Source organism: Hyperolius riggenbachi, chromosome 7 (genome assembly GCF_040937935.1).
Source record: "Hyperolius riggenbachi isolate aHypRig1 chromosome 7, aHypRig1.pri, whole genome shotgun sequence".
NCBI lineage: Eukaryota > Metazoa > Chordata > Amphibia > Anura > Hyperoliidae > Hyperolius > Hyperolius riggenbachi.
The window spans coordinates 255922366-256066544 of NC_090652.1; the positions used below are offsets into that span (position 1 = coordinate 255922366).

At 45.3% G+C, this 144179-nt stretch overlaps 2 protein-coding genes across 2 annotated transcripts; both read left to right on the plus strand.

Annotated features, from left to right (window-relative positions):
• Positions 1-21045: 21045 nt before the first annotated feature.
• BBS5 (Bardet-Biedl syndrome 5) lies at positions 21046-59069 on the plus strand. Its single transcript, XM_068245564.1, has 12 exons — positions 21046-21217; positions 28256-28338; positions 29866-29931; positions 32669-32718; positions 38743-38870; positions 40857-40992; positions 41621-41716; positions 44298-44360; positions 47340-47474; positions 51004-51087; positions 53451-53474; positions 55534-59069. Exons 1-12 carry the CDS (start codon positions 21156-21158, stop codon positions 55633-55635), a joined length of 1029 nt encoding a protein of 342 aa, XP_068101665.1. The 5' UTR covers positions 21046-21155; the 3' UTR covers positions 55636-59069.
• Positions 59070-66527: 7458 nt separating this feature from the next.
• On the plus strand, positions 66528-93835 carry KLHL41 (kelch like family member 41). Its single transcript, XM_068247050.1, has 6 exons — positions 66528-67712; positions 76072-76229; positions 76310-76417; positions 81341-81526; positions 85707-85853; positions 93593-93835. The coding sequence occupies exons 1-6, from the start codon at positions 66624-66626 to the stop codon at positions 93702-93704; spliced, it is 1800 nt and encodes a 599-aa protein (XP_068103151.1). The 5' UTR covers positions 66528-66623; the 3' UTR covers positions 93705-93835.
• The last annotated feature ends 50344 nt before the right edge of the window (positions 93836-144179 follow it).

Genomic DNA, 144179 nt, shown 5'->3' on the forward strand with positions numbered 1-144179 from the left:
CCATCCTCTAGTAAATTCTAATCTCATTTGGAGCCACAACCGGAGAAGGAATAGCTGTGATGGCGGCTGGGGGTGGGTCCCGCCTCTCAGGCTCATTGCGGCCAATCAATGTGAGAGATCGCGGAAAAGCCGCCGCGAGTGCTACTGAGCAGACGGGTGATTCCGCGTCCAGTGCGGCGGTTTGCACACGGAAGCGGGTGTCTGGCGGCAGAGCGGGACGCGGAAAAGCCGCCGCATGCAGCAACAGTCAGGCGGCTGATTCCGTGTCCAGCGCAGCGGTTTGCACGCAGCAGCATGCAGCTGGTGTGGCTGAGCCTGTTAGTTCACACAGGTTTAGAGCTACGCGCGCGCGTGCCAGAAGTCAGGACCTTTATGCCAGCAGGAGATGTGTCAGCTGATCAGGATGATCAGCTGATTCCTGCTGGACTCCTGATTGGCTGAGTGGTTCGGGTGGGGCGGCAGAGTCCTGCAACTATATATACAACTTGCTTGTCAGTTGCTGGTTGTCTGCCGTTGCGATCACTACGTGGAAGCACTCAGACCTTTAGTCAGATCCTACAGTGTGGGAATTCACACTTAGCCAGATTATTTGAATTGTATTCTGTGTTATACTTCAGACTAGTTCCAGGGTGCTGAGACTACGGACCTCACACCCAGTCTAGGGAATACTGTATTATCTGTGTATTCTTCAGACTAGTTCCAGGGTGCTGAGACCAAGGACCTCGCACTTAGATTAGGCATTGTTTGATATCTGTTATGACTTATTGCTTTTCTGACTACTCCTCTGTCTTCTGATTCGGTACCTCGCAATTCTGATATACCGTTGCCAGACCCTGCTTGCCTTGGATACAGCTTTCTGTCTTTGTACTTTATCTGTCAGTGTGTTACCGACCAGGCGTGCCCGACCTCGAGAGCTATCTCTCCCCTTAAGAGATAGTCTCCAGACCAGATAGTGACATCCACCTTCAGGTGTCACTCACTCCCTGGTCTTTCCTACCTCCAGCCTGACTCCTCCCCTTGGAGAGCCTCAGGCTGCTGAAAGGTTCCTGTGCCTTCCTGAGCAGTATTCCAGCACGCTGGTGCATTGCTCAAAGTATTACTGTTACACCAAACACTCACATACCTATAGGTGTCCAGAGGTTAGCAATATATCTGTATTATCGGTGATGCTGCAGATCATCAATAATCAGGTATATATCTGCATTTTTGGTGATACTGCAGATCACCAATGATCAGATTCTCTCTGCGTGCTGACACCAATCGTTACAATCAAGCTTTCTAAAAAGTTTGCACGGAGTACAAGTCGGGATGGAGACTACGCCCTCCACATGCCCGATAGACATGGAATGTATAACGAGGGGATGTTCCCCGCTCCTCCTGATCCTGGTGCTATTGCTCTGCCTGGCCGTCCTGAGCGCTGCTGGTGAGTGAAAGTGGCTGCCTGTACCTATGCTGTATATATAATAATTTATTTTTTTGTTTAGCGCTTTTCTCGTGTCGGACTCAAAGCGCGTGCGAGGCAGCCACTAGAGCGCACTCAGTAGGCAGTAGCAGTGTTAGGGAGTCTTGCTCAAAGAACTCCTTACTGAATAGGTGCTGGCTTACTGAATAGGAAGAGCCGAGATTTTAACCCAGGTCTCCTCCTTCAGAGGCAGAGCCCTTAACACTATCCAGCCACTACTCCTATATAACGACATACTACATGTACAGAGTAGAGATGGCCCGACCGGTTCGCAGGCCAACGGTTCCAGGCGAAGTTCGATTCGCCCCATAATGCTCCATTAGGGTCAGCTTTGACCCTCTACATCACAGTTAGCAGGCACATTGTAGCCAATCAGGCTACACTCAGCCCTGGAGCCACTCCCCCCCTTTATATAAGGCAGGCTCCACCGGCCATTACACTTACTCGTGTGCCTGCAATAGTCAGAGTAAGGTGAGCTGCTGCAGATTGTTTCTCCTAGGGAAAGATTAGTTAGGCTCTTGGCTTGTTAGCTTGCTCCTGGCTGAATCTTATTGCTGTAATAGCACCCACAACAGCTCTTTTCAGAGCTAATCTTGTTCTTGTGATCTATTTTCTTTTCTTCTGTGTGGCCCACTGACACTTGTGTTGCATAGACAGCCTTGATAATTTATACTGTGTGTGTTCCACTGCCAGCGGCCCAGCACATTCAGTGACTACCTGTGTGACACAGGTGCACATTTAATACCCAGTACTGCATATTTATTTATTTATTTATTGTATTTATAAAGCGCCAACATATTACGCAGCGCTGATATACCTAATACCTGTTTCAGAGGCCACTGAAGAAGCAGGTTATCCTGCGAAACAGCTGTTAGGCTGATCTTTACTGCATGTATATTTCTGAAGGTGTTGGGAGTATAGATTAAAGGTGACTACTTATGCAAATTGGTGCCCGGAAACCCTCTGTTCCTCTTTACACATACAATTGTCTGCCGGAGGCACAATTGCTCTCTGCACCTGCATCTCCCGACCTTCCAGGAGCTCATCTTGTGCCGATTTGTTTTCTTGTTCTTCTCTCCCTTTTGTGTTGAGTGAACCCACCTCACTGCATCTACCCACCTTTTGTGTTGAGTGAACCCACCTCACTGCATCTACCTAGCTGTTGTGTTGAGTGAACCCACCTCACTGCATATAACTACCTTTTGTGTTCAGTGAACCCACCTCACTGCATATAACTACATTTGTGTTGAGTGAACCCACCTCACTGCATATAACTACCTTTTGTGTTCAGTGAACCCACCTCACTGCATCTACCTACCTTTTGTGTTCAGTGAACCCACCTCACTGCATCTACCTACCTTTTGTGTTGCAGAAGGAAATGGCAGCGCTTCCAAACAGACGCTGCACCTGAATTGACTACCTGCACAAGTATGCAGAGCTCGACTAACGGGCAGGTTACACACCTTGCATTCAAAACAGGTACAGTAAAGGGGGCGTTAGCTTCAGCATAAGTTGTGCACAAATTATCCCTAATAGACTCTCCTACGGCGGTGAGAGTCTATTAGAGATAATTTGTGCACAACTTATGCTGAAGCTAACGCCCCCTTTACTGTACCTGTTTTGAATGCAAGGTGTGTAACCTGCCCGTTAGTCGAGCTCTGCATACTTGTGCAGGTAGTCAATTCAGGTGCAGCGTCTGTTTGGAAGCGCTGCCATTTCCTTCTGCTGTACAAAACTTAAGTATACTTCAGGCTAGCTGCCTCCAGGGGTGTCAGCTTGCATTCAAATTTTAGAATTTAGATTAGTGTTAGCACATAATTTGCATCTGATTTGTATTCAAGGTGTGTATTTAGCCCCAAGGGGCTGGGCATATCTCTGGAGCTTTCACTTCACTTGCAGCCTGTGAGCGCTGCCCATTGCTTGCTACCTTTTGTGTTGAGTGAACCCACCTCACTGCATCTACCCACCTTTCGTGTTGAGTGAACCCACCTCACTGCATCTACCTAGCTGTTGTGTTGAGTGAACCCACCTCACTGCATATAACTACCTTTTGTGTTCAGTGAACCCACCTCATTGTATCTACCTAGCTGTTGTGTTGAGTGAACCCACCTCACTGCATATAACTACCTTTTGTGTTCAGTGAACCCACCTCACTGCATCTACCTACCTTTTGTGTTCAGTGAACCCACCTCACTGCATCTACCTGCCTTTTGTGTTCAGTGAACCCACCTCACTGCATCTACCTACCTTTTGTGTTGAGTGAACCCACCTCACTGCATCTACCTACCTTTTGTGTTGAGTGAACCCACCTCACTGCATCTACCTACCTTTTGTGTTCAGTGAACCCATCTCACTGCATCTACCTAACTTTTGTGTTGAGTGAACCCACCTCACTGCATATAACTACCTTTGTGTTGAGTGAACCCACCTCACTGCATCTACCTACCTTTTGTGTTCAGTGAACCCACCTCACTGCATCTACCTACCTTTTGTGTTGAGTGAACCCACCTCACTGCATCTACCCACCTTTCGTGTTGAGTGAACCCACCTCACTGCATCTACCTAGCTGTTGTGTTGAGTGAACCCACCTGACTGCATCTACCTACCTTTTGTGTTGAGTGAACCCACCTCACTGCATCTACCTACCTTTTGTGTTCAGTGAACCCACCTCACTGCATCTACCTAGCTGTTGTGTTGAGTGAACCCACCTCACTGCATATAACTACCTTTTGTGTTCAGTGAACCCACCTCACTGCATCTACCTACCTTTTGTGTTCAGTGAACCCACCTCAATGCATATACCTACCTTTTGTGTTCAGTGAATCCACCTCACTGCATCTACCTACCTTTTGTGTTGAGTGAACCCACCTCACTGCATCTACCTACCTTTTGTAAGTGAACCCACCTCACTGCATCTACCTACTTTTTGTGTTCAGTGAACCCACCTCACTGCATCTACCTACCTTTTGTGTTAAGTGAACCCACCTCACTGCATATAACTACCTTTTGTGTTCAGTGAACCCACCTCACTGCATCTACCTACCTTTTGTGTTGAGTGAACCCACTTCACTGCATATAACTACCTTTTGTGTTGAGTGAACCCACCTCACTGCATCTACCCACCTTTTGTGTTGAGTGAACCCACATTACTGCATCTACCTAGCTGTTGTGTTCAGTGAACCAACCTCACTGCATCTACCTACCTTTTGTGTTTAGTGATCCCACCTCACTGCATCTACCTAGCTGCTGTGTTGAGTGAACCCACCTCACTGCATATAACTACCTGTTGTATTCAGTGAACCCACCTCACTGCATATAACTACCTTTTGTGTTCAGTGAACCCACCTCACTGCGTCTACCTACCTTATGTGTTGAGTGAACCCACCTCACTGCATATAACTACCTTTTGTGTTCAGTGTACCCACCTCCCTGCATCTACCTACCTTTTGTGTTCAGTGAACCCACCTCACTGCATCTACCTACCTTGTGTGTTCAGTAAACCCACCTCACTGCATATAACTACCTTTTGTGTTCAGTGAACCCACCTCACTTCATATACCTAGCATCCCCCCAAGATGGACAAAATGGACAAACCAGGTAAAGGAAGAGGTAGAGGCAGACCCAGAGGAAGGCCACCTGGCATCGGCAGGTCTGTGCGAGGTCATGTTGATGTGATTTCGTGTGGCCCTGGCCCAAAGTGCAGTGCTCAGAAGAAGGCACGTGCCATCACTTCCCAAGATTGTCAGGACAGTCAGTGAACCCACCTCACTGCATATAACTACCTTTTGTGTTCAGTGAACCCACCTCACTGCATCTACCTACCTTTTGTGTTCAGTGAACCCACCTCAATGCATATACCTACCTTTTGTGTTCAGTGAATCCACCTCACTGCATCTACCTACCTTTTGTGTTGAGTGAACCCACCTCACTGCATCTACCTACCTTTTGTGTTAAGTGAACCCACCTCACTGCATCTACCTACCTTTTGTGTTCAGTGAACCCACCTCACTGCATCTACCTACCTTTTGTGTTAAGTGAACCCACCTCACTGCATATAACTACCTTTTGTGTTCAGTGAACCCACCTCACTGCATCTACCTACCTTTTGTGTTGAGTAAACCCACTTCATTGCATATAACTACCTTTTGTGTTGAGTGAACCCACCTCACTGCATCTACCTACCTTTTGTATTCAGTGAACCCACCTCATTGCATATAACTACCTTTGTGTTCAGTGAACCCACCTCACTGCATCTACCTAGCTGTTGTGTTGAGTGAACCCACCTCACTGCATCTACCTACCTTTTGTGTTGAGTGAACCTACCTTACTGCATCTACCTAGCTGTTGTGTTGAGTGAACCAACCTCACTGCATCTACCTACCTTTTGTGTTTAGTGATCCCACCTCACTGCATCTACCTAGCTGTTGTGTTGAGTGAACCCACCTCACTGCATATAACTACCTTTTGTGTTGAGTGAACCCACCTCACTGCATCTACCTACCTTTTGTATTCAGTGAACCCACCTCACTGCATATAACTACCTTTGTGTTCAGTGAACCCACCTCACTGCATCTACCTAGCTGTTGTGTTGAGTGAACCCACCTCACTGCATCTACCTACCTTTTGTGTTGAGTGAACCTACCTTACTGCATCTACCTAGCTGTTGTGTTGAGTGAACCAACCTCACTGCATCTACCTACCTTTTGTGTTTAGTGATCCCACCTCACTGCATCTACCTAGCTGTTGTGTTGAGTGAACCCACCTCACTGCATATAACTACCTTTTGTGTTGAGTGAACCCACCTCACTGCATCTACCTACCTTTTGTATTCAGTGAACCCACCTCACTGCATATAACTACCTTTGTGTTCAGTGAACCCACCTCACTGCATCTACCTAGCTGTTGTGTTGAGTGAACCCACCTCACTGCATCTACCTACCTTTTGTGTTCAGTGAATGCACCTCACTGCATCTACCTACCTTTTGTGTTGAGTGAACCCACCTCACTGCATCTACCTACCTTTTGTGTTGAGTGAACCCACCTCACTGCATCTACCTACCTTTTGTGTTCAGTGAACCCACCTCACTGCATCTACCTACCTTTTGTGTTGAGTGAACCCACTTCACTGCATATAACTACCTTTTGTGTTGAGTGAACCCACCTCACTGCATCTACCTACCTTTTGTGTTTAGTGATCCCACCTCACTGCATCTACCTAGCTGTTGTGTTGAGTGAACCCACCTCACTGCATATAACTACCTTTTGTATTCAGTGAACCCACCTCACTGCATATAACTACCTTTTGTGTTCAGTGAACCCACCTCACTGCGTCTACCTACCTTATGTGTTGAGTGAACCCACCTCACTGCATATAACTACCTTTTGTGTTCAGTGAACCCACCTCCCTGCATCTACCTACCTTTTGTGTTCAGTGAACCCACCTCACTGCATCTACCTACCTTGTGTGTTCAGTGAACCCACCTCACTGCATATAACTACTTTTTGTGTTCAGTGAACCCACCTCACTTCATATACCTAGCATCCCCCCGAGATGGACAAAATGGACAAACCAGGTAAAGGAAGAGGTAGAGGCAGACCCAGAGGAAGGCCACCTGGCATCGGCAGGTCTGTGCGAGGTCATGTTGATGTGATTTCGTGTGGCCCTGGCCCAAAGTGCAGTGCTCAGAAGAAGGCACGTGCCATCACTTCCCAAGATTGTCAGGACAGTCAGTGAACCCACCTCACTGCATATAACTACCTTTTGTGTTCAGTGAACCCACCTCACTGCATCTACCTACCTTTTGTGTTCAGTGAACCCACCTCAATGCATATACCTACCTTTTGTGTTCAGTGAATCCACCTCACTGCATCTACCTACCTTTTGTGTTGAGTGAACCCACTTCATTGCATATAACTACCTTTTGTGTTGAGTGAACCCACCTCACTGCATCTACCCACCTTTTGTGTTGAGTGAACCTACCTTACTGCATCTACCTAGCTGTTGTGTTGAGTGAACCCACCTCACTGCATATAACTACTTTTTGTGTTGAGTGAACCCACCTCACTGCATCTACCTACCTTTTGTATTCAGTGAACCCACCTCACTGCATATAACTACCTTTGTGTTCAGTGAACCCACCTCACTGCATCTACCTAGCTGTTGTGTTGAGTGAACCCACCTCACTGCATCTACCTACCTTTTGTGTTCAGTGAATCCACCTCACTGCATCTACCTACCTTTTGTGTTGAGTGAACCCACCTCACTGCATCTACCTACCTTTTGTGTTGAGTGAACCCACCTCACTGCATCTACCTACCTTTTGTGTTCAGTGAACCCACCTCACTGCATCTACATACCTTTTGTGTTAAGTGAACCCACCTCACTGCATATAACTACCTTTTGTGTTCAGTGAACCCACCTCACTGCATCTACCTACCTTTTGGTTGAGTGAACCCACTTCACTGCATATAACTACCTTTTGTGTTGAGTGAACCCACCTCACTGCATCTACCCACCTTTTGTGTTGAGTGAACCCACCTTACTGCATCTACCTAGCTGTTGTGTTGAGTGAACCAACCTCACTGCATCTACCTACCTTTTGTGTTTAGTGATCCCACCTCACTGCATCTACCTAGCTGTTGTGTTGAGTGAACCCACCCCACTGCATATAACTACCTGTTGTATTCAGTGAACCCACCTCACTGCATATAACTACCTTTTGTGTTCAGTGAACCCACCTCACTGCGTCTACCTACCTTATGTGTTGAGTGAACCCACATCACTGCATATAACTACCTTTTGTGTTCAGTGAACCCACCTCCCTGCATCTACCTACCTTTTGTGTTCAGTGAACCCACCTCACTGCATCTACCTACCTTTTGTGTTCAGTGAACCCACCTCAATGCATATACCTACCTTTTGTGTTCAGTGAATCCACCTCACTGCATCTACCTACCTTTTGTGTTGAGTGAACCCACTTCATTGCATATAACTACCTTTTGTGTTGAGTGAACCCACCTCACTGCATCTACCCACCTTTTGTGTTGAGTGAACCTACCTTACTGCATCTACCTAGCTGTTGTGTTGAGTGAACCCACCTCACTGCATATAACTACTTTTTGTGTTGAGTGAACCCACCTCACTGCATCTACCTACCTTTTGTATTCAGTGAACCCACCTCACTGCATATAACTACCTTTGTGTTCAGTGAACCCACCTCACTGCATCTACCTAGCTGTTGTGTTGAGTGAACCCACCTCACTGCATCTACCTACCTTTTGTGTTCAGTGAATCCACCTCACTGCATCTACCTACCTTTTGTGTTGAGTGAACCCACCTCACTGCATCTACCTACCTTTTGTGTTGAGTGAACCCACCTCACTGCATCTACCTACCTTTTGTGTTCAGTGAACCCACCTCACTGCATCTACATACCTTTTGTGTTAAGTGAACCCACCTCACTGCATATAACTACCTTTTGTGTTCAGTGAACCCACCTCACTGCATCTACCTACCTTTTGGTTGAGTGAACCCACTTCACTGCATATAACTACCTTTTGTGTTGAGTGAACCCACCTCACTGCATCTACCCACCTTTTGTGTTGAGTGAACCCACCTTACTGCATCTACCTAGCTGTTGTGTTGAGTGAACCAACCTCACTGCATCTACCTACCTTTTGTGTTTAGTGATCCCACCTCACTGCATCTACCTAGCTGTTGTGTTGAGTGAACCCACCCCACTGCATATAACTACCTGGTGTATTCAGTGAACCCACCTCACTGCATATAACTACCTTTTGTGTTCAGTGAACCCACCTCACTGCGTCTACCTACCTTATGTGTTGAGTGAACCCACCTCACTGCATATAACTACCTTTTGTGTTCAGTGAACCCACCTCCCTGCATCTACCTACCTTTTGTGTTCAGTGAACCCACCTCACTGCATCTACCTACCTTGTATGTTCAGTGAACCCACCTCACTGCATATAACTACCTTTTGTGTTCAGTGAACCCACCTCACTTCATATACCTAGCATCCCCCGAGATGGACAAAATGGACAAACCAGGTAAAGGAAGAGGTAGAGGCAGACCCAGAGGAAGGCCACCTGGCATCGGCAGGTCTGTGCGAGGTCATGTTGATGTGATTTCGTGTGGCCCTGGCCCAAAGTGCAGTGCTCAGAAGAAGGCATTTGCCATCACTTCCCAAGATTGTCAGGACATGCTTGACTATTTAACACAGAACACCTCATCTCCCGCAGCCACCAGCGCTACTACAAGCACCATATCCGCTGCATTTGACACTTTGCAGGAGTTATTTGGTGTGGAAATCACTGATTCACAGCCAATACTGCTACAACAAGATAAGGGCGCTAAGCAAGTTACACCACCTCATACGTCTGAGTTAGGTGGCGATAGTATGGACGTAACGTGTGAGGAGGGGATGATGAAGTACCTGGTGTTGGTGCAGTTTTGGAGGTGTCTGAGGAAAGCGAAGCTAGGCAGGATGATTATGATGATGATGATTATACGGATGCCACGTATGTTCCCAATAGAGGAGATGACCAGGGGGACAGGTCAGAGGGGGAGTCAGAGAGGAGTAGGAGGAGACGAGTCCATGAAACAAGCAGAGGGAGTTCGTCCTCAGAAACAACTGGGGGCAGTGTCCGGCGCCATGTATCGCCAGCTATGGACAGCCAGCCAACATGCCCTTCAACGTCAGATGCTGGTGCCACCATAGTGCCATCACCCCAGGGGGGCTCAGCGGTTTGGAAATTTTTTTTAACGTGTGTGCCTCAGATCGGAGAAAAGCCATCTGTTGTCTCTGCCTCCAAAAATTGAGCCGTGGAAAGGCAATCTCTCACGTAGGGACAAGTGCCTTACGAAGGCACCTGGAGAAAAGGCACAAACAGCAATGGCAAAAACACCTGAGGAAAAGCAGCACCCAAAAGACAAGCCACCCTCCGCCTCCTCTTCCTCCTTCAGGTGCAGCATCTTCAGCCGCTTTCTCCCTTGCACCTTCACAGCAACCCTCCTTCACACCGCCTCTGCCCTTGAGCGGTTCCTGCTCCTCTGCCCACAGCAGCCAGGTGTCCGTGAAGGAAGTCTTTGAGCGGAAGAAGCCAATTTCTGCCAGTCACCTCTTGCCCGGCGTCTGACAGCTGGCGTGGCAGAACTATTAGCTCGCCAGCTATTACCATGCAAGCTGGTGGAGTCTGAGGCTTTCCGTAAATTTGTGGCCATTGGGACACCGCAGTGGAAGATACCAGGCAGCAATTATTTTTCTGAAAAGGCCATACCCAAACTGTACAGTGCAGTTGAGAGGCAAGTGGTGTCATCTCTGACGAAAAGCGTTGGGTCAAGGGTCCACCTGACCACGGATGCCTGGTCTGCCAAGCACGGGCAGGGCCGCTACATTACATCGGATCATATGGTGGGAGATCTGCGCTGGTGTATACTGGAGAAGGTAACAGCAGGAGAGGGAACAGATAATGAAACCATCCTTCTCCAAAGAGAGAGCAGATGGATTAGTAAATTGAATACAATGGTTCCAAACGGACTGAATGAAGAATGTAGCTTAAGGTGTTTTTTATGAATCTGTTGGTGTATCTCAAAGTCTAAGTGTACTACCCCTTTAAGTCTCTCTAATTAAGTTAGTACCCACCCCCAAAGGGTGTGTTTTTAGTGGGAAAGTTGGTGATTTATGTGTGAGCTAAGCTCAGTTCATTGTAACACTTGATAAAGGCCGCAGGCCGAAACGTCGTGTGTATATTTTTGTACTATGGTATAAATAAATTATAGCATTTTATGCACAAAATCCAGGTGGAGACCCGGTCACTTTTTCCTTACTTTAGTTGTATCCATTACACCCATGGGATCCAGGTGTGGACTGGTAGACTCCCTGGTGAAAAATAATGGTGCAGTGTGAGCAGCAAGGCAGCTTTTCCTTGCCGCTACATTACATGCACAGCCCATTGGGTCAACCTGGTGAACGATGGCAAGCAGGGAGTACGTGGCTGCGCAGCGGACCAACTTGTGACACCTCCACGGCTTGCAGGCAGGCCTCTTGTCAAATCCTAGTAAGATCTAATAATTTACTGCCGACAGATATTTTATACTGATAAAAAAATACCCCTGCGCCACGCGCCGAAAAATTGGTGTGGTCACGCAACAGAATGTGGGCGTGGTCATGGGTGGGGCAAAATATACATGACCTTGGCAGTGGTGTAAAAGGTTTGTCGGGGAAGTTTCAGCTCTGCCTTAGTGTTCCCCCCCAAAATACATGTAATCTGACCGAATTGGGCCAAAAATCTACGCCATTTGGCAGAGGTTCCTCCAAAATACAAATAATATGGCAGTCGTTCCCCCAAAATAGATGTAATCTGGCAGCTGCAGTTTCCCTAACATACACATAATTTGGCAGCGGTTGCCCAAAATATGCATAATCTGGCAGCGGATCACCCAAAATACATGTAAAATTGCAGCAGTGGTTCCCCCAAAATACACATAATCTGGAAGCAGCGGTTCCCCCAACATACACAATCTGGCATCGGTTCCCCAAAAATACACATAATCTGGCAGCTTTTCCCCACAATACACTTAATCTAGCAGCAGCGGTCCCCAAAAAATAGTTAATCTGGCAGCAGTTACCCCAAAATAGGTGCCCCCAGTATAGGTAATGGTCTAAAGGTATCCCCAGTGGAAGTAACCAGGTGTATTGGTGTTCTCAGTACAGGTATCCAGGTCTATAGGTGTCCCCAGTATAAGTAGCCAGGTCTATAGGTGTCCCCAGAATAGATAACCAGGTCTATAGGTGTCCCCAGTTTAGATAGTCAGGTTTATAGGTGTCCCCAGAATAGGTAGCCAGGACTATAGGTGTCCCCAGAATAGGTTGCCAGGTCTATGGGTGTCCCTAGTATAGATAGCCAGGTCTACAGGTGTTTCCAAAATAGGTAGCCAGGTCTATAGGTGTCCCCAGTACAGATAGCCAGGTCTATAGGTGTCTCCAGTATAGATAGCCAGGTCTATAGGTGTTCCCAGCATATGTAGCCAGGTGTATAGGTATCCCCAGTATATGTAGCCAGGTCTATATGTGTCCTCAGTATAGCCAGGTGTATAGGTGTCCCCAGTATAAGTAGCCAGGTGTATAGGTATTCCCAGTATATGTAGGCAGGTCTATAGATGTCTCCAGTAAAGCCAGGTCTATAGGTGTCCCCAGTATATGTAGCCAGGTGTATAGGTATTCTCAGTATATGTAGCAATGTGTACAGGTGTACCCAGTATAGCCAGGTGTATAGGTGTCCCCAGTATAAGTAGCCAAGTGTATAGGTATTCCCAGTATATGTAGCCAGGTCTATAGGTGTCCCCAGTATAAGTAGCCAGTTGTATAGGTATTCCCAGTATATGTAGCCAGGTGTATAGGAGTCCCCAGTATATGTAGCCAGGTGTATAGGTATTCCCAATATATGTAGCAATGTGTATAGGTGTCCCCAGTATAGCCAGGTGTATAGGTGTCCCCAGTATAAGTAGGCAGGTGTATAGGTATTCCCAGTATATGTAGCCAGGTCTATAGGTGTCCCCAGTATAAGTAGCCAGGTGTATAGATATTCCCAGTATATTTAGCCAGGTGTATAGACGTACCCAGTAAATCCAGGTCTATAGGTGTCCCCAGTATATGTAGCCAGGTGTATAGGTATTCCCAGTATAGGTCTTAGGTGTCCCCAGTATGTAGCTAGGTCTATAGGTGTCCTCCAGGAGGGGAGAAGCGCAGTGAAAGGGAGCAGTGTGCACAGCGTGGGGAAGGGGGGGAAGTCTCCCCCCCTTTCCTCACCTTGGGGCCCCCCTTCCTGGCTCTCCCCTCCGGTAACTCAGCGGCTAACAGCGGTCAGCGGGCGGAGATTCACCGCTGTTCCTACCTCCAGCCGCAAGGGACGCTCTGCTCTGTGCGCGGCTAGTCTGTTCTACTGAAGACCAGACTAGCCGCGCACAGAGCAGAGCGTCCCTTGCGGCTGGAGGCAGGAACGGTGGTAAGTCTGTTAGCCGCCAAATTACCGGAGGGGAGAGCCAGGAAGGGAGGCCCCAAGGTGAGGAAAGGGGGGGAACGTCCCTCCTTCTCCGCCGCTGTACATACCGCTCCCTTCCACTGTGCTCCTCCCCTCCTGCTCAGGGTGCTCTGGCGGCCCCCCTGACCACTGGCCCTCGGTCCATGCCCGAGTGCCCAAATGGTCAGTCCGCCCCTGCTCCTGCACCTGTGCAGTACAGCGGACCCGACGGAGATCGGCTATTTTCGCCAATCTCAGTGCGGAGAGGTGCAACAGCTGAAGCCAGGAAAGGTAAATAAATCAGCGCTTATTAGCGCTTGTCAGGCTTGTCGAGGGAGGATTCCGGAACACTTCGGGGGAGGCAGCGCTGGACTGCCTGCAGCTACAGGGGTGAGGGAAGCCTCATTGGGGCCCTGAGGCTTCCCCTTCCCAAGGTGAGTACCCCCCAGGGGAACTTTTTATTTGTTACAGGTTTTCTTTAAGTCTTTTCATTGGTCCTTTAATGCTGCTCAGTGAAGCCGTCCCATCACATTAATGTTCAGAAGATTGCAGACTTTACTCTTAGTTCAACTTACATTTACTCCAAACTCTGGAACTAATGAAAATATATTCAGGACCACCATTGGAATCAATAAAAATGTTGTGGGTCCCATATAAGGTGCATGTCTGATCCCCTCTTGGGCTCCCAATACCTGGTGAATTGAAGCCATTTTCTGACACTGATCAGAAGATGGTGCTGTGACAGATTTTATCGGCAACAGTGCCATAAAGCAGCACCCACATTTTCCTACGTCGGACTATGTCTGACATTGGGTCTATAGAGGAAAAGGCCAATGTCAGACTATAGGAAAGGGTAGTCCTTAAAGGATACATGAGGTGACAAATGAAATGTAGTTTTACTTACCTGGGGTTTCTTTCAGCCACTAGAAGTCATTGGTGTCCCCCGCCACAGTTCCGGTCTTCTCCGGGGTTCCTCTGGCAGCCTTTTAGGATCGCTGATCCCTGATGAGTAGGCGTCTTTTGAACATGTACCCGCCCGAGAATGCGCCCACATCACCGGGAACGTATTGCGCTTGCGCAGTATTACTGTACAGATGCAGTAGGGTGTTGACGCGCAGGTCCTCACACGCACCTTTGCATATGCGTCAATAGGGGTAGAGACTGTCAGCAGGACCCCAGTGAAGACCAGAGCTGTGGAGAAGGACACCAATGGCTGCTAGGGGCTGGAAGTAGCCCCAGGTAAGTAAAACTACATTTCATTTGTCACCTGGCTTATCCTTTAAAGAGAACCCGAGGTGGGTTCTAAGAATCCAATTGGCATACAGGGGCTGGGTCTGCATATAATACCCAACCTCTGTTGCTATACTGTCTCCCCCAGTCTCCCCCCTGCTCTCTGATATGCCCCATAAATCAAATTAATCAAATTACGGCATACCTATACATTCAATCTTTCTGTGTATTGAGAATCTGAAATGTCTGTTGATATACAGTATCTAAAGGTGGCCACTAACGGTTTGCCAAATGATCGTTCACCAAAGATTACTTGTATTCAGAGGCGGAGGGTGGATCGGGGAGGTTGGCCCTAGAGCTGCGCAGCCGCGGCCAGAGGAAGCGGCCATTTTGGGAGAGGCAGGGGAGCCCGACCCGGGCCGTGGGGTCGGGAGCCGGCCCGGGGGGCTAATGAGCGGGGGGACCCGGCGGATCGGCACGGAGGGCGCGGACGGCGTCCTCCGTGCCGTAAAAGATTATACAGGTAATTAACTTTTTTGACTAATTTGGCCTCGTAAGTCCTTAAATGTAGCACACACTTTAAAACTACTTAAAGACCGCATCACGCCAATGGGTGTGACCGCGGCGGCAGCCACAGAACCGCCTAACGCCAAGTCCTGGGGCTGGCTACTGCAGCAGATCGTGCGCGCGGATGCTATCGCCGCTCGGAGACTGTTAGACGGCGAATCACCGTCTAAAAGTATCTACAGCCGCGCTGTACTGAAGACAGCCGTGTGGCACGGCTGTCCCCCTGGGACACAAGAGAGCGATCGGCTCTCATAGGCAGAAGCCTATGACAGCCGATCACCATAATTGGCTGGCTGGGGGGAGGGAGGGTTTAAAAAAAAAATAATAATAATAAACAGCACAAAAATAATAGAAAAATTATAAAATTATTTATACAAAAATAAATAAACATTGGGGGAGCGATCAGACCCCACCAACAGAAAGCTTTGTTGGTGGGGTGAAAAGGGGGGGGGGGATCACTTGTGTGCCGAGTTGTGCGGCCCTGCAGTGAGGCCTTAAAGCTGCAGTGGCCAATTTAAAGAAAAATTGCATGGTCTTTAGAGGGGGTTTAACACTGCGGACCTCAAGTGGTTACTTGTATCTGACTGGGGCACAAGTTATTATCACTGTTTCTCTTGAGTTTCAGAGAGAAATACATGGACAAAAGCCTGGAGGATAATCAATCCCTAACTGGTGCAATTGCATGGGCCCTAGAGGACATGGGGCCCCTGTGCAGCTGCACGGCCCTATGTCCGCCTCTGGTTGAATTAACGATCGGAAATGATCAATTGGGACCACTAACAAGTTCTGTGGGCTGTTGCTGTACCCCGCTAAAGCTGTCAATGTTTCAACCAGAAACACTGTCACCAATGTGCTCCTTTGGATTGGAAAGCAATGTGCTGTAGTTCTTTTACTGCTTACAATGATGCTCATTTAAAGCTCTCAAAGGCAACATAAAATGGCGAGGAGGGACAGATTTGGCCTGCGGGCCTTGAGTTTGACACCTGCTTTTTAGATTGTAAGCTCCCAAGGGCAGGACTTCCTTACTCTTTTGTTTCTTCGTATTTATTATTCATTTTGTGTCTTGCAATTTGTTATGCATTTTATTCATTATGTTACTTTTGGCACTGTAATTACCAAATCTGTATTTTGTATATTGGTGTATATCATTATCTTTATTATGTACCCTATTTTTGTTTCTTACTTTACAGTGCTATGGAATATGTTGGTGATTTATGAATCAATAATAATAGTAATAACAACCTATAAACTGCAAAGCTCAGAATCGCAAATGCAAAAAAAAAAAAAGCTGCCAGTAATTGCAGGAATAAGTGTGAAGGCTGCCTTATTATTTGTTCCATACCGTGTTTACCCCGAAAATAAGACAGTGTCTTATATCAATTTTTGCTCTAAAAGATGTGCTAGGCCTTATTTTCAGGGGATGTCTTATATTTCTATCTGGAAGTGTCTCTCAGCAGGACATTTCCTGTTCCTTTGTACAGTGCAGTAACTGGATTTGAAGATATGCTACTGTACTGATCAGGCATCTGCCCTGTCCCTGCACAGTTGATAACCTTGCTGTGTGCTGGGATGATAGGACTGTTGCCCAGTTGGCACTGCACCACTGTGTCCCTGCTTGCTGGCCTCCTCTTCCTCCTCTCTGCTAGGGCTTATTTTCGGGGTAGGGCTTTTATATCAAGCATGTTCAAAATTCCAGCTAGGGCTTATTTTAAGGATAGGTCTTATTTTCAGGGAAAGAGGGTAACATTAGTTTCTACAAGTTGTTAAATTTGTTCATAATTTTTTTTTTTTTTAAATAAACCTCTAAAAAGGCATACATGGCAGCTTGTCGCAGGGCTTTTTGTCGCGGCTCACCAAATTTGGTGCGTGTTAAATACTATTCCCCCTCCAAGTCTTCAAAACTCCACGGGAGAAGTAATTCAGGGACCGGCAAATGCCATATACCCGAATTTCCTGTGCGCGGGGCATGGACTATATCATTACTGCTATAGCCGTGCCGAGATTCAGTGCTACAAGGGCCAAAAGCCCTGCTTCGTCTAAAAAGACCTTAGAAGATCTCATACCACTGCACAAATTATAACACTAATAAATATGAAATTTCTTTGTGGGGCCCAAAATTAACTTGTTTAGATTTTAGATTAGAATTTATCGCCCTAATTCTAAACCTAGAACCATTAACGTTCCTGGCAGTATGGACGAGCTCAGCTCGTCCATTGCCGCCTAGGCTGATATCTCTGGCCCTGCTGGGCCGATTTGCATGAAATAAACTGCGCCACACGCAGATAGCACTTTGCTAGCTGCGTGTGGTGTTTGATCGCCGCCGCTCAGCGGCGATCTGCTGTGTGCAGCGGCGGAAGAGGCCCCCCCCCGTCCGAGCCCTGCGCTGCCTGGACCACTCACTTTCGGCAAGCGCAAAGGGCTGGATCGGAGGCGTCTGACGTCGGCTGACGTCCATGACGTCATCCCGATCGTCACCATGGCGACGGGGTAAGCCCAACAAGACATCCCGCTCTCCGCGGGATTTCTTGTTACTTGTGATCGCCGAAAGCGATCAGTTGGCAGCATGAAAAAAAAAAAGTTACGTGAAAAAAAACTCTGCCGCCACCACCCTGGCAATTTAAATAGAACGCCAGGGTGGTTAAAGAGAGCTCCTATGGGCCGTACTGGCCCACTTTCACTTTCATGATCTATAGGTTCCGACGCTGAAATTAGAGATTAATTTTCTCATCCAGCGTGCAGGGAGGCGGGGGAGCGACAGGGGGCGCGGCCAGGGAGAGAGAGCTGCCCAATGGCAGCTCTGGAAACCCTGCAGGAATGCCCCTGGCGGGCGTTTTGAACAGGGAATCCCTCTCCCTGTGTTTACCTCCGAGATAGCGACAAATATTGTCCCTAATCTCAGGGGCCTATAGCACAGCGGTGGGGGCAGAAGGCGGCGGTGTGGGGACACAGAGGCATGATATGAGGCCTCTGTGTCCCACTCCCATCTGCTCCCCATCTGCGCCAGGTTCTCGGGTTATCTTTAAGGTCCAAAGGATTCAACATAAACATCAGAATACAAAAGCCAACAAATGTTGGTTACCACAAAAGCTAATTCCTACCAGAACAACTAAATGCACTTAAAACACAACTTTAATTGAATCATTAAAACTGAAAGGGAAAAACATATACAAATAAACGAGTCTCATTTAGCATGTCAGGCAGTAGCAATGTGGACACGTATCCGTAGGGTGAGAGTGTAGAATGCACTGCTGCACCGTAAAAAGCTACATAAACTGCCTGTCAATTGCCAATAAATGGTATAATCCTGATTCAAGCCTTCTTGCTCATCAAGTTAGTATATATGCAATGGAGGTGCAACTGCACGAGTCCCCACGTTGGTGAGATATTCACCAAAAAGGAACTGTGAGCAAGCCAGCACTAAAGCGCAGGACAAATGGCCCTCACTAGCAGACAGTATGGTAGGTGAACTCAAACAAAAACACACCCTAGTGTAACGGAAAAACCCAGCATGTTTCACCCGAATTGGACTTCGTCAGGAGTACATTATAAACAGTGAAATTAGTGTCAAAAGATACTTCAATCAATAAACGAAAAGCTCCCCATCACAAAATCTCTGACCTTTCTTCCGCTTCAGGTGGGCCGCTCTTTACTGCACATGCGCAAACACCATCTCTTGAGCACTTGCGCATGCACAGTACAGAACTGTGGGAGGCTCCTGAAGACTTCCGAAGCCTCCTGCAGCGTGATATTTGAACGGAAAAGCTTGTGGGGGAGCGAGCGGACCAGGAGAGGAATGGGAAGGCTCTAGAGGACCCAGAGCCTTCCCTCTCCTTAGGTGAGTATCTGATTTTTTTTTTCCCATTTTAGCTTGAGACTCCCTTTAAACCCCTTGGCAGTATGATTCTTTCCAGATTTTAGGGTCTAAAAGCGGTACAATTTTTTTTCACCGTTTCAGACCCTAAAACCTGGAAGAAATCATGCTGTCAGGGAGATCTGCACAGCCCCAGCGATCACTTACCTCCCTAGGCTCCAGCGCTGCAGTTATGCCTCCATCCTCCGGGTGGCACTACAACTCTAAAGTGAGATTGCCGATCGGCGATCTCACCAGGAGGAAGCAGAGCCCTGGAGGAGAGGAAGAAGAATGGCGGCCGATGTTGAAATCCCCGGGAGGTATGTAGAAATGCTCCCGCTGCGTGCATTGCTCTGCTTAGAGCCAAGCAGGAGTCGGGATTACCGCTCTTAGCTGTGGTTTTCCGCCCCGACCCTAGCTCAGGATAACCGCTAAGGAGGTTAAAGGAATCACCAAGACCTCCGCTCTCAGCCGCAGGCCCGGGGTCCCCGACGGGGTCTCGCCAGGCCATCCTCTACTGCGCCTGCGGCGCTGTCAATCAAGTCTACGTTGTCCGGACTGAACTCACAGGTGCAGAACTACTGCGTCTGCACAGTACAGTCAACTCCGCACCGGCGATTGAGAGCGGAGCTGCGGTGTGGGACATGTCATCTGCAAGGGGCTGGAGGAAGTCCCAGGTAAGTAGATTGAGGGGTAGCAGACATATACAAATAAACATGATAAACAGGGATAAAAAGCTGAAGACTGAGTTGGGCTATTGCTGACAGAATTTTTTCCACAAATGATTTTGCGCATTTTAATGCTCATTTCTCTCACCATAGGCCTCTGGCACTTGCTGGCAGTTTATGGCAACCGCACGGAATTTGCAATTTTATGTAGTGGGGACTCATTGTACACGAATCGTGTGTTCCCATCCTTATGATGACTGTGCCCCCCTCTTTTTTTTACCCAATGCAGCAACGGCTGACTGCTTCATTTGGCAGCAGGGAAGCATTGCGTCCAGTCTGGAATGCAACATACTGTGACTGGCACTGCACTAGTTCTCTGTCCACCTCTCTTCTCTGAGATAAGTGAACCTACTTATATAAGTACTGGAAAGGCTCTGGATGGACCGGAGCCATCCCAGACCCTCTTGCAGCATACCATTCTAGTGTAGGGGCCATCTCAACCTATCAGTCTCTCAGGGGCCAAACTTTTTTTTTTTTAGGGGGGGGGGGGGAGAGTTACACTTCAGATGTGTTTTAATAAAGTCCAAAACTGGATAAAAGCAGTGTTTCTTTGTAAATAAAGACCAACTTCCTCAGAGGACCAGTGAAAAGCTTCTCAGTAGGTCAATATAATCCAAAGGTTTGGCAACAAGTTGCTAACCTAGAGGCTAGTGGCGTCTGTAGTGGGTTTGACAACAAGTTGCTAGCCTAGAGGCTAGTGGCGTCTGTAGTGTTGGGCCCACACTGTTGCCTGTTGGATCAAGTAACGATGCCTAGCTGGAGGCATTCCTCATACAGGTTTATGAAGCTTAACTGTCCATTTCAGTAATATTAGTGGCCTCTCTATGTCAATGGTTACAATCACAATGCGTGTAACTAACATAGCTGTTGTCAATGTGCTTAGCAATTCACAGCATAATTTTAATGCATTGCCAAGTGCTTTTCTATCACAATTGCCACATTAGTTGTGGTATAAATCTGTTTATATTTATGGCTATAAATGCACCCCACACAACCTACTCCTTTCCCATTCCATCCTATCACTATTATTCATTTCATGCTTATAGATACGATGCATCGTATTAATCGACAATAACTTGCACCTATTCATATAACAAGTTAATGCTTCTTCTGTCACTGCGCATGCGCGAGATGATCTAACTAGGTATCGCGCATGCGCATTCTAAAGGTTCTTCCTTCACGGCTACGGTACTAGTGGTTGCCGGGGTAACCGAAGCCAGCTTCCTCAGTCGCTACAGGAATAGACCGGAAGTTCTGCTGTCCTCCCAGCCGCTGAAAGATGCTCTCCGTTCTGGACGCACTATGGGAGGATCGCGATGTCCGCTTTGATATCTCCCCCCAGTGAGTACACAGGCCGTCACGGTTCGCCCTATGCAGAGCCATTCCAGCAGGCGGACACTACGCATCCCAGCGTGCATTGCAGCCAGCCAGATATGTTCTGTCCTGTGTCAGCTACTTCTGCACTATAGCAGATATTGATAGCTGTGGCAGCAATAAAATACTAACCCAGCGAATACAGTTATATGCTCTCCTTGTACTTCTTTATCAGTGATGGTGCCATCTTAATAATTTGCATGCCGTGATTTTTTCTTCTTCTTATGTATCAGCCTGTTTATTCTTTCTTTCTTTCTTTCTTTCTAAGAGCATCTGTACTTAAAAAAAAAAAAAGCCCAATGGGGGAATGGGAAGCCTCAGGGTCTAAATGAGACTTCCCCCTCCCCTGTAGCTCTAGGAAATCCAGCAGTGCCTCCCCCAAAACCTCCCCCGACAAGCTTGACAAGCGGTGATTTATTTAGCTCTCCACGATCCTGCGCAGACGCACTAGCAGCTCTTAGTTCGGATGAGGCAGAACCCGATCATATCCGCTCTACTGTGCAAGCGCAAAGGACTGGCACCTGCGCAGTAGAGCAGATCCGATCGGGTTCAGCTATTTCCGCCTTAACCCGAACGGAGAGCCGTTAGTGCGCCTGCGCAGGATCGTGGTAGGTAAATATTTACCTCGCCGTGGTTCGGGGGCTGCAGTGCTGGACTGCCGTGACACCGGAGGACAGGGGAAGCCTCGTTAGGATCCAGAGGCTTCTCCCTCCCGAGGCAAGTATCCCCCAGAGGTTTTTTTTTTTTAATTACAGATTCTCTTAAATATCGGAGGATATGCAAGGGATGATTTTAGATTTGTCTCGTGAAATAACATTTTGCACATTATATGCATTTGCACAATTTGTTTTAGGGTTGGTGCACACTACAAGATCTTTTCGAAGCGCTTTGTGATTTTAACAGCTGTTGCTAATGTTATCCTATGTGTGTGCTCCTCGCACAGCACTAGGATCAATCATGGTGGATGCTAAGCCACTCCCTGTGCGTGTTTTTTTTTCCCACAAATTATGAGCTGTTTGGGGACACAAAAACCTTAGCTGCACCCCTGCATGACACCTAACACACTTATTGTCATGTTCAAGAAACCAATTTGAAATGATTCGAGCTTTGTGACATGGTGCATTATCCTGCTGGAAGTAGCCATCAGAGGATGGGTACATGGTGGTCATGAAGGGATGGACATGGCCAGAAACAATGCTCAGGTAGCCCATGGCATTTAAATGATGCCCAATTGGCACTAAAGGGCCTAAAGTGTGCCAAGAAAATATCCCCACACCATTACACCACCACCACCAGCCTGCACAGTGGTAACAAGGCATGATGGATCCATGTTCTCATTCTGTTTACGCCAAATTCTGACTCTATCGAGACTCATCAGACCAGGCAACATTTTACCAGTCTTCAACTGTCCAATTTTAGTGAGCTCGTGCAAATTGTAGCCTCTTTTTCTTATTTGTAGTGGAGATGAGTGGTACCCGGTGGGGTCATTTGGTGTTGCAGCCAGGGCTGTGGAGTCGGAGTCGTGGAGTCGGGCAATTTTTGGTGCCTGGAGTCGGAGTCGGGAAAAAATGCACCGACTCCGACTCCTAATGAATTTGTAACTGTAATTAAAATAGAAAATATGATAAAATGTTCTATTTCTCAGATAATAGTCATTCAAAATAATGTATATATACAGTATATATACAGTAATAGCTGTGCTTAGTCCACAAAAATGAAATAAAATAATCAAAATTAGTTACTTGTGCTGCTTCAATAAAGCAGTCCCCGTATTTTTAAGGTCAGATATACATATCTGATTGTGACTGTATATGATGTGTACACAGGAATCTCTTATATATACTAAATAACATCTATGCTGTAAGAATAAAGCCTGATGTGTAGCTGTGTCACTAATAGAGATGGTCAACGAGATGGAAATAATTGTGCATTGATGCTGGTTTATGCAAATGTATGCACTCCCTTTGCTGATGAAATAAAATAATTTGATATGTTATTAAAATTTGGTTTGGTGACTACAAATTAAAGGGTAACTGGGACGGATGAAAAGTAAAGTTTTATACATACCTGGGGCTTCCTCCAGCCCCCTTCAGGCTAATCAGTCCCTCACTGTCCTCCACCACCCGGATCTTCTGCTATGAGTCCTGGTAATTCAGCCAGTCAGCGATGTCCGGCCGCACCCCGCTCCCACAGCCAGGAACATTCTGCACCTGCGCAATAGTGCTGCACAGGTGTAGTATGCTCCTGGCGGCGGAGTGTGTGCATGCGCACTACGCTTGACTGACTCAAGTACCTGGACTCATAGCAGAAGATCCAGGTGGTGGAGGAGGACAACGAGGGACTGATTATCCTGAAGGCGGCTGGAGGAAGCCCCAGGTATGTATAAAACTTTAATTTAATCTGTCTCAGGTTTACTTTGTTACACAGTAGTAAGACTATACTCTACATATGCACTCCCCACAGAGCTGCAGGGAATCCACTAAGAATGCTGTGCACATTGAACACAGAGGTGTTGTCTGTTTACAATCTCCTCATTCCCCTGCAGAGTACCTGCACATCATTCTTACATGCACCCACACTTGATAGATGTTCTTTGTTCCGGTTGTACCTTTTACAAGTACTCTTACCAAGGACTAGTTTTAGTCTAAAGGGAATAAATATAGTAGTCTACATATCCTTCTCACTTCAGTTGTGTTGTAAAATTCCTAAACGTTGGCAGTTAAGAGACGAATTTCATGTTACATACTTTTAATCAACAAAATTGTAATATGCAAATTAGAGGAGTCGGAGTCGGTGGAATCCTAAACTGAGGAGTCAGAGTCGGTGGATTTTTGGACCGACTCCACAGCCCTGGTTGCAGCCCATCCGCCTCAAGTTTGTGTGTGTTATGGCTTCACAAATGCTTTGCTGCATACCTCGGTTGTAACGAGTGGTTATTTCAGTTAACGTTGCTCTTCTATCAGCTTGAATCAGTCGGCCCATTCTCCTCTATCCTCGAGCATCAACAAGGCATTTTTGCCGCATACTGGATGTTTTTCCCTTTTCACACAATTCACTGTAAACCCTAGAAATGGTTGTGCGTGCAAATCCCAGTAACTGAGCAGATTGTCAAAATACTCAGACTGGCCCATCTGGCACCAACAACCATGTCACGCTCAAAATTGCTTAAATCACCTTTCTTTCCCATTCTGACATTCAGTTTGGAGTTCAGGAGATTGGCTTGACCAGGATTACACCTCTAAATGCTTTGAAGCAACTGCCATATGATTGGTTGATTAGATAATTGCATTAATGAGAAATGTAACCGGTTTTCCTAATAATCCTTAAGGTGAGTGTATATATTTATTGTCCAGCGCTGCGTAATATGTTGGCTCTTTATAAATACAATACATAATAATAATTGCTTGAAAACCTATTAAAATCAATGTGCTTTGTGTGTCAGTAATAGATCGCTCTCTGATCAGATGTTGATCAGAGAGGGATCCATGTTTGGGGAGAAAGTCTGCCAATGAATGTTAAGGCTCGTACACACGCTGAACTGCATGGAACGACGGGTCCGTCAGACCCTCACGCTGGGCGGGCGTTCCAGCGACAGTAGAGCGTGTGTACAGTCTGTCTGCAGACTGATAAGGCTGTTTTTGAACGATCCGCCCGGTGGATTGTTCAGAAACAGCCTTATCAGTCTGCCTGACGACTGTACACACGCTCTACTGTCGCTGGAACGCCCACCCAGCGGGAGGGTCTGACGGACCCGTCGCTCTATGCAGTTCAGCGTGTGTATGAGCTTGTAGGCTTTTCCTGTTCCAGTGACAAATACAGCAATTTTCCGATTAAAATTTCGCAAGATAATAAAAACTACATTTTTAGCTATGACGTTTTTGAATTTTGGCCCTGCTGATTTAAAAGCAATTCTGACCCATTTTAGAAAAGACAGAATACTTTCACATATTACTACTACATTAGTCACATTGTTTTGGAAAACTGCTTACATATTTCTAAATGAGCTCTACGTGACCTTACAGGTTAAAAGAGGTAATCTGATTAAGAGTCCAGCATCTAATCTGTTGTGATGCGTGCATTAGAACCAAAGGAAGTACCTGTTTATCTGAAGGCCATAGCCATAAACTTGTGTTATAACAATTTCTTCTTTATTTGTATGCTGTATTTATGTAGAAGGTTTAAACAGATTGGATGTTAGTGCTGTAAATCAATTTTGGGGAAATGTTAATTCATTGTTTCCCTTTTAATATAGTGCCTGATTATGGTATTTTGCAGCTCTATACGAAGAATACTGGACTGACTGCAATAGTTTCTGTTACAGTGGAACTTACATTTCAAAGTTAATCGAAGTTGAATTCCTAACTCTCTCCCAAACTTTTATATGAGGTTTGCATAGTGCAGGGAATGTTAGCAATCTTCTGCCGGGTTTAAAAATAAAAATGTGCACCATTCCTGAATATCACAAATACCTTCTGTTTTAAGAATGCAAATTACACTGAGCGTTGCTTTTTAATAGGAGAGCTTTTCAGTCTCTTTTAGGCCTAGTTCACACTACAAAACTGAATCACAATCGTTAAAGAGAACCTGCAAAAAAAAAAGTTACCTTGGGGGGTACTCTCCTCAGGAGGGGGAAGCCTCAGGGTCCCAATGAGGCTTCCCCCTCCCCTGTAGCTGCAGGCAATCCAGCGCTGGCTCCCCCAAAGTGTCCCGGAATCCTCCCTCGACAAGCGCTGATAAGTGCTGATTTATTTACCTTTCCTTACCAAACACACAATTGGAGAACCTCACTCCCAAACAGTTCTCTGCTGCTTTATAAAGCCTGCAGGCTGCTTATAAGCCAATGAGAAGTGCACACATAATACACCTAGCTTGCAGTGATAATCAAGCAAAAGCTGAGCAAGTCAGCCAATTAGTAGGAGAGGGCTTCAGTTGCATATAGACAATGGCTATATGACCAGCAGGGGGCACCAGCGTGCAGGATATTCCCTCTCATCTGCCCCCCTCCTAACTAAACTGCATGGGATACTACAATAATTAAAAACAATGGTGCATGAGCCAGCCTGGGGCCCCGGGAACTCTCACTGCCCGGGGCCCCAGAACCAGCATCTGACACCATATGTGAGCGCAGCCAAGACCTTGGAGCTGCCACATCCAAGGCCTGTCTCCTACTGCTCTAAAACTTACCAAACACACAATTGGAGAACCTCACTCCCAAACAGGGAGCCTGGGGCCCCGGGCAGTGAGAGTTCCCGGGGCCCCAGGCTGGCTCATGCACCATTGTTTTTAATTATTGTAGTATCCCATGCAGTTTAGTTAGGAGGGGGGCAGATGAGAGGGAATATCCTGCACGCTGGTGCCCCCTGCTGGTCATATAGCCATTGTCTATATGCAACTGAAGCCCTCTCCTACTAATTGGCTGACTTGCTCAGCTTTTGCTTGATTATCACTGCAAGCTAGGTGTATTATGTGTGCACTTCTCATTGGCTTATAAGCAGCCTGCAGGCTTTATAAAGCAGCAGAGAACTGTTTGGGAGTGAGGTTCTCCAATTGTGTGTTTGGTAAGTTTTAGAGCAGTAGGAGACAGGCCTTGGATGTGGCAGCTCCAAGGTCTTGGCTGCGCTCACATATGGTGTCAGATGCTGGTTCTGGGGCCCCGGGCAGTGAGAGTTCCCGGGGCCCCAGGCTGGCTCATGCACCATTGTTTTTAATTATTTACCTTTCCTGGCTGCAGCGGGGGCGCTGTTGAGGCTCTCCGCACGGAGATAGGCGAAAATAGTCGATCTCTGTCGGGTCCGCTCTACTGCGCAGCGCAGGAGTCTTGTGCCTGCACAGCAGAGCGGGCCAAAAGCGATCGGCTATTTCCGCCTATCTCCGAGCAGAGAGCCGAGGCAGCGCTGGAGCCGGGAAGGTAAATATTTACATCTCCGCTGTTCCGGTAGCTTTATCTCCGCCGCAGTGGGACCGAGGAGGACGGGGAACCCTCAATAGGATCCGGAGGCTTCCCCCACCCGAGATGAGTATCCCCAAGGGAGGTTTTTTTTGTTACAGGGTTTTAATGATTGCGATTGTGATTTTGCAAAGTGATTTTCAGAGCGATTTTTAAATGAATGTGTATTTTTTGCACATTCCTTTCAGATAAATAACTCTAAAAATAGTGCAGGTTGATATGCAGGGAAGGGTGGGATGGGGGACAACAGAGCTGCGTGGGAGGGACATTTAGCAGTGGACATGGTGAATGGAGAGAACAATGCCCTCGGCTGAAGATTGCTGGCTGAGAGTCCAAGAGGGGTTTGCTGAAGCTGTACATACGCTACAAAGATGGCTACTGCTGTCTGTGTTCCTTGTTGTGTCAGTAGTAACCGGAAGAGAGGAAATCAATCCAGCCACTTCCTGTTGCAGGTGACCTGACGAGTAAAGGAGAATACTTCTGTATTTTTAAGATGAACACAACCAGCAGTTAATTTGTTTTCAGTAATGTAGGGAATTCTTACAACTACTGTCCACTTTTTTTGTTCTCTTTGTCACCTTTCAAGATGATCACATTTCTTTACATGCAATGAAAATGGCCAAGAGGGACACAATTAGCAAAGCCAACTGAGCAGAAAATCTGAGCCTTTGTGGCAGGGGCGTAACTACAAATCACAGGGGCTCCGCAATGTTCTCACTCTTTCCTTTGCCTACCCCTGATGACCCTTACAGCCTGAACATAATAATCCTCACACCATAACAAGTGTAGCCGCAAAACAACTGATCTGAAGGATGGACCCCTTATTCAGGGAGTGAAGTAGCAGTTGGAGCCCCCTTACTGCTCTGGGTCCCCCCTACAGTCACAGGAGCTGCTCTCCTGTAGTTCCGCCTTTGCTTTGTAGCTGCTGAAATGAAAAAAAAAAAACAGCTATAATGTTTGTTGTACTGCTTTACTGTGCTTTCTGGCTTTTACACCATTTTTATATATATATTAATTTGAAATGTTTTCCCGTTTTCTGTGTACCCCTATTCTTTCAGGCAAATGAAAATGAGACCCGGAGAGGTGTTAATAGACTGCTTAGATTCTATTGAGGATACGAAAGGAAACAATGGTGATCGAGGTAGATATTTTCCCTTTTCTGTGCAAAATCCGCATTAAATGTGACCGCCTTTTTTGATAATCATTGACGGATTCCACCCACAAATATCTATGGCGTAATCCTGCACTGTGGGGAATGGTTTATTAGATTTACAGGCCCTAAAGGGAAGAGAACCAAGGACTGGAAGATCTTAACCACTTGAGGACCACAGTGCTAAACCCCCCTAAAGACCAGGCTATTTTTTTCAAAATAGGTCACTGCAGCTTTAAGGCCAAGCTGCAGGGCCGCACAACACAGCTTTCTGTTGGTGGGGTCTGATCGCCCCCCAGTTGTTTATTTATATTTTTACAAATATTTATTGTAATTTTTTAAAAATAAATAAACGTTTTTTTTCCTTCTCCCTCTTGCCTCCCTCCCACCCCCCGCCAGCCAATCACGGCAATCGGCTGTCATAGTCTTCAGCCTATGAGAGCCGATCGCTCTCTTGGGCCCCACACGGCTGTCCCCAGTACAGTGCTGCTGTGGATCGCAGCGCTGTACTCAGTAAAGCGGTTTCGCCGTCTAACAGTCTCCAAGCGGCGATCGCCAGTGGGAGACTGAAGGCGGGGCGGAGCTCCGCCTACCAAGCAGGAGATGCGCGCGCAGCCTGCGCGCGATCTGGTGATTGAGTTGCATTTGTTCTTTACCGGGTCAAGGAGTTCACTTCCTGACTGACGTCAGGAAGTGAAAAAACGGAATTGCTCTGCAAAAGCGCTTACAAAAGTGCTTTACACAAAATCGTACCGCACAGTGGAGCGCCGGGAGGGGGAAAAACCGCTACAAAAATTGAAAATCCCTGCCGACAGCGATTTTGATTTTAGATGTCAACAAAGCCTGACAGAGGGTGTACCAGTGAATCATGAGGGAAGGGGGACTCCCCCTCCCTACATTGGTTAACCCCATGTGTACTTTATATCTTTTGCAGATGATAGGTCTCACCATCTTAAACTGCAGCTGCTTGTCTCTCTGAATTGGCTGTCTGAGGAGAATACAGTAACGCACTGACAGCAGAGCTAGCAGGAGCAAAAGTATCTGTGTGCAGCATCAGTAAACATTCTGTAATTGTGTGTGAAACTTAACATAGCAGGATTTTCATACTAAAGTTTTTTTTTGTTTTTTTTTTACTGTCGATGGAAAATACTCTGTAGTCTCCTGAGCTATGCAGAGACCAGCACTGGATGTATTGTCACATTTCTCACGAAGCACAGACTCCCCTTTACTAATGGATCCTTCCAATGTAGCTACAACCTACACACTATGAATTACAGCTTGTGCCTGGATATTTGACATGAAAAGTAGGAAAATGCTTACACAACTTCTTAGACATTATTTGTACATTGTACTTTTAGACCACTTGGTTATTGATAGTTGTCTTTCAATATTTAGCCAGAAATTTAGCCATGTCAGAAAGAACAAAACATTCTGACATCATGGCTGACATGCTTGGTAATCATTCAGACTGTCAAAAGGTGTTTTTTTTTTGTTTACTCACATGTGTCTCTTTTATAGGTAGGCTTTTAGTGACAAATTTGCGGATAATTTGGCACTCCATATCGCTGCCTCGGGTCAACCTTGGTAAGTATTAATTGTCCATAGTCAGTGAAGTAAGGTCCAATTTTAGTCAATACAGTATGTACAGTTAGTCATGAAAGGTCTTACCTGAATCAGGGTTTGTTGGTTAGATGTTGGCATATGTTGTCTGTAGTCCTGTCCTGATCTGCCACTATCCAGCTGATCTCCACTTACTGGATGTGTCCTCTCACACCTTGTTCACATGTCCATTCAAAAGGGACTGTCAAGGAGTATCTCTGAGCAACATCAAATACCCTTGATGCATAGAGGTGGAGAAATGAACTCACCTGAAAGGCTTGGTTCCTATTTCTAGATCAAGCAGGTGGTATGGTGTGGCTCTTTTATCAAGTGTTTCTATATTTATTGTACAAACAGAATCAGAATCAATTTATTTTCGCCAAGTAAGTTTGTACCTACAAGGAATTTGTCTTGGCAGTTGCTTAACAAACACAAACAAAAACAATACAAGGACAGACAGTGTGTATATTACAAGTCAAGGACATTCTGCAAGTATAGTGGCAGTAAGCAATGTGAGAATTTTTCAGTTCTGTGCTGATTACTTTCAAGTCCTAGCAGCTCTAACGTGGTTCAGCATTAAGTATGGCTACCGCTTGAGGAAAAAAGCTGTACCTGTGTCTGGAGGTTTTGGTAGCGATTGACCGGAATCTTACTCCTGAAGGCATGCGCCGGAAGATGGAGTGAGCTGGGTTAGAGGGGTCAGAGCAACCTTGGTCGCTCCCTTTCTGCACCTGCTAGCGTAAAGATTCTGCAGGGAAGGTAAGCTACAGCCAATTATCCTTTCTGCTGTTCGGATGATGCGCTGCAGCCTCCCCTTTTCTAATGCTGAGCAGGAGCCGAACCATACAGTCATAGGTGATGTTATGGTGGATTTGATGATTGCAGTGTAGAACTGCACCATTAGATTTTGCCACAGGCGACTCTTGCGACTCTTGCCACCACCTTTATATAAACTCTACTGAGCCTCCCCTACCTGCAGCCACCAGGGAAGTGCTACTGGCACTGGATGACAGCTGAACAGTGGGAATGAGACCTAGAATACATAGGCATCGAAGCATGGTAAAGGGACAAATGGAGAAGTGGGCATGGACTCACGTCCCTAGGAGGGGTTCTTGAGCTTCTAGATGACTGGATCTTCTTCTCTTTGGGACAGAACACAGGGTTTGTCTGCAATGATATTCACGTTCATTTGCAAATTTCCATTTTGGTTTTTACCGCACCAAATGAAAGTCAATAGGAATTTTCATGTAATGTGGCAATGTGCTTTAGCACAGTCACAATTCACATACGTACATATTTGAATAAATGTGAATCCTGCCGAACACCCATCGATTTTCACATTCGATTCCTTGCAGATTCAATTCATCTGCTAGGAATTGATTCCCCAAAATGTCAGATCAATCAATTTGTATGTGATTTTCGAGTAAGAATCGATCAAAAATATCGATTGGACAGGATGGAAATATAAAACATTTGGGGGCGAGGCAAGAGTATTGGCAGATCGATGACCAATAGCTTTTAAAAAAAAAAATTAAAAATCTTTTTTTTTTTTAATTTTCAAATACTGAAAAAAAAAAAAAACAACCAAAACTGCCAACCTCACACACAGGTGGACGGCAGGAAAAATTTAAACGGAAAAAAAAAGTCCTAACTTCTTAAGAACTACAATTTTGGTCCTACCCTTTCCCCGTGGCCTATAGCTTTTCACTGCATCGGACAGTGCAACTCTGCAGATCGGCCGATTTTTCAATAGATTTCCTGCTGGAATCCATTGGAAATTGATGTACAGTGTATATACATCAGACGATGATGGGCAGATTCCACCAAGAGACAAATCTCGGCTGCCCATACACCAAAGGACGATTTCTGATCGATTCTAGCATTAAATCTCTTGACCGTTATCGCTATACGCACCGCCAGCGTATAGCACCTGGCACTTGTGTGACATCACACACGCACCATGTGCTACGTGCCGGCTAATGGAGGGGGGTTCCAAAGATGGACGGGCACCGGTCGGTGGGCGACACAGGACAGGTAATGTATAAATGCACACACGGGGGGCACATTTATACACTGGGGGAACAGCGCCCCTGGCTTCGTCGTGTTCGTCACTCGTCCTAATATCACAAGCCGTTACCGCCGCACACCCGATCGACCTTGACAGCCCGACATCTTGCAGCATGTCCAATCGATACATGCAACCAATTTTGGCCCGAAACTGGTTGCATCATCAATCGGACATGCTCTTGGCGGCACTGATTTTCATACGATTCTATAATTATCTAATTGGATGGTCGATCGGCTGCCAAGTCGAGAGATGTTAAGTGTATGGCCAGTTTAAGACTTTCCAAAATTACAGTATGGTGGTTGGGAGAATATTAGAAAAGCTATCTCAAGGCATATTTCCGTGAATGATTAGGATTCTTTAAGTCTGCGTTAATTACAGCCCTTGCAAAAATCAGGGTCACTGTAAAATGTACTGTAAATAAAAAAAAAAAAACCTCAATGGTTATTAAAAGACAATGATGGAATGTTGAAATTAGGATATGTTCATGTATAGGCCCATTTTGAGTTAGATGCAAGGAACACTTTTCAGAAAAGCCAGGACAGTATTGGTTTATATGTCAAGTATAGTTTTTCACTTGTTAATTCTCTTGAGTGCTGAGTAACAGGGTGGGACAAAGCCGATTACAATATCTTTTACTTTGTTTTTGTTTTATAGCGGTCGGATACAACTGTATCTTAAATATTACTACGAGGACTGCTAATTCAGTAAGTACATCTATAAAATATTTTAGAACCCACATATTTCCTGTTATTGTAAGCTCTGTGTTGGGAAGTTTTCCTGCTGTTTACACATTCATGACAGCGTGAATGTGATTTAACCGACGGGTTATGGGAGAGTGAACTGCGGGCTGCTATCTGTCCAACGTCTCATCATTTTAGCCAGGCAGATACACGAAGCCCGAAGTACAGCCTCTGTCGGTATGGTCCTCTCACATTCACGCTTTTAGTTTTAATTTTTTTATACATTTTGTGACAATGGTCCTTCTAAAAGGCAACATTTAGGACTTCTGCAATAGGACCAAAAACCTTAGAACAGAATCTTGAAACAAGGGAACAAGTCCACCACATATAAAATGAGCCCCGGTGCCCACAAAGACAAAACCTAAGTCTGCGTCGAGGGGTAAAGCTTGTTTAGCCTACTGGGGGTTAAATAGGGCCCTATGTAATAGTTTAATATTAGTTTCCTGAAATAAGTGGTAAAAACTGCCATAATCGACTTGAAGCATTGACTCCATCTTTTAGCAGAAATTGTCCCTGGTCAGCCTGGTCTCCCTGGTCATCGTGTGGGTCATATTCTGGTAGGGCGGCTAGCTAATAATTCATTTAAAAATTATATTCTAAGGGATAACAATGTCTTTAAAGGGTGACAGTAACTGATAAACCACACACCCCTCCGTCACATGGAATCCCACATTATCTTCCACCAGGACAGGACTACGGTGGACCTGATGGGGTACTACTGTGAGTGAGGACAGTGGGAGCAGCTAATAGCCACTGCTACCTCCCCTGAGCCATGTGGCCTATCACTAAGAGGCAAAGGCACCTATGATGATGGTGGTGTGGCCATGAGGGAGATGCTGCGATCAGCAAATGCTGCATCAGAAAGGGCGTAAGTGTACCTGGATCATGTACACAGCGTGTCTACATAATAGACCCAAAGACATAGCTAAATTGTGAATCAAATGGAAAATAATCACAGAAAAAAGGAGGACGGAGTTAGGAGAGGGGAGAAGAGAAAAGCATGAATTACGGTATTCAGACAAAAGTAATGAAACACATGCTCCATCAAAGAAAGATAACAACTCACAGAAACTGGATAAGGTCAAACTCCTTATTTAGACCCCTAGTTTCTGGAGCAGATGTGCCCACACTTTGCTGCTTGCGAGCTACTGCAAAGGGATCTATCAACATTACAAATACAAATTCTGCATTTTAAAGTGGGTATGTTGATATAATAGCTAAGACAAGTATACTGTCCCAGTATATGTCTGCTTGGTTGGACTGCCTGACCTTACATCTGTCAGCAAGGCCAGATTTATACTTTTTCTGTCCACCTATCTTGTGGCTACCCTTCCATGTGTGCAAGTTTCACTCGCATTTTATGTGCAGCCTCCTTTTTCTATTGGAAAATCCATAAACTGTACAGCAGCCCCCCTCTCTTTCATGTAAAACTCCTTTTGGGCAGCAGCTCCCCCTTTCCATGTGCTTTTTCCCAATTGCAGCCTCAGCTTCCATATGCCACCCCCTTGGGCACCAGCCGCTCAATGCCTGGACCTTTGTGGCCTTTCCAGAAATCTGGCCCTGACTGTTAGCACCAGATTGCTCCAGCTGACTCTCATGCTAGGTACACACCATACAATTTTGTGTTAGATAGATGGTTCGATGATAATTTCCGACATGTCCGATCTTATTTTCAATCGTTTTTCTGATCTATTTCTCATAGAAGTGAATGGAAATAGATAAGAAAAGATAACAGAATCAAATCGGAAAATTGAATCGGAAATCGATCAGACGGAAAATCGAAAAAATGCATTGTGTGTACCCAGCATTAGCAACAAACTGCCTGACCTCCCAACTGAGTATCAGCACCAGACTGCTTGACTTAAGGCAGCCATACACTGGTCGATTGCCACCAGATCAACCAGCAGATAGATCCCTCTGTGATCGAATCTGATCAAAGAGGGATCTATTGTCTGCCTACACTGCAAAAAGATTTTGAATCGATTTCACTATGAAATGGATTCAAAATCTGTGGAGCTGCCGCTGCCGCCTCCGCCAGCATACATTACCTGATCCGGGCTGGCGCAAGTCCCCGCGGTCTCTTCTCCACTCTGGGCTCCAGCTTAACTTTACTTCCTGTCGGCGGAAGTTGAAACAGTAGAGGGTGCTCTACTGTTTAAACTTCCCCCGACAGGAAGTAAGTGAAGCCAGCTGTAGCCCAGCGCGGAGAAGGGACAGTGGGGACTCGCGCCGGCCGGATCAGGTAATGTATTGTCACTAGCGGCGGTCGTCGGACATTCAAACACCGCTATCGACACACTCCCGACCTGCTGGCGATCAAGCAAAATGTAACGCTCGGACAGATCGATGGGGTCGAACGATTTCGGACGGAAATTGGTCGACCGTTCAACGTTTGCTTGGCAGATTCGATCGCAGTGATCGGCGGGAAATCGAGTAAGTGTATCAGCACCTTTAGTTCTAGTATGCCGGACATCCTAACTGACTGACAGCTCTAGACTACCTGACCTCCCAACTGACTTTTAGCTTCAGACTGCTTCAACTGACTTAGCTCCAGACTGCCTGACCTCTCAACTGTCTGTTGGCACCAGACTGCTTTAACTGCTTACACTTGGGCAGCATCCCGGCAAGGAGCATCTGCGCAAAGACGATTTCCAATATAGTTCATGCTGCAATCTATTGGAAACCTCTGTGCAGTGTGTGGCCATACAATAGATCCCTCTCTGATCGGTGAGGGATCTATCTATTGGTCGTTCTGGCTAAACATCGAGTGATGTATGGTCAGCTTATGTAGATCGGTCATTTTTCCAAGCAAAGCACAATTGGGTGTATTCACTACAATGCAGTGGGTGTATTCACTAAACTACAGTAAGCAGAAATAACAGTGGAAAGTCTTACACAGGATGAGTAGAGCATAATGCATAATGCATACACAGGATGAGTAGAGCATAATGCATACACCAGATGAGTAGAGCATAATGCATACACAGGATGAGTAGAGCATAATGCATACACCAGATGAGTAGAGCATAATGCATACACAGGATGAGTAGAGCATAATGCATACACAGGATGAGTAGAGTATAATGCATACACAGGATGAGTAAAGCATAATGCATACACAGGATGAGTAGAGCATAATGCATACACCAGATGAGTAGAGCATAATGCATACACCAGATGAGTAGAGCATAATGCATACACAGGATGAGTAGAGCATAATGCATACACCGGATGAGTAGAGCATACACAGGATGAGTAGAGCATAATGCATACACAGGATGAGTAGAGCATACACAGGATGAGTAAAGCATAATGCATACACAGGATGAGTAGAGCATACACAGGATGAGTAAAGCATAATGCATACACAGGATGAGTAGAGCATACACAGGATGAGTAAAGCATAATGCATACACAGGATGAGTAGAGCATACACAGGATGAGTAAAGCATAATGCATACACAGGATGAGTAGAGCATAATGCATACACAGGATGAGTAGAGCATAATGCATACACAGGATGAGTAGAGCATAATGCATACACAGGATGAGTAGAGCATACACAGGATGTGTAGAGCATAATGCATACACAGGATGAGTAGAGCATACACAGGATGAGTAGAGCATAATGCATACACAGGATGAGTAGAGCATACACAGGATGAGTAAAGCATAATGCATACACAGGATGAGTAGAGCATACACAGGATGAGTAAAGCATAATGCATACACAGGATGAGTAGAGCATAATGCATACACAGGATGAGTAGAGCATAATGCATACACAGGATGAGTAGAGCATAATGCATACATAGGATGAGTAGAGCATAATGCATACACAGGATGAGTAGAGCATAATGCATACACAGGATGAGTAGGGCATAATGCATACACAGGATGAGTAGAGCATAATGCATACACAGGATGAGTAGGGCATGATGCATACACAGGATGAGTAGGGCATAATACATACACAGGATGAGTAGAGCATACACAGGATGAGTAGAGCATACACAGGATGAGTAGAGCATACACAGGATGAGTAGAGCATACACAGGATGAGTAGGGCATGATGCATACACAGGATGAGTAGGGCATAATACATACACAGGATGAGTAGGGCATAATGCATACACAGGATGAGTAGAGCATAATGCATACACAGGATGAGTAGGACATGATGCATACCAGGATGAGTAGGGCATAATACATACACAGGATGAGTAGAGCATACACAGGATGAGTAGAGCATACACAGGATGAGTAGAGCATACACAGGATGAGTAGAGCATACACAGGATGAGTAGAGCATACACAGGATGAGTAGGGCATGATGCATACACAGGATGAGTAGGGCATAATGCATACACAGGATGAGTAGAGCATAATGCATACACAGGATGAGTAGGACATGATGCATACACAGGATGAGTAGGGCATAATACATACACAGGATGAGTAGAGCATACACAGGATGAGTAGAGCATACACAGGATGAGTAGAGCATACACAGGATGAGTAGAGCATACACAGGATGAGTAGAGCATACACAGGATGAGTAGGGCATGATGCATACCAGGATGAGTAGGACATGATGCATACACAGGATGAGTAGAGCATAATGCATACACAGGATGAGTAGGGCATGATGCATACACAGGATGAGTAGGGCATAATACATACACAGGATGAGTAGAGCATACACAGGATGAGTAGAGCATACACAGGATGAGTAGAGCATACACAGGATGAGTAGAGCATACACAGGATGAGTAGAGCATACACAGGATGAGTAGGGCATGATGCATACCAGGATGAGTAGGACATGATGCATACACAGGATGAGTAGAGCATAATGCATACACAGGATGAGTAGGGCATGATGCATACACAGGATGAGTAGAGCATACACAGGATGAGTAGAGCATGCACAGGATGAGTAGAGCATAATGCATACACAGGATGAGTAGGGCATAATACATACACAGGATGAGTAGAGCATACACAGGATGAGTAGAGCATGCACAGGATGAGTAGAGCATACACAGGATGAGTAGGGCATAATACATACACAGGATGAGTAGGGCATAATGCATACACAGGATGAGTAGAGCATAATGCATTGCATGCTAATATTGCATTCTGCTCTACTCATCACGCGTTAGGACTTTACACACATTATTCGAGTTACCGCAGTTTGGTGAATACACCTCCGTGTCAGCCAACTAAAATATCAAATACTGCAACAAGTTCAGAGCCCTAAAAAGGGTGGTGATCGGCACAACAAAACCGTTCTAGCATAAAGCTTTTTGAATTAAAACATTAGATACACTAGACACTAGTGGTGTAAATAGGGAGTTTGACCTTACCCCATTTCTATGAGATGCAGTATTTGCGTTTATTTATTTTTTGTCTGAATAATTCATGCATTTCTGCCTCCCCCTTCCCTCTCCTAGATCCCTCCTCCTTTTTTCTGTGATTATTTTCCATTTGTTTCACTATATTGCCCTATCTTTAACTGTGTTTATCATTTAGACACGCCGTGTACCCGATCCAGGTACAACTACACCCCTTCCAATGTGGTGTTGGCCGTCGCAGCATCTCCCTCCCGGCCACAACACTTTCATCCCGGATACGCAAAGGCTCCGCCTTCTCCTCCTAGTGATAGGCCACATGGCTCAGGGGAGGTAGCAGTAGCTGTTAGCCGCTCTCACTGTCCTCACTCGCACTACTTCCCCATCAAGTCTGCTGTGGGCCTGTCCTAATGTAGAATGACGTTTGATGCAATGTGATGGGGGGGGTTATCGGCAAAATGTTGCACGGGCCGGGATTGGTCAGTTTTGTATCACACATTACCATAGCAACGCACACATGTGCTGCCATTTGTAGCAGTACAATTGTCATCTGCTACCGCTACTTCGTGCATCAGGCCTCATATCACACATCGGTTTAGGTACGCTTTAAAGCAATTTGATTTTTTTCTAACAGAAATTGCGGGGACAGACAGAAGCGCTCTACATCTTAACAAAATGCAACAACACTCGCTTTGAGTTTATCTTTACAAATGTGGTTCCAGGAAGTCCTCGTCTCTTCACTTCAGTTATTGCTGTTCACAGGTAAGATCTATGCAGTAATATGTTCCACAAATATCTATCTATCTATCTATCTATCTATCTATCTATCTATATATATATATATATATATATATATATATATATACACTGTCCTGGTAGCAGAGCAGCAGTCATTCATTTGAAAGTGGATTAAACTCCATATTAACTGAAAAAAATAATAATAATGAATTAATAATTCCTTATTTAGCTTACCCATTGTGTTGTTTGTAGTGTTCACTTTCAGATTTAGGAGAAATATGATATATAAAAAAGGCAAGAATACTTCTGCTGGTTTCCATCTTTACTGTTTCTCTGTGATGCCAAAAGTGACATCACTTTTGTTCTTTTCTTTTTTTTCCAACCCAAATATCACCTAGACCAGTGTTCCCCAACCCTGTCCTCAAGGCCCATCAACAGTGCATGTTTTGTGGAAATCCACAGAGGTAATTAATGAGCTCTGCTGAGACACTAATTACCCCACCTGTGCAGGTTTGTGGTTTCCTGCAAAACATGTACTGTTGGTGGGCCTTGAGGACAGGGATGGGGAACTGTGACCTAGACAACAGGCTTAAAGGGAACCTAAACTGAGAAGTATATGGATTTTTCCTTTTAAAATAATACCAGTTGCCTGACTCTCCTGCTGATCCTGTGTCTCTAATGCTTTCAGCGACAGCCCCTGAACAAGCATGGCGATCAGGTGCTCTGACTGACATCAGACTGGATTAGCTGCATGCTTGTTTCAGGTGTGTGATTCAGCCACCACTGCAACCATAGAGATCAGCAGGACTGACAAGCAACTGGTATTGTTTAAAAGGAAACATCCATATCCCTCTCAGTTTAGGTTCCCTTTAAGGCTCGTACACACGCCTGAGTGCAGCCAACGACGGGTCCGTCGGCACCTCCCGCTGGGCGGATTTTCAGCAGACAGTACAGCGTGTGTACAGTCTGTCGGCGGACTTATAAGGCTGTCTCCTCTACTTCACTGTTCCCCTAGTGCCAGTGCATGTAATGATGCGATCAGCTGAAGCCAGCACTAGGGGACCAGTGAGGGAGATGAGAGGTCTCTGATTGCTGTGGGCGCCGATGGACCAGGTGAGACGCGCTGCTGCTACTTTTAACTATGCAAGGGGTAGCGGAGTAGGAAACAGAGCCAAAGAAGGACCCAGGGGGGCATGGAGGGCGACACAGGGACAAATGGGGTACAAAGGGGGGGCGGAAAGAGGATAAATGGGACACAAAAGTTGAAGCAGTAGGACACTGGACAAATGGGACAGAAAGAACGAGTGAGGAGGACTGGGGGGCACGGGGGTGGATACAGGACACAAAGGGGGATGGAGGACGCAAGGGGGATAGAGGTGCACACAGGAGGGGACAGAGGGACACATACGCATAGCAATGTATTTCTATCAGCCTCTTTGCATTATATCCAGATTTATCATGCAGAAAAAATCTGGACAGCAGTGCTACAATGTTTTGGACATGGCATGCCGTTTTCAAGTGCGTTTTCATGTTTGCTTTTTTTTTGTGTCAGTTTTCACGTGCGTTTTCAGGTATGTCAATAGAAATAACAAATTTTTTTTGATTGCGCATGCAAGTTTGTATGTACAAAATGAACGCATACATATGTAAAGTTACATGCTATTTTCCGGACGCGTAATCACATGCAAATGCGAATTTGCATGCTTCTAGTGGAAAATTACCCTTACAGTCACCAACTGACTCAGTTTCTTTTAACACCTAAATCCCATCCTGCACAAATTTAGTGTAAACAGAATTAGCTATTCACTTTATAAAGGATCTTGACTATTAGCTATTCATTGCTTTACAGGACCCTGACTTGTGTTAACCTGGTTTTCTGTGTATTCAGTTATTAGTTTCTTTTTTTCTGAGCAAGGTGTGCTTTAATGATAAACTGGGGTTCCATTTGTGGGTTTGTGGCAAGCGACAAATGCATTGCTTTAACCTAGCATTTTAATTTGTTTGTTGTAGAGCCTATGAGACATCTAAAATGTATCGAGATCTGAAGCTAAGAGGAGCATTGATCCAAAACAAGCAACTCCGACTCCTTCCCAAAGAACAAGTTTATGATAAAATCAATGGAGTTTGGAATCTGTCCAGTGATCAGGTGAGGTGAAATTCTAACACACGAGTAGACTATCGGCAGCATTACTATTATCATCTTCTGTAACCTACTCTGACATTAACCCTCCCCTACTGTTGCCTAACACTAACCTTCCTCCACCTACGCCTAACACTAACCCCCTCTTACGCTAAGCGTAAGGTACTTTACAGACTCTTGCTGCTTCTCTCAGTTCTCCTTGGCTGCTCCCTTGTAGCCACTGCTCTCTGGTAGCTGCTGCTACTCCACCACATTATTACCCAGAAACCTTTGGTGCCCAACTCCAGTAACCACTAGCACTGCTGCAAAGTCCGGCACATTTTTCCTCCGTATCCAGCAGCAGCAGTTGGCCTTATAACCATTGCAGACTCCGACCTCAGTACAGCGAACTCCAGCATGGAACTGCTGCAAATGCACCGGATTCTCCACCTTATCCACTAGTCTGAGTTCCGCTGTGCTTTAACCTATCTCCGGCGCCCAAATGACCTTGTTGGCACCATGGTGCACTTATTTTAACTCTTATGAGAAACACTGCACTACAGCTTACCCAAAAAGAAAAAGTAAAATGCTTTTATCCATTTAGAGCCATGCTATAAGATTATGGGTATTTTCTGTCTGTTTTGTTTCCTCAAAGGGCAACCTTGGCACTTTCTTCATAACTAATGTCCGGATTGTTTGGCACGCCAACATGAATGACAGTTTTAATGTCAGCATTCCTTACCTCCAAATCGTAAGTGTTTCAGCCCTTGTCTTTGCATGTGTGTCAAAACACAACATGACGTAATCCAATCACTAGAATTACCCACCTGTTAGAAGTGGTTGCTGGTGCAAGGAATCGGCATACCAATTTTGCAAGTTTACAGCACACTCTTTATTGTGCCAATTCCGCATGCCTTGAGAAAAAGAGAACCTGTGAGGCTCCCAAAATAACTGTCAGATACATTTGTGGAATTGGCATAATAAAGAGTGTGCTGACAAACTCTGCTTCTCTGTTGACCATATTGTTTAATGCCTTTTTGGCTCACAAAGTTCTAAACACCTAGCCCTGACTGCTGATACCCATACATAATGACTACATAATTGATTACAGTGGTGTCAGGATTTCTGGTACTACTTGCAAATCAGTATGGGAGCTGTGATCTGTGGATCAGTGGGCTGATCCTCATGAGATATAGCAATTTCACCCTTAGAGCATCAGCAGTGTTGTGATTAGCAGTATATAGCAACCATGAAACCCATCCCTGTTCACAGCTTGAAGCAGATGCATAGCCTGCCTGTTGACACTTTCTGGCTGATGTCATTTGAGAAGCAGGATGGTTGTGATCATGTGATCGGGTCAGTCCTTAATCATTGTAGGTATCTGCCTGGTTTATTACAAAATAAATAAATGTTTTGCATAGATTAGGGAATCTGTCAAGGTACATAAGGGAGTTTTTCTTGCTTTGGCATTAAGGTGATTATTATTATTTGTAGTATTATTATTATTTATATATCGCTGACATTTTATCTTCTTGTGCGTTTTCGGGTTTGAGGTTTTTTTTTTTCGTTTTCAGGTGCGTTTTCATTTATGTCAATAGATAAAAAATAAATACATTTTTATTGTGCATGCAAATTTGCATGTAAAAAATGCAAAAAGAGCTCATAGTCTAAATACTACCACAGTCTTATCAAAATACCATACCATAGTTCAAGGCAAGGTCTGATCACAATACCATAATCCAAGGCCAGGTCTGATCACCATACCATAGTCCAAGGCCAGTTTTGGAAGGGAATTAAGTAGCCTATCTGTAAGGCTTGGTGGTGTATTCTCCACAGTCAGCATGCAACGCATGAGCTGGCGTGGAGGAGGTACACACACTAGCACCAGGAAACAGGCTATCCCTAGTATAGTGGAGGGGAGGACTGACTCCAATAGGAGATTGTGGCGCACAGAGCCGGTGCAGATCTGACAGCCACAAACAATGCTTTCGTTATAACGTCTCAGCGCAAAGTAGCGCTGAGCGCACAAACCAGAACTGAGGAGATCAGGACAGGTAGACAGAATGAACGCTTGCTAGCTAGCGGCTACTTAGCGACAGCAAGCGTCCAAAACCAGACAGACTGGAATGAGGCAGCCAATGCGATGCGGCAATGGCGTGCCTCACAAAGACAGGACAGGATAGTGAGGAAATAGCAGGATTAAGATAGATGAACGTAACACAGATAAATATACAATAAGTATGTTTTCCTAGCGTATTACAATTACAGCTATCAATGAAACTATTTGTAACGTCTGACTAACATATGTATATATCGGCAATGAACCGACATATGACATAAGCAGGAACGCTGACTAGGACTGGAGTAATACAGGGAACAGGACTCAGAAGGATTCGCTATCTCTTCGCAGAGATGAACGCAATCCACAAACAGTAACAGAACAGGATTCAGAAGGATTCGTTATCTCTTCGCAGAGATGAACGCAATCCACAAACAGGACCAGGAACAGGATTCAGAAGGATTCGTTATCTCTTCGCAGAGATGAACGCAATCCACAAACAGAACCAGGAGCAGGGTAACTACCTCAGCACGGGTGGTCACGGTACGCGCAACCTACCAAAACGTGCTGGAAAGCTGACTAACTGCACACAGGATATAAACAGTTCGTGTACGTATACATCAGCAACACTGATGTATCAACGTAACACAAATACAAGGAAAATAATAAACGTGCTGGTATGCATATATATTGGCAATGAACCAATATATGATGCAAAGACCAGCAAAGTATCTTTATAACAAGAAACACGATCGGGGGCTAAAGCGACAGCAAGACTGGCTTACACTGAAGCTATGAAAACCCAGGGAAACCCCGCAGGAAGCAGATCTTTATACTGAGGTCATCCAATGGGAGCAGACATGCAGATTCCCACACAGGTGAATGATAATCAGTCACAAGCTGACAGCAGGGAAAGACAGACAAAGCTATGCAACTTGCATGGAAATAGATCAGAACTGCCTGAGCTGCAGCACTACTACTTCCAGTAATAGCTGCTGCAGCAGCGATCATTACACTATCAGTATTTCTTTAAAATGTGGGAAAAAACCTAAGTTAACTATTGGTGAAGCTATGTACTGCTTGTCAGAAATTGTACCTGAGGCTCTACCACTGTGAAGTGCAAGTGTTGGCCACCGTGCTGTTTTGGAGCCTCAACTTGAAACTGAATAGTAGAACATGCAGCTTTATTCATCTGCTAATATTACTCGAAGACTTGTTTTGCATTTCTATAATGGAAACATTAATTGCTGTATCGTTTCTCGTTTCTATCCAGCGTTCCATTAAGATCCGAGATTCCAAATTTGGTTTAGCGCTGGTCATTGAAAGTTCCCAGCAGGTAATTATCTCTTATTAACAAGTTACTGATCCATAGGGCCTGATTCACAAAGCGGTGATAACCAAGTTATCACGCCTAAAAGACTTTAGGCGTGATAACCTTTGCACCGCTGAGTTAGCACCACTTTGTGCTGGTGATCGCACGCAAAGTCCCACGCGCAAAGTTTTGCGAGCGCAATTCCGCGCGCAGCGCCCATAGGGTTTAATGGGTGCATCGCGCTGTGCGCTGCAAGTTTCTTCTTATCACGCCTAAACTGAGTTTAGGCGTGATAAAGGGCTTTTCACTGGCGTGCAAACAGTTTGCACCGCTTTATGAATCAGGCCCAAAGTGTTAAATAGTTAGTGTGCAGAATCTGTGTTTTTGCCTTTGTGTGTATGGGAAATATTTTCAATGAATTTATATTACACAAAAGGTGTGTATACACACACACACAATCATCAGAATCAATTTATGTCGCCAAGTACAACGGGGGTTGTGCCTGGAATTATTTTTGGCATATACAGGGCCGGTGATGGTACAGTACAGAAAATACGAGAAGAAGCATACAGTTCAGGTACAGTGGAATATACATCAATATATATAACAGAAGTCCTATACACCCAGATAGAAACAAAGATGGGAAGGACTGGAGGGGTCTGAGTGCTATGTGAGGGTAGCTGCCACTCTGTTGTCGGCACTCAACTGCTCTACAGCGATTCAGGTCCCCCACAGAATGTCCTTGAGGGAAAGACAGGAGAGAGGCAGAGTCCCCATAAGGTGGCACTTGGCTGCAGTGGAAGAGCAGCATGGACGCGGAGATCGGTAGGTCGGTGGGTCCTGATGCCGCCCAGATCGTAGCGGGTCTGCTGGGCTTAATGCTTTCAAGATCCCGGCGAGTCTCCTGGTCTTGATTCCTCCCAGTTCGCGGTGGTGGAATCAGTGGGAAGTGCACAGTGGCCATAGGACAGGGAAGCATCCAGCAAGTCCATGAGGGGGATATAGAGGTGAAAAGGGCTGCAGCCCTGTGTGCCATGGCTACCCATCCGGCGCCATCTTGCTGATCTCCAGTCCCAGTTGAGCTTGATTCTTAGGGCAACAGAAGAAGAATCAGAATTTATTTTTTTCGCCAAGCATGGTTGGACCGTGCCCAGAATTGGATTTGGCACGTTGATTGGCACAGAAAGAGTAATACAACAGAGAAGAGTAATACAACAGAACAACTGCAATAGTAGTACAACAGAACAAGAGCAATACGACCAGACAGGAGTAGTACACCATTTGAAGTAGAGCATTGTGGGTCTAGCAGGGACAGCAGCGTGTAACAGAAGATACTTCTAGTATGGCCTAAGCAAGGCAAACAGAGCGGCTGCAGCCGAAGTCACATGTTAGTTCGGTAGATGGCTGCGGGGGAGGGCAGTGTAATGGGCGGAGTTCAAGAGTAACGGTCGTGGGGAAAAAGGTGTTCATACGCCTAGTAGTCTTAGCAGGGATGGACCGGAACCTCCGGCCCAGTTTGAGTCACCTGAAAAAACTGTGACCAGAGTGAGATGGGTCGCCCACAATTTTCATAGCCCTATTGCGCAGTCTGGTGTTGTAGATTAGGTTTAGACGGGGAAGAGGTTTTACAATAATCCTCTCCGCTGAGCTGATGACCCTTTGGAGTTTATATCTGTCGCTGGCGAAGCAGCTAGCGAACCAGACCAGGATGGATGAGCAGAGGACTGACTCGATTGTAGCAGAGTAGAAGGACCTCAGAAGTTCTTGGGCCATACCAAACTTCTTTATTTGGCGAAGGAAGAAGAGTCTTTGCTGTGCCTTCCTCTGAATACTCTGTATTCAGAGGAATACAGAGGAATATGGATTTAATAATTGATGTCAGACTATTTTACAGACTGTTGGAAAAGTTAGGAGGCGCACTGCTACACTGCATATTCTGTCATATGTTCCTTTTTTTGTTGAATAAACACTGATTTAAAAAAATAAAAGCTCTTACTATCTTACTAATGTAAGGCTATGGGTGTGATCCCTCTTCAGCCATGTCATTTTATAAAAAATCCCCAATAGCATTGCATTAGTAAGAGCTTTTCAAATCACTGGCACTAAAAAGAGCTCTTAAAGCGGAATATAACCCAGCATTTCAACTTTGCTCTAAAACATTATTTACAGTATATTATATGCAACCAGCATTTTTTTTTTTACTAGACCAGCATTGGAAGGGTTACACAGGGCTTTAAAGTTCCTGGAGATTTCTGCAGACACATCCGAAGCTGAAATAGATACATTTTGTTTACATAAATGTATCTAAGTGTTGAATGTGACTCATCTCTCTGACTGAGAAGGAGCTTGGAGGACAGCCAAAGAGTGTGTAACATTTATCAATAGATACATTCAACTAAATAGAATGTAGCAATCTGAACTTCTGCATATCTCTCCACGGAACTTTAAACCTCTGTGTTTAACCCTTCCAATGCTGGTCTAGTAAAAAAAAAATGCTTTTTGCATATAATATGCTGTAAATAATATTTTAGAGCAAAGTTGAAATGCAGGGTTATATTCCGCTTTAAAGAGTGAACCAGCTCTAAAGCCCCATCTACACGATACGATTCTTTTTACGATTCGATTACTATTCTATTTACGATCCGATTAAATCCAACATGTCCGATCGGGATGCGATTCGATTCGCCATTGTAAAACAATGGCAAATTGAACTGAATCGCATCGAATCCCGATCGGACATGTCGGATTTAATCGGATCGTAAATAGAATCGTAATCGAATCGTAAAAAGAATCGTATCGTGTAGATGGGGCTTAAAGCCTGATACATTGTCTGCAGATGATGTATTTGTTTTTAAGGTGGACTGAAGTAGATGCTATCCTGAGTTTTTAACACAGTAACAAAGAGTTTACCACAATTTTTCATGTTAAATTGTAGGATCTGATGGAAACTGCTTAAAAAATCGATTTTGTAAAATATTCCTATTTATCTCTGACTATTTTCAGAGTGGTGGTTACGTCCTTGGCTTTAAGATTGATCCGGTGGAGAAACTGCAGGATTCCGTAAAAGAAATCAACTCTCTGCATAGAGTCTACTCTGCAAGTCCAATATTTGGAGTGGACTATGAGATGGAAGAAAAGGTAAATTTAAGTCCATGTCTGCTGAATAGTCGTAAATGCGCCTAAAGTGTAACTGCAGTGACAAACCACTTTTACTTAAAGGGACTCCGAGCAGTGCATAGTTACTTTGTATTACACAGGGCGACTTTTTCTCAAAGTCAGCAGCTCCATTCAGCAGAAAAAGTCGCCCTGTGTAATACAAAGTAACTATGGAAAGATGGATATCATTTTAAAGCTCTCTTTCTCCTCTTTCTGGCAACACCTAAATCGTCACCCTGCACCTTTTAGTTTTCTCTATTTTCGCGATCAAAGTCGCGGTCGCGGCAATTTCGCGAAAATAGCGAAAACTAAAAGGCGTAGGGTGGTGGTTTATGTATCATTGGAAAGAGGAGAAAGGGAGCTTTAAAATGATATGCATCTTTCCATAGTTTCTGCACTGCTCGGAGTCCCTTTAAATGACCTAAAATAAGTCCAGATCAATAAACAATATTTTGCATTGTGAGTTTTGGCCTCAGCGTTGCATGCCAGTACAGTACAGTGCATTTGACAAGCCATTAGTTATTCAACAGCCTCTACTCTGTACATCATCATGTGTGGTACTAATTATTCTTTATTTCCTGTATTTATATATCACCAATCCCCACACTGTCATTTAACACTGTGGGTGGAGGAAGGTGCAGGTAACGAATACATGTTAAATGGCCACGGTATCCACTTACTTGAAGAGACAGCCTCCTGGCACATGACTTTGTTACCTCACTGAGCAGTGAGGTACGATAGCCGGCAGCCAGTCAGATACGGTAGCCAGAACCACAGGGTGTAGAGGTCTTAAGGCCCATACACAGGCTAGATGGATGTCGCCCGACAGGGTTCGGAACCCAATCTTTTGGGTAATTTCACCGGGCCGAGCATGCACAGACATGTAGTTAGCCTGCAGGCTTACAACGCATTCTGTTGCAATGCGGGAGGGCTGAAGGAGCGGAGTAAATATGACGTCATGCAGTATGGGGGAGAACAAAGCTATCGGGTGTCGCTCAGCTGAATTGATCCTCCTGGCAGATTGCTGGCCAGGCGTGGGTTGGGGGCTGTTGTACACACAGCGGAATATCGGCAGAGGTGGTCATTATCGCCAGTCACGGCTGATGTTAATCTAGCGTATATACGGTCCTTCAGGCACTAACACATTGGATGTTGCCTGATACTGTGGGTCACCTGGGATTGAACAGTGATCACATTTGCAGCACTGTTGGCTGGCCAATGGGATCGATCCCGCTTGGAGGAGTCCATCTAATTGGATTTTCCTTGTTGATTGCTTTTCTATTGTCCTCTATAGTTGGCGGTCCTCTTACTGACATTCTCCCTCTCCACTCCTTTGCAATCAATCTACCTGCTGAGCAGGCATAGCCATATGCCTATTGCTAATGAAAGCTGCAGGAATGTGCTTTACACAGCCAACTGCTACCTAGTGTATGCACCAAGCTTTATCTTTTAATAACAGTGTTGTCAGGGATTACATGCAATTATTTGGGATGAGCAGGTGCTACAAATCTTGTATTTCATGTTGGTAGTAAATGTTGTGATCCTGATGTCCTAGTTCTTGACATCTGAGTTCCAAGGTGGCTTATGTGTATGCTGGTGCACATTGCTGCACTATGAATCACATTCAAATCTTTCCAGGCATATATATAGTTGTCTGGAAAAAATTAGCTGTGGTATGACTGAAATAACCTTTGTGCCGCGATGTGAACTACTCGTAGCTTAGTGTAGCTTATGTTTCTTCGAGGACAACTATGATAAAGAGAGACATCCGCCCAATGATATTTCAGTGATGGGGAGTTGGAAAAACAATGGGAACAAGATCTCCATTCTACCCTCACAAACAAAGAATAGGGAGCAAGTTTGAAAACTCTGGCCAATGGAAGTCTCCATATTACGGCTATTGAGGTCCTACTTCATTTTCTACAAATTTTACTCCTTATAGACTTTATATTATAGAGCATTTCACTTCTCCTTGCTGTCCAGGCTGTCAAACTAACGGCACCCTATCACACATATGTTAAAGAAGGATTGTCACCATAAAAATCAAATTTCAACAACAACTGGTCTGCGTGTATTAAATGGAATGTCCAAGCAAAATAAAAAAAATGAGTTTCACTTACCTGGGGCTTCTACCAGCCCCATGCAGCCATCCTGTGCCCTCGTAGTCACTCACTGCTGCTCCAGTCCCCCGCTGGCAGCTTGCCGACCTCGGAGGTCGGCGGGACGCATTGCGTACATTTTTACGCATTCCCGCTAGTGCAGGAACATTAACACATAGATTTTTACGCGTTACTGGTTCAATGCGTACATTTTTATGCTGCCAGCGGGGGACTGGAGCAGCAGTGAGTGACTACGAGGGCACAGGATGGCTGCATGGGGCTGGTAGAAGCCCCAGGTAAGTGAAACTCATTTTTTTTATTTTGCTTGGACATTCCCTTTAATACACGCAGACCAGTTGTTGTTGAAATTTGATTTTTATGGTGACAATCCTTATTTAACATATGTGTGATAGGGTGCCGTTAGTTTGACAGCCTGGTCAGCAAGGAGAAGTGAAATGCTCTATAATATAAAGTCTATAAGGAGTAAAATTTGTAGAAAATGAAGTAGGACCTCAATAGCCGTAATATGGAGACTTCCATTGGCCAGAGTTTTCAAACTTGCTCCCTATTCCTTGTTTGTGAGGGTAGAATGGAGATCTTGTTCCCATTGTTTTTCCAACTCCCCATCACTGAAATATCATTGGGCGGATGTCTCTCTTTATCATAGTTGTCCTCGAAGAAACATAAGCTACACTAAGTGAAACTCATTTTTTTATTTTGCTTGAACCTTGCTTGAACCTTCCCTTTAAGTGATAAAGACGTTCACAGACGTCAGCGGCTGCTATAGCTGGAGGGGCGTAACTACCATGTCCGTGCACTCAGCCGTGTGCCGCGTGCATGCCTTGGCCCTGAAACAGAAAGGATTGGTGGAAGGGGGTGTGTCCCCTGAGCCAATACTTGCTTGTTTAGTGAGAGTGATTAATGTTACAGCTTGTAACAGCGATCATTCTCAAAAAATGCATACAGCAAGTACATGACTTCCTGTGTAACAATTATGCATACATGCGTGCATTTGATGTGACACACACACACTGCAGCAGTGATTGGTCAAAGGTATCATGTGATCCTTTGACCCTTGTGACTGCAGTTATTAGCTCAAGGGATCTTAGTGTCCCTCAGTGATCACGGTTATAAATAATATTTTTTTTAAAAAATTGTTCACGGCATGCAAGGTATTCTTTATGTGCATTTTTCAAGTTAACTTCTTCTTTCCCTGCACCACCTGTCACATGACTGCAGAATGCTGGTAACTGTTTGTTCAAAAATATTAATATAATGCAAATTCAGCAGCAGTGCATAATTCGAGATAATTCTTCTTCGCATAAAGCTGAAAATAACAGATACCTTTTGTTTCAAGAAGCATTATATTTGGTACATCAATCACAATATGAAACTTCTGTTCTTTGTTGCAGCCACAAGCTCTTGAGGAGCTGACCATAGAACAAGTTCAGGATGATGTGGAAATTGAACCGGATGAACACACTGATGCTTTTGTGGTAAGAATAAACCTAAACTAAACTATAGAGACACTCTAATTAAGGTGATATAACTGCTTGCACTGCTTTCCCGGTTATACTTCACTTAAGGGGCTGCCCCCTGCCTTTCTGCTGGCATCCATCTTCTCCAGGGAGACCCACAGGTGCAGCAGATTGAAGCTCCCAGCAGTGTTGCGCATCTTCAAATGCCGCATTGCATGCTGGGACATGTAGTCCTTTGATGGGAGTACATGCATTGCAGCGGCCGTAAGTGTGCAACATCGCCACAGGCAGTTTAAATTTGCAGCTGAGGGTATCCCTGGAGGAGATGGATGGAAGCATCAAGACAGGTGGCTAGAGAGCAGTCTCCCGAAGGTAAGTAATGTCTGCCAACCCCTCTACGGTACACTCCCATTTATGAACCTCCCTCTGGGAGTTTTTTTTTATTTATTTTGATAAATAGGTTTCCTAAAAAGAAAAAAAAAGCCAATACTGAGGACAAGCGTAAAAATAATTAGGAATGTATGATGTTTTGTATTTTTTTTCTTTTTGTTGTTAAAGTTTTGATGGTCTTTAGATTCTGGGGCCCTCTAATGTGCGGCTATCACTCCAATTAAATTCTGCAACTGGCTGAGCAACGCACTTCCGTACATTTCGAAATTGATAGTGTTATTCCTGTTAGCTCTCCTATCCAATGACACTTCTTGGAGTACTGTACCTGTTTGGGCTTCTGCAGTCCTTCTTACATGAATAATTCCAATGAAAAGTACCGCAGTTTAAAGAGACACTGAAGCGAAAAAAAAAAATTATGATATAATGATTTGTATGTGTAGTACAGCTAACAAATAAAACATTAGGAGAGGAGACTCCTCCTCTTAAGTCGAATATTGTTTCCAGTACAGGAAGAGTTAAGAAACTCCAGTTGTTATCTATGCAAAAGAGACACTGAGCTCCACGACTTTGAAAGTCGCAGAGAGCTCTGTCTTCTGAAACTTGCTATCTCAACTGTCAGTTACTGTATTGTTTTTTCTTCAGCAGAGGACAGGTCAATAGTTCACTGGCCTGCTCTGTAAAATCCTTTAGAATGCTGAGTAGGATGTAAACTGCAAATATTAGAGAATCATGCAATGTTATAAAAAAACAACAACAAAAAAACAAAACACTACAGGTATATAACTGAAATTAAAAATATGAGAATATTTTCTTTGCTACTAATGTTCTAGTAATTATCCATACATCACAACCAATTCATTATATCATATTTTTTTTTTCCGCTCCAGTGTCTCTTTAACAATTTATTGACATCCTTAAGTATTAAAACGTCATGCTTACCGCAATTAACAGCAACATGACGTTTTAATACGTCACGCGTTCCCGCCGCTGCTACCGCCGTGTGCACGCCGCTACCGCCGCTGTTTCCATCGGGCTTCCGTGCTGGGTATTGGGGAAGAAGACCGAACGGTCGTCTACCCAATCGCAGTGCCTGGAGTGAATGGACGTGACGGCGAACAGCGGCTACATCCATTCACAAAAACAGGAAATGTAACAATTAAATAAAGTGAAGAAAAAAAAAAGTGAACACTTCCTATAACGAGTCTTCACTAGCGCCATCTTGTGGCCAAAAAGTATATTACACCTACAAAACACATACATTTTCAAGTACATACACATCATTAATAAAATTACACTTCCAACCCCCCCCCCCCCCAAAAAAAAAACAACACTTGTAAAAAAAAATCAGTTTAAAAAAAAAAAAAATAATTGCTTTAGGGACTCAGCTTTTTTAATCTATATTTTATGGGGGAAAATGTATTTTAATTTATTACATAGGGGCTTGTAATTATGGCCAGAACAAAAAAAACAGAACAGAAAAATAAGTTATATTTCAAAATAATATACTGTCGCCATACATTGTGATAGGGACATAATTTAAACGGTTTAATAATCGGGACAACTGGGCAAATAAAACATGTTTGTTTTATCCACAGGAGAATGTTTAATTTTAAAACTATAATGGTTGAAAACTGAGAAATAATGATTTTTTTTTTGTTTTGTTTTTCTCATTAAAACGCATTTAGAATAAAAAAAATTCTTAGCAAAATGTACTATCCACAGAAAGCCTAATTGGTGGCGAAAAAAACGAGGTATAGATCATTTTCTTGTGATAAGTAGTAATAAAGTTATTAGGGAATAAAAGGGAGGAGCACTGACAACTGAAAATTGCTCTGGTCCGTTAGGATAAAAACCCTTGGGGGTGAACTGGTTAAAGGAAATGCATCCTTGTTTACTCTGTCTTACTCTGCATGCATTTGTTTAGCATCATTTCTTGTCTTAATATTTACCATTATGTTGTTGACTTCAATTTTCACTTTTTGTCCTTGCAGGCATATTTTGCGGATGGAAACAAGGTAGGTTTGTGTAGGTCTCACCTGTAGTCTAACAAACTGATCCACCACGTATTCCTTATATACTTGTATAGGTGACCATACACAATATATACACATTTTATTATTTTCCGGTTTATTCATCTGTTGATTAGAAAATCAAATGTTTTTTGTTGTTGTTGATCATGTAACATCAATACATTTTCATGAATATTTCAATAACTATCCAATCAGGCCTGATTAAAATATCAAATCCATTTTTAGGAAATTTTAGTAGTGCATGGTGTGTCAATTCAAGTTCTCAAATATTATAAGTGACTGAATTTTTTTTTGTTTTAAAGAGATATTAACCCCCTTGGCATTATGATTATTTCCGGATTTTAGGGTCTAAAAGCGGTGCAATTTTTTTACATGCTTTTAGATCCTAAAATCTGGAAAACAATTATGCTGCTAGGGAGATGTGCAGCAGCTCAGCACTTACTCACCTCCATGAGATCCAATGCTGCAGTTTTCCCTCCGTCCTCCGGGTGGCACTGTAACCCTATAGTGAGATTGCCGGCTGTCGTCATGGCGACAAGACGGCGATCTCACCAGGGGGAAGTAGAGCCTTGGAGGAGAGGAAGAAGAATGCCGACTGATGTCGGGATTCCTCGGGAGGTGAGTAAAAATGCCTGAGGCACGCATTGCACTGCATAGACCTCCCTGCGGCTACCACGGGTTCAGCTTGGGATAACCGCTCCTAGCTTGGGAGAAAGTGTAAAATATTAATATAAAAGGTACATTTTTCTGAGAGTAAAATGCACCATGAATTACCTTTCTCCTACGTTGCTGTCACTTGGAGTAGGTAGTAAAATCAGACCAATCTGAAAATATTTGGATTAGTCCATCTCCTTATGGGGGATTCTGTGTTAACTTTATTCTTTTCAAAAGCAATGGAAATGAGCCTTACAAAGAAGTTGGCGGCTTCCCTACTCCTTTGCACACTGTTCTGGCGGTTGGACTGAGCAACTGCCATTCAGTAAGGCCTGGTTCACATTCGGATCACAAATCGCAATCGTCAATTTTCCAGCAATTTTAATACCCGTTCAAGAGAACCAGAATCGCATCTCAATCGCTGCCAAAATGCTGCAGGCAGTGCGTTTGCGATTTATGCAAATCGCAAGCGCTGCAGTAAGAATGATCCAATAGAGATACATTTGTCGCACCGCTTTGTTGATGGCCGGCGATCACCAAAGCGCTGAAAAACTTCATGACATTACCTCAGTGTGAACCAGCCCATGCTTTTGAAAATAATGAAATCCCTAAATAAGAACCACCCATGCGGAGATGGACTAGTCCGAAACCTGTCAGATTTTATGTACCTATTGACAATAGTATATTGTACTCTGAGAAAAATCTACACTTCATATATTGTAAATTATACAACTTTTCATGATAATTGTCTTTTAAAAAAAAAAAAAGTGCATAATTTACGACCACCTTAAAGGGAACCAGAGGTGGGTTTGTGAAATCCTATCAGGACACAGAGGCATATTATGTGTATTGTGACCAGCCTCTGTGACCTTCTATAGTGCCTCCTTCCTCCCCCGTTATGCTGTCCCCTCTTATAAAAGGCACCAGGCTAGAGACACGCAAATTGTCGCTAGCTTGGTATTTACCTCTGCACTGCCACTCACCGTCACTCCCCCGCCTCCTGTATAGTGTGGCTCCCTGCCTGTGTCCCTCCCCTCCCCCTCTTCCTCCAATCGGCTTACAGAGGCTGGGAGCCGCGCTATACAGGAGGCGGGAGAGCGGTGGTGAGTGGCAGCCTGAAGGTAAATACCAGGCTAGCGACAATTTGCATGTCTCTAGCCTGGCGCTTTTTGTAATGGGGGAAAGCAGAGGGCGGGGGGCTGGAGGCATTATAGAAGGTCACAGAGGCTCATCACAGTACACATAATATGCCTCTGTGTCCTAATAGGATTTCACAAACCCACCTCTGGTTCCCTGTAAGGTAGCAGCAGAGCTCCTACACGTCGGCTTTGCCTTTTGGTTTCAGTAAACTCACCGTTGTTTTTTTGGTTTTTTTTTACTATCCTTTTAGCAACAAGACCGTGAGCCGGTATTCTCAGAGGAGCTCGGCCTTGCTGTAGAGAAGCTAAAGGATGGTTTCACTCTTCAAGGGCTATGGGATGTTATGGGCTAAAACCTTCATAAATAGCTGATCATTTACAAGAGATCATTCAGGACATGAGGTTTGGTACCTCAGATAAATAATAGTGGTTAAAACAAATCTGAAGTCAAATTAAAGCGCAATCTAGTAACAGCAAAACCATAGCAATAACCATGTTTAACCCTTTCCAATCTTATTTCGCGATCACCCTGGTCCCCTCAGCACTTTGTTTTTCTGGTGTGCTCAAGGGGCATGGGAGAGTGTAAAATCACAGCTGCAGCAGGGATCTAGAGGGCCTATGCCTCCTTGCTGTACAGTGAGGAGGCGACCTGGCATCAGGGGGAGGGGGTGGGGCCTGAACCAGCTCGTGTGCTGTAGCTCCACCCCCTTGCAAATACGCCTGCATAATTCAATTATTATGCCGTGCTGCAAGGTGGGGATGAAAGTGGCAGACATTATTATTATTAGATGGGGCCGGCTATCAGAGTGTCAGACTTAGTCAATAGATTTTCCATAGATTTTATGCTGGCTATCTACGAGTGCATGGCTACCCTAGCTCCAAATGCTCATCATTTCTTTTGGGACTGCTTCACCTAATTGACTTCTGGGTGTATAGGGAACTGCCACTTAGCATAGTTGAGTGCTGCACAAGTCTTTGTGTAATTTAAAAATCATCTTTCCATTTCAAAATGCGTTCAGCTAGAAATGTCAAAAACTGATTTTAAACTCAAGTTGCACTGTTATGTAACCATGACAACAGACCTCTATTTGTAGTACAAACCACCTGTAGACTCCTACTTTGCTGCAGAAGTACTGTAGAACAGCTGTAGAGAGCTGAAGCCATTGTAACGCGTTTCCAATACTTGCACAAATCCACTGGGTGGCAGACGATTTCTGACACTGCTATCCTATTTTCCACTTTCTGCTTCAAACACTGTGAAATGTCTGTGCTTTATATTTTCACTAGTTACCGTAGCCCGTTTTAAAACGGGCTAGGTCTGTCAGCAGTGCTCCGCCCACCACCACGCGCACACGCCCGCCCCTTCTGGCCCCGTCCTCCCTCCGCTCTACACAGTCTCTGCGTCCCCTCCCTGCACGGGACACACACACACAGGAAGTCAGGCACAGGGACGCAGAGACAGTTGCATATTATTATAGAGGATAAAAAGAAAGCAAGCAACTGAATGTTTTCTACTAATACTTGCAATTTATAGAACAGAATTCAATGGTCCGCGCTTTTTTCAACAAAAGTGTGATTTTTTTCCCCTCCAAATTACACATTTCATTAGAGAACTATGGAAGCTTCCATCTTGACATTCAATTCACTTTTTCTCCTAGGAGATCATTTTTTCATATCCTGTTTAAAATAACTTTTCAGCAGTCTACAATTGAAAAAGTATCAAAAAGTAGATGAAAAGTGATATCAACATTATTTTGAGTATTTGTTTTCATGCTAGTGGTTTCATTATTGATAAGGTGTAAAAATATCACCTAGGAGAAAATGTGAATTGAATAAGACCCATATGTAATTCACTTTTTTTCTCCTAGGTGATAATTTCACATGTCAATAAAATGCCTTTTAACCACCAGCAATCAAACAAATACTCAAAAAAAAATTAATATTACTTTTCATCTAATTTTTGATACCTTTCCAGTTATATATAAAGTGCTGAAAAGTTATTCTAAAGATCTTATGAAAAAATATCTCCTAGCAGAAAACTCAGGAGAAAAAGTTACCTTAATTACATATGGGCACTAGGCCCATATGGCCCTATGCTCATATGCAATTCACTTTTCTGCTGAGTTTTCTCCAAGGTGATATTTTCATTTCTTGTATATAAAATGTCTTTTAAGTAACCAGCAAGTAAGAAAATGCTCAAAATAATTGTGATAGTACTTTTTTTTTACCCAATTTTAGGTACCTCTTTTAGTTGCTAAGTGCTTAAAAGTTATTTCACAGGGAAAATGAAAAAGTATCTCCTAGGAGAGAACTCAGGAGAAAAAGTAAATTGCATGTGAACCCTAGTGTCTTAATGCAGAACCTCTGGCTATAATTCTTTGAAGTCAATCCCCTGAAACAAGTATGCAGATCAGGAAAGTCAGAACATCCGATCCGTTATCTAGCTGCATGTAAGCAATTAAGAAATTATTATATTCCGTAAATCTGCGTAAGTAAACTAACATTTTTTGAAAGTAATCAAGATGTCAGTCTCCGTAGCTTTCTAATGATAGCTATACTTTAAGTATGTTTTTTAAACAATTCTTAGTTCAAATATGGCCATTTTTAGTCATGCCTTAGGTGGGTATGTTGATGCTAAAATGGCTCCTATGTTCTTAAATGGGCCTGAACTTGTGCTCAGGACACATGGAAAACGCAGATTAATCCACCCTGTTTGAGTTTAGAGTGAAGAGCCTGTCATATTATTCCTCAGATGCAAGTAATCAAGTAATCACAATTGTAATTTGAGCTCTCAGTTTAGGCAGCTAAGTAATTGTTTTATTGCACACATTAGCAGAGAGTAAACAATACCTCTCATCAGCAGAGGGGGTGGGTAATTAGGTCACAGATGCTATCTTCACACCTTCCCTCTGGATAACTTATGGTCAGCTAGAAGGGGAGGCAGCTCCTATAGCTATTAGAAACCTGGAAAAATTCCAGGGGAAAAAAGGGTGCTTAGTTCCCTTTAAGGTTAGGATGTGAGTTTAAAGGAGAACTGTAGTGAGAGGTATATGGAGGCTGCCATATTGATTTCCTTTTAAGCAATACCAGTTGCCTGGCAGCCCTGCTGAGCTATTTGCCTGCAGTAATGTGAATCACACCAGAAACAAGCATGCAGCTAAACTTGTCAGATCTGACAAAAATGTCAGAAACGCCTGATTTGCTGCATGCTTGTTCAGGGTGTATGGCTAAAAGTATTAGAGGTTGAGAATCTGCAGGTTAGCCAGGCAACTGGTATTGCTTAAAAGGAAATAAATATGGCAGCCTCCATATACCTCTCACTACAGTTCTCCTTTAAGGTGGGATGGGGTTCAAAACCAAAGAGATCCTGTGATTAACAGGAAACCAGGATGCTGGGTTTGTGCTACTGAACCTGATATCCTGAGCCTATTTCTAGAAGACATTGATACTGAATTTAAATATATGCTGGTTAAATGACCTATTTAACCCAAAGGGATCCTTCACTTTAACTGGATCATCCATTTATGTTTTGTGGGCATTTGTTTCAGATTCTCCAGTTCTCCCATATAAGAAATATTATTGATACAGGCATTTGCAGGTGGTTGGAGCTTGCAGATGGGTACATATAAATTGCTACCACAATTTTGAGAAATGTATGAAAGAAAATATTCAGAGGGGGAACTAACCCTTTAAAATGTCTGTTTAAAGAGAATACCGTTCTCTATTTATGTATACAAACAACATATAATTTATATATTGTGTATATAGAGTATATTTATGTTAACTATGTGGCTAATAAATTCCTAAAAGAAAAAAATGTGTTATTTCATTATTATTATTTATTTATAAAGCGCCAACATATTCCGTGGCACTGTACTATTTAAGAAAACAAACAAGGGATACATAATGATACAGACAATGATATACATCAAATATGAACACTGGTACAAAATACAGAACTGGTGATTACAATAGCAAATTTAACATAATGACTAAAATGTATAAATGTATAACAGAGTCAAGCAATTAAATTAATAACATTCCATGACACAAAAGGGTGAGAGCCCTGCCCTTGCGAGCTTACAATCTAAAGGAATGGGGTGGAAACAAGAGGTGGGGGAAGTATACAGTATATGTACAGGCAGTACGTAATTAGGTTGTTTCGTAAGGAGTAAATGTAGAGGCAAGGTTGAAGGGTGCATGGCCTAAGCTAGAGAATATGCTTGCCGGAAAAGGTGGGTTTTGAGGGAGAGTTTAAAGATTTCAAAGGTGGGAAAGTGGCAGATGTGCTGTGGAAGGGCATTCCAGAGGAGGGGTGAGGCACGTGAGAAGTCTTGTACCCGTGAATGTGAGGAGGTAATTGTTGTAGAAGAGGATAAAAGAAGCTTGTGTGCAGATCTGAGATTGCGGTTGGGTTGGTATCTGGAAACTAGTGCGGAGATGTACAGGGGAGAGAGATTGTGGAGAGCTTGTAGGTGAGGGTTAAGAGTTTGAACTGGATCCTCTGGTTGATTGGTAGCCAGTGAAGAGCTTGACAGAGAGGAGCAGTACTGCCAGGCAATTGGTATTGTTTGAAAAGAAATAAATATGGCAGCTTTAATAGGTCTCAAACCTTCAGTTCCTTTGGTGTAATTCATGTTCTGGTACAGTCTGGAAAATTACCAGAATTCATGTTCTGGTACATTCTGGAAAATTACAGGCACATCTGTTTTTCAACTACTGTATATACTGTGTGAAGTGAACTACTGAATATACTGGGCTTGATTCACAAAGCGGCGCTAACTGTTAGCACCGCTGTATAAAGCCTTTAGTGCCTCTTAAAGGGACACTTAAGTCTCTTAAAAAAAATGAGTTTTACTCACCTGGGGCTTCCAGCAACCCCCTGCAGCTGTATCGTGCCCACGCCGACTCCATCAGATGCTCCTGGCCCCGCCGGCATCCACTTCAGGTTTCGGCGACAGGAGCCGACAGGCTGGGAACGCGAGTGATTCTTCGCGTTCCCAGCCACAATAGTGCCCTCTATGCTGCTATAGCATATACCATATAATGCAGTGTGCACGCAGTGAGCGGGACTGAGAGTGATGTGTGGGCGCAAACTACTTAGTGCCGTGGTTTGCGCCCACTAAGTGATAGGGCTCACTAACCGGCTTAGGTTAAATTCAAGAAGTGGCTGCACCAAATCTTGAATTTAACCTATTAGAGAGTTACACCACTCCCATTGTTCACCCGCCCACAGACCAACACCGGCTTACTGCACAGTTGCGGACGTAGTCACACAGTATTGCCGCACCCCCGATCCTGAAGAGCTGTGGGGCCCTGATCTTCTATCCAACATGCCCTTGTCTGATTTATTTTGAGGGAAAGGTCTTTTTACCAATACTACTACATGTGCAATTATCTCATAAGTTTATTCGCAGTTCAGGTTTACACTAAAAGGAACCGAAGATTTGAGACCTATTAAAGCTGCCATATTTATTTCCACTTAAACAATACCAATTGCCTGGCAGTACTGCTGACCTTTCTGGTAAGTAGGGTCTGATTCACATACTTGTAACAAGCATGCAGCATGTGCTTTAGTTAAAAGAAAATAAACATGTCAGCCCCCATATCCCTCTCATGTTGGGTTCCCCTTTAAGCTTTGCTGTAGGACACAGTGGTAGCCAGGTTCTGCAACAACTAACTAGGCATGTGGTGATTGGTGTACCCCAAGTGAGGTGAAATGTAGTCTTTATGTTCAGTGTATACTTGCTGCTGAATGCTCTTGTGTGTGGCCAAAAGAAGCCTGCTCAACTCGCACCGAGACAGATAGGTAAAACGTTTCCTTACGAATGCTGTACACTCTCCTGTTTCACTTACTGACCCAATAAAACATCGGTATCTGCCTAAATATCTGTAGATTAATAATCTATCATACCATTTCTGAAAATTACTAACCAATCAGCTTATGGAAATGAACATAAAACTCTCTCCCCCCCCCCCCATGACTTTTCAACTCCCTTCTGCTACAGCGTCCATCAAGCGTTTGCTTTAATCTGACTTTTGTGCAACATAAGATATAATCTCTGACAAGCCAGATATGCACCGTATTACGTGTTGTGAGTGGAGAGACTGAAGTCATGTGTATTGTTACAGACAGTAGTGCAGCTGCTCGTTGTTTAGATCACTGCTACTTTGACATATGGTGAGCTAAACCTGGACTCCCAGTCAACTGAGATGTGCAGTCAGCTGTTGTGTTAGCAGCTGGTTGAGTCAGTGCAGCATGGGGTGTGACAGTCCCAGCACAGTGCTGACTAAATTTACTTGCAGCTGATATACAGAAACACATTTGCTTATACAGATGAATTGCAGAAAAATGTAGGGTGCCCATACATTACTCGAATTTGCTGGCCAACTGACCTTTCCATAGGATCATTTTATCAATCGGAGGAGAACTGATACCGCAACATAGTCACTTAATCTATTTTTTTTAATCGATTTCTTGCTGAAATCGGTCGAAAGGATTGATAACGCATGCTGGAAAATCTCAGTTGCAAGGGCTGGATTGTGTGCGTGGTGATAATGATTTTCCAATGACTGCGGACCTCTTGCTGGTCCCCTGAACCCTGTGTGTATCTCGCAGTGTGCAGGGAGGTGGGGGAGCAGCAGGGGGCGCAGCCAGGGAGATAGAGCTGCCCAATGGCAGCTCTAGAAACCCTGCAGGAACGCCCCTGGCGGGCGTTTGAAATGTTTACGCTCTTCCTTAATATTTACCATTGCTAGGATGATTAGGTTGGTGTGCAGTGTGTGGGCGGGCAATAGATCCTTCTGTGATTGAATCTGATCAGAGAGTGATCTATCTAGAGCTGAATACTCACCTGAAGATGGATCGAGGAGCCTCATAGCGATGCCTCTCGACGAATGAGGTTTACCTACCCGCTGGAACACGCAACGTCACACCACCGGGGGGGGACTTGGTATGGACAGGAGGTCAAACAATCACGGTACTTAAAGATCTCATCTGTTATCACGGTTGTTATCGTGTTATCGACACGCATCGCAAATTGTCATGTGTGTAATTGCATGCATGCACGAAAGAAGAAAAAGCAGTGAGGCTGGCACTCAATGGACTGGACTCAGCAGCTGGACCTTGGTTGCAATGCACCGTGCTCCAAATCACATACACATACGTATTTACCATTAGAAGAAACAGCAGATCTGGCACTGGTTTGCAATAATCCAACGTTCCTTCTTCAGAGGCCTCTGAAGAAGCAGCGTAACCTGCGAAATGGCTGTTAGGCCGACCTCTTTATGCTCCTAATATATTGCTTGTACCTGCTGGATTAAAAGGAACGTTGGATTATTGCAAACCAGTGCCAGAGCGGACAGACATCGGCACCTGGGGGGGAGAGGGGGTCGGGCAGACATGGGCATGCTCTGCATGCTTTGCAGTATCTGTTATGCGGCTTTGCGTCCTCCTTAGGAGCTTGGGGAAAAGGCTACACAGTAAAAAAATTAGATTGCTTTTTAACTTCTGCATTGCCTTTTTGGCTCCCTTACATAAGTAATTAAAACATTGCAATAGAGATTTAAATTTGATTTTTGGGGCTAACAGTTACTCTTTAAAGGGAACCTGAAGCGAGTACAATTATTTAAAATAAACACATGATGTAGCTGCAAATGAATATTACATACTAACCTCACCGTCAATTCCTCTCAGAAGCTCACCGTTTTCTTCTTACAGTGATCCCTTCCAGGTCTGACAGTATTTTGTCAGAACTGAAATATACCAGTTGCTGTCAGTTATATATCAGCCGCTGTCAGTTAAAACTGAATGTGCAAGGTAATGTCCATGTTTCCCTGTATCTCAAGTGGGTGATATTACAGTTTAACAGTATGATGACCAGGAAGCGGTTATTGGGTAATCAGCATTTTCAAAATGGAGGACGGAGAATTCCATTGATCACAGTGGACAAATCGCAGGAGAGGAAAAAGAGATTGATAAGTATACAACACAGGAGGTAAGTATGACCTGTGTATGGTTATTTTGACTTTTTTCAGTTTCTTTAGGAAAAAAATAAACAAACTCCTGCCTAATCCATACTGCAGTCATAACGCATTGCTGATTTTGCCAATACCCTGTAACTATGCATATGTACATTATACGTAGGTCTGATCAGAGGCCCTGTCTAGACTTTGGACATACTGGGACTCGTAGTTCTGGACTCGTTCAGAGAGAGCATGGCCTGCCCTACGTTATGCTGAAAGTTTGCTACCTCATCAGTTTGTAGGCGATAGCCTGGCTGTGGGTTAAGAGTCTTTGTTTAGAAGCGCCTAAACATAGAACATTGTCAGTGAGTGTTGCTGCCAGCATATGTGTCATTAATCTCTAGAGAGCTCATTCTCTCTTTTTAAGATATACGGTAGCATTGGAGGATGTGCCAAGCCTTCAGAGAAGCCAGGAGAGTAATAATAGTCTGTGACATAGAGCCAGGGGGTGTGACACTGATACTAAAAACCCATATACCTGCGCTCGGGGTAACAGATTAAGAATTCCAGTCAGTTTAGTTGTAGAATAGGGTGACCATACACCATACAATCTTGACGAGAACCAAAGACGTTAAAAAAAACAAAAAAAATGTAAAGGACCACTATAATGAAAAAAGTAAGTAGTTAAAATCTGACAAAACCGATTTTGGTTTTGGATTAGGCCATCTTTTCATGGGGGATTCTCAGGGTTTCCTTTGTTTTCAAAAGGTAAAGATTTCTCACGGGAAAGGAGGTAACCGCTAGTACCGCTACTGATTAGGATGGCGTTCCTGGGTTAAAGTGTACCCGAGCAAAGCTTGGGTACAGAAGGAGATACCTAAAGAGTAGGAGATACCTAAGGAGTATTGGGCTACTATTGAGGCTTCCCTCGCCGTTCTGCTGTCTCCCCTCGCCTAGTGCGTGCCCCCGGGAGATTGCAGACAATGGATAATCGGCAATCTTATAGGGGCTGCGCACCTATCTCCCCTGGAACCAGTACAGCCGTGCAGTAGCCACATGAGCATAGCTGTGCATGCACAGTAAGCTGGAGCCACTGCTGTATGAGTGCTCCATTCCACTGCATGTACGGCTATGCTCCTGTGGCTACTGCACTGCTGCACTACTCATAGAAAAGGAGTGTGATCATGATGTCTAGGGGGGTCCTAGTTCGGCAGTGAGACACTAGAGCATGCAGAGGGAAGACTCAATAGAATCCTGAGGCTTCCCTTTCTTTGAGAACCCAAGCTTCAACTCGGGTTCCCTTTAGAGGGAAGGAAGGCTGACATGTTTATTTCCTTTTAAATAATGCATATTGCCTGGCTGTCCTGCTGGTCCTCTGTCTTTATTATTTTAAACCATAGGCCGTGAGCAAGCATGTAGATCAGATGTCTATGACCAATCTGACAAGATTATCTGGATGCTTGTTCCAGGTGTATGATTTAGACACTACTGACCAGAAAGATCAGCAGAATTGCTAAAATAAATATGGTATCTTCCATAGGTCTCACACTTCAGGTTCCTTTTTTAAGTTTTTCTTTAACCTCCCTGACGGTACGCAGTTTCTGAGGCTGCGTCCGCGGGAGGGATTTATTGAATTAAATTTGCTTTATCCTTTGTAGCTAGCACTAGGCTAGCTACCATTGTCCCCCAAGTCCCCAGCACCCTTCTGATCCCCCGATCGCAGACACTATACGTTACCTAGCCGCAATCCCGCGAGAGCCGCAGCCTCCCCAATGAGCTTCAGTCGTCGCTATGGCAACGATCAAATATGATGGCATGCACAATCCCGATCCTCCCAATAGTGAAGCCTAGAGCTGATTGGAGAGGCTGAGCCATCGCAGGATCCGGGGGGGGGGGGGGGGGGGGATGGTGGGTACGTATAACGGTGGCGATCGGGGGCAATCAAAAAAGAGCGGAGGGACTTGAGGGACAATGGTAGCAAGCGAAGTGCTGGCTACAAAGGCTAAAGCAAATTTATTTTTAAAAAATCCCTCCCGCGGTAGAGAAATCCTCTGCGGCGGCTACCCCTAGTGTAGGTCGGGGTTACCGCCAGGAGGGTTAAAGGACTCCAGCCTCTACAAGTCACCCTCGCTGCAGCTCCGGTCTTCTCCCGTCTTCCACTGGCAGCTTCTGAAGATCGCCGACCCCCGGATAGGTCGGCTTCTGCGTCTCCAGGAGCGCACTGCGCCAGAATAGTACTACACGGGCATGTTCAAGCCCGGCGCATGCCCTCGCATGCGCAGAAGATGCCAACACGTTCGGGGGTTGCCAATATTCAGAGGGGGCCAGTGGGAGACAAGAAGACCAAAGCTGCGGCGAGGCACACACACGTGACTTGTGGGGCTGGAAGAAGCCCCAGGTAAGTAAAAATTGTTTTTTAAGTCACCTCGGGAGTCCTTTAAGAATGGATTACGGTTAAAGAGAATATGAAGCAAGTAAAAAAAAAACTCACCTAAGGAAGGCTCTGGGTCCTATAGAGCCTTCCCATTTCTCCTACAGTGCCGGCGTTCCAGCGTTGGATCCCCCATTGGCATTCTCTGACCAATTGGAGGTGTGCTGCTCGCGCATGCAGGCTCCTTTTGCCGAAGCCTCCAGCAGCGGTAGAAGTAACCGGTCTCCGACCCCTCTATAGGACCCAGAGCCTTCCCTCTCCTTAGGTGAGTACCTGTGTGTTTTTTTTTGTTTGTTTGTTTGTTTTTTTTTACCTCGCTTCACATTCAGAAGTCCCTATTTTGTTCGTTAATCGGGGACTACCTGTACAGCATTAAATATATACATTTTTTTTCCATTGGGATACAAAATAGAATTTTGGAACACAATCAGAAAGTACAGAATTTTTTTCCAGAATAACATTTGAAATGAAATGTAAATGAAGCATCACTGACACAAATCTCATAGTGTAGTGCAAGCATTTTTATTAATAAAATGCATTGTTTTCATTACCTGCTTAAATTATCTTAGTTGTATTATTTTAAATATATAGTGTACTAGTGTATCTAAAAATATTGTAGTGTACAACAATTGCATTTAGAAGATGAATCTCATTTTCTCCCAGTGGCTGCAGTCACTTTTGCAGTTATCCCTTCTAGTAACCAAAAATCTACAGTTGTTTCTTTCAATCTGTGACAGCTGCGGGAGCAATTCCTCTTTCCAAATTGGCCGACCAAATTCCATATTGTGAGAGGCTGTACCTATATTTAGCCAGCAGGCTTGAATTGCACAGAGCTTAAGCTTGCCAGAGTTCACAGATCAGCCCTTTTGCTGCAGGACTTGGAAGCTGACAAGAGCCATACAGTCTCTCTGCTTTGTCCACTCTCACCTCCATACAAAGTAAAGAATGGATCCCACTCAGGAACTGAAGGAAGAACTCAGACTTTATCAGTCTACTTTGCTTCAAGATGGACTTAAAGAACTTCTTGATGAGAAGAAGTTTGTGGATTGTTATTTGAAAGCTGGAGATAAGACTCTTCCATGTCACAGGCTCATCCTAGCAGCTTGCAGTCCCTACTTCCGGGAGTTCTTCTTGTCTGATGAAAGTGAAGAGAAAAAAAAGAATATGGAGTTAGACAATGTTGACCCAAACATCATGGAAGCCATACTGAAATACCTTTACTCTGCTGATATCGATCTAGATGATGGAAATGTCCAAGATATCTTTGCGTTGGCCAGTCGTTTCCAAATCCCTTCCGTGTTCACTGTGTGTGTCACTTACCTTCAGAGGCGACTGTCACCTACCAATTGTCTTGCTATCTTCCGACTGGGCCTTCTGCTAGACTGCCCAAGACTTGCTGTTACTGCACGGGACTACGTCTGTGATCGCTTTAGCCAGATCTGTAGCGAAGACGATTTTCTGCAACTGGCCCCTCACGAACTGATTGCGGTCATCTCCAATGACAGCTTAAATGTCGAAAAAGAAGAAGACGTCTTTGATGCCGTGATACAATGGTCCAAAACGGACAAGGAGAACAAGCTAAAGAGTCTGTCCGATGTCTTCGACTGCATACGGTTCCGATTAATGCCTGAAAAATATTTCAAGGACCGGGTTGAAAAGGAAGAGCTGATTAAGGGAAATGCTGATATACAAAAAAAGATTAAGGCTATTAAAGATGCCTTTGCCGGAAAATTGCCTGAGCCATCCAAAGACAAGGCAGATGGCGATGTTGGCGATGAAGATTTGCTTCCTGGATATCTTAATGACATTCCTAGGCATGGCATGTTCGTAAAAGATCTGGTCCTCATGATCAGTGACACTGCTACGGTGGCTTATGATCCTCAAGAAAATGAATGCTACTTGGTGGCCTTGTCTGAGCAAATTCCAAGGAACCATGCCAGCATCGGAACCAAATCAAGTCAAGTTTATGTTGTTGGTGGACTGTATGTGGATGAAGAAAACAAAGAACAGCCTTTGCAATCCTATTTCTTCCAGGTAGGTAACAGATTATTTTTATTTATTTTGTTAAGCCAGGAAGTAAGGTTTATTTATTTTTTCTTCCTCAGCATTTGTGCCCGTTAATTAGTGGTAGTCCACTTGCTAGGAAAAGAGGTCCTCCTGTATAACTTGAGAACTGATGTACTATTGATGTCATTAAGCCTGAGTGTTGCTGGGAAAGCATGTCTGTTTGCTATTGTTACTTTATGATAGACCAGGAATAGTGTCCTCATGCCGCCCTATCCAAAGACTGAACAGGAATGTTTGATTGAGCCTAGGGTTTCTTTATGTAAATATACATACTAGCAGTTCTTGGTGCCCTAAAACTACATGAAGTGTTCCTGAAATTTAGAAAAATAAAAACTCAGTTTCACTCATGATATGATTTTGAGAAAAAAAGTTTTACGTTTGATCAAACAATATGCCTTCAAATTATTTAAGACAGAACTGTTACACCTGCATGCCACACGGAGAGCTATGGGAACAGCATGTTTGGCAGAGTGTAGGATAGTAATTCTAGTAGAGTATTGTACTGTGTTGAGGGGTGTCCAGTTGATTAAATTCGGGTGACAAACTGGGAGAGGAAAAAGGAAACATAAAACACCAGAAGGACCAGATAGTGTAGTATTGCCAGGCAATAACATAATATGTGAAACAAATACTACTTACAAACCTCAGGCAACCACAGTATTAGGCAGGTGGAGAATTCTGTCTCCACGCGGATTGGGTATCCTCTTCAGGATAGGTTGAAGCTCACTCCAGAAAAAGTACTACTGGGCATTTATCTCAGGGGACACCCCTGGGGGGAGGGGAACTGTACACAAAATGGGAGGAGACGCCCCAATGTGGTATGCATTGGGTAAACATGGGTAATGAAACAGTCTTACCTCAGGTAGGAGGATTAAGGTTAACAATTTTATTGGACACAAGAGAATTTTGGACTTAAACCTCCTACCTGAGGTAAGACTGATTAATTAACCATGTTTACCCATTGCATACTCCTTCCATTTACTGTACCATGTTAGCCATCCGTAAAAGCAAGAAGTTTTGAATCCAGTTGTGCATCCTGATTCAAATCTTCTTGCCTTTACTGATGACTAATACGGTACAATACTCTACTGCTAGTACTATGCTGAAAGATACCACAGTGTACCACAAATTCTTCTAACTGAAAAAAAGACCTTCAAATCTTGTCAGCATACAGGAATGGAGTATGAAGAAGGCTTTACAGCCGCATAGTGATGTTATGTACGATTCTTTTACAGGTGTCTGTTACCTTCACAGTAAGGCCTTTTACACACAGGAGGCTAAAGGTGGTCAATATATCGCCAGTCAATTGCTCCCCTGCACCGGCTGGCAGTCGACACTGGCAATACAGAGGAGGCCACTGCATTGAGTTGCTGCTGAGTGTGTCGGCGGCGGCTGCACTCAGATGCAACATGAAGCAGTTTTTTGCAGCCAAGTAACCGTACCACGTGTCAAATGCTAACACGTAGGGTTGCAAACCCTGCCATGCGTTTGCTTTAAATTGCATCTGGCAGGTGCTCAGTGGCCAGCAAGACGGGAGGCTGAACTGTCCAACAAGCCCATGTGAAAGACCCCTTAGTAAAGTATATCTAGTGGTGATCAAGAATCTCCATTAGAGATACCATAAATTACAATGCAGAGGTGTGAACAGGCCCATGGAATTGTACAGACAGTGAGTTGGCATGCGCAATTATTATGCAACCTAACTGATGCTCTGTGAACTAACTCTACCTATTGTATATTTCTATTAAAAAAACTTCCGGATATTTATTTATGTATTTATTTTACTTTTGTTAAGGATGACCCTTCACAACTCCTTGTTGTCTCACTTAAAGGATACCCGAAGTGACATGTGACATGTTGAGATAGACATGTGTATGTACAGTGCCTAGCACACAAATAACTATGCTGTGTTCCTTTTGTTCTTTCTCTGTCTGAAAGAGTTAAATATCAAGTATGTAAGTGGCTGACTCAGTCAGGAAGTGACCACAGTGTGACCCTCACTGATAAGAAATTCCACTTTTTACCTCTTTATTGTTCTCAGATGCCATTTTCTTCTAGGAAAGTGTTTTATAGTTGGAATTTCTTATCAGTGAGGGTCACACAGTAGTCACTTCCTGTCTGAGTCAGGACTGAGTCAGCCACTTACATACCTGATATTTAACTCTTTCAGGCAGAGAAAGAAAAAAAGAAACACAGCCTAGTTCTTTGTGTGCTTGGCACTGTACATACACATGTCTATCTCATCAGGTCACATGTCACCTTGGGTATCCTTTAAATTAAACCTATAGCCACCTGTTGAAATTAGATTCAGGCCTGAATCATACATTGTATTCACACCTTTTTCCTTCACTAAGGTGTTTCCATTGGTAGGCTGTGAGTAGAGCAGTGCCCACTGAGCGTGTCAACAGTATCACATGTGGTAACGTTTCTCCACTGGAAGCAGCTTAGACGGAAGTAGTGGACACAATTTACAACTTAGGCCTGACTCTCACTCTATTAACTGTCGGACCAAGTGTGTAACTACAAATCATGGAGCTCCCAGCAAAACTTTGATGGGGCCCCTTAATGCTCACAACCCTTCCCTTGTCTCCCCTTAGTGACCCTCACAACATGGAGTCCATCTTAAAAGGCTCATGTAACAAGTGTGGTCATCAGGATCTTTACACCCATAACGTTTGGCCACAAAAACACCTGATCTGGAGTATCAGAGAAAGGGAAGATTAGTAGTTGGGGACCCCACACAACTGTGTGCCCCCGTACAGGCACAAAGGCTACTCCCCCATAGTTATGCCCTTGAGCCAGATGTAGGTTTACATTAAAACCCTCAAAATTCTCCTTGGAAACCCTGAAAGTTACAGCAATGGCATCATGCTGGGGCTCCCTTTCAGGTCTCCATTGGCTTTTGGAGGCAGGCCAGCCTCTTGTAGTGACATCTGGGAGAGGGCATGTTGCCTGTGTCACTAACCTCTCCCCTTTGCCTCTGATCAGGTGAGGAGTGGCTGTAAAAGCCGCAGACCCCACGTTCATTATATTACGCAGCAAGAGGTGATGCTTCAGGGATGAGATGCTGCAGAGAGCATATCAGTGAGGTGGAAAGAATAGAATAGCGCTAATCAGCACTGAAGATGCTCCTCAAAATTGCTTTGGCTCCATAGCCAGTTGGTAATGTCATGTGACCCCAAAACATCAAAACTTAAAGCAGAACTGAAATAATAAAAAAAATAAAAAAAAATAAAGAGTTTCACTTACCTGGGGCTTCTGCCAGCCTCTTGCAGCCTTCCTGTCCCACTCCGGTCCTCCATGATTCTCTGTTCTCCCGCTGCTTTCGTTACTATACAAGCCGATGGCAACTGCACCTGCGCGCCCTGAGCCATTAGTATCTTTGTAGCGTCCTGCGCTAATAGCGCAGGACGCTATTGCAGAGAAAGATACGCGTGGTTCCGGGGTGCGCAGGCGCAGTTGCCGAATCCACCGAACTGAAAGTGGCTGGCGGCGGGAGAACGGAGAATCGTGGAGGACAGGCGCGGGACAGGAAGACTGCAAGGGGCTGGCAGAAGCTTTAAAGTTCCCCTGAACCAGGATAAAATCTTTCAAATAAGGCCCATAGTGGGCTAGATTACCTTTTGACAATTTGGTCGTTGTCACTATCTCCCCCCCCCCCCCCCCCCCCCCAGTTCAATGTGAAAACCAGGAAGTTTCCCCTAGCGACCGTGCATGGTGTGGAACTGAGCAAACACAAGTTTCTAACCACATAAGCACGTGGAAAGCAAATGCAGGCAGGCACAGTTCTAAACTAGTGCCTGTGCATTTCACAATAGTGCTGCACCATTCGGAGGAACTTCCTGGGGTCGCGGAAGCAATACTGGAGTTAGAGAACAGGTGGGACCCCAACAGAACCAGGGCACTTGTTAAAAAGGTAATCTAGTCCACCATGGGCTTTATTTAAAATAATGAATCCTGGTTCGGGGTACTTGTATCGGGTGTTTTTTATAGTGAAGCCTTAACAGGTGAGTTGTGCAGTAGGGGTAGTATAGTTAAAAAATATATATATAACTGGGCTGTTCTTAAAGGGAACCCAAGGTGAGAGGGAAATGGAGGCTGCCATATTTATATCCTTTTAAAAAATACCAGTTGCCTGGCTGTCCTCCTGGTCCTGTGTCTCTAATACTTTTAGCCATAGACCCTGAACAAGCATATCAGGTGTTCTGACTCAGGTGTTACTGGATGAGCCATATGCTTGCTCCAGGGATTTGATTCAGACACTACGTCTGCCAGAAGATCAACGGGACTGCCAGGCAACTGGCATTATTTACAAGGAAATAAATATGGCAGCCTCCATAAAACCTCTAGTTCCCTTTAATAGTAAAACTCAGGCCTGAATCTGAAACTCTGCTCACTCCTTTCTTCCACCCTAAGCAGCTTTTATTAACCAACTATGACTACACATGATGAGAGATAGTCACATTTATTATTGCGCATTCAGGCTCATAGTTCATAGTGGGGTGTTGCAGTGCAATGTATCGGAAGTAATTTTAACACACAGAGTCGCTCTGCAATTGTTAGTCTATGCGTCGTTCAGAGTTCATTCAGCATGATACAATCCAATGGACTCCAGAATCCCAACGCAGTGCATTACCCCATAATGCACACTTTAACAGGTAAGCATACTTTTCAGTGACTGTATGCTTCACTGTATGCAATGCAGCATGCAAATAATGTGTAATGCGACTTTTCCCCTCCATTGCGTTCCTGTGTTTACAAGGAACGCAGCACAGGTCCCACTGTGAACTTAGACTAAGGCCCGTTTCACACTGGCGTTAAAAAATGGTTCATTCGCAGATCGGAATGGAACCGATACTGTACAAACGGAACGGATGCGAACGGATCCAATGTCAACCTACAGATCCGTTCAAATTGATCCGTTCCACACAATCTGCTGAACGGACCACAAGTTTACTGCAGCACCAATTTTTCTGGACCGCTGAGCCCAGCGGAATGGAGACGGAAGCTGAAGCGCTGCATTGGGGCAATGAGAGAACAGAGCGTTTCTTCACACTAGTGAAGAATTAGACCGATCTAAGGGCAAAATCCACTGAGGGTTGGGGTCTGGGGGGATGCTCCACTGGGGGTAGGGGTCAGGGGGTGAGGTGTGGACCTGAACGTGTGAGGGAAGGAGGGTTTCTTACCAGGCTTCATTCTTCTTCCCCTTCAACTGCGGCACGTCACATCATGTGACTACCACGCTTCCAGGTTGAAGGAGGAAGCCTGGTAGTCACGTGATGCGTCTTGGAACGCAAAGCCAACAATTACAGAGGAATAAGGAGGGCCATTGCCTATACACTTATACAGACCTCCGAGTGAGAGAGCCCTCCCACAAACAAGGAAAAGGCGGAAAATAATTGTGGGGGTCTCACAGTACGGCAAGTCAAAGCCTATGCTGATTAATTAGCTGACAGCTGGATCATTAACCAGCCGCTAGGGGCTTTGCTTGCCGCAATTTAATTCTCTTTAAAGTGACACTGCAGCAAAACAAACCCCTCGTGATATAATGAATTGAATGTGTTGTACAGATGATTAATAGAAGATTAGTAGCAAAGAAAATAGTCTCATATTTTTATTTTCAGTTATATATGGTAGCTTTTTTTTATAACATTGCATCATTCTGTCATATTTGCAATTACAAACAGCCCTCTGTATTTTAAACTATAAAACAAGCAGTGCTAATCACCCTTTGAGGCTTTTTTTTCACTGTTTCTTTTTTAAGTGCTTCAGAAAATAGGACAGTCAGAGCTCAGAGGAGCTCTTTTGCTTAGATAACAACTGAAGTTTTTTTTTTTAACTTCCTGTACTGGAAACAATATGAGGCTCTTTCCTTAGCTACGAATGCTCTATTTCTTAGCTGTAGTACACATACAATTCATTATATTATACCTTTATTTTCACTTTAGATTCCCTTTAAGGCTCAATGAAGAGTTGAAAATTGGCCCAATTTCAAGATGTATACAATTTTTATGTAAGCTGGAATTAGTAACAACTTATTGACCATCGCTACCAATTATCTCCAAGTCAGGAGACCGGATTAGTATTAAGGTAGCCATAGACCTGATACTCTATCTGCCATTTCAGTCAACCACTTGTGGAACAGATGATCATTATAACCCAGTGAACAACCATTTCCAGTTGAAAAGCAGGTCCACTGGGGCAGATACTTTTCAGCCAAAGATTAAAGGAGCAACACACACTCCAGGGACCACCAGTGTAAACAGAAGCAAATACACCGCTGCACTGGCACATCACTGGCCTGTGGTTTTTGGCAGAAACAGGGCCAATGGGCTCTTCTTCGGCAGACGCCAGCCGTGTCTCAGTGTACCTTTTGGGACACAGCTGTAGATTCGATGGATAGGTCAGCACCACCACAGTTTTCATAAAAGTTATTTATTAATTGCAGCTCTGTAAAAACTGCCAACATAGGTGGTAGCAATAGTTAACACATAGGCACAAATAACTATTCCTACCACCTTTGATGGCAGTTTTTAAAGAGCTGCAATTAATAAAGAGCTTTTATTACCACAGTGGTGGTGCCAACCTACCCATCAAATCTGTATCAACCAGGGGCGTAACTAGAAATCACTGGGCCCCCCAGCAAAACTTTGGAAGCACCCACCCCAGGTATAGATGCCCCAGTATAGATAGCCAGGTATAGTTGCCTGCCCCAGTATAGCTAGGTATAGGTGCCCCCAGTATAGCCAGGTATAGGTGCCCTCAGTGTAGCCAGGCATGGGTGCCCCCAATATGGCCAGGCATGGGTGCCCACAGTATAGCTAGGTATAGGTGCTCACAGAATAGCCAGTCATGGGTGCCCACAGTATAGCTAGGTATAGGTGCTCACAGAATAGCCAGTCATGGGTGCCCACAGTATAGCTAGGTATAGGTGCTCACAGAATAGCCAGTCATGGGTGCCCACAGCTCAAAGTATAGTCAGTCATGGGTGCCCCCAGTATATCCAGGCATGGGTGCCCACAGTATAGCTTGGTATAGGTGTCCTCAGTATAGCCAGGTATAGGTAACCAGTTAGGTGCCCCAGGCCCAGCAAACGAGGGGGGGGGGGGAGAAATGCCCACACATAGTGGCAGGGACAGGGGCCTACACCTCTGGCTCCCCCCCCCCCCCTTAAGCATTGACGGTGATGTGTCTGATCAGACATTACAATGGAAGCAGCAAGCGGGAATGGAAAAGGGAACTCACCTGACGCTACTGCCTGATAAACAGGAAGTAGCGTTGGGCGCTTACAGAGAAGAACCTCTAGCGCATGGAACGCGGAATTAAGTCCGGGGTCCCTTTTCCATGCCTGCTTGCTGCTAGCGGATACCCCATTTTCCATGAGAAATCTATTCCTTTTCACAAACGGATCATCAGGGGGCTCTGTATGGCTGATATTGTGGTTATATCCCTCCCACAGGAAACTGTGAGGACCATGGCCCTGGCAGTTTCCTGTCTGTGAACCTCCTTGCATTGTGCGAAATAGCTGTTTACAGCTGTTTCCAGCTGCCAAAAAAGCAAGCAGCAGCTACTTCAAGTGACATCACCTGCCAGCAGTAAAAATGTCGCCATGTGATAAATGTCAGAATGTAAATCAGGGAGAGGAAAGCTTTTACAATGGGCAAACACTGACTAAATCATTTATACATAATTATTGTAAAAATGAAGAACTTTTTTTAATTAAATTATTTTCACTGGAGTTCCTCTTTAAGGGGGAGCCCAAGGTGGGGGAGGGGGGGAGTGGGCCCTCCTCCCTGCCGCTGTGTGTGGGCATTGCTTTTAAAGAGCTTGTGATTTGAAAAGCTCTTGCTAATGTAATGTTATATGTGTGATCCCACTTGACGGATGTGATTTTTAAAACAATCCCCCCCATAGCATTGCATTAGCAAGAGCTTTACAAATCACTGGTGCGTAGAAAGTGCTGCTGGTGGGTTCCAGGCCGTAAGGCATTTGTGTTGCTGATATTGGCAAAGAGGCTGGTGATAATGACATGGTGTGAGGCCTGGGACCCACTGGCAGCACTTTTCTAATTTGAAAAGCTCTTGCTAATGTAATGCTATGGGGTTTTGTTTTTTTAAATCACATCACTCAAGTGGGATCACACTTGTTAAATTATATTAGCAAGAGCTTTTCAAATCACAAGTGTTTAGAAAAGCCTTAGAAAAGAGCTGCTAGTGGGCTCCAGGTCTCACTCACTATCTCAGCTATAAATCCAATACTATGTATGCACCCCTGGATGCTGGCCTTTGATGATTGGTTCTCATATTGCCTTTATGCTATATTTCAGCTGGACAGCATTGGAGGTGAATGGATTGGGCTTCCACCTCTTCCATCAACCAGGTGTCTCTTTGGTCTGGGTGAGGCTGACAACTGTATCTATGCCATCGCTGGTAAGGACTTGCAGTCTGAGGAGTCGCTGGACACAGTGTTCTGTTATGATGCTAAGTACGTTGTCTGTGGTTACTAAGCCCTTTATAATGTGGCACATTTGCCCAATGGAGATTAAGTTCTTGTCCTTGTTTCAGAGCAGTGACTTGGAAAGAATCAAAGAAACTCCCAGTCAAGGTTTACGGACATTCTGTGGTCTCCCATAACGGCCTCATCTACTGTCTCGGAGGAAAAACGGATGACAAGTAAGTGTCACAGCTTCAAGTCATTGAACATCAAGTCAAGGAAACATAGAATGACCACATAATAACCTACAGCAAAACAAAAATATAATATACATATCTATTAAAAAAAACTATCCTAAAGTGTACCCAAGGCATAAAAAATGAAACCTAGGAAAAAGGAAGCCACTTGATCCTGCAGAAGCTTCCCACATTCTTCTTGCCCTCACTGTTGCCAAGTGTGGACCCCCCAAAAGAATTCCAACGAGAGCTTGTCTAATTTATGATCATGCACAAGCGTGGCCATACCTGTACAGTGCAGGCGTAACCATGCTACCACGGGTGCTGCATACATGAGGAGGATTGCAGTCACCGTCTTCAGCAAGATGCCGGCCAGTGGCAGTTAGGGATGGTCAATGAGATGCACATCATTTTGAGTTCATGGAGCATTAGGCAAATTTTGTATACAAATTTAGGCTGTTCGATAATGAACCAGTTAAGTCCTGCTGAGGTAAAATTCAATCAGTCCATTTTCAAACTGCATAAATTTGCAAGCAACATTTGCATAATCCCGCATCAACTCAAAATTATTTGCATCTCATTGACCATCCCGAGTGGCGGTAGTAGTGAGACGGTCATGAGATTTCTTCGGAGGATCCAGAGGTTTCCTTCAACCTAGATAAGTTCCTGGGTGTTTTTGCAGCTTTTAGCTTTTAGGTTTACTTCAATTTTTGACCACCGTATAATATTTTCCCTTAGATGCGTGGTTTTCATCAGAAATGCAGTATGTGGTGAAAATCAACATAAAACAATTCCATGGTCGATTGGAATAAGAGTTTTGGTAATCTGAATGTTGGATTTTACAATCGTATCTGAAGAAAGAGAGAGAGTGCCATAAATCACCTGTTTATGCAAACTACGACACACGATTTTGGATAGGGCCCCCATCTCCGCATTCGGTAGCGCTCCCCCTTCCAGATACTGTATATTTATTACATTTTGACATCCTCCCCCTCACCCCCATAAGTAGCCTCAGTTAACACAGGAGCAGACTCCCTCTAGCCCCTGGGCAACCCCTACAAAGGTGGGGGTATCAGCGACTATTGCTACTCTCTGCCTAAGAGTCACATTTGTATTATTATTATTTAAAGAGGAACTGTAACCAAGGGTTGAACTTCATCCATGAGAAAACTTTACCTTTACTCGATTAGATCATCAGGAAGGGGGTCTGTGTGGCTGATACTGTGGTGAAACCATGGTGTGATGTCATGACCATGGTCCTGACAGTTTCCTGTCTGTGAACCGCGTTGCATTGTGGGAAATACAATACTGCCAAGCAACAAGTATCTCCCTCTGTCAATATGTATATCTATAAAAAAAACTTTAAGCCTATCACATTATTAGAAGGCGTGGTTATAGATAATGACAGCTGGTTCTGTCTGTTAATAATTAATACGTAAATGACAATAAATAACAATAAGTACAGTTGAACATCCAGCAACACAAGTACAAAATACATACTGTACATAATTCTTGTTGTGGTTTAGAAACATACAGTCATACTCATTTAATAGATAAAAGTAGAAGTAATCAATACTAGAAGGAGAACCTGGTCCTTGCTTTTACTACAGATCCCCAATGCTGTAAGCAACAGTGTTCATAGTCCCAGATCATGGCTTTGTAATGGCAAGTAATCAAAACAGAAAGACTTTTCCAGCCTGATAGTTAACCTGCCCTCATCTAAGAAAACCATCAGTTGTGGGTATTATAAGGTAATTGAATGAAACAGAAAAAAACAGTATACCAAAAGCAAACAAATGGGATTATTTTATTACTCTAGATGTGGATACTCCTCACACATATTGTGAAACATCAGTTGCTGAAGAAATACATTTTAACAAAACGTTTAAAATAAACATTTGGGGTTGCTCTGTAAACCAAACTGTAGAGTGTTGCTATGGTGGCAATACATTATATGACTCTATTGCTAACAAATCATAGCTGCCCGCAGCTGCAGACAGTAAGGGATAGCTATTATTTGTAAATACAACGGAATTGTACTTCTACTTTTGTTTCTCGATAGTTTTAAGTATTCTTGCCAGCCAGGCATTGTGATATATTAGGTGGACTACAGTTTGGAACATGTGCTAATTGCCTACATTGAGCGCTGTATGAAGCTCCTTGCACTTGTGCTTAGCTAATTAATGTCAGACAGGGTAACCAATCCTAAATTTACTTCTACAACCTGAACCTCCCCATCATTCAGGCATGGCTGCCTCTAATTTTAGGTTGTAGCTGCTTTACACTTCCTTTAAGTGACAACCTGGTGAAGTCAGTCACTTGCTGCTTTACTGCACCTGTTGGGAGCTCAGCTAGGAATCCCGGGGAATATACCGCAGACTCGCACTAAGCTGACAGTCTGCCCAGGGCTTCAGCAATGAAAATAATCCTCCTCCTTTACTTTTATCCGTTACTTGAGGCCCAACTCCAGGTCCGATGCTTATAACATTTTGCTATAAATCAACCCTTGTTAATGGTCTTCAGAAGGGTTCTCCCAGATTGGAAAATGTAACTGAACTATGAAATCTGGCATAGATTCATTAAAAAGCTGTCTGCTATTAGATTGTCCTTCCCGCGTTATATCAGGCCACAACAAAAGTTGCTGAGACGTTACGGAATTTGTGGCTGTGGGAAATATTCTAAAATAAATATAGGCAAAGTTTGTAGCATCGCCTATGATATCCAGCCCATGAGAACCCTGTTGGGAGTTGGAAATCTGTTGACCCTTTCACTAGATGAATGAAGCGTTGCCCAGATGTGGAGTTTAAAGTGTACCCGAGCTTCGGGTACAAATTGAGATACTTACCTAAAGAGAGGGCCTCAGGATCCTATTGAGGCTTCTCTCCCTGCTCAGATGTCCCCCGTCTCAGATCGCGCCCCCCCCCCCCCCCCCCAGATGACCATATGCCGTGCAGCTCCTCTTCTTGCAGCGTGCCCGTGCAGTAGCTGCACAAGCCCGCCCGCACATGCGCAGTAAGCCAGACCTGAGGACTCCATGCCACTGTGCATGCGCAGTCGTGCTCGTGTGTTTACTGTGCAGCTATGCTGCGAGAAGAGGAGCTGTGCAGCCCCAATGTGGGAAGGGGCTGCGCTCAGCAATGCGGGACACCGTTTACAGCTGTTTCCAACTGCCAAAAAAAGCAAGCAGCAGCTACTTCTACTGACATCACCTGCCAGCAGTAAAAATGTCACCACGTGATAAATGTTTGAATGTAAATCAGGAAGAGGAAAGATTTTACACTGAGCAAACACTGACTAAATCATTTATACATAATTATTGTAAAAATTAAGCACTTTTTATTACATTATTTTCACTGGAGTTTCTCTTTAAGTTTCCCTTCAAGCAAGGCACAGCTATATGAAAAAGATGGTCATATAACGTATCAACTACTGTGAGACACATCTATGTAGACAAGACAAGACAAATAACATTTATATTGCGCTTTTCTCCTGGCGGACTCAAAGCGCCAGAGCTGCAGCCACTAGGACGCGCTCTATAGGTAGTAGCAATGTTAGGGAGACTTGCCTAAGGTCTCCTACTGAATAGGTGCTGGCTTACTAAACAGGCAGAGCTGAGATTCGAACCCTGGTCTCCTGCGTCAGAGGCAGAGCCCTTAACCATTACACCATCCAGCCACTATCTATGTACCCTATCTCTGGCCCCTCTCTTTTATATACAGCTCCCTTTAGCAGCATCTTCCTCTTCCATATGTTGCTTCCCATTTGAAGCCTCCCTTTTCCATTTCCAGGCTTCTGTTCCATATTCAGTAACCCCTTTTCCATATCCAGCTGCCCCCTGGGCTGCAGCCACCTAAGGCCCAGGCCTTTGTGACCAGAAATCCGGCACTACCAAGAAAATGTATTGCTGTCCTTCACTCACACATCAATGATCAGGACCACCATACATAAGCATATATGAATTTTCAATTAGCCGGTAGCACGTAGCACCCTATAACGTATGCAGTCACCTTTCCTTTTGTAAAGTGTCCCCACTCCCCCTTCCCCAATATCATGTATGATGTGGCCACTTTCTTCCTACACAAAAATATGCAACCATCCATCTCAACCACAACATATTCAGCGACCCTACATCTACCCCGACAACATATGGGGCCATCCACCCTTCCTTTCTCATATCATGTGGTGGGTACTGCCCTTGCTAACACGGTCAGTCACCATGTGATTAAACCCCCCCCCCCATAGGGAAAAGCATGGCGTGTTGCCAGTATCTCACTTACCTCCTGTAGCGCTGGGTCTGATCCCTCTCATTATGCCTCTGTCCTAGCTCCAGGTCTTCCTGTGTGTCACCTGACCTGAGGCGACATGTAGAATAGAACAGGATAAAGGCAGAGTAAGAGTGAGCAGCTGCAGCAAAAGAGGATGGATCAGACCCAGCACTAGAGGAGGTAAGATACTGGCACTACCACTGTATTTTTCTGCATGGGTAAAAGGTGATAAGCAGGGACTATGAGGGGAGCACAGAAGGGGGTCCTGTAAGGATGTAGAAGAGCGCAGAAACCCTCCTCCCTGCTTGCTCCATGGCCCCTCCCTTGAAACTAGTGTGGGACTGGGCCAATCAGAATGAAATGGAAGTTTATTTGATTGGTCTAATTGCAAGCAGCATACAATTTGCATTATATTTGCATGCAAGGCTGAATTACCACTATTTCATAAACCATCTCTAAAACGGAGATACCTAGTACATGACAACCTGTGTGAAAGGTGAACACATTTCAATTTTTCTTTCTACCACACCAGAAACACCAGAATCTTCATCTTTGGTCCAATATCTTTCTAAATCGTCCCCAAAGAAGATAGGAAAAGAAATGGTCACTATTACAGTCCATTATTAACCCAATGTGAACATTGTCTTTTCCACTTGTACAGGAAATGTACAGGCAGAGTGTTTGTATTCAACCCCAAGAAAGGAGACTGGAAGGATCTTCCTCCAATGAGGACAGCCCGTTCCATGTTTGGTGTTGCTGTTCACAAAAACAAGATCTTTGTTGCTGGTGGAGTCACAGAGGATGGACTGACAGCATCAGTGGAAGCCTATGACATCACCTCCAGCAAGTAGGTGTATGAGAGACCTATGTGCATGTTATCTGCAGTGTACAGCATGATATTAGACTGTTATTATGTTTAAAGTGATTCTGAGCCGAAGCTCGGGTTTAAAATAAGATATTGACCTGAAGAGAGGGAAGCCTCAGGATCCTACTGAGGCTTCTCGCGATGCTCCGATGTCCCACTGTGCCGCGCATGCCGTTGAAGCGGTTTCGCTGGTCTCAGGAATCCCTGAGTATAAAACTATTAGTTTATGTGGCTGAATAAGCGGTTAGTTAGCACTAGGCTAGCTAGTATAGGTGGCCACAACCTCCTGATTGCCCCAGATACCCCCGATCCAGCCGCTTATACATTACCCAGCATAGTTCCAGCGATCGGCGCAGCCTCTGCGCACAGCTCTTCTCTTCTCTATGGGGAGGAACGGGACTGCGCATGATGTCATGAGGTCGGTGATGTAATGACGTCATGTACGATCCTCCTCATAGAGAAGACCGGAGCTGTGCGGGGAGGCTGCGCCGATTGCTGGAACCAGGCTGGGTAATGTATAAGAGGCTGGATCAGGGGGTATCGGGGGCAATCAGGGGGTTGTGGCCACCTATACTAGCTAGCCTAGTGCTAACTAACCGCTTATTCAGCCACATAAACTAATAGTCTTACACTAACGGACTCAGGCTAGTAAACCCTCCTGGGCGGCGTAATGCTGGGGAGGTTAAAGTGAACTTGAATCAGAACTTCCTCTCTGCTCTAATATATCTGCAACAACATATTGATCTTTAAAGAAAAACATTTCTTTGTTACAGCTGATACAAATCCTGCAATAAATATGCAGTTTCTACTTCCTACTTTTATGGAAGCAGACATAGGGTAAACATCCTGGGTTTACAAAATAGCTGCTTTGCCGAGGCAGCCCGCAGACACAGCTGAGAGATCAAATTACAATTGTGATTAATCACAAATGTGGGAGAATTAGACAGGCTAAGCTCTCTAAATAGTTTAGGTCCACTTTAAAATCTAAACTAACCGGACATCACATGGTGACCATTACATGGTCAGTGAGATACAAAGAATTTCAAGTCGGTGCAAATGTATTTTGCTGCTTTTATGGAAATGTATACAGCTTGAAAATGGACCAATCAAATGCTACTGCTTCAGCATTTTCAAGCTGCATACATTTCCATCACTTTTTGCAACAACGCTTCATTTGTATCTCATTGACCATGCCTACTATTGACCTGCATTGGAACAGGGGGTTTGGAAATTGGATACTGTCTACATCAATTAGATGCAAATAATTCCGTGTCGATGAAGAATTATGCAAATATGTGCAGCTTGAAAATAGACCAATCAAATCCCACCTTGACGAGATTTGATTGGTTCATGTTTAAGCTGCATACATATGCGGACAAGATGTGCATAATCTTGCATCAACTCAAAATTATTTGTATCTCCAGTGACCATCCATACTGGCTACTGGAATGGGCCCAATCCAATTCACTTTTGTCTCCTAAGTGTTTTTTTTTCCCAGGTGATAATTTTTCATATTCTGTTTAAAATAAGTTTTAAGCACTTTTCATTAAAAAAAAAGTACCAAAAAGTAGATGAAAAAGTACTGCCTAGAGTATTTTCTTGCTTGCTGGTGTCTTAAAAGGCATTTTATTTACAAGATGTGAAACTATCGCCTAAGAGGGGAACCGGTAAACTGGATTGAGCCCAGTATGTCTACATCGTAATCAGGAAATTTGGGCGCCTACGGCAAATGGTCTATTTGGGCGCCTCATAGGCACAAATGCAAAATATCGACTATTGGGTGCCAAAATCAGAAATTTATCGGGCGCTAGGCCCATTTACCTGAAATTTGTGGTTTTGAGAATTATCATTTTGAAAATCATCATTTTGAAATTTGTTTTGAGAATTAGAACGTTGTGATTTATTGTATTAGAAATGTATCATTTTTTTGAATTTATGTTATTTGCAGTAGAGAGCGGGGGTTGCAGGGTTAGGCGTCAGAAAGGGGTGTCTTACTTAGGGTATGGCGTCAGGAAGAGAAGTTTTGGGGTTAGGGGTCAGGAAGGGGGGGGGGGTTACGGTTAGGCGGGGGGGGGTTAGTTTAGATGTAGTAAAAATATTGGTAATATATACCAGTGTTTTACTGTAAATATTTCTCTGTGTTCATTGGGCGCCCGATATATAATCGTTTACACTAATTTCAGCTTCACCCCACGCCCTTTTATTACAGTTAATTTACCATATTTATCAGTCTAACAGAGATATTCATGAAAAGACGATTTCAATTTTTTTTTAGTATATGCTATTTTTCAATTTCAACTTCACCCTGCACCCTTTTAATACTGTCATTTTAACATATTTATTATTTAAAATAGAGATAAAGATGAAGAAACAATAAAAAAATGCTATAAATGATATTTGAAATTTCAGCTACGCCCTGCGCCCTTTTTTCCTTGTGCCCTTTAATGTGTGCGTCTCCATCAGGTCCAGTTTCTTAGTTCTATGTAGTTGATGTCTCATGCTGAGTCTTAGAAAGTCATCAATCCAAACTTAGATCTTCATTACCCGGGGACTCCAGGAAACAAGAGGGCAAGCTGAAGGAAAGAGATCTTCATGCCATTCACTATCTCTCTTGGTATATTTATAAGCTTGACACATCCTTAACCCAGCCTGGCATGAAATATAAGCTTCAGTAACCGTGTCCAAAGCTGACCGCCTCTGGCAGCTCCTGCAGTGGCCTAGGAGGAATCTGGCCTTGATTTAATAAGAGTCTCCAAGACTGGTGATGACCGAAGAACATAAAAGTCCCTGCAAACATGGCTTACTTTCATTAACCAATTAGCAGCTTCAATAAAGTTATTTTGTTCGAGATAAGAGCACTGCTTTTGACCTCAGTCGGCAGAACTCCTTGTGCTGTAAATTTTTGGAATGCTTTGATGTCTCTCTACTAGCAGAGGATGTAGAAACTGAAAGCATAAGTCTTCTGTTATTGTCCCACACTGCCCCCTAGTGACAAGTGGCCATAAATACACATTACAGCAGTACTAATTAGAAGCAAGGAAATGAAACAAATAAGAAATAAAAACATTTGCTAATATAAATTGGCCTGTAGCACTTGCAAGCCTCTAAATAAATTGGCTGCTAAAGGGTTCAACGAAGTGCTAATAGCATCCCCCACTATGTTCTGCTGTGACCTAGATGGAATGCAGACTTTTGCCACCCAATAGCAGATAATTTGTAATGGCAGTTGGCTGATGGTGTAATAGTTAAGGGCTCTGCCTCTGACACAGGAGACCAGGGTTCGAATCTCGGCTCTGCCTGTTCAGTAAGCCAGCACTAATTCAGTAGGAGACCTTTGGCAAGTCTCCCTTACACTGCTACTGCCAATAGAGTGCGCCCTAGTGGCTGCTGCTCTGCTCTGGCGCTTTTAGTCCGCAAGGAGAAAAGCGCAATATAAATGTTATTTGTCTTGTCTAATAGGCCACTTAGGTTTTTTTTAAGATCCTTTCTTAAAGTACTTTTCATGAAAAAAATAAGCAAGCTGCCATTATTGGTTTCCTTCTAAAACAGCGATGGCTAACCTTGGCACTCCAGTTGTGATAAAACTACAAATCCCATCATGCCTCTGCCTCCCCGAGTTATGCTTAGAGCTGTCAGAGTATTGCAATGCCTCATGGGACTTGTAGCTCCATCACAGCTGGAGTGCCAAGTTTAGCCATCACTATTCTAAAATAACTAATAGGCTGACTGAATAACTGTTATCATTAGCAGATCAACTGATGTTACTTACATCTTGTGATAATAAGTTCTGTTCCTTCCCATGGCAGACCCCAGTGCAAATATTGCAGTGCTCCTCCCCTGTACCAACAGTACCTCTTCTTGTAGTCGAAGTACTCAACCCTCTTCTCTCCCACGCCCTCCCAATCAAATGCAAGTATAAAATATGCTGTAACTACTTCCTGTGGTGAGATATTCCACATCTCAACCACTCTTGCTGTGAAGAAACCTTTTATAAACAGGTAGTAGAATCTCCTTTCCTCCATACACAGTTTGTGTCCTCTTGTCCTTTGTACATATATAAAGCTCATCTGCCAAGTTTTTATATTCCCCATGGACCTTTTGAAATTGTCAATAAAGTATTGCTTCTACTACTTTGTTAAATTTGAAATTTGTTGTTTTCTAGATGGGAAACCATTACAGAATTCCCCCAGGAAAGAAGCTCCATCAATCTGGTCACCTTTGCAGGATCACTGTTTGCCATTGGAGGATTTGCAATGGTTCAGTTGGAATCTCAGGAATTTGCACCTTCAGAGGTCACAGACGTGTGGAAGTAAGTAACTATAAACTCACTGTCCTGAACCAACACTATAATGTTACAGAGGTTCTAATCCTTTCCCACTCCAATCTAAAATTAAAATATAAGCTTTAGCCGGAGTTCCACTTTAATATTACTAATATTTTGGATCACCATCCAAAAACCATAGTAAGTTGTAACACCCAGACAGCTCATGATGACCCAGAACCACTAGGAAAGTATAAAGGACTAAAAGAGACCAGAAAGCCCTCTATTAAAAAGCAACGCTAAATGTAATTGTGCCATCTTAAAACAGTTTTAAGAAGGCAGAATTACGGTAACCAGAATAATGTAGCAGGGCAGGGACAAGGCTCCCCAGCACAATCTGCACGGTGGGAGAGAAGATTCCAAAGTGCGCCACCTCCCAGTATTAGAGAGCCAGGTGTGTGCTCAGTATTGCTTGGCTTCCCTCCACTCTAGTATAGGTAGCCAGATGTGCCCCCCGGTATTAGGTAGTCCCCCTCCCCAGTACAATAGCCAGATAAGCCCCATTATTAGATAGTACCCTCCCCAGTAAGTAAGACGTGTCCTCAGTATTGGGGCGCACTTTACTATTACTAGGGAGAGGGCTGCCCAATACTGGGGGCATATCCTGCTATTACTAGGGAGAGGGCTGCCAAATACTGTTGGCACATCCTGCTATTACTAGGGAGAGGGCTGCCACATACTGTGGACACATCCTGCTATTACTGGGGTAAGGCTGCCCAATACTTGGGGCATATCCTACTATTACCGGGGAGAGGGCTGCCCAATACTGGGGACACATCCTGCTGTTACTAGGGAGAGGGCTGCCCAGTACTAGGGACACATCCTGCTATTACTGAGGGAGGGCTGCCCAATACTGGGGGCATATCTTACTATTACTGGTAGCAGGCTGTGCCCCCAGTATTGTGCAGCCCATTCCCCAGTAATAGCAGGGTGTGCCCCCAGTGTTGGGCAGCCTCTTCCCCCAGTAATAGCAGGATGTTTCCCCAGTATTGGGCAGCCCTCTCCCCAGTAATAGCAAGGTGTGCCCCCAGTATTGGGCAGCCCTCTCCCCAGTAATAGTAGGATGTGCCCCCAGTATTGGGCAGCCTCTTCCCCAGTAATAATAGGATATGCCCCCAGTATTGTGCAGCCCTCTCCCCAGTAATAGCAGGATGTGCCCCCAGTATTGGGCCGCCCTCTCCCCAGTAATAGCAGGATGTTTCCCCAGTATTGGGCAGCCCTCTCCCTAGTAATAGCAAGGTGTGCCCCCAGTATTAGGCAGCCCTCTTCTCAGTAATAGCAGGATGTTCCCCCAGTATTGGGTAACCCTCTCCCCAGTAATAGCAGGATGTGCTCCCAGTATTGGGTAGCCCTCTCCTCAGTAATAGCAGGATGTGCCCCCAGTGTTGGGCAGCCCCCTCACCAGTAATAGCAGGATGTGCCCCCAGTGTTGGGCAGCCCTCTCCCCAGTAATAGCAGGATGTGCCACCATTATTGGGCAGCCCTCTCCCCAGTAATAGCAGGATGTGCCCCCAGTATTGGGCAGCCCTCTCCTCAGTAATAGCAGGATGTGTCCTCAGTATTGGGCAGCCCTCTCCCCAGTAATAGCAGGATGTGCCCCCAGTATTGGGCAGCCCTCTCCCCAGTAATAGCAGGATGTGCCCCCAGTATTGGGCAGCCCTCTCCCCAGTAATAGCAGGATGTGCCCTCAGTGTTGGGCAGTCCTCTCCCCAGTAATAGCAGGATGTGCCCCCAGTATTGGGCAGCCCTCTCCCCAGTAATAGCAGGATGTGCCCTCAGTGTTGGGCAGTCCTCTCCCCAGTAATAGCAGGATGTGCCCCCAGTATTGGGCAGCCCCACCACTAATAGCAGAATGTGTCCCCAGTATTGGGCAGCCCTCTCCCCAGTAATAGCAGGATGTGCCCTCAGTGTTGGGCAGCCCTCTCCTCAGTAATAGCAGGATGTGTCCTCAGTATTGAGCAGCCCTCTCCCCAGTAATAGCAGGATGTGCCCCCAGTATTGGGCAGCCCTCTCCCCAGTAATAGCAGGATGTGCCCCCAGTATTGGGCAGCCCTCTCCCCAGTAATAGCAGGATGTGCCCTCAGTGTTGGGCAGTCCTCTCCCCAGTAATAGCAGGATGTGCCCCCAGTATTGGGCAGCCCTCTCCCCAGTAATAGCAGGATGTGCCCTCAGTGTTGGGCAGTCCTCTCCCCAGTAATAGCAGGATGTGCCCCCAGTACTGGGCAGCCCTCTCCTCAGTAATAGCAGGATGTGTCCTCAGTATTGGGCAGCCCTCTCCCCAGTAATAGCAGGATGTGCCCTCAGTATTGGGCAGCCCTCTCCCCAGTAATAGCAGGATGTGCCCTCAGTATTGGGCAGCCCTCTCCCCAGTAATAGCAGGATGTGCCCCCAGTATTGGGCCGCCCTCTCCCCAGTAATAGCAGGATGTGCCCTCAGTATTGGGCAGCCCTCTCCCCAGTAATAGCAGGATGTGCCCCCAGTATTGGGCAGCCCTTTCACCACTAATAGTATGATGTACCCCCACTATTGGGCAGCTCTCATCCCAGTAATAGCAGGATGTACCCCCAGTATTGGGCAGCCATCTCTCCAGTAATAGCAGGATGTGCCCTCAGTATTGGGCTAGCCTTCTCCCCAGTAATAGCATGATGTTCCCCTAGTATTGGGCAGCCTTCTCCCCTGTAATAGCAGGATGTGCCCCCAGTATTGGGCAGCCTTCTCCCCAGTAATAGCAGGATGTGCCCTCAGTATTGGGTAGCCCTCTCCCCAGTAATAGCAGGATGTGCCCCCAGTATTGGGCAGCCTTCTCCCCAGTAATAGCAGGATGTGCCCCCAGTATTGGGCAGCCTTCTCCCCAGTAATAGCAGGATGTACCCCCAGTATTGGGCAGCCATCTCCCCAGTAATAGCAGGATGTGCCCCCAGTATTGGGTAGCCCTCTCCCCAGTAATAGCAGGATGTGCCCCCAGTATTGGGCAGCCTTCTCCCCAGTAATAGCATGATGTTCCCCTAGTATTGGGCAGCCCTCTCCCCAGTAATAGCAGGATGTGCCCCCAGTATTGGGCAGCCTTCTCCCCAGTAATAGCAGGATGTGCCCCCAGTATTGGGTAGCCCTCTCCCCAGTAATAGCAGGATGTGCCCTCAGTATTGGGCAGTCCCCTCACCAGTAGAAGCAGGATGTGCCCTCAGTATTGGGCAGCCCTCTCCCTAGTAATAGCAAGGTGTGCCCCCAGTATTGGGCCGCCCTCTCCCCAGTAATAGCAGGATGTGCCCTCAGTATTGGGCAGCCCTCTCCCCAGTAATAGTACGATGTGCCCCCAGTATTGGGCAGCCCCACCACTAATAGCAGAATGTGTCCCCAGTATTGGGCAGCCCTCTCCCTAGTAATAGAAGGATGTGTCCCCAGTATTGGGCAGCCCCTTCCCCAGTAATAGCAGAATGTGTCCCCAGTATTGGGCAGCCCTCTCCCCAGTAATAGCAGAATGTGTCCCCAGTATGTGGCAGCCCTCTCCCTAGTAATAGCAGGATGTTCCCCCAGTATTGGGCAGCCCTCTCCCTAGTAATAGCAGGATGTGCCCCCAGTGTTGGGCAGCCCCCTCACCAGTAATACGGTAGTAGGCTGTGCCCCCAGTATTGGGCAGCCCTCTCCCTAGTAAAAGCAGGATGTGTCCCCAGTATTGGGCAGCCCTCTCCCTAGTAATAGCAGGATGTTCCCCCAGTTTTGGGCAGCCCTCCTTAGTAATAGTAGGGTGTGCCCCCAGTATTGGGCAGCCCCTTCACCAGTAATCGAAGAATGTGCCCCAGTATTGGGCAGCCCTAACCCCAGTAATAGGATGGTATTACCCCAGTATTGTGCAGCCCTCTCCTCAGTAATAACAGGATGTTCCCCAAGTATTGGGTAGCCCTCTCCCCAGTAATAGCAGAATGTGCCCCCAGTATTGGGCAGCTCTCTCCCCTGGCCCGGATGGTGTGTCACCAGCATTCCTAAAATCCTGCTCGCAACAGTTAGCCCCCATCCTCTCCTCCATCTATGCAAAGTCCCTACAGGAGGGCAGAGTCCCCAAATGCTGCAAGAGGTCAACAATTATCCCTGTCCCCAAAAAGCAGGGCATATCCGACCTAAATAACGATAGGCCTGTGGCCCTCACCTCGGTCATCATGAAGACCTTAGAAAAGGCAGTCCTGTCCGAACTCAAGAACTCCACGCTCCCCCGACTAGACCCGTTCCAGTTCGCGTACAGAGCAAACAGGTCCACTGACGATGCCATCAACATCTGCCTAGAGCTCATCAGTGACCACCTGGATAAACCTGACTCATATGCCAGAATCCTCCTACTAGACTTCAGCTCGGCATTTAATACAATCTGCCCTCGCATCCTCCAGAACAACCTGGAGGCACTTGACGTCCACTCGACCCTACGCCACTGGATCACGGACTTCCTGACCAACAGATCACAAGTCGTCAAGCTGGGCAAGATCTCCTCCCAAGCACGGTCTACTAACACAGGTGCCCCACAGGGCTGCGTCCTGTCGCCAGTTCTGTTTTCCCTCTACACCAACAACTGCAGATCCACAGCAGACTCGGTCAAAGTCGTCAAATTCGCTGATGACACCACCATCATTGGTCTTGTGACCAAAAATGATGAGCAAGACTATCGTCAACAAGTCGACAGAATTTGCCGTTGGTGCAAGGAAAACTTCCTGGTCCTCAACACAGCCAAAACCGTGGAGATGGTTATTGACTTCAGGAAGCAGGCCCCCACCCCATCCCCAATCGTCATTGAAGGCACTGAGGTGGATAAGGTATCTAGTTTCCCTGTTACTTGGAACCCAGATCTCCAGTGACCTGGGCTGGAAGACTCACACGAGCTCCACACAGAGGAAGGCCCAACAAAGACTCTTCTTCCTTCACCAACTGAGGAAGTTCGGGAAGGCACAGGAGCTTATATCAAACTTCTACCCTGCCACTATAGAATCAGTCATCTGCACCTCTATCCTGGTGTGGTATGCAAGATCCTCAAACAGGGACAAATACAAGCTTCAGAGGGTCATCAGGTAGGCAGAGAGAATCATTGGGAAACCACTCCCTTCGCTTGACCTCCTCTACAACTCCAGACTGCGTTCCAGAGCACAAAGGATCGCAAATGACTGCTCACACCCAGGACACCGTTACTTTAATGTGCTCCCATCCGGCAGAAGGCTACAGACCATTTCCACCAAGACAGCTAGGCATATGAACTCCTTCTTCCCTGCTGCCGTTAAACTCTTGAATTCCATTCACTGGCTCCCTCCCTCAGGCCGGTAGTCAGATCATATGGTTCCAACGGTATGGGTGATAGGACATCCACTGGCTGTGTTTTTGTTTTTTTGTATTCATGCCACCATTGTCCCTATTAGTGCCTTACTTTGCTAAAGCTACACCTATTTTAGTGTACAATTTACTGCACTATTGTGTTTTTACTGTATGCGTCATCCATCCACTGTTTTTGGTTGCTAGATGTCATGGTTGTTTTTTAATGTCTTTGTTGTTGCCTTTTTGTGTCGCTGAGTTCTCTGTTTGTGCCAAACCCAATTCCGGGCATGACCCAGTCATGCTTGGCGAAATAAACTTGATTCTGATTCCCCCAGTATATGACAGCCCTTTCACCAGTAATAACATCATGTGCCCTTAGTATTAGGTAGTGCCCCCCTCCCCCATTTGCACAGAGCTGCAAGGATGCAGGAGGAAGGGGGTGGGAGGTCTGACTTCTATTCTCCCTCTCCTTGGGCCCCTCTTTAGTCACTGTGCTCCCCCCTACCCCTTCTGCAGAGTGGTGCAGTGGGTGGGTATAGACAAGGCACAGCTCCTCCAGGGCTCCAGTCCAGCCGCCTCTATCGACTGGACTGGAGCACAGAGCAGGTGAGCTGTGTCTTTACTCACCTGCTGTTCCGTGCTACTCTGCAGATGTTTGATGGAGGAGCACTGGGAGAGCACACTGTCAGGAAGGGGGCCGTAGGAGGGAGAAGGGAGGAAAAAAGGATAGTTGGGCCCCTCTCTCCACACCTTAGAAGCTTTGCACCCAGAGGCTGGAGCCTATCCAGCCTCTGCCTTGGCCCTGTAATGGCAAAGGAAAGACCAAGATCTTTAACATGTAATAGTTTATGTAACCTGTACAGATGTTCCTGGTTCTGTGCAGGCATTGCAGCAGAAACATCTACCTGTGTAAGGAGATTTTCACGCCCGGGTGATTTGCTGCGTTTTCCGCAGATTCCTGGATTGCCAGCATTCGCTAGCGCTTTGAAAAGCTCTAGTGTAATTAATAGTATATGGCAGTGATCGCTGGCGATTCATGATTTGCAATAAATGAAATGCATGCAGCAGTTTTTCGCGATTTTAAAGCAATCGTGATTGAAATGTTAAAGAAACATAATCTAATAGACAAATATTGCTGCAGCACAGGCTCAGACACAGCACAGACATAGCAGCCCAGTGGAGAGCAGAGAAATAGCATACAAAAATAACAATAATAACAATAACATTTCTATACCGCTTTTCTCCCAAAGGACTCAAAGCACGTTGGCTCTCTCAGATTCAGTAATTGGTATAGCCGAAAATAGTAGCATCAAAAAGAGACTGTTGGCACTGAAGTGTCAGACAATGAGGTCAGCAGTGATGGCTGCTGGGATCCATCAAATGGAATGATAGCCCCAGCATGCTCAGGCATGAAGTACAATCTGGTGTGCAATAAAGATGCAAGGAAACATGGCACTGCTGAGCAGGCTGATTTATTGTGTAATATGACCAGTATATACATAGCATGGATACAAAAGTTCAGTGGCAATTGTGGAGGTTTTGCACATACCAATCCATCAGACAGGTGGCGACGGTGGGTGCCGGGTACTGGAGCATAAAGCTAAATAGTGGCTGGATAGTGTACTGGTTAAGGGCTCCGCCTTTGACATGGGAGACCAGGGTTTGAATCCTGGCTAATGTCAGTACCTATTCAGTAAGGAGTTCAAGGCAAGACTCCCTAACACTGCAGGGTGGCCTCTTGAGCGTGTCCCAGTGGCTGCAGCTCTTGAGCGATTTGAGTCCGAAGAGAGAAAAGCGCCATACAAATGTTTGGATTAATATTATTATTATTATTATTATTAAGTCCATGCCCTGCACCCAAAATCACCATCTGTCTAATGGATTGGTATGTGCACAACCTCCACAATTGCCACTGAACTTTTGCATCCATGCAATGTATATGCTGGTCATATTACACAATAAATCAGCCCGCTCAGCAGTGCCGATGTTTCCTTGCATCTTTATTGCACACCAGAAAATAATAGTGTGAAAACCAGTCTGTTTCACACTAAGAATCGGCATGATTACAATTCTCATTCCCTAAACAAGAAAGGCAAACACAATCACTACAAAATAGCAGGGATTTTGCCATGATTTTCAGTGTGAAACAGGGCCCTAAGTGATCTGGAGAAATGTGGATATCTACAGTTTATTAAAAAAAGTGGGTGTGCTTTCAATTAAGGGAATAAAAAATAAACCTCTAGCTCTGCGTGCCAGTAGTAAACATGATTCTCCCATGCTGCATGAGGCAGTTTTTCTACACCACACTGGCAGGGTAAGAATATTTTTTTCCCTCTCTTTTTTTTCTCTTTTTTTGTTTAGTAAAAAAAAAATCCTCTCCTAGTTTCTCTTTAAATGTGTGCTCTGCTATACATTAAAACAATGTCTTTCCTTACCAGGTTTGAGGATGACACCAAGGAATGGAGTGGAATGCTAAAGGAAATCCGATATGCCTCTGGCGCCACATGTGTGGACTCTCGCCTCAATCTGTTCAAACTGACAAAGTTATAAACACACAATATAATGTTCATCTATTTTACAACACTGTTGCGTTTGTTTGCTACTGCTTGTTTAAAAAAAATAAAAGAAAGGTTGTACAGAAATTTATAGTTAAATTAATAAAGTTTTTGGAAATCGAATAATTCACTGTAATGTCTGAATCATTAGCTTGTAGTTTATACTCATCAGCAAAACAACACATGGGCACCGATTCAAAAGCAATAGTTTTTTAATCCTCTGTGTAAAAAAGTTGAAAAAAGTTGCAGCAAAACAGTTCACATAAGATGCGATACATCACCGTTCTAGAATAGATGACCCACACACAGTTAGCCCATGGATGATCCAACAATTGTTTCACACCACACTGGTGCTTGTTCACGGATACTGTGGCTTACATGGCTGCTCTGTTACAACACGCCGTACTATGCTTAGGCCGTGTATAAATACACGCCTCCATTCAGCCGTCTCCTCTCATTGGTAGGGACATCGGGAGCTGCGCCCCTCCTCCTCGCTGATGTGTCGCGCTACTCCAGCGCGCACAAACGTCACTACGGGGAGCGACTGGAACCCGGAAGCTCAAAGACGAAACCTCCGCCTGCAGCGTTACCTAGGTAACGGTCCCATACAGTCAGTTCCTGAGACTTAGAAGGAATAACTTTAAAGTTGAGGATTTTGAGAGTCAAGCCAGTGAGATGTATGACCGTTTTTTGGAAAGAGGATATGATGCCCTAGAATTGGAACAGGCTTTAGAAAAGATGCGGGGGATCAGTAGAGCTGAGACTCTTAAGAGTAGTCAGAAACAGCATGATGACAAATTTTCATTTGTCTGACTTTTCGCCTATGTCTGACAAAATACGTGAAAGCATTTTGAGAAATTGGCATATACTAGAACAAGATGAGAAATTGGGTCCAAGGGTATTATTGCCATTGCCCCCTATTATGTCTTTCCGGCGAGGCAGCACCTTGGGTTCTATGCTCACCCAGAGTGAATTTGTAAGACATCGGTCTCATACATGGTTGGATAGCTACAGACCCCGAGGTTGTTTTCAATGTGGACATTGTCCAACATGTAGTCATGTGTTAAAAACCAATAATGTCAGGTTGGGATCCATTTACTTTGAAATTAAGTGCTTCATTACCTGTCGGACCGAGTTTGTGGTCTATGCTCTCCTGTGTCCCTGTACCTACTTTTACATTGGAAAGACCATCCGCCCGATGAGGGAGCGGTTGGTGGAACATGTAAGGGCCATTAATAAGGGGGAAGGAGGTGTCCCCAGGTTGGTGCAACACTTCTGGGATTGCCACCACGGCGATCCGTCCCACTTAAAGATGGTGGGCCTGATCGCCGTGGAGACACCCAGAAGGGGAGGTGATCGGGACAGAATTCTATCCCAGAGGGAATGCTACTGGATCTCTAAAACTGAGGCCAACGGCCACTGATGAATGATAAGAATGAGTTAAGTGTATTCTTGGAGAAGTGAGTTGTGAGGTGGGTTTCTGAGCTTTCTTTACTTGGGTAATTGGGTAATAAGAGTCACTATGGTAGTTTTGTATCTTTAGTTTAATTTCCTTTGCCTATGTAATCTTAAAACGATACCCATTTGTCTTATATGCGATATTTGCTGCTTCCTCTTTAATTAATTTGAGTGTGGAGTGTTCGGATCGTCAACTCGTTGTGTTGGGACACTTGGAGCCGGTTGACCCCTATGGATGGCGCGCGCGTCATTGCACCAGTCCTTCATTTTGGATCGTTGCGTGATGCGCACCAATCGGGTGGCCTTGGCCGTTACCTAGGTGACACTACAGGCGGAGGTTTCGCCTTTGAGCTTCCGGGTTCTAGTCGCACCCCGTAGTGACGTTTGTGCGCGCTGGAGTAGCGCGACACGTCAGCGAGGAGGAGGGGCGCAGCTCCCGGTGTCCCTACCAATGAGAGGAGACGGCTGAATGGAGGCGTGTATTTATACACGGCCTAAGCATAGTGCGGCGTGTTGTAACAGAGCCGCTATGTAAGCCACAGTATCAGTGAACAAGCACCAGTGTGGTGTGAAACAATTGTTGGATCATCCGTGGGCTAACTGTGTGTGGGTCATCTAGAATGGTGATGTATTGCATCTTATGTGAACTGTTTTGCTGCAACTTTTTTACACAGAGGATTAAAAAACTATTGCTTTTGAATCGGTGCCCATGTGTTGTTTTGCTGATGAGTATGGACTGTTGATCTGAATTCTTTGCACATGGAGGCACGATTGGAAGATTTACTAGAAAGACAAAACAAATGGGCAAGCACCATCCACATTATCATGGAATCTAAGTAAATAGGTAGATAGATGAGGAGTGTGCAGAAAGGAACCATAAACCTACAACATTACAAGAACCAGAAGTTCCCTGAAAAACCGCACCACTCAACTCAGAGGTACAAATTTAGGACATCTTTATTCAGTACACAAAACCATAAAAACAATTAAGATCAACATCAAGGAGCACTCCGCACAAATGTATAATCATATAGTTAGTAACAATCAACTCACAAACGTCCTGCGATATTAACATTGTATATATGTATATAATATGTACTCACACCATTGTGAGATATGAATGGTTAAATAAATACATAAATGATTCCCCGGATGATCAGGTACAGCCCCTCAACTAATAAAGTGCAAATGCATATAGTGTATAAAAGGACTGACAAGTCCTGTATAAACAATAAAGATGGAGGATCAATGTAAAAACCTCCACGTAAAACAGTGTGTGAAAGATCTGCAGCCGTGAATGTGAGAGATTAAAACCACTACGTGAAAACAATACCCCCAAGGAAGAGGGGAGTGAAAAAAGTGTCTGGAGGCTGTAGCTTACCGGGTGGCAGAGCGGTGAGATGGCAAAGAGGAGAGCGCCCCCGTGATAGGCCGTCGCGATTCGCTGCCTGGGATGTGCAGCTTCGTCTGGGCATAAGGACCTGGATATTTGGCCGGCGTTTATATCCATACAGGACCTAAGTAGGCGGAAACTAAAGTCTCCCTAAGCTTTCCGTAATGGTGCGCGGCCGCGCACTCTGAGGAGGCAGAGACGGCGTCAAATGACGTCGCTCCACTTCCTCCCCCTATACTAAAGGCACCTGGGAAATGTAGTCTAGAAGTGTATTCGTGAAAAAAGCCGGAAGTTTAAAAAGATGCGTACTTAAAGAACAATGTAATCCTTCAATACCTGTATACAATATATGATGCAGCATTATTTAACATAGATACACAGTGGTAGAAATCACAATACATAAGATATGCAAATAGATCTTGGTACATTCAGCCATAGTCGACAAACATATATGTCGCCATCTTGTGGTCAAAGAAGATAGTACAATAGAACCACATTACAATCTATAACAAGCAGGAACACAATATAATATGTAATCATAAGCATTATAATACATAAGACATGAGGAAACGAGACAAGGCCTGAAAAGAAGTCCAAGCAATATACGGTAAATGGGACCATCTTTTACTCAAAGATGAGTATATACATAAAATCCATATCTAAAGGGAAAAAGAAAAAGAAATAATATTAGTGACCAATCTCACAAAGCAAACCATAAAGGGGACCACTCCATATATCACTTAGGATCAAATATGATATCTAATCAATCATAAAATCAATATAAGTTCTACTTCAATAATCCCTCAGACAATAGTGCCAGAGGGATAATAACACAACAGCCCTTCGGGACTACTCACAAATCCCAATTAGGCTAACAAAAAAAAAACAACCCATTTTTTGTTAGCCTAATTGGGATTTGTGAGTAGTCCCGAAGGGCTGTTGTGTTATTATCCCTCTGGCACTATTGTCTGAGGGATTATTGAAGTAGAACTTATATTGATTTTATGATTGATTAGATATCATATTTGATCCTAAGTGATATATGGAGTGGTCCCCTTTATGGTTTGCTTTGTGAGATTGGTCACTAATATTATTTCTTTTTCTTTTTCCCTTTAGATATGGATTTTATGTATATACTCATCTTTGAGTAAAAGATGGTCCCATTTACCGTATATTGCTTGGACTTCTTTTCAGGCCTTGTCTCGTTTCCTCATGTCTTATGTATTATAATGCTTATGATTACATATTATATTGTGTTCCTGCTTGTTATAGATTGTAATGTGGTTCTATTGTACTATCTTCTTTGACCACAAGATGGCGACATATATGTTTGTCGACTATGGCTGAATGTACCAAGATCTATTTGCATATCTTATGTATTGTGATTTCTACCACTGTGTATCTATGTTAAATAATGCTGCATCATATATTGTATACAGGTATTGAAGGATTACATTGTTCTTTAAGTACGCATCTTTTTAAACTTCCGGCTTTTTTCACGAATACACTTCTAGACTACATTTCCCAGGTGCCTTTAGTATAGGGGGAGGAAGTGGAGCGACGTCATTTGACGCCGTCTCTGCCTCCTCAGAGTGCGCGGCCGCGCACCATTACGGAAAGCTTAGGGAGACTTTAGTTTCCGCCTACTTAGGCCCTGTATGGATATAAACGCCGGCCAAATATCCAGGTCCTTATGCCCAGATGAAGCTGCACATCCCAGGCAGCGAATCGCGACGGCCTATCACGGGGGCGCTCTCCTCTTTGCCATCTCACCGCTCTGCCACCCGGTAAGCTACAGCCTCCAGACACTTTTTTCACTCCCCTCTTCCTTGGGGGTATTGTTTTCACGTAGTGGTTTTAATCTCTCACATTCACGGCTGCAGATCTTTCACACACTGTTTTACGTGGAGGTTTTTACATTGATCCTCCATCTTTATTGTTTATACAGGACTTGTCAGTCCTTTTATACACTATATGCATTTGCACTTTATTAGTTGAGGGGCTGTACCTGATCAACCGGGGAATCATTTATGTATTTATTTAACCATTCATCTCTCACAATGGTGTGAGTACATATTATATACATATATACAATGTTAATATAGCAGGACGTTTGTGAGTTGATTGTTACTAACTATATGATTATACATTTGTGCGGAGTGCTCCTTGATGTTGATCTTAATTGTTTTTATGGTTTTGTGTACTGAATAAAGATGTCATAAATTTGTACCTCTGAGTTGAGTGGTGCGTTTTTTCAGGGAACTTCTGGTTCTTGTAATGTTGACGATTGGAAGATTTAGCAATATCCTTAGTGTGATATACCGATTGATTGCTCAATTGTGTGCTGGGATACTGTTGTTCTCAGGACTTGGTTCAGTATATTGTTTGTTATTTTTCAATCCCTAAGCACCAATGCAGAAGGATACTAAGCGAGAGGAAGCTGAACCCATGGTGTTGAACACGGAGGGTGAAACCTCTGAGGATATCTTTCAGTCTGAGCGATCAGATTGGGAAACATACTTTTCGGAAGATAATGCAGCAACTCCCACACACAGGGCCCTGAACACTAGACGAGTTGAACCCAAACTGCTCAAAGCCTCAGAAAAAGAGGTGAGGGTGTTCTGGACAATAGCGTCCTTTAAGAAATATAAAGACAAAGGGTACGTGTCACGTGGCTTTAGGTCATATCGACCACCTGCAGAATATGACGATGATCCTAACTTTGTAGCAAAGTGGAAAAAGGCACATTTGGACTTTGCTAAAAACCTCCTAGATCTAGCGTTGGAATGCTCAGAGGAGGAACACGACAAAATTACAGAGGACATTGATAATTTGAAGGATCAGTTATATAAGGTGGCCTTGGATGACAAGACAAGAGAGATTGAAACAAAGATTGAGAAAAAACTCATCCCAATACAGCGAGAGGTTAAAGAGAGGAAACTCAATAAGTATTTGAGGGATCAAGAGGATTTCCTCACCAATCACATGTTTGATTGGGTACAAGTGGATTCTAGGCCTAAACCCAAATCTATTAGGAAGCGTGGAGGGCTGTTTCACTTCACTGCTGGGAATTGTGAGCTCTGATTATATTATATTGCTGTTGTTTGTAAATTTGTGTTTTGCTGCTTTGATATCTGGTAGGCTTGTGCATTGCAGTTCATCAGATATCTAGCCGCAAGTGTTAGTTTTAAAAGTTTTTAAAAGTACATTTTTTTTCCCTCTAGTGTGCTTGCAACAGGCAGGTAATTAGCTAGGGGGAGGGATTAGCTGTAACAGGAGGTATTTGGTCAGCTTCAGGACTCAGTACTGAGCTTGCTCAGTCTGTGGCTTGCTCACTAAGTGGCTTCGACACAAGTGGCATAGGCGTTAAAAACAGGCGTTACAACACAGGCACAAAGAGAGAGGTGAGAGGAAGCAGGTAAAAAAATAAAATAAAAAAAAAATTTAAACAATATTGCGGTTCTTTGCATCGGTTAGGATGTGCTAACACGTTGCGGTGTAGTCTTTAAGTTTTGAGGACTCCACCCCAGCTTCACTCACTCCCCCTCCTCCACCCCAACCTTACTCACTCCCCCTCCTCCACTCCAACTTCACTCACTCCCCCTCCTCCACTCACCCTCCTCCACCCCAACTTTACTCACTCCCCCTCCTCCACCCCAACCTTACTCACTTCCCCTCCTCCACTCCAACTTTACTCACTCCCCCTCCACCCCTCCCCCTCTTCCACCCCAGCTGCACTCACTCCCGAACTTCACTCCCTCTCCCGTTTCAACTTTTACCGCCACAGTTTACTTTAAATAAAATTTCCCCACACAATAGTCATCATGTTGGACTATGCTGTAAAGTGTACATCCTGTGACATGTATGCATGCCTTGATCAGCGGATTGAGGGTGTTTACTGTTGCCCTGGGTGTGTGCGTGTTGCTCAGTTAGAGGCGGAAGTCGCAGAGCTAAATAAGTATCTCGCAACACTGAGACGCATACACAACATGGAGATGAGCTTGGATCTCACGATCCAGACACTGGATGGAATCGGTGAAGATGAGGTGGGTGGAGTAAAGCCGGAGCAAGAAGCAGAGGTAGCCGCTAGTTGGGTCACAGTTAGAAGGGGTAGGGGAAAAAGTGGCAGGGAGGCTAGTCCCGAGTTGTCCCTCACTAATAAGTATGCTTGTTTGCGTAATATTGGGGAGGATGATTCAGGAGTAGCAATGCTGCAGCAGGATGTGCTCCTTAGCAACCAAGGGGCAGACTGCTGTAACGAGAAAGGGAATAGGAGTGCAGCTAAGGCTAGACAGGTACTGGTGGTAGGGGATTCAATTATTAGGCGCACAGATAGGGTAATCTGTCGAAGAAACCGTGAATGCCGTACAGTCTGTTGCCTCCCGGGTGCTCGGGTTCGGCATGTAGCGGAAAGAATTGACAGATTATTGGGTGGGGCTGGGGAAGACCCAGCTGTCATGGTACACATTGGCACCAATGACAAAGTTAGTGGCAGATGGAAGGTCCTCAAAAATGATTTTCAGGTACTTGGAGATAAACTTAAAGCAAGGACCTCCAAGGTGGTGTTCTCTGAAATACTGCCAGTGCCACGCGCTACATCTGAGAGACAGAGGGGGCTTAGGGAGTTAAATAAGTGGCTGAGAAATTGGTGTAGGAAGGAAGGGTTTGGGTTCCTGGAGAACTGGGCAGACTTTGCAGTCGGCTACAGGTTCTACAGCAGGGATGGGCTGCACCTTAATGGGGAGGGTGCAGCTGCATTGGGGGAGAAGATGGCTAAACGGTTGGAGGAGATTTTAAACTAGGATATGGGGGGAGGCGGGAGGATAAAGTCTCAATATGTAGTCAAGATAAGGTAAAAAGACAGTGGGAGCCTAACATTATGGGGGGTGGGGACAGTGTAAAGATTAAGGAGGTTGGTAAAACTTCAAGTAGCCCATTTCGTGTAAACAAAATTGGTAAATGTGTTGGTAAAAATATAAAGTGCATGGTAACCAATGCTCGGAGCCTTGCAAATAAAATAGACGAACTAGAGTTCATTCTGAATGACAAAGGCTATGACATTGTGGGAATAACCGAGACATGGATGGATGAAAGCCATGACTGGATAGCTAATTTAAAAGGATACAATGTGTTTAGGAGGGATAGAACCGGGAAAAAAGGTGGTGGGGTTTGTCTCTTTGTTAAGAATTCTTTTACAGCTGTCCTCAACGATGAGATGGAGGAAGATTGCAAAGATGTGGAGTCCGTTTGGGTAAATATTCATGGTGGAAATAAAAGTTGCCAATTGCTTATTGGGGTATGCTACAGACCACCTCTTATTAATGAAGCTGCAGAACTGCGATTACTACAGCAGATTGAAAAAGCTGCAAGTAAAAATGAGGTCATAATTATGGGCGACTTCAACTTTCCAGACATTGACTGGGGTATTGAGGCTACCCATTCTGGTAAAAGCAGCAGATTTCTGGCAGCACTACAGGACAATTACTTGACTCAAATGGTAACGGAGCCAACTAGGGGGAATGCGTTACTGGATCTGATCATTTCTAATAGACCAGATAATGTATCAAATGTGCAGGTTCAAGAACATTTGGGAAATAGTGATCACAACATGATAACGTTTGATCTGGTGACTGATGGGCCACGGAGCAGCGGGACCACTAAAACTATGAATTTTAGAAAAGCAAAGTTCAATCAAATTAGGCAGGCACTAAGTTTGGTGAACTGGGATAATGAACTACAAGGGAAGGACACTGAAGGGAAATGGCAAGCTTTTAAACGTATTCTCAATCAATATTGTAGTATGTATATCCCATATGGAAACAAAATGTCTAGGAATAAAAAAAGGCCTCTATGGATGAATAGAAAGGTTAGGGATAAAATGAAGAGGAAAAAGAATGCCTATAAGGTCCTAAAACAGATGGGAACTGAGGCTGCACTAAGCAATTATAAGGAGTGCAATAAAAATTGTAAAAAAGAAATTAGGCTGGCAAAGATCGAAGCTGAAAATCAAATCGCTAGGGATATCAAATCTAACCCAAAAAAGTTTTACAAGTACATCAACTCTAAAGAAAGAAAGGTTGACTGTATAGGAATCCTAAAGGATGAGGGTGGGAACTCAATGGTGGATGACCAAGGTAAGGCAGAGTTATTAAATGCTTTCTTTGCTTCTGTCTTCACAAAGGAAACAGCACTGTTGCAAATTACAGAGGCAGAAGAGTCTCAATCTTCTAACTGTAATATTAAATACTTAACGCAGGAAGAAGTAAAGGCAAGACTAAATAAATTAAAAATAGACAAGGCACCTGGCCCGGATGGCATGCATCCTCGGGTCCTAAGAGAATTAAGTTCAGTTATAGCTAAGCCCCTTTATCTTATCTTTTGTGACTCTCTTGCAACTAGCAGAGTCCCAGTGGATTGGCGTACAGCCCACGTTTTCCCATTATTTAAGAAGGGCAAAAAATCTGATCCAGGAAATTATAGACCTGTAAGCTTAACATCAGTTGTATGCAAACTATTTGAGGGGTTACTAAGAGATACTATACATGACTTCATAGTAGAAAATAATCTTATCTCTCAGCATCAACATGGGTTTACTAAAGACAGGTCCGGTTTGACTAACATGCTCAGCTTTTATGAGGTAGTGAATGCTAATATGGATATTGGGAATGCTGTAGATGTGATATACTTGGACTTTGCAAAGGCCTTCGACACTGTTCCCCACAGAAGTCTGGTGCAAAAGTTGAGGATGCAAGGACTGGGGAAGAGTTTGTGTGCATGGATAGGGAACTGGCTAATGGACAGAAAACAAAGAGTTGTGGTCAATGAATCGTACTCAAAATGGGAGACTGTTAGCAGTGGGGTCCCACAGGGGTCTGTACTGGGTCCAGCGCTCTTCAATTTATTTATTAATGACCTAGTAGATGCAGTAGTGAGCAATGTTGCTATTTTTGCAGATGATACAAAATTGTGCAGAATCATCAACTCTCAGGAAGATAGTGTCATATTGCAACAGGATCTGGATAGGATGGCTATATGGGCACATACATGGCAGATGAAATTCAATGTTGACAAATGTAAAGTCATGCATTTTGGTCGTACCAATGGTCTAGCACCATACAAAATAAATGGGATACAGTTGGGGACATCAAACTTGGAGAAGGACTTAGGAGTACTCATCGACAACAAGTTAAATAATCGTACTCAATGCCAAGCCGCTGCATCTAAAGCGAACAAAATTTTGGGATGCATTAAAAGGGAAATAAAAACTCGAGATGCTAGCATAATATTGCCCCTGTTTAACTCTCTAGTAAGGCCACATCTGGAATATGGAATTCAGTTCTGGGCACCACATTACAAAAAAGATATTGCAGTTTTAGAGCAGGTGCAGAGACGAGCTACAAAATTGATTCGTGGGATGGAAGGTCTCGCTTACCAAGAAAGGTTAGATAAACTGGGTTTATTTAGTCTAGAGAAAAGACGCCTTAGAGGAGATCTAATTAACATGTATAAATACATCAGAGGGCAATATAATAGCTTGGCGGATGAGCTTTTTGTCCCTAGGCCTTCTCAAAGGACTAGAGGACATGATCTGCGCATGGAGGAAAAACGTTTTAGCCATTTATTTAGGAAAGGGTTCTTTACAGTAAGAGTGATTAAGATGTGGAATGCATTGCCAGAGGAAGTCGTTATGGCAAACTCTATACCTGCATTTAAAGGGGGCTTAGATGCTTTCCTTGCGTTGAAAGACATCCATGGCTACAATTACTAGGTTATGCCTAATGATGTTGATCCAGGGATTTTATCTGATTGCCATCTGGAGTCAGGAAGGAATTTTTCCCTTTTGGGGCTAATTGGACCATGCCTTGTGGTTTTTTTTCGCCTTCCTCTGGATCAACAGGGGTATGTGGGGGACGGGCTGGAGTTGTACTTTGTACTGGTTGAACTCGATGGACGTATGTCTTTTTTCAACCAAAATAACTATGTAACTATGTAACTATGTAAACCTAAACGCAAACCCAAGAAGGGAGCCTGGACGTCAGACTCAGGCTCTGAGTCCGAGATAAAAAAGAAAAAGCCAGGGAAATCCCCTTTGGGAGGAAAACAAGGAGAGGAAGGAGAAAAAGACGAGGAACAATGTGCAAGGAAAGTGTCCTGGTAGGCCTGCCCACGGCACAGGATTAGATTCCAGCCCACATACATTGGACACGTTACAAGTTATCAACTTATCAGGGGTCGAACTTTCACAGCCATGCCTTGATGTTTTGCAGAAAGGCTTGAACTTTGTGGTCACTGGAACTTTTGACTACACAAAGTTTGAGATTGATCTCTATAAAAGCATACGGAAGATGAATATATATATAGGCTTTATGGTGCAGGAGGCGAAACTCCAGTAAAGGAAGGAATTGAAAACCTTGGTTTTCAACCCAATTGTCCTTTGGTGACTGTGTTACCCTCAATGATTTGCAATCACTTTTCGCAGAAAGCCATATAGATGATATAAACAGTCAGAGAAATGTTACAAAATATTGTGCATGTAAATCTATTGCCCCTTCCCTCCAATCGCAGGTTTAGGTTTGGATATCTTCCAAAAACAGGTCTTGCAGGACGTAAAAGCAATAATATATCCGGAAGATAGATGCAACCTTTCTGCTTCTGAATGGAAGGCAATTAAATGGTTAAAGTCACGCCCTGACCTCACAATAAAAAAGGCGGACAAAGGGGGGAACATTGTTGTAATGAAGACAGAATGTTATGTTAAAGAGGCCTTGAGGCAACTTGAGGATAATACCACATACATTACACTTAGAGCTGACCCCACCTTCCAGTATCAACAGATGTTGAGGAACCTCTTGAGATTTGGGGTTCAACAAGGTACCTTGGATCCCAAGTTGGGCGAGGACTTGTTTCCCCAGTTCCCAAAAAGACCAGTCATTTATTTTTTTGCCCAAGGTACACAAATCCCTGGTCGACCCCCTGGGCCGACCCATTGTCTCAGGGAGGGGATCAGTGACTGAGCCCCTCTCCAAGTACCTGTACCATGCCCTCAGACCCCTACTTGAGTTCATCCCTTCCTATCTGAAGGATACAACACATGTCCTCCAGATTGTGGAACAGACGACTTGGCATGAGGGAGACAACCATTGATGTAGTTAACCTGTACAACAGGATTCCGCAGAAAATGGGGGTGGAGGCTGTGCTCGACATACTTGGAGCGACGAAGCTCGTCGATCAGGTTGAATGCGAATTCTTGGGAAGATGCCTTGAGTTCGTACTGGATGATAATGCATTCAGATTTGGGGGGGGATTGGTATAAACAGGTAGCTGGGATGGCAATGGGGACATCGGTAGCCCCAACATTTGCAAATATATTTCTTGCAAAATGGGAGTCAATATACATCTATGAGGGGAGGGGGGGCGTGGCCACAAGCTCATGGCGTGAGGACGTGTGTCGAGTGAGCTCCCGTCCGGCAGGCCCTTTACAAGTATCCTGAAGGCATTTATACCTCTCTAAACTTGCCCCTGGAGACACTAATCTCCCCTCTCACCTGGAGGTACCGAGATGACGACTCCCTTAGTATCTACAGCCGCCGCTAAGCTGAAAAAGTTCAGCCGAGGGAACCAAGATGGCGCTGAGGAACCTCTCTCTCCAGTATCTGACGCCGGAAATTCTGACCCTCCGGAGCCTGAACAGCCCACCCCTACCCTGGCACAAGTTCTCTCAGCTATTGCGGATTGCCAAGCTACACTAGCGGTCATCACTACCACGCTGGGGACGGTGCGAACAGACGTCACGTTCCTGCGGCAAGACCTAGTCGCTCTGAAAGACCGCGTGACCGAGTCGGAGAAACGCATTAGTGACCTGGAGGATTCGGTGCTCCCGCTGAACAAAGAGATGGGCCAGGTACAAAAAAACATCAAGTCCACCATGGACCATCAGGAAGACCAAGAAAACCGTCAAAGACGCTCCAACGTCAGGATCGTAGGCCTACCTGAGAAGGCTGAAGGCAGCTCTCCGGAGCAATTTACAGAGGCCCTGCTGAAATCCCTCTTCGGAGAAGGTACCTTTTCTCACGTTTTCGTAGTGGAACGGGCCCACAGGATATCCCCTAATATCCCTGCACAGGGCCAACCTCCCCGCACTTTCATTTTTAAACTCTTAAATTATCGTGACCGCGACGCGGTCCTGCGGGCCGCACGCGAAAAAGGCGCCATCTCATACGAGAACACCACAATCTCGTTCTACCCTGATTTCACTAATGATGTGCAGAAGCAAAGGGCTAAGTTTGCCACAATCAAGCGCAAGCTGCGAGACCAACAGCTCAGCTACGCAATGCTATACCCTGCCCACCTACGGATCCTGGCGGATGGTAAATCCCATTTCTTCACAGACCCCGAAGACGTCGTGACCTGGCTGCGCAACCACTCCAAGAGCACCAGGCGCAACTTGCCACAACGTTAAGGTACCATGTTCTTCTGACTCAACTATCCTCTATATGCCCGGGAGATGCCGGGTTTGCACTACCCCTCAGCAGACTGTCGTTTTGCTTCCCCCTCAGTTGTACTGGAAGATGTATACACTTTATTTTTGAATCCGAGACTCTGTGAATTACTCTTTCTAGATGCCCAAGGCAGCATATTCCTGAACAGCAACTCTACTACGAAGTATATGACTCTGAATCTCTGCTCGTATATAGGCCACTTGATGAACATGCGTAACAAAGCTACACTTCACGGCCTATGGGGGTTTCTTCTTTTTCTTTTTTCTGGCAGACGCATCAGCAACTTCCAGCTACAACTTAGGACACTGCTTGTTTTTTGTTCCAGGGTCCTGATACGCCTGGATGCTATATTATGATTAATGGGAGGTTGAATAGCCTTCATGTGTTAACGGACATGTACCTCTTGCAGGACGGTCCCGCCCTACACCGTCCTACCACCACCCACTTTAATCGTCTACATTTTGTAGCGTTCACTACTCGTGTTGGTTCATACCTGTGAGCAGATTGGATGACCTTAGTTTAGCCCTAGTCTGCTCTCTTGATCCCACACGGATACATGTTTGGGTTTAAGCTTCACTTAGCTGTTATAGTGAAGCAGGGAGTTTATTTGGGATTGTTCTTATTTCAGTTAAGTTGTGTTTCATACCATTTATTGACCACACAGGATTATTGTCTTTTACCTGCTATAACACTGATTTGCTATATACCCATGGATACAGTACCCTGTACTTTTTATTATTTTCCCTATGGTTACTATTTACCTATTTCGCGCACTAGATGGCGTCAAACACTAAGAATCTAAATATAATATGCTGGAACGTAAGAGGTTTAAATGGCCCCATCAAGCTCTCTATAGTCCTGAACTATGTGAACAAGAGAAAGCCAGATATATTAGTCTTGATCGAGACACATATCACCGGCAGCAAGTTAAAAACTATGGAGAGACACTGGGTGGGTAAGGCATACCACTCAGACTTCTCTCAATATTCAAGAGGAATCTCTATTCTTATTAGGAAATCTGTCCCTTTTATATCTCACTCTATTAAAATAGATCAATTCGGTAGATATATTTTTTTGCATGGCCTACTTTACAACAAACTTATATCACTACTTACCTTTTACATTCCCCCTCCTTATTCTTCAGTATTACTAAAAGAAGGTTTAAGCTTCATGTCTGCATTACCTGCATGTCCCAGTATCTGGACGGGAGATTTTAATATGGTTTGCAACCCAGCCATGGACAGATTCCCTGCCGCAACTAATAAAACAACACCCTTTGCTCACTTAATGCGTGAGATGTCTCTTGTTGACGCCTGGCGCTATTTTTAGAAAAAAAATATTTTTATATATAATAACAATACAAATCACATTCACTATATATCAGTCATACCCCACAACAGGGTGAACTTGTTATACATCAAAATAAAAACAAACTCCACAGTACAAATCGCATTTACTTATTATTTCATCCACCTATTCTAACAAGGCCTCTCTCCCTAGAAACTAGTTTTACTGTTCATTTCTGACCCCTCTTTTTCTTTTTTTTCTTTTTTTCCTTCCCTTTTTTTTTTTCCCATCTGCTGTGGTCGTTCAAACATCTCCTATTGTCTCTTCCATTCATTCTACTTACATACCCTCTTTCACACTTACTTCCCTTCTCTTCTCTTTTACTTCCATCCTGTGTCATTCTTATCTTTACCATCATAATCTTTTAAATAGCTTGATCAATTTACTGTCCAACATCCGTAGTCACAAATACCCCATTACTTGTCCATACTCCGAAGTTTCACTAAACCTTTCCCATTTCTCCCATATCAATCTAAATTGTTCCTCTTTCTTATTTATTGAGTAGGTCAAACTCTCCATACGCTGGATATAGTGTATCTCCTGGAGCCACTCAACAACCCGAGGAGTCTGATAAGATTTCCAATGTCTCCCGATCAATATCCTAGCTGCATTTATCAAATGACAGCACAAAGTCTTCCTATATTTATTTACGCTCATTTCATTAAAATGTAAGAGATAAAAGGCTGGGTCATCTATAGGTCTCTCCTCTGTTATTTTACTAATATAATTTTTTACCTCCTCCCAATACCCTCTTATCCTTGAGCAGCTCCAGAAGATATGAAAGAATGTACCCTCTTTCTCCCCACACCTCCAGCACATCCCATCAGTGTCTCTATACATCCTCTTTAATTTAACAGGTGTAAGATACCATCTAGTGAGTATCTTATACCCAGACTCATGGATCCTTGCTGAGATCGATGATCTATATGACAATTCTATTATCCTCCCCCATTGAACATCTGTAAAGGAATACTTCAAGTCCTCCTGCCATTCTTGCCTAAATTGGTTAGTTACATCTTCGCAACCCAGTAGTTCTCTGTATATTCTTGTTAGGGCCTTCTTAGTCCCAAAATCGGAGTCACACATTTTCTCAAACCCTGAGAGCTCTCGGGAGAAATCTTCCTTCCTTCCTTTAGATTGTACAAAGTATTGAAATTGCATTAGGTTCCACCACTTAATAGCTGATTCCCCATATTCTTCCCCTATTTCTTTCACAGATTTCCATTCCTCCCCCTTCACTAGGTTCCTAGCTCTTATCCCCTTCCCTCTTCTTAATTCACCATTCTCTTTTTTCTGGCATCCCAGCTTAAATTCTGGATTATCCAGAATTGGCATGAGAGGGGACGGAGCTGGCGAGAGAGATTTCTTGTCCCGATGTTTGCTAAATATCTTAAGTGTCTGGTTCACTAGTATACTTGCTGGATGTTTACTCTTATAGGGCCAGGTAAGCCATAACACATTATATAACGGGATTTCCATCATATTCTGTTCAATATCTACCCATAATTTCACCGACCCGCCCCGATGCCAATCCGCGGCCCTTGTCAGGACCGCCGCACTATAATATAGATATGGGTCTGGGACAGCTAGTCCCCCCCTATTTTTTGGTTGCGTTAATTTAGAGAATTTTTGTCTCGAGGGTTTATCCTTCCATATGAAGCGGGTAAACTCCCTTCTAAGCTGTTCAAAATACTTCATGGGTACTGGGATTGGCACCGTTTGAAATATATATAAAAGCCTTGGAATAACATTCATCTTTAGGATATTAATCCTACCTATCATTGAAACCCTAATCTTTCTCCATTTTAATAGATCCTTTTTTAATTTAGCCAAAATTGGGCAATAGTTTAATTGGTAGGTTTTTTGAATATCCCCTGGTACATTTATCCCCAAATACGTAATGGCCTCTTCTACCCATCGAAATGTAAAGTTAACTTTTATCTTCTCTATATCCGTTTGCGTCATATTAAGCCCCATGGCCTGGCATTTTTCCCAATTAATCTTAAAATTCGAGAGCTCTCCATATTTCTCAAACTCCATCATTAAGTTTGGTAAGGAAATGTGTGGACTCCGCAAGTAAAACAGCAAATCATCAGCAAATGCTGCCACTAGATGTTCCTTTTGTCCTATTTTAAATCCTAAGATATCGGGATTGTTTCTAACAGAACACAGGAACGGTTCCAACATTAACGCAAATATCATTGGTGATAGTGGGCATCCCTGTCGTGTACCATTATATATCGCCAGGGGGTCAGATAGTATACCGTTGACTCTTACTCTAGCTGACAATTCCCCATACAGGGCAAGGATCCATGTCCTCATGTTTTCCCCCAGGCCAACATACTGTAGCACCGCCCTCATATACCCCCAGCCGACCCTGTCAAATGCCTTCTCAGCATCCGTCGATAACAGCATGACAGGGTCAGCCGAGGCCCCCGCCCATTGCACCAAGTCCAATGTTCTCATAGTATTGTCCCGTGCCTCCCTGAAAGGGACAAACCCCACCTGGTCTGGGTGTATTATTTCATGCAGCCAAGGCGACATTCTAGTTGCTAAAATTTTCGCATATATCTTCAGATCTACATTTAATAATGATATTGGCCTGTAGTTCATACACTGAGATGGATCCTTGCCCTGTTTATGTATGACCGCTATATGTGATTCCAGAGATTGTCTCCCCCACCCTCTCTGTTCTCCTTTTTTTCCTACCATTGCATTTAAAGTTGACACCCAGTGAGGTTCAAGTTCTGAGAAAAATTTCTCAAAATACTCAATTCCATAGCCATCTGGGCCGGGTGCTTTCCCTCTGGCCATACTCTGCATAGCTTTTTGCAGTTCGCGTCCAGTAATTGGAGCCTCCATCCTTTCCATCTCTTCTTTAGTTATTTTCCCCATCCCACAATTAGCCAAATATTGAGCAACCTCATTATCCTTTACTTTTATTTTCTGTAGGTGATATAATTTCTCATAGTACCCTTTAAATAAAGCCGCCTGTTCTTCATTTTTGTAATGTTTCACCCCTCTGGGATCACAAATATATGGAATATAATTTGCTGTTTGTTGGTCTCTTAGGGCCCTGGCCAGCATCTTACCCGCTTTATCCCCGTATTGATAAAAATGTCTTTTACATCTATGGGCAGCATATCTTGCCTTTGTAAACATCATTGATTTTAATTTCTCCCTCTCTGCCATCAATTTCCCTCTAATTTCATGAGTTAAGGTTTTCTTATGTTCCTTTTCCATATTAATTATTCTTTGTAGACATTCCTCCATTTCTTTTTCTCTTTCTTTTTTAATTCTACTTCCCTCCTGTATTAGTATTCCACGAATCACACACTTATGTGCCTCCCAAACACTTACAGGAGATACATCTGCAGTGGCATTAAGCCTGAAGTATTCCTTTAATTCCCCCGTTATCCTTTTAACAATATCTTCCCTACCCAGCAAGGAGACATTGAGTTTCCAATCATATTGTTTCTTCAACTGGTCTCTTATTTCCATCTCCATCATAATTGGGGCATGGTCTGCCAATGTTGCCACCCCTATCTTTGTTCTTATTTTCTCCGAAAGCAGTCCATGCGTAACCAAAAAATAATCCAATCTCGAGTATTTACCATGTGGATTTGAATAGAAGGTATAGTCTCTCTCTTTTGGGTGTTGTGTACGCCAAATATCTATTAATTGTGACTTAACCAGTCTTTGTTTACATCTTCGTATCACCTGTTGAGAGAGACTAGACCCACCCGTAGATGTATCTAATTCAGGATCAAATACCAAATTAAGGTCTCCTGCAATCACCCTTGGGCCTTCAGCAAAACCATCTAACACTTCCAAGGCCTTGTCAAGGAACGTCACCTGACCCGAATTCGGGGCATACACTGTGCCCAATGTTAATTTTTGTGAATTAAATCTTCCTTTTATAAATATAAATCTACCTTCATCATCCATACATTTCTCGATATTTTCAATCTTAATTTCCTTTGATATTATTATTGCTACCCCCTTAGTCTTAGTGTCTTGGGAACTTCTATAGTATACATATGGAAATTTTTTATCAGTCAAGTTTGGATGTATTGGACCCTTAAAATGAGTCTCTTGAATAAAAGCTATATGCACGTGGGATTTATGGAGAAACTGTAACAACATTGTTCTTTTTTCCGGAATATTTAGACCACAGACATTTAGGGACAAAAATTTAAGTTGGCTCATTAATCATCAGATTTCCTTTCGCTATTCTGGATGGCATCCTGGACAAGGCCTCTGAAATGACACAATTACAGCAAAGTATGTTATTAAGAGAAGCTCTTACACACAACCAATCATTCTCTTGCGACCCCATCACATACCACACCCACCATCTTAGTGGATTTAATCCACTATACCCCCTAGGGGGTTTCCTGAGAACTAATCTCTTTCTAGGAGACACCCCTCACTCCCTTCCAGACCTTTCTCCAAGGTCTCCAGGGTAAAGATACAGCCACACCCCTACGCCCGCTCGCCCCCCCAACCCCTCACCCGCCTCCCCTACTCCTCTCTGCCATCAAAGAGAAAAATGCATATCCCCAATAACACCTCCAGGTCCCGATTCCCATCTCTCATCCCACACAATCATCTCCCAGATCATGAACCCCCCAAGGGCGCGCAGAACAAGGAGGGGGGGGGGGACCGCCCGAGGCCCCCTGTGGGGCGCCCATCCCGTGGGCACCCCCCCGTGGGGCCCCGCCCGGACACCCCCCCACCCCCCCCCGCCCCCCGGAGCGCCCACCATCCCCATCTCTGGTTGAGTGGGTGCAGGAGATAACACCACTCCCCATTCCTTACTTACCCATCTCACATTACACTATTCCCTCTCCACTGTGTAATTCCAACCACTACCATTAATCACCATTCCCATATATCACGCTGTGTCAAATTCTAATTTGCAATTTATAATTTCATTACACTGCAATCTCAATCCCTTGTGAGAATCCTTCTTATAATTTATTTTTTATCTATCTTCAATTCTATATATCAATTTCTAAAAGTGCAAACCAATTTTAACATCATCCCAAAAAAGATACCTTCCACTCAATTAACATTAGATTCCCCCCCCCCCACCCCCCCCCTGCGGAGAGGCGGGGGGGAGGAAAGGGGGGCAGGGGGGGGGAGGGGGGGGGAGGCCGAGGAAGGGCCGGCCGGGGCCCCCCGGGGGACGCCCACCACCTGGGTACTCCCCCCGGGGCCCCCGCCCGGAGCCACCCCGCCCCCCCCACCCCCCAACCCAACCCCCCACTCACCCCCCACCCAGCACCAACCACATCGTATTAGTACACAGCAATCTTAAATCTTCGTCTTCCTCCTCAACACTTCAATACGTTATCATTTCCTTTATACCGTGCTCATATAAATTATTATATTAGTTCAATTACAGTTCACATCCTCAACAACCATTCATTACCCACTTCATATCTTTGTGCATCCTTATCCCTTCTATATCTCTCCCCCAGTGCATAAAATCATCACTCCTCACCCCTCAAGGGGATCTTCCCAACAGAAACACAATCCAATCTCCAAATCAAATCTCATCAAGATATCCACCCCCCCACCACCCTGGACCAATTGCATCTCTCTTATTACATATATTCATCCCCCCTCAAGTCTCTGTTATAACAGTGAAGCCACAGATCAATAATCATATATACTTCACCCTCCTGCCGCATTCAGTTCTGGGGTAGTCCTTATATCTCAAGATCTCTCCTGCCTTTTATCCAGGAATAGTTCCTCCGGCACCCAATCCGGTAATTCAATCTCTGGTAAGCTCATTACTTTTATCATCTCCGGAAGGTCTCTTGGATGTCTCAGAGTAAATGTCAATGGCCCCCTCCTCGCTATCAGGGAGAAAGGGAACCCCCATCTATATGTCACCTCTGACTTCTGTAACGTCTGTAATAGTGGCCTTAATGCTCTCCTCTGTCTCAATGTCACTGGTGATAGGTCCTGGAACAACATCAGCGGCTTCCCCTCATGTATGAACTGTATTTGTCTGCGAGCTGCATCCATGATGTATTCTCTATCCGAGAAATAGTGCAAACGGCACACCACGTCTCTTGGACGGTTATCTTCTCGTGCTGATGGTTTCAATGCTCTATGTGCTCTATCCATTAGCAACTGCTGGTCCGGCTCTCTCCCCAGGGCTCTATTAAACACCTTTTGTAGTGTCTCCTTTATTGCTTCCGGTCCCACCGATTCCGCAAGGCCTCGAACTCTGATATTATTCCTACGAGAACGATTCTGTAAATCTTCCACCTGTACACACAATGCTCCCTTTAAGGCCTGTTGTTTTGTGTTCTCCTTGCGTAAGTCAGCTACCTCTTTTTTTAATAAGATTTAATTCCACTTCAAGCTGCATGGTTTTATCTTTAATTTCTCCCATCTCAGTTTTTATGGCTTGAACATCCTGCATAGCAACTGCCAGGACTCTGTCCATCTGCTCTGTTAGATCCTGTTTTGTTGGAAGCTTTTTAAGATAAGTCCATATCTCCTCTAACTCCCTCCCCTTCTTTGGTATCTGGGCATGCCTCGGGGAATCCCCTGTCGACTGATTAGATTTTTCTGCCATCTTTGAGGGCCCAGGGGAGAAGTAATCAGCAGCTGAACGTTGTGTACCTTTTTGTGTGCTTAACTGTGGCGATGTCGGTGCAGCACTGTCCGCTCCCCTCCTTTTGCTCCTACCGGCCATCAGCCATCGGCTGCCCGCGCATCCAGCGCATACAGCTCAAGTCCCTCTTCCTGTTCCGTATCGCAGGAGTTACGGAAGTCCTTCTCTGGCTGCTCCCAGCCCGTCAATCCGGTCCTCCAGCAACAAGCGAGTCGGCGGCCGCAGCAGCAGGCAAACCAGCGGGTGAGTCAGCAGGACCTCAGGCAAGTGCTCCGGTTCCCTCCTCCTGTCTCAAACAGCCAGGGCAGCAGAAATCCTCCGGTCCTCTCCAGAACGCCTCAGCAGGACATGGCACGCCAGAGAGGCATCGTGTCAGCGAGCGAGCGAGCGGGCGGGTCGGACGGGTCACGAGCACGCGCGCCTACGTCATGGCGTGCACTCCACCCTCTGGATTTCCCCTACCTAGTTTGCCTGGCGCTATTTTTACCCCACTGCACGACAATGTTCATGCTTCTCCGCTTCTCACAACTAGTGTTGGGCGAACAGTGTTCGCCACTGTTCGGGTTCTGCAGAACATCACCCTGTTCGGGTGATGTTCGAGTTCGGCCGAACACCTGATGGTGTTCGGCCAAACCGTTCGGCCACATGGCCGAACTAAGAGCGCATGGCCGAACGTTCCCCGTTCGGCTAGCGCTGTGATTGGCCGAACGGGTCACGTGGTTCGGACCCGAACGCGCTCTTATTGGCCGAACTGTCACGTGGTTTGGGTAAATAAATACCCGAACCACGTCATATCTTCGCCATTTGTCTGTGGGTTTAGCTTTGGGTAGGCAGGCAGGGTAGTTCGTGCTCCAGCCACGCTAGCCAGGGTCCCCCCAGTCATTGTGTCGCTGCTGGGAATAGTAGTACACCGCTCGCTCAGCCACACTATATAGCATTCTGTTTACTGCCACTCTGTGTACCTCGCTCAGCCACACTATATAGCATTCTGTTTACTGCCACTCTGTGTCTGCTGGGAATAGTAGTACACCGCTCGTTCAGCCACACTATATAGCATTCTGTTTACTGCCACTCTGTGTACCTCGCTCAGCCACACTATATAGCATTCTGTTTACTGCCACTCTGTGTCTGCTGGGAATAGTAGTACACCGCTCACCCGCCACTGTATAGCATTGTGCTCTGTGTCGCTGCTGGGAATAGTGGTACACCGCTCACCCGCCACTGTATAGCATTGTGCTCTGTGTCGCTGCTGGGAATAGTGGTACACCGCTCAGCCACACTATATAGCATTCTGTTTACTGTTCTGTGTCTGCTGGGAATAGTAGTACACCGCTCGCTCAGCCACACTATATAGCATTCTGTTTACTGCCACTCTGTGTACCTCGCTCAGCCACACTATATAGCATTCTGTTTACTGCCACTCTGTGTCTGCTGGGAATAGTAGTACACTGCTCGCTCAGCCACACTATATAGCATTCTGTTTATGGCCACTCTGTGTACCTCGCTCAGCCACACTATATAGCATTCTGTTTACTGCCACTCTGTGTCTGCTGGGAATAGTAGTACACCGCTCGCTCAGCCACACTATATAGCATTCTGTTTACTGCCACTCTGTGTCTGCTGGGAACAGTAGTACACCGCTCGCTCAGCCACACTATATAGCATTCTGTTTACTGCCACTCTGTGTACCTCGCTCAGCCACAGTATATAGCATTGTGTTTACTGCCACTTTGTGTCTGCTGGGAATAGTAGTACACCGCTCGCTCAGCCACACTATATAGCATTGTGTTTACTGCCACTCTGTGTACCTCGCTCAGCCACACTATATAGCATTGTGTTTACTGCCACTCTGTGTCTGCTGGGAATAGTAGTACACCGCTCGCTCAGCCACACTATATAGCATTGTGTTTACTGCCACTCTGTGTACCTTGCTCAGCCACACTATATAGCATTGTGTTTACTGCCACTCTGTGTCTGCTGGGAACAGTAGTACACCGCTCACCCGCCACTGTATAGCATTGTGCTCTGTGTCGCTGCTGGGAATATTGGTACACCGCTCACCCGCCACTGTATAGCATTGTGCTCTGTGTCGCTGCTGGGAATAGTGGTACACCGCTCACCCACCACTGTATAGCATTTCTGTACTGCCACTGTACTGCTGCCAGTCAGCGTGTACTTTAAGGATAAGTGAAATGAGGAAGAAATCCGGTGAAAGAGGGAGGGGCAAGGGAAGAGGTGTTTCCCCTGACGGTTCACGTACAGGCCACAGGGGAGCACCCAAGAAAACCCACTCAATACCGCCCATGTTGTCCAGGACAACAACCCTCACAGATCCAAAAGAACAGGACCAGATAATTACTTGGATGACCTCTCAAGCGTCCAGCAGTGGGTTAAGCAGCACAAGCACATCACGCACGAGGTCCGAGTCCTCAGCCAGTTACAAGGAGCCAGTGGGCACAAAGCTGACACAACCGGCAGCGACACCACGCACACAACTGCCAGATAACCAGGCCGATGAATTACCTCAGGACACAATGGGGTATTCGCAGGAGCTATTCCCAGCCCAACAAACTTCCACCTTTCAAGGGTCAATGGAGGAACAGCCAGAAATGTTGTGCCCGGATTCACAACCATTAACTGTGGGAAATGCACCGCGCACTGAAATACAAGGCGAGTCCGAGGAGGACTCGGAAACCCAAATCCCAGAGCAAGTTGGGCAGGAGGGGTTGCAATTGCAGGAGGTCGGCCGACAAGATCTGGAAGACGACGTTGGAGTGAGCTGCGCAGAGGTTGTTCTGGGGAGCTCTACTCCACGGCGGCGGCCCCCCACAATGACATATGACGAGTTTCAGGAGATGGAAGAGGAGGGTATGGACAATGTGGACAGAGACCCAGATTTTGTTTGTGAACGAGAACATCGCCGTCGTAGCAGCAGCACAGATGAGTCTGTTGAAGAACCCACTGCTGCACGAGTTCGCCTTGTGCCACAAGGTAGGCGGCGCGCAATTTCAGGCACCACAAGCGTGGAAGTTCAAGTGAGAGGCAAAAGAGGCGCAAACAGAAATCGCCAGCAAGGCAGGTGCTCCAAAGTCTGGGCTTTCTTTGAAAACTGCACTGAGGATGGTACTATGGCGATTTGCAAGGTGTGCAAGACCCGCCTGAGCAGGGGGAAAAGTATTAACAACCTCTCCACCACCAGCATGAACCGCCACATGCTATCCAAACATCCCACTCTGTGGGCAAACGCGGCAGGACAGGGTACCAGCAACACTGCCTCCCTTGGGGTCACCAGACTCACCACCAGACCCGCCTCAGCAGCAGCAGTAGCCCAGCCATTGCGTGGTTCACAACATTCACAAACATCAGACGCTGACACTGTCACTTTCCGGAGTAGTGCTCTTGAGGTCTCCCAGTGTTCATCAAACACAACAACCAACAGCCCTTCAGTGTGCAGCCCTACGGTATAGTTGTCTGTCTCGGAGATGTTTGATCGCAAGAGGAAATTGCCAGCAAATGACCCCCGGGCCGTGGCAGTAACAGCCAGCATAGCCAAGCTTCTGGCCTGCGAAATGCTGCAATATCGAGTGGTGGAGACAAACAGCTTCAAGGGCATGATGTCAGTGGCCATCCCACGTTACGTGGTTCCCAGCCGCTACCACTTTGCGCGCTCTGCAGTGCCTGAGTTGCATGAGCACGTGCTCAGCAAAATAACCCGAAGCTTGAAGAATGCCGTTGCCTGCAAGGTTCACCTCATCACTGACACCTGGACGAGTGCGTTCGGCCAGGGTCGATACATCTCCCTTACCGCGCACTGGGTGAACCTTGTGGAGCCTGGCAGCGATTCCTCACCTGCTACGGCGCGGGTGTTGCCCACGCCGCAAACAGCTGCACCGCCGTCCCTCCCACTGGATAACAACAGCAGCACCTACCTCTCAGACTCCTTCTCCTCCAACGCATCTCAAAGCTGTACCTCATCCGGAAACGCTAACCCAGCACCAGCAGCAGTAGGATCATGGAAGCAGTGCAGCACAGCTGTTGGCATGCGTCAGCAAGCGTTGCTGAAGCTGATCTGCTTTGGGGATAAGCAGCACACAGGGGAGGAAATTTGGAGGGGAATAAAGGAACAGACGGATTTGTGGCTGGCACCGCTGGACCTGAAACCGGGCATGGTTGTGTGTGATAATGGGAGTAATCTAATTCGCGCTTTAAGGTTGGCTAAGCTGACACACATCCCTTGCCTGGCGCACGTGATGAACCTAGTAGTTCAGCGGTTCCTGAGGACATACCCAGGCATGGCCGATCTTCTGTTGAAGGTGCGACAAACATTGCAGAAATTCCAGTACTGCTTCGGGGGCACTCGCCAAGATGCAGGAGCACTTCACTCTCCCCCACCATCGCTTGCTGTGTGATGTCCCTACGCGCTGGAATTCTACGCTGCACATGCTAGCCCGCTTTTGCGAGCAGAAGAGTGCAGTGGTCCAGTACATGACGGCGCAGTACCGAGGCGCATCCGGCCAGCTGCCAAGCTTCTGTGGATCCGATTGGGCCAACATGTTGGACCTCTGCCAAGTCCTCCAAAATTTTGAGCAATCCACGTTGCTTGTGAGCAGTGACAACTCTTCAGTCAGCATTACCATACCACTGCTGTGTTTACTGAAGAGGTCAATGTTGAAAATCAAGGAAACAGCTGTCATGATGCAACTGGGGGAATCTGAAGGAGAAAACGATCAGCGTGATGGTACCAACATCAGGCCATCCGCATCAGGAAACGCTGGCCCCAGCAGCTATGACGAAGAAGAGGAGGAGGAACAGCTGGAGTTGGAGCAGGAATTTCCTGCCACCACTGACGAGGGCCAGAGCGGTGCACGTTGGACTTCCACAATTCAGCGCGAATGGTCAGCAGAAGCAGACCAGGAAGAAGGTGACGACTATGATGCATCACAACAACTATCACAACGCTCACAAGAGGATGATGAGGATTCTGGCAGGACTCTGGCACACATGGCTCAATTCATGCTAGACTGCATTGAACGCGACCCACGCATTGTGCGCATTCTGGACAACACCAATTACTGGGTTTATACCCTTCTGGATCCACAGTACAAACACAATGTTCCAAAACTGCTTGAAGAAAGAGTCAGACAGGTCAAAATGGAAGAATACCAGCAGGCCCTTGTGGAGACTTTAGAGAGGAGATTGACATCCTCCCCCTCCTCTAGCCAGTTGTACGCCGACAGACTGACTTCCGCAAACCCAGGACGACCAGGAGGGCAGCAAACAACACAAGCCGCAGCTAGTGCCCAAAAGGGAATGGTATCGGCAGTGTCCTTGGAGTGGGAACATTTTATGACACCCATGCAGCAGCAGCCCACAGAACAGCAAGCGTGCAGATCCACCTCCAACACCGATCGCCTGGAGAAGATGGTCAAGGACTACATGTCAGATGGCGTAGCTGTGTTGAACAATCCATCTGCACCCTTCAACTATTGGGTATCGAAGCTAGACACCTGGCACGAACTGGCAATGTACGCAATAGAGGTGCTGGCTTGCCCGGCAGCCAGCGTTATGTCGGACCGCTGTTTCAGTGCTGCCGGAGGCATCGTCACAGATCGGCGTATCCGCCTCTCCACAGAAAATGCAGACCGTCTGACTCAAATTAAAATGAATCAATCCTGGATTGGAAACGACTACGCAACACTCCTGGACCCCAACCAAGTAACATGAACAATGACCATCTGTGATGGGTTAGCGTTTCCGGTCCCTGTTTATTGAACCTCTCATCTTTATTACATTTATGACTGCATGGCGGCAAAAAGCATTGCTATATCCGCACGCTATTTGTCCTCATGCAAGGCCTGGGATGTTGTGTCTCAAAAAGCGTGGCCTTCTCCTCCTGCGGCTCCTCCTGTTCCCTCACGTGTGCTGCTGCTGCTGCTGCTGGGTTAGCGTTTCCGGTCCCTGTTTATTGAACCTCTCATCTTTATTACATTTATGACTGCATGGCGGCAAAAAGCATTGCTATATCCGCACGCTATTTGTCCTCATGCAAGGCCTGGGATGCTGTGTCTCAAAAAGCGTGGCATTCTCCTCCTGCGCCTCCTCCTGTTCCATCACGTGTGCTGCTGCTGCTGGGTTAGCGTTTCCGGTCCCTGTTTATTGACCCTCTCATCTTTATTACATTTATGACTGCATGGCGGCAAAAAGCATTGCTATATCCGCACGCTATTTGTCCTCATGCAAGGCCTGGGATGCTGTGTCTCAAAAAGCGTGGCATTCTCCTCCTGCGCCTCCTCCTGTTCCATCACGTGTGCTGCTGCTGCTGCTGCTGGGTTAGCGTTTCCGGTCCCTGTTTATTGAACCTCTCATCTTTATTACATTTATGACTGCATGGCGGCAAAAAGCATTGCTATATCCGCACGCTATTTGTCCTCATGCAAGGCCTGGGATGCTGTGTCTCAAAAAGCGTGGCCTTCTCCTCCTGCGCCTCCTCCTGTTCCATCACATGTGCTGCTGCTGGTGCTGGGTTAGCGTTACCGGTCCCTTTTCCTGGTACCTCTTCTCTGCATTACATTTATGACTGCATGGCGACAAAAAGCATGTTACCTGTGCAAAGAAACATGACATTTTCCGCATTTAAAAGACAGTTTTTCCTTTGAAACTTTACAATCAATTTTCTCAAAAACTATAAGCTCTTTTTCAAATTTTTTTTTCCTCTTGTACCCACTCCCAAGGTACACATACCCTGCAAATTTGGGGTATGTAGCATGTAAGGAAGCTTTACAAAGCACGGAAGTTCGGGTCCCCATTGACTTCCATTATGTTCGGAGTTCGGCGCGAACACCCGAACATCGCTGCGATGTTCGGGAACGTTCGCGAACCCGAACATCTAGGTGTTCGCTCAACACTACTCACAACACTCTATCCAGACTAGACTATTTTTTTGTCTCCAGTAACTTGCTCCCGGTGATACTTATTACTGAATTCCTCCCTCGTATTGTCTCTGACCACTCCCCAATTAGCATGACACTATCTTGGGACAATTTCCTATACAAATTATATGGAAGTTCAACCCCTTCTGGCTCTCCTTGTTTACCTCTGAGGACTGGTTAATAGACAAGCTGAGGATTTACTTCCACACACATGAGGATGTTAAGGACAAAGCACTGGTCTGGAACACTTTTAAATCATATCTGAGGGGTCTCCTTATTAGCGCTGTCTCCCATCACAAAAGAGAGACAAATAAAGCTATTCAAGACCTTCAGTCCCAAATTCCCATACTGAAACAGGCTTTTGTGGGGGACCCCTCCGAGATGAATGAAAGTGCCTGGAAAAAAGCTCAGGCCCAACTGATATTAAGGGAAAAAACTCAGGCCAAAACTTTCTTTTATAAGCAAACATTCTACGAGCAAGGTGAAAAGACTGGTACCATACTAGCTAGAATGGCAAAAAATAGATCCTCCTTAGGATCCATTAGTAGTGTCAAAGATGCAAACTCCTCTCTAGTCACGGGCCCAAATCCCATCAATAAATGCTTTGCCGCATACTTTCACGACCTCTATACCTCGAGGTCCCTCTTCTCCCGCGAGGAGGCCAAGATCTTTCTATCAGAAATTGCCCTACCCTGGCTAGCCCCTGATCAAGTTGAGCTACTTGACACTCCCATTACCCTAGATGAACTTGAGTCGGCCATTCACTCCCTCCCCAACAAGAAAGCACCAGGGGTTGACGGTATCCCCAGCGAAGTTCTAAAAAGGTTTTCTGAAATTATTGCAGCTCCTCTTCTTCAAACATTTCAGTTTGCATTTGAGCAGGGCTCTCTCCCTATATCCACGCGTACAGCTCTCATAGTGCTCATTCCCAAGCCTGGAAAGGATCCACTACTCTGCGACTCATATCGTCCAATCTCCCTGCTCCCAACCGATGTCTAAGTCCTTGCTAAAATATTAGCCCTAAGGTTAAACAAAGTAATCTTATCTCTTATCCATAGGGACCAGACGGGCTTTATGCCAGGGAAAAAAACCTCAATTAACATAAGGAGACTATTCGCCAATTTACAAGCTAAACATCTCAACTATGGCAGTAGAGTGGTGGTCTCCTTTGATGCCGCTAAGGCTTTTGACGCAGTTGAATGGCCCTTCCTACTTGCCACTCTTTCCAGGTTTGGGTTTGAAGACAACTTCATCCGCTGGGTACAAATTCTCTACACAGACCCCAGAGCCCAAATTTGCACTAATTCCAATATCTCAGACCCCTTTCCGATAGGTAGAGGTACCAGACAGGGCTGCCCCCTTTCCCCTTTACTTTATGCACTCTCAGCTGAACCACTTGCCTGTAAAATTAGAGCTGACCCCCGGATTATTGGTCTCAAAATTGGCACTATTGAGGAGAAAATCAGTCAATACGCCGACGACACCATCCTCTACTTGGCAGACCCCCATGCCTCCCTCACTGCCGTTTTCGACTTAATTAATGAAATGGGCGAATACTCTGGTTTATCAATAAACTGGAGTAAATCCGCTATTCTCTCCCTGGACGGTCTGGAGATCTCGGCCTCCTCGCTACCATGTCCCCTCCAAGTCGTTAAATCCTTTAAGTACCTGGGAGTCGTGGTCCAAACCTCAGCATCTAAATATTATGAAGATAATGTGGCCCACCTACTCCCACTCACTCAGCAGAAATTGTCAGCCTGGACAAAACTGCCACTCTCGGTTATGGGTCGAGTTAACTTGGTTAAAATGGTCCTAATGCCAAAAATCCTCTACATTCTGCACAATTCACCTGTTCACATCCCTATAGGCTTTTTTAACAAATTTAGATCCTTAATACTATCCATTATATGGAACAAATCGCGTGCCAAACTCAAACATGCTGTGTTACAATGTCCCACCGCTTTAGGAGGAGTAGCACTGCCATCCCCTCTCTTATACTATATACAGTAGCTTCCCAATTAGAGCAGATAGCTCACTGGTTTGTAACTAAATCTCTGCAGCCTCCAGACCTGCTGGGATTCTCCTCTACTGAACTTGCAAATAACCTTCCGTTTGCACTACTAAAGGGTACCCTCACTTTCTCAACCACACCCTAATACAATCCTAACGCAAGCTTCCAAAGTTTGGCGGACAGCGAGCAGGCTAATGTCCCGTTCCACGTGGGAACACTTCACACCCTTATGGCACAACCCCAAACTTCCAGAGCTACTCAAACTCCGCAACACCTCCTGTTGGGCTGACTCTGGAATTCACTATCTGGGTCAAATTATCACAAAGACTTCTATGCTTTCCTACGCAGACCTCCAAAACCAATACTCACTACCCCCTCTATTTCAATTCATGTATTTGCAACTTCAACATGCCCTGCGCTATCAATTCCCCAATGGCCTCCCCTGTATTGAAACTTCTACCCTTATGGAGTTCCTTAAAGATGGTCCACTCCCACATCATATAGGTACTCTGTACAATGTACTTAATGAACATATAGCTGGCCCAATTGTGGAAAAATCCAAAGATACATTGGAGGAAATAATTATTTGACCCCTCACTGATTTTGTAAGTTTGTCCAATGACAAAGAAATGAAAAGTCTCAGAACAGTATCATTTCAATGGTAGGTTTATTTTAACAGTGGCAGATAGCACATCAAAAGGAAAATCGAAAAAATAACCTTAAATAAAAGATAGCAACTGATTTGCATTTCAATGAGTGAAATAAGTTTTTGAACCCCTACCAACCATTAAGAGTTCTGGCTCCCACAGAGTGGTTAGACACTTCTACTCAATTAGTCACCCTCATTAAGGACACCTGTCTTAACTAGTCACCTGTATAAAAGACACCTGTCCACAGAATCAATCAATCAAGCAGACTCCAAACTCTCCAACATGGGAAAGACCAAAGAGCTGTCCAAGGATGTCAGAGACAAAATTGTAGACCTGCACAAGGCTGGAATGGGCTACAAAACCATTAGCAAGAAGCTGGGAGAGAAGGTGACAACTGTTGGTGCGATTGTTCGAAAATGGAAGGAGCACAAAATGACCATCAATCGACCTCGCTCTGGGGCTCCACGCAAGATCTCACCTCGTGGGGTGTCAATGGTTCCGAGAAAGGTGAAAAAGCATCCTAGAACTACACGGGAGGAGTTAGTGAATGACCTCAAATTAGCAGGGACCGCAGTCACCAAGAAAACCATTGGAAACACATTACACCGCAATGGATTAAAATCCTGCAGGGCTCGCAAGGTCCCCCTGCTCAAGAAGGCACATGTGCAGGCCCGTCTGAAGTTTACCAATGAACACCTGAATGATTCTGTGAGTGACTGTGAGAAGGTGCTGTGGTCTGATGAGACCAAAATAGAGCTCTTTGGCATTAACTCAACTCGCTGTGTTTGGAGGAAGAAAAATGCTGCCTATGACCCCCAAAACACCGTCCCCACCGTCAAGCATGGGGGTGGAAACATTTTGCTTTGGGGGTGTTTTTCTGCTAAGGGCACAGGACAACTTAATTGCATTAACGGGAAAATGGACGGAGCCATGTATCGTGAAATCCTGAACGACAACCTCCTTCCCTCTGCCAGGAAACTGAGGGGGAAAACTTGTTACTAAGGCACACAGGAAAAGCACGGCCACAAATTCGGTCCTGCATTGTTCCAGTTATCATCCTAATCATGTGAAAACTTCTGTCCCATACAGTCAGTTCCTGAGACTTAGAAGGAATAACTCAAAGTTGAGGATTTTGAGAGTCAAGCCAGTGAGATGTAAGACCGTTTTTTGGAAAGAGGATATGATGCCCTAGAATTGGAACAGGCTTAAGAAAAGGTGCGGGGGATCAGTAGAGCTGAGACTCTTAAGGGTAGTCAGAAACAGCATGATGACAAATTTTAATTTGTCTTTGACTTTTCGCCTATGTCTGACAAAATACGTGAAAGCATTTTGAGAAATTGGCATATACTAGAACAAGATGAGAAATTGGGTCCAAGGGTATTATTGCCATTGCCCCCTATTATGTCTTTCCGGCGAGGCAGCACCTTGGGTTCTATGCTCACCCAGAGTGAATTTGTAAGACATCGGTCTCATACATGGTTGGATAGCTACAGACCACCGCGGCGATCCGTCCCACTTAAAGATGGTGGGCCTGATCGCTGTGGAGACACCCAGAAGGGGAGGTGATCGGGACAGAATTCTATCCCAGAGGGAATGCTACTGGATCTCTAAAACTGAGGCCAACGGCCCACTTGGGTTTAATGATAAGAATGAGTTTAGTGTATTCTTGGAGAAGTGAGTTGTGAGGTGGGTTTCTGAGCTTTCTTTACTTGGGTAATTGGGTAATTGCACCAGTCCTTTATTTTGGATCGTTGCGTGATGCGCACCAATCGGGTGGCCTTGCCCGTTACCTAGGTGATGCTGCAGGCGGAGGTTTCGCCTTTGAGCTTCCGGGTTCCAGTCACTCCCCGTAGTGACGTTTGTGTGCGCTGGAGTAGCGCGACATGTCAGCGAGAAGGAGGGGCGCAGCTCCCTGTGTCCCTACCAATGAGAGGAGACGGCTGAATGGAGGCGTGTATTTATACACGGCCTAAGCATAGTGCGGTGTGTTGTAACAGAGCCGCCATGTAAGCCATAGTATCCGTGAACAAGCACCAGTGTGGTGTGAAACAATTGTTGGATCATCCGTGAGCTAACTGTGTGTGGGTCATCTAGAACGGTGATGTATCGCATCTTATGTGAACTGTTTTGCTGCAACTTTTTTCAACTTTTTTACACAGAGGATTAAAAAAACTATTGCTTTTGAATCGGTGCCCATGTGTTGTTTTGCTGATGAGTATGGACTGTTGATCTGAATTCTTTGCACATGGAGGCACGATTGGAAGATTTAGCAATATCCTTAGTGTGATATACCGATTGATTGCTCAATTGTGTGCTGGGATACTGTTGTTCTCAGGACTTTATTAGCTTGTAGTTTTATGGTCAGTATCTGTATTTAGTCCACAAGAGAAAAAGTGCACATCGTTATCCTATGCCTGATACTCATACACAATTGCAGTGCAACATCCGGATGAAACAACAATTATATCCATGTACTCAATAAGGAAAAGAATCCAGGAGCAACACGCGTTAAAATTCATATAAAAACTTCTCAACCTTTAGGTCTCTTTCCCACCAGGACGTTGTGTTTTAGGGGACGTTTATGGTCGCATAACGTGCCCCTAACGCAACACCTGGTGGTATTGAAGCAGGACGCCAGAGTGAGCTGCGTTATGCAGCTCTTTGTGCGCTCCGTGTGTCTCCATGGCGCTGATTGGCTGGCGGGACCACTTGATGCGGAGGGTCCCACTCCGCATCACGTGGTCCCACCAGCCAATCAGCGCACAAAGCGGCAGCTCCAGGAAGAAAACACTTCATGTCAGCAGTGCAGTGAATATTAATTAGCCATGTGGCTAATTATTGCGCATGGGCAACCAGTCTAACGCACACTTTCTCAGAACGTGCAGCGTTACAGTGTAACACAACGTGGGCACTGAACAGCCCATTTAGTTTTCATTGCTGTGAGTTAGGCTGCGTTACAGGCTGCACTAACGTGCGTCTGTAACGTCTTACTGTGAAAGCAGCCTTAATCCAATCTTCATCCAATCTTGCAAGTGCTGTCTCTGTGTAGCTGGGTCCGTGCTTTTTGCTACTGTGCATATGCGCAGCAGGGACCCAGCCTCACAGAGACAGGAGGACAGGGATGGGGCCAGGGAGCCAGACGGGCATGTGAATGGGTGGCCGGGTGTGCGGCGGGTGTTTGCGCGGCGAGTGCGCACGTGTGCGCGTGCGCAGTACATGCGGCAGGCTGCAGCGAGAAACACAGACCCTAGAGCCCGTTTTTAAATGGGCTTGGGTCTGCTAGTAGAGATGTAAAATATTTTACTTATCAGCACATACGTTGGAGGTGCAGAGGAGGGTCGATGGTCATTTCGCCCTGCGACGTAGACTATTTCTCAGGGCGAAACGATCATCGACCCTCCTCCGCACCTACAAAGGTTACTGCATGTGCTGATAAGTATACTTTTTTTATATCTCTATGCTGTTGATAATTTTTTAACTATTTATTTATTTTTTAGAAAAAAAAATTCATTACAAGAAACAAACAGGGAAAGAGAACATACAACACAAACATAACTGTGTGAACAGTAAAGAGTCACAGGTCAATAAAGAAACGTCTAGCAGCCAGCCAGCGCTGCCAGACAATACATAATATAGTATCTAACAGGAACATGACTTTTCTAAGTACAAATTGGTCCAAAAAGAATTCCGATGATAAATTAGGTAATTTCAGAAAAGGTGGTTCCATGTTTTGAGTGGAAAATCCCCTCAGGACCCATAAAGGATCATAATCCCGGGTATCCGCTCTGTTTATAGCAGGTAGAAACCTAACCAAACACAGGGAATTCAATCTGGCATATCCGGAACGTCCACAACAACGAGATAAAGAGAAGCACCTGTTTGGTGCAGATAGGCGAGAGAGAAAAAGAGGTGATCTAACGCCAAGAGGGCATCTCATATGGAAATCTCATAACCCATAGGGAGAGTAGAAGACGAGAGATCTAAACGGATGTTAGGGAAGCGTAGCATACAAACTCAAAGCCCTATCCCCATACAGCCATATCAATCTCTGCCATGTACTGATGAGGACCAAAAGTCAGAAACAGGCTGTATACATGTGGGGTTGATGTGGCTGCGTAAAAATGTAAAGTTATAGGCTTGCTATACACCAGCAGTTCTGGATGCAATCTTGGTTTACAGGGGCGAAAAGAGATAATTTGCATATTCAGTAGTGGTGCATTGTGGGTAACTACAAATGTTCACTTATAGCTGAATTATTGCAAATTTCCTTCTGTTTTATGAAGGCAAATCACACCAAGCATTGCTTTTTAGTAGGAGGGCTTTTTGGTCTCTTTTATCCCCCTATGCATTCCTAGTGGTTTGGGTCACCCCGAGCTGCTTGGTTACTCTGCTCTACAAACTCAAACCAACTAAACCATGTCCTCCAAAACTGCTCTCACCTTCCCTGCATAGTGGATGTAAGATCCTCCATCTTTTGTATCCAATCAAGCTCTCTAAACCAGTCTTGGATCGTAGGTGGATCAGTCGATGAGCCATTAAAGGGGAACTTCGGACTAAACAAACATACTGTCATCAAGTTACATTAGTTATGTTAATTAGAATAGATAGGTAATATAATCTCTTACCCACCCTGTTTTAAAAGAACAGGCAAATGTTTGTGATTCATGGGGGCTGCCATCTTTGTCATGGGGGCAGCCATCTTTTTGGTTCAAAGGAGGTGACAAGGAGCAGGAGACACAGTTCCAACTGTCCTGTGTCCTGATCACCCCTCCCAGCTGCACACGCTAGGCTTCAAATGTCAAATTCAAAATGTAAAAAAAAAAAAAATTGCACCAAAACAGCAGAAAGAAGAACAAAATCAGAAATCCCATCATGCTTTGCACAGCATCAGGGAAAAAAAGCCCGGGAAGTTTTCTTCTGTGCAGCTAAAAATGAGGTTTGTATAAGAGAAACAAAGTTCTGATGCTGTGAAACTGTTAAAGAAACACAAAGACTTTTCAGTGCTGCTGAGTCGATTTTTAGTCCGGATGTTCACTTTAAGGCCTTAGCAGCATTAACTAAGTGTGTCAGGCCTGTCTGGTCGATGATTACAGTACAGACCGTATGCTCATAAGACTGACCCAGAGCCCAGCCCGCAACACCTGCGCAAAACTCCTACCTAACACAATACTACAATACACCCTGCAGGTAGATGTAACATACAGTTTGACAGGTAGTAATCCACCAAACAGAACCTGATTATACTGGGCAAGCAATGGGCACAGTAGTAATATAAGTATAGATGTAATATTCACCTGAGGCCTAGTGGATGAGGCTATCCAGACGAGTGAATCAGATGAAAGCAGTGTTAGGAGTTCCAGGTGAGTAGCAAGGCAGTCCAGGTATTCCTTTCCAGAGATAGCGTAGTCAAGCAATCCAAGGTTGGTCCAGGCAGTGTCCATGCAAATCTGTCTCCAAGCAGAAGGTCAAACCAGGCAGCAAGCAAGCGTAGTCCAGGTACAAGAGCAAGGTTGGCAACAGGAAATCCAGCAGAGATAAACGTGGTCAGGATACAAGGCAGTAGTCGGCAAAAGGAAATGCAGCAGAGAAAAACGTGGTCAGGATACAAGGCAATAGTTGGCAACAGGAAATCAAGCAGAGGTTGTCAGTGCATACCCAGCAACAAGCCAAAGCTAATGCTATCACGGGTGATGACTGGGGGCTGTAACTAAAAATCCGCAATGCCAGATGGATTGCGGGAAAATGGTCGCATCCAGTCCGGCAAGCGGACCTTCCAACGCGGGATGCGGAAATTCGTCCGCATCCGCTGTGCAAACCTGTCCGAGCACTCTGCTTCAAACTCACCAGCATGCTGCTCGCCAGACACGCCTTTATACAATTAGAAAGCGTGTCAGCTGACCTGGAGGTCAGCTGACATTTTAGCCTGCTCTGATTGGTTGCTGCCTGGGGTGGAGACTTCTCTCCCAGGCAGTATCTAAGGAAGTGCTTTTCAGTCACACTTCGTCTGTGTTTGCGATACCCTTTGTCAGCACTCAGACCTAGTCAGCCTTGTCTCTGTTATTGTGTTATATATTGTTTTATTGCCAATATATACACATATTATACTGTTTGATTTATCGTGTATGATTCTGTGCCTGTCTTGACTACTCTCTTGCTTCCTGATTCTGTACTTCGCCAGCCCATACCGTTATCGACTATTGGCTTGGTTTCCGACTACTCTCTTGTCTCACGTTTCTGTACTGCTGCCGCCTGATCTGTTGCCGAACCTCATTTTGTCTGACCTTTCTCCCTTCAGTGGAACGTCTCCCACTGTAGGGTTCTATCAGAGGCTTGCCTCTTTGAGACGACCGCCACTAGCAAACCCTTGCTGCTAGAGGCCGAGACTCCTCCACTCCGTCCTTTGGAGGATCTCACACACGGGGTTCCCATTCACAGGTAACCACACCTCTGAGGAATTACAGTGTGGTGGAGATTTCCACAGACTTGAATTTACGCTGTATATGATTATTGTTGTCTGCTGTTCCAGCTTGCTGGAAGTTGTATCTCTGTGCCCTATAGAGATACTCTATTGTACCAAGCACCCTCTTGCATACGATTGTATCGTGTCACGCTGTACTTGCATTATTGGTGATTCTGCAGATCACCATATAATCAGGTATAGCATCTGTATTATTGGTGATACTGCAGATCACCAATAATCAGAATATCTGTGCTTGCTGACACCAATCGTTAGATAAACACAGACCATAAAGAAGTAAAATGGAGGGGGTGGTCAATCAGCTTCAGACCATAAGGGCAGAGCTAGAACAGCTGAAGATTACTGTGACTGCACAGCAGGCTCAGATTACTCAGCTGACTGAGACTGGCCGGAGGCTGCAACCACCACATAACGCCCTACCTCCCCCGGCTCCTAGTGAGCCTAAAATGAACATTCCCGAGAAATTTTCAGGCTCTAGGTCAGATTTTCAGAACTTCCGCCACAGAGTTCAGTCCTATTTTGACATGAAACCTGTGTCCTCAGGAACAGAGGCCCAGAAGGTTACTCTTGTCAAAACTCTGTTGCACGCAGATTCCCAAACTTGGGCTTACGGTTTACCGGACGATCATCCTGCACTTTCGTCCGTCCAAGAGTTTTTTAAAGCCATGGCGGTCATCTACGATGATCCGGATAGTGCCGCCACGGCTGAACGCAAACTTAAAAACCTTAGACATGGACGCAGTACAGCGGAGGACTATGCGTCAGAGTTTAGAAAATGGGCTGTATCATCTAGATGGGAGCGATATGCACTTCTTGATCGATACCTAGATGGGTTGTCGGAAGCAGTAACCGACGTGATGGTTAGCCATCCAGAGCCTAAAGATCTTGATGAAGCCATAACGCTATCTATCCGAATAGATAGACGCCTTAGGTACAATAAGAAGGGCAGGTATCCTTTGTATCCTAGGGTTTCAGGTACTAGTAGTTCGGCAGCAGTTGAGACTGAGGAGCCTATGCAGTTAGGCCACGGGCGCCTCACTGACGCTGAGAGAATCAGAAGACGCAGAGAGGGTCTCTGCATGTATTGCGGAGAAAAGGGTCACATTGCACAAAACTGTGGTAGGAAGTCGTGAAACTCTTCGGCTTAGGTTTGGTTGGGGGTAGTGTTGGGCGAACATCTAGATGTTCGGGTTCGGGCCGAACAGGCCGAACATGGCCGCGATGTTCGGGTGTTCGACCCGAACTCCGAACATAATGGAAGTCAATGGGGACCCGAACTTTTGTGGTTTGTAAAGCCTCCTTGCATGCTACATACCCCAAATTTACAGGGTATGTGCACCTTGGGAGTGGGTACAAGAGGAAAAAAAAATTAGCAAAAAGAGCTTATAGTTTTTGAGAAAATCGATTTTAAAGTTTCAAAGGGAAAACTGTCTTTTAAATGCGGGAAATGTCTGTTTTCTTTGCACAGGTAACATGTTTTTTGTCGGCATGCAGTCATAAATGTAATACATATAAGAGGTTCCAGGAAAAGGGACCGGTAACGCTAACCCAGCAGCAGCACACGTGATGGAACAGGAGGAGGGTGGCGCAGGAGGAGAAGAAGGCCACGCTTTGTGAGACACAACAACCCCGGCCTTGCATGAGGGCAAGAAGCGTGCGGATAGCAGGCTTTGTACCGCCATGCAGTCATAAATGTAATAAAGATAAGTGGTTCAATAAACAGGGACCACGCGGCAACGCTAACCCAGCAGCAGCAGACGTGATGGAACAGGAGCAGGCGCAGGAGGAGAAGGCCACGCTTTGTGAGACACAACAACCCAGGCCTTGCATGAGGGCAAGAAGCGTGCGGATAGCATGCTTTGTACCGCCATGCAGTCATAAATGTAATAAAGATAAGTGGTTCAATAAACAGGGACCACGCGGCAACGCTAACCCAGCAGCAGCAGACGTGATGGAACAGGAGGAGGCGCAGGAGGAGAAGGCCACGCTTTGTGAGACACAACAACCCAGGCCTTGCATGAGGGCAAGAAGCGTGCGGATAGCATGCTTTGTACCGCCATGCAGTCATAAATGTAATAAAGATAAGTGGTTCAATAAACAGGGACCACGCGGCAACGCTAACCCAGCAGCAGCAGACGTGATGGAACAGGAGCAGGCGCAGGAGGAGAAGGCCACGCTTTGTGAGACACAACAACCCAGGCCTTGCATGAGGGCAAGAAGCGTGCGGATAGCATGCTTTGTACCGCCATGCAGTCATAAATGTAATAAAGATAAGTGGTTCAATAAACAGGGACCACGCGGCAACGCTAACCCAGCAGCAGCAGACGTGATGGAACAGGAGGAGGCGCAGGAGGAGAAGGCCACGCTTTGTGAGACACAACAACCCAGGCCTTGCATGAGGGCAAGAAGCGTGCGGATAGCATGCTTTGTACCGCCATGCAGTCATAAATGTAATAAAGATAAGTGGTTCAATAAACAGGGACCACGCGGCAACGCTAACCCAGCAGCAGCAGACGTGATGGAACAGGAGCAGGCGCAGGAGGAGAAGGCCACGCTTTGTGAGACACAACAACCCAGGCCTTGCATGAGGGCAAGAAGCGTGCGGATAGCATGCTTTGTACCGCCATGCAGTCATAAATGTAATAAAGATAAGTGGTTCAATAAACAGGGACCACGCGGCAACGCTAACCCAGCAGCAGCAGACGTGATGGAACAGGAGCAGGCGCAGGAGGAGAAGGCCACGCTTTGTGAGACACAACAACCCAGGCCTTGCATGTGGACAAAAAGCGTGCGGATATAGCAGCAATGCTTTTTGCCGCCATGCAGTCATAAATGTAATACAGATGAGAGGTTCAATAAACAGGGCCCGGAAACGCAACACCATCCCAGATGTTCATTGGTCATGTTACTTGGTTGGGGTCCTGGAGTGTTGCGTAGTCATTTCCAATCCAGGATTGATTCATTTTAATTTGAGTCAGACGGTCTGCATTTTCTGTAGAGAGGCGGATACGCCGATCTGTGACGATGCCTCCGGCAGCACTGAAACAGCGTTCCGACATAACGCTGGCTGCCGGGCAAGCCAGCACCTCTATTGCGTACATTGCCAGTTCGTGCCAGGTGTCTAGCTTCGATACCCAATAGTTGAAGGGTGCAGATGGATGGTTCGACACAGCTACGCCATCTGACATGTAGTCCTTGACCATCTTCTCCAGGCGATCGGTGTTGGAGGTGGATCTGCACGCTTGCTGTTCAGTGGGCTGCGGCTGCATGGGTGTCAGAAAATGTTCCCACTCCAAGGACACTGCCGATACCATTCCCTTTTGGGTACTAGCTGCGGCTTGCGTTGTTTGCTGCCCTCCTGGTCGTCCTGGGTTTGCGGAAGTCAGTCTGTCTGCGTACAACTGGCTAGAGGAGGGGGAGGATGTCAATCTCCTCTCTAAAGTCTCCACAAGGGCCTGCTGGTATTCTTCCATTTTGACCTGTCTGACTCTTTCTTCAAGCAGTTTTGGAACATTGTGTTTGTACCGTGGATCCAGAAGGGTATAAACCCAGTAATTGGTGTTGTCCAGAATGCGCACAATGCGTGGGTCACGTTCAATGCAGTCTAGCATGAATTGAGCCATGTGTGCCAGAGTCCTACCAGAATCCTCATCATCCTCTTGTGAGCGTTGTGATAGTTGTTGTGATGCATCATAGTCGTCACCTTCCTCCTGGTCTGCTTCTGCTGACCATTCGCGTTGAATTGTGGAAGTCCAACGTGCACCGCTCTGGCCCTCGTCAGTGGTGGCATGAAATTCCTGCTCCAACTCCAGCTGTTCCTCCTCCTCTTCTTCGTCATAGCTGCTGGGGCCAGCGTTCCCTGAGGCGGATGGCCTGATGTTGGTACCATCACGCTGATCGTTTTCTCCTTCAGATTCCCCCAGTTGCATCATGACAGCTGTTTCCTTGATTTTTAACATCGACCTCTTCAGTAAACACAGCAGTGGTATGGTAATGCTGACTGAAGAGTTGTCACTGCTCACAAGCAACGTGGATTGCTCAAAATTTTGGAGGACTTGGCAGAGGTCCAACATGTTGGCCCAATCGGATCCACAGAAGCTTGGCAGCTGGCCGGATGCGCCTCGGTACTGCGCCGTCATGTACTGGACCACTGCACTCTTCTGCTCGCAAAAGCGGGCTAGCATGTGCAGCGTAGAATTCCAGCGCGTAGGGACATCACACAGCAAGCGATGGTGGGGGAGATTGAAGCGCTCCTGCATCTTGGCGAGTGCCCCCGAAGCAGTACTGGAATTTCTACAATGTTTGGACACTCGACGCACCTTCAACAGCAGATCGGGCACGCCTGGGTATGTCCTCAGGAACCGCTGAACTACTAGGTTCATCACGTGCGCCAGGCAAGGGATGTGTGTCAGCTTAGCCAACCTTAAAGCGCAAATGAGATTACTCCCATTATCACACACAACCATGCCCGGTTTCAGGTCCAGCGGTGCCAGCCACAAATCCGTCTGTTCCTTTATTCCCCTCCAAATTTCCTCCCCTGTGTGCTGCTTATCCCCAAGGCAGATTAGCTTCAGCAACGCTTGCTGACGCATGCCAACAGCTGTGCTGCACTGCTTCCACGATCCTACTGCTGCTGGGTTAGCGTTTCCGGATGAGGTACAGCTTTGAGATGCGTTGGAGGAGAAGGAGTCAGAGAGGTAGGTGCTGCTGTTATCCAGTGGGAGGGACGGCGGTGCAGCTGTTTGTGGCGTGGGCAACACCCGTGCCGTAGCAGGTGAGGAATCGCTGCCAGGCTCCACAAGGTTCACCCAGTGCGCGGTAAGGGAGATGTATCGACCCTGGCCGAACGCACTCGTCCAGGTGTCAGTGGTGAGGTGAACCTTGCAGGCAACGGCATTCTTCAAGCTTCGGGTTATTTTGCTGACCACGTGCTCATGCAACTCAGGCACTGCAGAGCGTGCAAAGTGGTAGCGGCTGGGAACCACGTAACGTGGGATGGCCACTGACATCATGCCCTTGAAGCTGTTTGTCTCCACCAATCGATATGGCAGCATTTCGCAGGCCAGAAGCTTGGCTATGCTGGCTGTTACTGCCACGGCCCGGGGGTCATTTGCTGGCAATTTCCTCTTGCGCTCAAACATCTCCGACACAGACAACTGAACCGTAGCGCTGCACACGGAAGGGCTGTTGGTTGTTGTGTTTGATGAACACTGGGAGACCTCAAGAGCACTACTCCGGAAAGTGACAGTGTCAGCGTCGTCTGATGTTTGTGAATGTTGTGAACCACGCAATGGCTGGGCTACTGCTGCTGCTGAGGCGGGTCTGGTGGTGAGTCTGGTGAACCCAAGGGAGGCAGTGTTGTTTCTGGTACCCTGTCCTGACGCGTTTGCCCAAAGAGTGGGATGTTTGGATAGCATGTGACGGCTCATGCTGGTGGTGGAGAGGTTGTTAATATTTTTCCCCCTGCTCAGGCGGGTCTTGCACACCTTGCAAATCGCCATGGTAACATCCTCAGTGCAGTCTTCAAAGAAAGCCCAGACTTTGGAGCACCTGCCTCCTTGCTGGCGATTTCTGTTTGCTCCTCTTTTGCCTCTCACTTGAACTTCCACACTTGTGGTGCCTGAAATTGCGCGCCGCCTACCTTGTGGCACAAGGCGAACTCGTGCAGCAGTGTGTTCTTCAACAGACTCATCTGTGCTGCTGCTACGACGGCGATGTTCTCGTTCACAAACAAAATCTGGGTCTCTGTCCACATTGTCCATACCCTCCTCTTCCATCTCCTCAAACTCGTCATATGTCATTGTGGGCCACCGCCGTGGAGTAGAGCTCCCCACAACAACCTCTGCGCAGCACACTCCAACGTCGTCTTCCAGATCTTGTCGGCCGACCTCCTGCAATTGCAACCCCTCCTGCCCAAATTGCTCTGGGATTTGGGTTTCCGAGTCCTCTTCGGACTCGCCTTGTATTTCAGTGCGCGGTGCATTTCCCACAGTTAACGGTTGTGAATCCAGGCACAACATTTCTGGCTGTTCCTCCATTGACCTTTGAAAGGTGGAAGTTTGTTGGGCTGGGAATAGCTCCTGCGAATACCCCATTGTGTCCTGAGGTAATTCATCGGACTGGTTATCTGGCAGTTGTGTGCGTGGTGTCGCTGCCGGTTGTGTCAGCTTTGTGCCCACTGGCTCCTTGTAACTGGCTGAGGACTCGGACCTCGTGCGTGATGTGCTGGTGCTGCTTAACCCACTGCTGGACGCTTGAGAGGTCATCCAAGTAATTATCTGGTCCTGTTCTTTTGGATTTGTGAGGGTTGTTGTCCTGGACAACATGGGCGGTATTGAGTGGGTTTTCTTGGGTGCTCCCCTGTGGCCTGTACGTGAACCGTCAGGGGAAACACCTCTTCCCTTGCCCCTCCCTCTTTCACCGGATTTCTTCCTCATTTCACTTATCCTTACAGTACACGCTGACTGGCAGCAGTACAGTGGCAGTACAGAAATGCTATACAGTACCACTATTCCCAGCAGCGACACAGAGCACAATGCTATACAGTGACGGGTGAGCGGTGTACCACTATTCCCAGCAGCGACACAGAGCACAATGCTATACAGTGACGGGTGAGCGGTGTACCACTATTCCCAGCAGCGACACAGAGCACAATGCTATACAGTGGCGAACGAGCGGTGTACCACTATTCCCAGCAGACACAGAACAGTACACAGAATGCTATATAGTGTGGCTGAACGAGCGGTGTACCACTATTCCCAGCAGACACAGAACAGTACACAGAATGCTATATAGTGTGGCTGAACGAGCGGTGTACTACTGTTCCCAGCAGACACAGAACAGTACACAGAATGCTATATAGTGTGGCTGAACGAGCGGTGTACTACTGTTCCCAGCAGACACAGAACAGTACACAGAATGCTATATAGTGTGGCTGAACGAGCGGTGTACTACTGTTCCCAGCAGACACAGAACAGTACACAGAATGCTATATAGTGTGGCTGAACGAGCGGTGTACCACTGTTCCCAGCAGACACAGAACAGTACACAGAATGCTATATAGTGTGGCTGAACGAGCGGTGTACCACTATTCCCAGCAGACACAGAACAGTACACAGAATGCTATATAGTGTGGCTGAACGAGCGGTGTACTACTGTTCCCAGCAGACACAGAACAGTACACAGAATGCTATATAGTGTGGCTGAACGAGCGGTGTACTACTGTTCCCAGCAGACACAGAACAGTACACAGAATGCTATATAGTGTGGCTGAACGAGCGGTGTACCACTATTCCCAGCAGACACAGAACAGTACACAGAATGCTATATAGTGTGGCTGAACGAGCGGTGTACTACTGTTCCCAGCAGACACAGAACAGTACACAGAATGCTATATAGTGTGGCTGAACGAGCGGTGTACTACTGTTCCCAGCAGACACAGAACAGTACACAGAATGCTATATAGTGTGGCTGAACGAGCGGTGTACTACTGTTCCCAGCAGACACAGAACAGTACACAGAATGCTATATAGTGTGGCTGAACGAGCGGTGTACTACTGTTCCCAGCAGACACAGAACAGTACACAGAATGCTATATAGTGTGGCTGAACGAGCGGTGTACCACTGTTCCCAGCAGACACAGAACAGTACACAGAATGCTATATAGTGTGGCTGAACGAGCGGTGTACTACTGTTCCCAGCAGACACAGAACAGTACACAGAATGCTATATAGTGTGGCTGAACGAGCGGTGTACTACTGTTCCCAGCAGACACAGAACAGTACACAGAATGCTATATAGTGTGGCTGAACGAGCGGTGTACCACTGTTCCCAGCAGACACAGAACAGTACACAGAATGCTATATAGTGTGGCTGAACGAGCGGTGTACTACTGTTCCCAGCAGTGACACACAATGACTGGGGGGGACCCTGGCTAGCGTGGCTGGAGCGCGAACTACCCTGCCTGCCTACCCAAAGCTAAACCCACAGACAAATGGCGGAGATATGACGTGGTTCGGGTATTTATTTACCCGAACCACGTGACAGTTCGGCCAATCAGAGCGCGTTCGGGTCCGAACCACGTGACCCGTTCGGCCAATCACAGCGCTAGCCGAACGTTCGGGGAACGTTCGGCTATGCGCTCTTAGTTCGGCCATATGGCCGAACGGTTTGGCCGAGCACCGTCAGGTGTTCGGCCGAACTCGAACATCACCCGAACAGGGTGATGTTCTGCAGAACCCGAACAGTGGCGAACACTGTTCGCCCAACACTAGTTGGGGGTACCACCCTAAGCGGACTAGTTTCACCCCCCAAACAAGAGAAAATTGTATTGCCCTACTCCATTAATTGGGAAGGGCGAAACTTTTCTACCACAGCATTTGTGGATTCTGGGTCAACTGCCAACTTTTTAGATCTGAATTTTGCTTTAAGTCTAAATATTCCCATACTTCCTGTAGAAAGACATTTATATGTTACAGCAATAGATGATTCTCCTCTGCAAGGAAAGTCCCCACTGTGCCAGACACCTCCTCTCTCGCTTCAAGTAGGAGCTCTGCACAAGGAGGTCATACAGTTCTATGTGCTAAAAATGTCTACCTCTACGGTGATATTAGGATTACCTTGGTTATGTTTACATTCTCCTCAGTTTGATTGGAGGGATGGGCAGTTGACTACTTGGTCTCCTTACTGTTCGCAATATTGTCTACAGAATATAATTTTATGTTCTACCAAGGTTCATGTGGAAGGAGTTCCTCCACAATATCAAGAATATTTGGATGTGTTTTGTCCCCGTGCAGCTGATCAGTTACCCCCTCACAGACCCTTTGACTGTCCAATAGATTTGAAACCAGGAACCATGCCTCCTAGGGGCCACTTATATAATCTTTCTACCCCAGAAAAATTGGCCATGGATGATAACATTCAGGAAAATTTACAGAAGTGTTTTATCCGCCCCTCAAGATCTCCTGCGGGGGCCAGATTCTTTTTCGTTCAGAAAAAAGATGGAGGCTTGCGTCCCTGTATTGACTACAGGGGTCTAAATAAGATCACGATTAAGAATTGTTACCCACTACCGTTGATTGATGATCTGTTCACACAAGTTTCCGAGGCTTCTATATTCACAAAGCTAGATCTGGGGGGGCTTACAATTTAATCCGTATTAGGGAGGGCGATGAGTGGAAGACGGCGTTTAACACTCCCAAGGGGCATTACAAGTATGTGGTGATGCCTTTTGGGTTGTGTAACGCTCCTGCAGTTTTTCAGGAGTTTGTTAACGAGATTTTCAGAGAGGTACTGGGTCACTTTGTAATCGTCTACCCTAGACGACATCTTGATATTTTCTAAAAATATCACTGAACATCACCAACATGTAAAATATGTGTTACAAAAACTCAGGGACAATCAATTGTTTGCAAAGTTGGAGAAATGTGTTTTCGAGGTTAAAGAGATTGCCTTTCTTGGATACATTATCTCCACGTCAGGATTGTCCATGGATCCCAAGAAGGTCTCTGCAGTGAAGGATTGGCCACAACCATCTGGGCTTAAAGCACTGCAGAGGTTCTTGGGATTCGCAAACTATTATAGGAAGTTTATTAGGGGTTTCTCTTCAGTGGTGACTCCACTTACTAATTTGACTAAAAAAGGGGCTGATGCCACTCATTGGTCAGAAGAAGCATGTATGGCATTTTCCTCTCTGAAAGAAGCATTCTGTTCAGCTCCTATATTACGTCATGTTGATGTTGCCTATCTATTTATAGTAGAGGTGGATGCCTCGGAGGTTGGAGTGGGAGCAGTATTGTCTCAACGTTCAGGACTTCAAGGCAAGCTTCATCCCTGTGCTTTTTTTCCCCGAAAGTTCTCCCCTGCCCAGAGAAACTATGACGTTGGAAACAGGGAATTATTGGCCATCAAGCTTGCTTTCGAGGAATGGCGCCACTGGTTGGAGGGGGCAGAGCATGTAATAACTGTTTACACGGATCACAAAAATTTACAATACATTGAAAAAGCCAAGAGACTCACCCCCAGACTGGCTAGATGGGCCCTCTTTTTCTCCCATTTTAATTTCATAATTACATTTACACCAGGGAGTAAGAACGTCAAAGCAGACGCCCTTTCTCGTTGCTTTGAACCTGAAACTGCTCCACCCCCTTCTCCAGAAAGTATTTTGTCAAAAGAGATCATCCTGGCAGCCACTGAAATAGTTGAAGATCTTGCTAGCCTTCTAAGTCCTTTCAATTAGAAGCCCCAGAAGGGAAACCAGAAGGGGTTCTATACGTTCCTTGTGTCTTGCGCCCCAAAGTATTACAGATGTTTCATGGACACAAGAATGCTGGACATCCTGGCATCACCAGAACCCAAGACTTGTTGGGTAGGGCTGTCTGGTGGCCATCATTACAAACAGATTGCAAAGAATTTGTCAAAACCTGTACCGTCTGTGCCAGGAGCAAACCCTCCCAACTAGCTCCAGTCGGAACTTTACAGTCTCTGCCCTCCCCTCAGGAGCCATGGACGCACATTTCCATGGACTTTGTGGGAGAACTGCCAGTTTCCAATGGAAAGACGGTCATTTGGGTAGTCACTGACAGATTCAGTAAGATGGCTCACTTTGTGTCCTTGAGTGGTTTCCCTTCTGCTCAAAAATTAGCAGATATTTTTATTCAAAATATCTTTAAGTTACACGGCATTCCGGAAAATGTCGTTTCGGACAGAGGGGTTCAGTTTGTCTCGAGATTCTGGCGGGCCTTCTGTAAGGGCCTGAGTGGAGTAGGAAAAATTCTGGAGTCATTGGGACTTTCTCAGAGGATATTTTCTCTGTCCATTTATGAACTTGTGTCCAATAGTTTGTGAGATTTGGGCATTGCCAAAAAATGTGGAGTATGTTAGCTCCTGAGGAGCCACATCTCCAACAGACGTCTTGTGCCCCTGGGGTATATTTGGATAAGATGGCTGGGGTCTTGTACCAATGCGTGAGGATCTTATATCCTTGTTCCTGCGTAGTAACGTTTAGGCATCCCTTATGGTTTAGTGTCCATATGTTCTGCCACTGTTCCTCTGAGAGTGAGGTTCCTAAGGAGGTTTCCCATTTAGTTTGGTAAGGGAGGGTAGTTTGAGAGGTTGGGGTGGTAAGCCAGTCATACAGCCATGATATAGAATGGGAGTGTGGGCCTTTGTCTAGGAGTCTTTTTTCCGAAGTCAGAGAGTTTTTAAGAGATTGTGACTTGACATTAGAAGAGTTAAAGAAGCTACGTATTTGGAAATATGCCCAATTAGGAAATTTGCCTGATGAAACTGTTTCATGGAGTGTGTCGATATGTTTAAAGAGAACCAGAGATGAAGCACCCTCATGTATTTTATTACATTTATCAGTGGGAACATGACAGTAAACACCTACCCTGCTTTTAGTTTCATTGTTATCTGCTTAATTAGTCTATTAGCAACTGTGATAAGAATGCACCGACTATTCAGTCGAGGTTTGACCTGGAATCATTATAGCTGAGTCACTCTTCTGTGAAGTGTTTTCAAGCCCAAGCCTTCCCCTCTCCTGGCTTAGATTTCCTGCTTTGCATACTGAGCTGTGATGACATGGTAGAGGCTGCTGCTCCTGAGAGAGAAGCTCTGTGGCTGTAATATGATCCCTGTGTGCTCTGTGTGCACTAGATACTGATAATAACGGCAGTTTCATTCCTATGAGAGACACTTCCTACAGGCAGATATCATACCAAAATGAAAGCACATAGATGAAAGGCTGCATTTAGCCTAGATAGCAGCATAGTCTCATATAGCCTAGACAGCACATCCAGAACACCTGATAACCCAGAAGGAGAAGGGATATGAGCCGGTGGCCATATTTGATTTTTCCTGGAGCAATAATGGATAAAAAACACTAAAAAAGGCACACCAGAGCGGCAAAATTATCAGGTAGAGCATTTATTCTTTACAAGCTATCAACTGATATGTTTATTTTGTGTGAAACGTTCATCTCTGGTTCCCTTTAAGGGCTCCATCTGTCACCAGGTCCTTTAGTCGCAGTAGAGGAGTAGCCTTCCAGTCAGGGATGAAGGATGAATAGTATCCCGGTGGAAAAAGTGGGTTGTTCTGTAGAGGTGTCATTGGGCCTAAGAAAGAAGAGCCTCTTTTCAATTTAATAAGATAGCGCATTGCTTTAACAGTCGAATAAACTAGAGGATTAAAAGATTCAAGCTCCTTGTTTTGAGGGTCTACTACCCAGGGAACACCTGCTAGAGGGGTTGGGATGGAGTGTTGTTCGATGTAGACCCAGTGTTTTTGCTGAGTGCTATCACACCAGTCAAATAGTCTACATAATACAGATGCTAAGTAGTAGTTGTGTACATTAGGTAGGCTAACACCTCCTGCTAATTTAGGTAGAAATAGAATGGACTGGCGTAGTCTCGGTTGCTTTCTCTTACCCCATACAAATGCCCCAATTTTTGATTGTAATTTTGTGAGGAAATATTTTGGCAGGAATATTGGCAGGGTCTGGCATACGTAGACAAATCTGGGTAGTAGATTCATTTTGACCGAGGCAATTCGCCCGAACCATGAAATCTGTGGCTTGGTGCCCCAGCTTTCTAAAACCTTCGAAAGTGCACCCACGATTGCCGAGAAATTCAGAGGGAATATACGATTAAGGTCTCTGGGTATAAGAACTCCAAGGTATTTTATCGCTTCTGTGGCCCATTTGAATGGAAATATTGTCTTATAATGGTTAACTTTATTGGTAGAGAGAGTTATGTTTAGGGCTTCTGATTTGGAGTAATTAATTTTGAGGTTGGATAGGCTTCCAAATTCTGAAATTTGTTTTAATAGGTTTGGTATCATCACTGCAGGGTTACTAATAAAAAAGAGCAAGTCATCTGCAAAAGCAGCGACTTTAAATACTCGATTTCCGACATTGATCCCATTGATGGATTGATCAGCACGAATCTGATTTAAGAAGGGTTCTAGAGTAAGTATAAATAATAGAGGTGAAAGGGGACACCCCTGCCTTGTACCATTTGTGATTTTAAACGGTTGTGATAGGAGCCCGTTAACCTTTACTCTTGCAGTGGG

Excerpts from the sequence above, each read along its gene's own strand:
- BBS5 (XM_068245564.1), top strand. The coding sequence starts at position 21,156 with ATGCTCTCCGTTCTGGACGCACTATGGGAGGATCGCGATGTCCGCTTT. Across the intron at positions 29,932-32,668 it reads GCTGCCTCGGGTCAACCTTG|CGGTCGGATACAACTGTATC; the intron begins GTAAGTATTAAT and ends TTTGTTTTATAG. Across the intron at positions 51,088-53,450 it reads AACACACTGATGCTTTTGTG|GCATATTTTGCGGATGGAAA; the intron begins GTAAGAATAAAC and ends TTGTCCTTGCAG.
- KLHL41 (XM_068247050.1), top strand. The coding sequence starts at position 66,624 with ATGGATCCCACTCAGGAACTGAAGGAAGAACTCAGACTTTATCAGTCT. Across the intron at positions 76,230-76,309 it reads GTGTTCTGTTATGATGCTAA|AGCAGTGACTTGGAAAGAAT; the intron begins GTACGTTGTCTG and ends TCCTTGTTTCAG. Across the intron at positions 85,854-93,592 it reads GAGGTCACAGACGTGTGGAA|GTTTGAGGATGACACCAAGG; the intron begins GTAAGTAACTAT and ends TTTCCTTACCAG.